Source organism: Musca vetustissima, unplaced genomic scaffold (assembly GCF_032173495.1).
Source record: "Musca vetustissima isolate MV318-11 ecotype Yass unplaced genomic scaffold, APGP_CSIRO_Mvet_v1 utg6539, whole genome shotgun sequence".
NCBI classification, from domain to species: domain Eukaryota; kingdom Metazoa; phylum Arthropoda; class Insecta; order Diptera; family Muscidae; genus Musca; species Musca vetustissima.
The window spans coordinates 121,661-265,839 of NW_026880603.1; the positions used below are offsets into that span (position 1 = coordinate 121,661).

Below are 144,179 nucleotides of genomic sequence, written 5' to 3' on the forward strand. Positions count from 1 at the left end.
ATTTCTAAACAAAAGACTTTGGATTCTATAAAAAACAGAGCTGTGGAAAATAACAAAGCAAAAACTCATACAACAGGACATTAAACATAAAACAGGAATTGACTATACCTTAAGAAAAACATGTTCATAGCATAACCACAATGGCGCCCGAATGGTCCCAAGGAACAGTTAAAACAAGAACTAAGACAAAATAATCCTAATTGAGAAGATGCAAAGCAACAGCAATTAACGGAGTAAGATGGCAAGCTTTATGGAAGCCCTATACTCCCAGGAAATAACGAAGTGGGGAAGGAGGATATTGTTAGCATACGTTAGAATAATACCATAGACAGACGACAGCCTTAATTTGCATTACAAAGTGCTTAATTTGAATTAATATTTACCCCTGACAGACGAGAGTTTCTGCATTTACAAAATAGTTTTTTGTTTCAAACAATTGTGTGTAGGAAGAAAATGTTGGCATTTGTTTCTAATATTTTTCGGGATAGATGTTAATGAAATGGATACATAGCATAAAGGAAGAAAAACAGCTATGATGTTAGCAAAACAGCTCCCAATTTGAAAGAATTTTGAAATTTGCCTTTATTTATAATTTTTATTTTTATAAACGTAAACAAATTTGACAACAATTAATTGTTTTTCAACAGCATTGCCATATTGAATTTGGTTAATTCAGTATAAATTCAGTTTGATTTTGTGCATTAAAAATGAGGATAATGTACAAGTTAATTTGAATTAAGGCTGTTAATGCAAATTAAGCCTGTCATCTGTCTAGGCTATAAGGCTAGGAATAGACAACTTCTGAATTGATTTCAAACGAATTGATATGTCTTTATGTACTGGAAAGTTCGTGTTTTCAACTAATTGTACTGTATACATACCAAATCATGCACTTAGAATAACAAATTTCAGAAAAAAAGACTTCAGATAACTGCCAGTAGCATTTGTTTTTGTCTCGACCATCTGTCAAATTTTTCCTTATAATATTGCACATGCTTGGAATCATTGCACATCGAATTCAAGTAAAAATTACGCACTTTGACAGTAAATCGAGTCATCAGCTGCGTAAAATGAACGACCTATTTATTGTGCCAAAACAAAAACAATTGTTTTTTACCCGACCATCTGTCAAATATTATCTAGTAACGTTTCTCATGTTTGACAACATTGTTCATCGAACTCAAGTAGAAAATATGCATTTTGACAGTTAATCGGATAGTCATCTGTTCTAAATGGAGTACCTATTTATCTCACAACAATTGAATAAGAGTAATCCTACATTTACATCAATCGTAATGTTAAAGAAATAATTTGTTTTTTTTTTGTCATTTAAATTATCATATTAAGACTTTGAAGCAATTTTAATATGTAAATAATGGTTCTATATATTTTACTTGCAGAATTCTATATCTATTCTACATGACCATATTACCAATTGATATTCTTGCATTTGAAACAGATGATTATCAGGTACCAGTACATAATTTGACGCATTGGCGGGAGCATCGGCGCAAAAAGAGATATCTTATATTTACACATTCGGGAACGGCAAAGGTAGGTTGTTATTAAGTTCTTCGTTAAAAAAATAATAATAAAATTAGATATGTATCCTTTAATAATTAATGTGTTTACGTTCACTTTATGCCGACGGAGTTGATTTCTTTTATTAACTATCCATAAGCTATGTAAACGGTCCATAATTTTTATATTAGCTATAACTTTTTTAGTGTAAATTGTATAGTCCAAAATTAAATTCACTCATTACCTCGATTTGCTCGAAATTCTGTGCAATGCTCGAAATAATATCAAATACAACACTGTTTTTGTAACAAAAAATGCATCACATTTTCCGAAAAGTACAAATATGGCAACGCGTTATGTGTGAAATTTGTACTTTGATATAATAGTTGCCAACTACATAGAATTAGGGATGTATATGTATACATAAACAAATATCAGCTGATTGACTTAATATCATTTTAATAGAATTCTAGCAGCTAAGATTTATTACCTCGGTTTAGAAGTCGAGTCAATTTAGAAGGCTTAGAATATGTGTTTCTAGTCTTACAAAATATAATAGATTTAGAAGTCATTGCCAAAAACCCTCTTTTAAATTTTTATTAAATATAGGGTTCTATGGTTTATTATTGTCATATTAAAAACTTAAACGGCATTTACATTAGAGCTGTTTTATGAGGATTTATTTAACATATTTACAATGGAATTGTCGATTATACCCACTGGCTTAACGAATTCTGGTACAATGTTAACGTATATTATATTATTATAATCAATAAATTGCTGTTTTTTCAGGTCGTCACCGGTGTAACATATCCCATCGATTTACAAGATAGTCGGCCGTGGCGTCAATTGGTTATGTTGTATAATTTCCATTATCAATATGGGCTGCCACCAAAACCCATCTATTGGTGGGATAAATGGGATAAACGTAATTTAAATGGTAATCTGGGACCCTTGACATATTCAGAAGATGAATTTCAAACAGATGAGGCACAACTGTTTCTCTATACATTTGCTGAGAATCTTATGCATCGACATGGCGGTAATGGCCGTGAATGTCTACTGAAGGCAATATGTGAAAATGCCCAGATCGATGTACATCAGGGATTGTATGCCGAGTTGTTGTATCGATTTTTAAGGTAAGGAATGACATCAGACTATGGTCTGCACAGAAGCGTAGTATTATTTTTATATCTGCTTATAAATTGAGATAATTTTTACTAATTGTTTTTTCCAGTGACAAACATTTAAACCTTTTAATTGAAATACTTTTTTATTTCTCTCTTTTTCCAGACCCCATCGAAACTTGGACTCATATTATGTTGATGCCTGGCATATGGGTCTCAAAGGTGTCGATTGTCAATCGAATTATCCAAAAGCCACCAATTGCCTACTGGATAAATATACCCATGTTCGTGAGGAATATATGGGCTATACTACAGTAAAATAATGTACCTGTTATCGAGTTGTATTAATAAAAGCTACATAAAAGACTGTTTGTTTATAATGAAATTATTAAATATTATAGGAAAAAATATAAATTAAGGCTAAATAAATTCTTAAAATAAATACCTGCAATATACATTTATTATAAAAGATCTATCATATGTGAATATATCTTAAAACGATGGGTAATAGAGGATATGTATTAGACAATGGGATGGAATGTTATTAACTGTTTAAATTGTAACCGCCGTCAATATAGCATCATGTTACGGTTAATCACTGCGCCCGTTTTCAATCCTACTATTACAAATGAGTATATTTTTACGAAGTTGAAACTAAAATCCATAACATTGATGTAGTAGCGTCTACGGTTTTATTTTATTTCCAGAGTTGCGTCAAATAAAAATTGAAATCCAAATCTAAAGCGGTGTACACACTATCGTTTTTGAGTGACAGTTTCGATAACTTATCGGTTGTTACAGTTTTGTTGTGTTGTTTGTAGCGGCCATATTATCGTTCATGCCTTTTTTCAAACCGACATTCAAATTTATAAATTGTGCTAATAAGACGCCGTATAAAAAATATATTAATACAAAATGGATGATAAAAAATTGGATGTGAAATTTTAATAATAAAAATCAAAAATAGGCTTTGAATTTTATTGGTTTCTTAATGAAATCTCGGTCTCACAATTTCTTTTTTTCAAAATTGTCATTCGGATCATAAAACAAACAAATAGAATGGAAACGAGACGAGTAAAAAAGTCCTAGGGTAGAGAAATGTGAAAGAATCTCCTTGCCTGTCTACTTTTTTGTTTTGGGATCACGATAAATGCCAGTGAAGAGTACAGCCTTGGCGGTATTATCATAGATCAGGAACATAAATGGATTAATACATTCGAATTTGGTTGGTTCGGCGGGACGTGCAGAATGGAAACTGAAAACAACTGTGGCTGCTGCAGCAGTACTGCCCTCCTCATCAACCTTGATTTTGGCAACATGTTTGGCATCACCAAACATTAGGCTTGTTTCCGTGGAGAAGCCACTCAAGTGGGCGGGATGCTCGATGCCCAATTTGCGTAGAATCGGTACTAATTCCAAATTCTTCACGTTTATGACTCATGGGTACGAAAGAATACTGGCTAGGGGTGGTATAAAAAATCCCCTGTTTTGTATCTTTGGCATCGAATTTATCCGACCATTGAACCTTGAAATAGGCAGCATTAGCCAAAACCATTTGACAGTCGGTGGTAACATCACAGGGATTTTACATTTCGGGGATTTCGTTGCGTGTTACATTGGCAATCCAGTTGTTGATTTCCATGCGTCCCTCTTCGGCTTTGGTTCTGAAGTCCGATTCAAGTTCATCTTGGAAATTCTCCTTCATGCAGGCAGCCAAATTGATGGACTTATCGAAGTAGATACGATCGGCAGCGGTGAATTCCAAAAGCATTTTCTTGGTACGGCTGTAGCGCATTTGTGTCTCCAGGCGATAACCATTGTTGACATGTTTCTTGTTCTTGGCCCACTGCAGACGTAGTCCCTGAACCAGCTCCTCAGTGTTGATATGCTATCGGTTGGTTTCTCATAGCTCTGGAGAAACTTGCACGACTCAAACCACCAAATCTTCGCCTGGTAAATATTGTCCGCTCCAGAAGTTTCAGACTGCTTTATTTATTTATTTTTTTTTTGAGTTCCCTTCTGTAGGACGAACGAATTGTGTTGATTTTCTTTTTCACGTCGTCCACAGTACAATTTTTTTATACTTTTTCAATTTATGTAGCAGTTCTCCATACGATTTCATTTTAATGTCGCGTGACATGTAGTCTGGACTGGTTATGTCCCAGAGACACCGTTGCATTTCATAGCAACATAGGAATTCTTTTAAAAATTCGTTTTCGGAGTCCATGTTATTGTTGAAATTTATTGTCTGACTGTCGTTTTTTATGTTCACATTATCGAACCAACAAGCATCCATCATCTGAATGTCACGCAACCGTAAATTTTTTTGTGGTTGCCTGATGACTGAGAGAAATTAACGGCTACACTGGCAAGCAAACCGATATTTCAGCAAGAGTGTCATTCAAAAATGATAGTGTGTACACCGCTTATTAAGGTCTAAGTGACAATCATATGGTTTTAAAATAAATGTGTCGATATTAAATTTCCAATTTTTAATTAACTAAACAATTAATTACGTTCATTTTTTTTAATAATTAAAAATTAAGATCGCAAACCTCTAGAATTATTTTTTTCGATTTACAAGATCTAAAATTCTATTTTGAAAAATATACAGTTTAAGTAGATACCTATACGATATCCTTAGCCGATATAAAACCTAATTAAGACAACATATCAAATTTAAAAAAAGTATACTGTATATTCATACTTTTGTAATAGTAAAACTAGTAAAAGAGTTAAATCTCTAAATCGATCTGATAGTCCAGCAATACACTGAAAATTCGGGAATGGAACGCAGGTATAAAAGTGCAAACCATGATGCAATAATAAGGTGATGTATTAAAATAAAAACCTTTGTTTTTGTCTCGACCATCTGTTAAATTTTTCCATATAATATTTCACACTGTTGGCAACACTGCACATCGAATTCAAGTAGAAATTACGCACTTTGACAGTTAATCAAGACATCAGCTGCTCTAAATGGACTACCTATTCATTGTCCCATGATGCAATAATAAGGTTGTGTATCAAAACAAAAAAACTTTGTATTTGTCTGCACCATCTGTCAAATTTTTCCTTTAATAATTCACATGGTTGGCGAACTTGCACATCGAATTCAAGTAGAAAATTCGCACTTTTACAGTTAATCAAGTCATCAGCTGCGCTAAATGGACTACCTATTTATAGTGCAATGAATAGAATAATAGTAGTAGCTGCAAGACAGGTATAGCTAAAAAAATGTGATTCTCGAGTCAATGATGTACGATTGTTCGCTATAATAAATGCATATGCATATCTCTTACACACTGTAATTGAGAAGCTGTGGAAGTTCCTCTGTCCCATATAAAGTGTGTGTAAATTGAAAACTTAAAACGCATTTTCTGCAAAATCTTTTTTTTGAGTTATGCCTGTCCTGTAGCAAATGAGTGATATGTATATCAAAATTTATCAGCCTAAAAGTAGGCAATAGTTATAGGCCTTAGTATCATTTAAAAAGGGTATTATAGATCGCAATAGTTATAGGCCTTAGTATCATTTAAAAAGGGTATTATAGATCGACTTCGATAAATTAATTTTCGGCATTGACATTTGTGGTTCAAAATATATTATTTTACTAGGCTCCGATTTTAAACCCATATGATGTAATATAGTTAATTAAGTCTTAATGATCGATTTTTTTGCAATAAATAAAAATTATTCCAGCTGATCATGGCTATGATTTGAACCCAGGTTTCCAGAGCAACACAAAAAGTTACCAAATTACTTAGCTTTCTAAACTGTGTTGCCGTTTTCGACTTTTCGGATCATTTCGCCTTATTACTACGTAAAAGTTTTAGATTCAAAGTCTCAATATCTCGAATTCGTGATAGTAAGTTGAGCGCCTGAGTAAAAAAAAAGGCACCAGAATATTTTTTTAGAAAAAAATTGTAAAAAATTGGCTGGTAAGGGGGTTAACTCACGGCAACCGTGTACTTGATTTATACCCTCCATGGATTTGCAACACTTCGAAATATTCAGCTCATGATCAGAACAAAGTTCGAAGTCGAAATCACGATAGAGCTCTCAATATTGAACATAGATAATGTTTGGTATTAATTTTCGGTACATTGGAATTTTCGGCACGTTCTTCAATATAATGGGTTGCAATTTGGTATTTTGTTTTCTTATTGGTTAGCAATTCTTTCTACCAAACACATCAATATTATTCCACTTTTTAGGGTAGCTCCCCATATAAACGAACCTCTCAAATCGATATAATTACAAATTAGGGATGCGAAATGAAATTATTGAAATTGCACCTTCTTTCAATAAAAATTTTATTTTTTTCACTTTTTTATATATTTTTTAATAAAATTGTTATTATTAATAACAATTAACAAAAAACATAAAAAAATAATTCATTTTTATATACATAAATATAAGAATAACACTTAAATCTTCCAATCAACTGCCTCCAAATAATGCTAAAATTAGTACAATTGTACCAAATTTAGCATCCTTGATACAAATACAAAACTGCTTTTGCACCAGAAAATAATAAATAAATAAATGTTTCTCCTTAAAGTATGCCTTAAAATTAGTCAATATTCGAAATAACTGTCTAACAAAAATAGATCAGCTGCTGAATAATATATTTTTTAAGTTGTAATAAATATTACTATAGTTTAGAACAACAAATGTTGTTAGGCAATAGAGAGCCATACCTAACAAAATGATGAAAATATTAATTGAAAGGCGCCACAGAAATTATGAAAGCAGTAAAAAAATACGTAAATAAATAACATCTGACGAGCCTTGAGATTATTTCCACGGTGTTAACTAAATCCTGTACAATGTAAATGCAATATTATGATTACAGTAATTATAATAATATGTCTTAAATATTCTTCTATAACAAATTCACCAAAACAATAGGGAAAATAAATTTTTCATCTTGTATTTTTAAGAAGAAACATTTAAACATTTTGGCGCACTATAGAGTACCTACCATTTTTAAATGGTATCGATTTTGTACTGTACAAACAAAAATAGAAGTCTTATACATTTGAAATGGTGATGTACCCAGTGTAAGACGGTTTGCTTTTGTAAATTACAGGGTGTTTCATAGACGTTTCCCTTTATATATTGTGTCAGTGTACTCTACAAAAGTTGAAGCATACCTTGAGGCGTGAATAAGATTCTATATCTAGACATTTTACACTTATACAGGAATTTTTAAAATTTTATTATAATTATAAAATGAATTGGAACCCACTTTTTAATACAACAATTTATATATTCATTCATGAATTCAAAATTATTTTTCAAATAGTATGGACGTCACAAGGACAATTGTTTTAGTTTAAAAAAATCCATAGAACAGGGAAATGGAACCCTTTTTGTTATTGCAAAACCAGTAAGGAAAGTAGTAAAGTCGGACGGGGCCGACTTTATGATACCCTTCACCACATTGGGTGTATTCAACAGGACCATTAAAATGAAATTGGATGAACTAAAACAGTTGATATTTATTTAAATGTGAATCTACCTAGATATATCCATAAAGTATGTAAATCGACTTCAAACAAATATAAATAGGTCATCCGTTGGGCTATGTCTGTACTTCTAGAAAACGCAACTACGTAATTCTATGCTAAATTTTGTAAGTTGTGTAACATTTTATGTCAATCTGACTAACATGAGGAGTTTGATGTCCAATTTACTTGAAACCGGGGGAAAATATATATGGAAGCTCTATCCAAATATTAAGCGACTTGAACAAACTTGTCACAGGTTAGGTTGTTCTAATTTCAGAAAGTTTTGTTCCTATCAGCCTATTGGTTCCTTGGTGCGTCAATTACTTAAATCAATCTATAATAAAAGGGAGCTATATCTAAATCTGGACCGATTTTCACGAAAAAAGCAGACATAACTCTAGGCTCAATTCAGTACGTTATGCCAAATTTCGTGCAAATCGAAAGGTATATAGCGACTTTGGTGCACCATTTACATGAAATCGGACGAAACTATATATGGGAGCTATATAGAAATCTGGACCGATTTTCTCGAAACTTGGCAGATATCACTCTAGGCTCATTTCAGTACGTTATGCCAAATCTCTTGCAAATCGAAGGATATATAGGGACTTTGGTGCACCATTTACATGAAATCGGACGAAACTATATATGGGAGCTATATATAAATCTGTACCGATTTTCTCGAAACTTGGCAGACATCACTCTATGCTTCATTCAGTACGTTATGCCAAATCTCTTGCATATCGAAGGATATATAGGGACTTTGGTGCACCATTTACATGAAATCGGACGAAACTGTATATGGGAGCTATATCTAAATCTGGGCCGATTTTCTCGAAACTTGGCAGACATCACTCTAGGCTTAATTCAGTAGGTTATGCCAAATTTCGTGCAAATCGAAAAATATATAGGGACTTTGGTGCACCATTTACATTAAATCGGACGAAACTATATATGGGAGGTATATCTAAATCTGAACCGATTTTCTCAAAACTTGGCAGACATGACTCTAGGATCAACTCAGTGCGTTATGCCAAATCTCTTGCAAATCGAAGGATATATAGGGACTTTGGTGCACCATTTACATGAAATCGGACGAAACTATATATGGGAGCTATATATAAATCTGGACCGATTTTCACGAAACTTGGCAGACATAATTCTAGGCTCAATTCAGTACGTTATGCCAAATTTGGTGCAAATCGAAGGATATATAGGGATTTTGGTGCACCATTTACATGAAATCGGACGAAACTATATATGGGAGCTATATCTAAATCAGGACCGATTTTCACGAAAATTGGCAGACATCACTCTAGGCTTAATTCAGTAGGTTATGCCAAATTTCGTGCAAATCGAAAAGTATATAGCGACTTTGGTGCACCAGTTACATGAAATCGGACGAAACTATATATGGGAGCTATATAGAAATCTGGACCGATTTTCTCGAAACTTGGCAGATATCTCTCTAGGCTCATTTCAGTGCGTTATGCCAAATCTCTTGCAAATCGAAGGATATATAGGGACTTTGGTGCACCATTTACATGAAATCGGACGAAACTATATATGGGAGCTATATATAAATCTTGACCGATTTTCTCAAAAATTTGGCAGACATGACTCTAGGCTCAACTCAGTGCGTTATGCCAAATCTCTTGCAAATCGAAGGATATATAGGGACTTTGGTGCACCATTTACATGAAATCGGACGAAACTATATATGGGAGCTATATATAAATCTGGACCGATTTTCACGAAACTTGGCAGACATAATTCTAGGCTCAATTCAGTACGTTATGCCAAATTTGGTGCAAATCGAAGGATATATAGGGATTATGGTGCACCATTTACATGAAATCGGACGAAACTATATATGGGAGCTATATCTAAATCTGGACCGATTTTCACGAAAATTGGCAGACATAATTCTACACCTAAATGATTAGGCTGTACCAAATTTCGTGCAAATCGAAAGATATATAGGGATCGTTTACATTAAATCGGTTAAATATATATATGGGAGCTATATCTAAATCTGAACCGATTTTTCCCAATTTCAATAGGGTTCGTCCTTGGGCCGAATAAGTGACCTATACCAATTTTCATCCAATTCGGATAATAAATGCGGCCTGTACTTTGTTTACAATTTAACATGGACAGACAGACGGACAGACGGACAGACGGACGGACGGACGGACGGACATGCATAAATCGACTTAGAAAGTGATTCTATGCATATTCTCAAAAGTAACCATGTGTCTATCTCGATTATTTTTGCCTGTTACAAACATATGCACAAAGACATAATACCCTGTACCACAGTGTGGTGAAGGGTATAAATAGTCAGTAGTAATCGGAGTTATTATAAATGTATATTCTTTTTATGGAACACCCACATAATACATGTAATTTTTTTAAACATAAAAGCTAACCCATTGGCGCTTAGCTCCTACCGTCACCAATTTTCAATAGTGAAAGTTAATTATTTTAAAACACAGATTTTAAAAAATGTGTAAAATATCACACCATTTGTGATGTTTAAAATTAATGATTCAAATTCCAGTTTAAACCAAATATCTGGCACATTTCACACCAGTTATAAATAAAAACGGAATAAAAATATAGATACAATAAAATACAAAAATATTTAACCGTACTAAGCGTGCCACAAAATTTTTAATGGTAATAAATAATTAACGGCATATCAAGATGTTGTTGATTTGTTTTTATGGGAACAATGTAGGCATTAAATTGAAAACTTTATAACTTAAAAATTAAAAAAAAAACAAACAAATATTAATAAATATAACAAATATTGTAGCCGACTTTGTGACACCCTTCACACAATGTGAAAATAATTTTCAAATATTTGAAAGCAGGAAATGATGCATGGGTTCATCTAATGAAGTTATGTGTATTTTTCTACAAATATACCTCTGATATTACCTCTCGGAAAATATCGATCAGTGATATTATTACCCTTAGTATTTATTATTGAAATTTGTAGAAAATGTTTCAGATGAATCCAAGTTTAAGAAAATCTTTTCATATGTTGATGTAGGGCATACGAAATCATGCGAATTTTTGGCAAACTAAAAATAAACTAAATATATATTTTTTAAAAATGGCGCCTGATGCGAGATTGTTCAATTTGCACATTTTTGATATTTTAATTTAGGGCTAGGGAAAATTTTGAATTGTAGTTGTATTTTATTTATAAATTAATATCATTACTATAGAAGACTACGGTGGTACGGCTGGCCATATCCGAACAAATTGTCATTAATACTTTTCCATATTGCTGTAGGGAACTGACTAGTCGAGATATTTTGTAAATCAATGTATATATATATATATATATATATATATATATATATTTGAAAATCCAAAAATAAATTATTCAAAGCTATCTCTCTCGTTCTCCCTCTCACATAATTAGTGATGTTTTTTTAATTAAATTCCATGATAGTTGTTAATCGTATGTTAATAATCTGTGACGTGTGGAGCGCGTGAATAAAATTTCACAGATCCTACTAATTGACATGACAAGAACAGCTAACTATCACGATAATAAATTTTATAAGGTATTAATTGTTCTCATGCATTTGTACGCAGTTAAAAGAGGCTTCAAAAATTTTACTTTGGAAGTTTGAGTTGACGATAAGAATACAGTCTTTATTGACACATCCGAGTAATTGGATAAACATAACGGAAAGTGATACATATTGAGTGAACAAAATTAAAAAATAGAAACACAGATTGTAAACAATAATGAAAATTGTGTATGTAAATTTAAAAATATATTTTATTTAAAAATATTAATGCTTGAAATAAAAAAATAAATATTTTCTCTAATAATACTGTGGATTGAAGAAGTTGAAAAATATACATTTAATGAAAAAATTAATTTTAATAACTAAAAAAATAAATTTAATAAATAAAAAATAATATTAAACAAATTAAAGGAAGGCATACAAATTAAATTTCAAGAAATAGTAATTGTGTGCAAATTATGAAGAGGTTTTATTAAAAAAATAATAATAAACTAATTGATCTTTCCAATCGTGTTATGAAGACTTCAAAAAAAAGTATTTTTCCTACTCAGAATGAAATGCATTAAAAACGTAAAATGACAGAAGAAAATTAAATTTTATTCGAATATAGTATTTATTAAAAACTATTTTAATTCTTATGTGACATTTGGTGACCTTATATTTTTATTTGGTTCGGCTCGAGGTGATTTTAATAAAACAAATTTTGCTTTATTTAAGTGTTTTTATTTCATTTTCCGATATTTCGATCATTATCAGGGAGTTTTTATCTTGAATTGAAAATTAACAATTTTGATAACATTTTTGTAAACATTTTTGCAACACCTTTATTCTCCACACGTGACATCTAACTAAATTTTGTTTCTATTTTGATGTTTTTCTTATAACAATTCGGTATATTTGGGTACAGTTCTATGTGTCTGTTTTAAAATTCATTCTCTTTTCGGCGGGAACATTAATTGTGTGAAGCATTTCCACCATGTACATATTAGTCGGATTTAGTTTAGTTTTTTTAGTACCAACATATACCTTTTGCCATAGTTCCCGATATTGGTGGTCAACTTTCTTAGATTTTATTTCTTTAGATTAATTGACTGATGGTTTTTTGGATAATCATTCATTTGTGATTTTTTCGGATTTTTTCTTATATTTTTAGCGTGGAATTTAAAATCGATAATGTACAATACTCCGTGTATGCAATTTTTGGCTGTGTTTATTTTTATCTGTTTAGGATGCCTGGAGTAAACATTTATTATTATCTCTGATATTTTTAAATATAAATGATATAGCAATTTTTCCCACTGAACATGTGTATGCCTACTTTTCGTACCACCTCTGCATCAAGATACGGAATTTCTTATTTGACTCACATTCATGGCGAATGACAATTATTTATTAAATCAATTTAATGTCCTTAATTTATTTTCTATGTCATCAACATAATTTTTTAGTATCCTTGATTTTATATTCAATTTTTTATTGTTACGTCAAGTACTTCTTCCATTACGATATCTGCAATGATGGGAGAGATTTGCTGTTCATAAATTTTATCCTTGTATAAAAAGTATGTTGAATCTTTGATACATATGTTCTGTTCCAGTTCTTTTTTAATTTTAATGCTAGTAAAAGGAAATATGTCAAAAGCACTCTCAGAGTACAAAATAATAATAGTGAAACTGCACCAAAGGATATTGGTATTTCCTCTTCGTCACTGGTTTGACTTTTGATCCTTGATTTGAATTCAACTGTATCTTTAATGCTGTATTTTTAATCCTTCCTTATGAGTTTTAAAATTGTTGCCATATATTTAGATAATGCATAGATTGGTGAATAAATACTTGAACAAATTGAGTACCTTCCTTATGGATTTTAGGAAGCCCATATATTCTAGGCGCAACAGAAGACTTATTTATCAAAATGTTTTTGTCCAGTTCACTGACATATTTTTGCTCAAATAATCTCATCAAAATTTTGTTGGACTTTTTTTGTAAAAAATTCGAAAAATATGTGACAATAAATAAAAAAATATTAATTATTAAATATAGTGCTGGCGGGTTATTTGGGATACCATTTGTATTATTTATTAAGTTTTTAATTTTCATTATTCCAGAATATTATATATCCTTAATGTGCTCTTACTGCCAACGATTATTTTGACTCTGGAATCTGAGTCAAATACCACCTTCTCAAATATAAATTTACATCACTGGAAGCAGCATCGTCGTGAAAAGCGGTATTTAATATTCGAACATTCGGGAGTTTTTAAGGTAAGACAATGGCAAAATAAATAGGTAGTCCATTCAGCACAGCTGACGATTCGATTAACTGTCAAAGTTAAACATTTGTCTTTAGGTACATCGTAAACTACCCTTGCTTAGCCTAATCTCAAACACACAATACTTATAAATAATAATTTAGAAATTCCCTTATACATACATATAATAATATTTTTCCCATTCTTCTCTTCCAGCTCAATATCGGCGTGGCATTTCCCATTGATTTGGAGGATAAACGCAGTTGGCGTACCCTAGCGATGGCGGTTAATTTTCAATTTCAATATAATCTACCGCCAAAGCCTATATATTGGTGGGATAAATGGGATACACGAAGTTTGAATTCGTTGGGGTCTTTTATAGAATCGGAAAAGGAAAATGATCAAACAGATGAGCCACAGTTGTTTCTTTATCAATGGTTTGAAAATCAAATGAATCGACGGAGGACAAATGGTCGAGAATGTCTGCTAAAGGCCATTTGTGAAAATGCACAAATCGATGTGCATCAGGGGCTGTATGCGGAGATATTGTATCGGTTTTTGAGGTACGTTATTCAATGAGAAAAGAGGAAGTGGTTCATAAAACGAAGAAGTTTTTCATAATTTAAAGAAATTGTTCATAATGTAAAGAAATTGATCATATGAATGGTTCATTATTTTATAGAAATACTTCATAGTTTAAATAAGTGGTTGATAATTTAAAGAACTAATTTATAATCTGAACACACTTATGCATAATGCTATGAAATAATTCATAAAATCATTAAAATTGTGTCTAATTCTAGGAATTTGTTCAAAAATTCCGGTCAAATTAATATTGAGTTTCTGAATGAAGAAGTTAATAATTTAATGAATTGGTTCATAATTTATAGAAATTATTCATATTAGCATATACTTATGCAAAATTCTATAAATTAATTCAAAAAATCTCTAAAATTGTGAATACTTTTAGTAATTTCTTTTGAGAAGTTATAAAAATGCGATTTTTCTTTTTTTATTTTCAGGCCTCATCGAAACATGGATTCAGATTATGTTAATGCCTGGCACATGGGTCTTAAAGGCATTGATTGTCAGTCAAATTATCCAAAAGCTGTTAATTGTCTGCTGGATAAATATACCCATGTACGGGAAGAGTTTATGGGCTACACTAGAGTTAAAACGTAGAGAAAAAGAAATGAAGAAGAGAATATATAGGTCCAGTTGCCAAATTTGAGTGGAATCTTAAAGTCATCTGAGACACAGAAAATGTTTGGATTTCGTCAATAATAAAATCACTTTCAAACTTCGATGTAATGAAAATCCATGAAATCTAAGGCCATGTTTAGACAAGAAGTGTTTTACTAAAACACGTCATTTAAATAGTAATTTTCTTCAATTTACCTGGTGTAAACATAGAGTAACTCATCTGGATAGTCGCGTCATTAACTTGTTGAAGATACCCGCAATAGAAATTCCGTACATCGTCATCATAAGAGCTAACGAAGCGTTGCCAACCACAGAAAATATAACGCCAAAACAAAGCAATGATGTTGCCAAAACAAGGATCATGATGCAATAATAATGTGATGTATGTTTGTTTTTGTCTCGACCATCTGTGAATTTTTTCCATATAATATTTCACAAGGTTGGCGACATTGCACATCGAATTCAAGTAGAAATTACGCACTGTGACAGTTAATCAAGTCATCAACTGCACTAAATGAACTACATATTTATTGTGGCATGATTGTAGACATAGTGGAGGTGTTGCCAACCACAAAAGAAGCCACAACATGTGGTTTTGTATGGCAATAATAAGGTGTCAGAAACAAGAACGGTTCTGGTGTGATGCCAAATGTCCGAACCTTGACACGGTTGAATTTAATTCGTAGATGCAATTTCGCAACAATAGTCGACAAGTAAAGACATTTGTAAGCACATTGCCCAATATGAGTCTAAACGCAACCAGAGTGTCAGGAGTCAGCGACATATTTTTTCCCCGGCGCGAAACCCAAACGAAAGAGTTAGCGGCTAGAGGCACAAGATGCAATGCTCTTCCAAATTTCTCCCTTTTTATTGTGTTTTTGTAATCAGGAGATTCCAAGTTAAACAAAATGTTGTATTTTTATTTCCTCGATCAATTTTTCTTCTATTTTATTTTTAATTTGTTAAAAATCGTCCACAATCTTTGAAAATATATGTTTTTTTAACAGCATTGCCATATGTTTTGATATAATTTTCCATTGAAATGTTGGTAGCACTGCTGCTTTTTACCTAAAATATGGCAACTCAATTCAGAGCAAGGGAGAAAATTTGATTATGACGCTGGGCAAAAATGAATAAAATCTATTCTAGCGTCAAGCCGCTAGACGCGAACGTCAGCCGTCGGGATTTCTCGTTGCCAATAAGAAACACATGGTAAACGACCGTCGCTGACTCTAGACTCGCTGGTTGCGTTTAGACTCTATGCCTGATAAGCCGCTTAACCAACAGCGAAACGCGTCGCATAATGGTGGGAATGTAGTATCTCTCTGGCTTTCCTTTTCATTGCAACTCCGATCATGTAGCTCATCTCGAAAGAGAAGTTAATAAAAAACAACGGTTTTTGTCGAGTAGTAGCAGACATGATGGAATAATAAGAAGGTGTATCAAAACAAAAACATCAGTTTTTTATTCGACCATCTGTCAAAATTCATCAAGCAATATTTCTCATGGTTGGTAACATTGCACGACGAATTCAAGTAGCAACCAAGGTGTATTAATAAGGTCATCCTGCTGCTTCTCAAGTTTGCTGACAAAATCCATTATTGTGAATTGATTTCAATATGGACACGTAAACATAGTCAATTTTTTGACATTTGACTTCAGAAAAATCAAATCACTTCGACAGTTAATCGGAGATTCAGCTGCTCTAAAAGTACCTTTTTGTTGTGCCATGGGCAAGACGACACCTTGATCTCTGTTCAGGCAGATTATGAGTAGTCGGCAACACTAAATATTGACAGTTTCAAATGATATCACAATTTACAATATGTCGATTTGTTTTGTAACTGCCTTAAGTGTTTACATTGGACGTGTTTTAACGCATGATTTAAATTGTCATTATCTTAAAATATATATCAAACAGACGACTTCTATAATGAAAAAAGGTCTATAATTACTTTTTTAAAATAATTTAACTAATTTATTTTTAGAAAAATAATATAAAGCTAAATAATTGTAAATATGCTACTTAAATACAACTTAAAATTAAAAAAAAATAATTCAATAAAATAAATATAAATTATTAAACTATACAGCGGTAGTTTTACTCCATTGGCTCTTCATATATCTCCCAATCGATACAATAATATTTCTTATTGTTTTCATTGAGCCAAACATTAGCGCAGTACATGGTGCAAAAATAGCAGGTAAATATCTGGCGAGAGGTGCTGCCACGTCTGGAATTAAAGAAGAGAAAAATAAATATTTTTTTTTAAGAAGTAGGAAGTGTATTTCATTATGGAAGACAGAATAAACTTCTAAATGAGTCTGAGCGTACACCAAGCATAGTTTGATACCATCTAACCTTCAAAATTATCGGCTTTGTGTTTCGTATTGCCAACACACTTGAATGCATTGAAGGAGATGCCAACCGCAGCGAAATGTATGGCATGTGATTGTTTTTTATTTGGCAACACGAAATGCAACGTGCGAGTAAAGGCGTTACCAACAACATTTACCCGCCCCTTGGTTTTTGTAGAAAAGTTTTACAAGTCTGAAATTATCAGAAATGCCGCCAGAATTTCCGAAGTGTATAATTGTAAATTTACATTAATAGGAAGCAACCGGAATATGGAATTAATTATTTAAATCCTCTGGATTTACTAAATATAAGTAAATCCAGAGGATTTAAATAATTAATTCCATATTCCGGTTGCTTCCTATTTCAGACGGATTGTCATCATTTCCCCCACTCACTGTTCTATTTTGTAAAAATCTCCTATCTCAATATCCCCATTTCCAACTTACCTCTTTACCACCATAAAATAATAAGTGGTAAATAGCGGATTTGAACATTTAAACACAGTACAACGTCCCGTGGGTCCATTACGTATATGATTGACCATACATTTCTCGGGGAGCATATATTTTAATGCAGGATTTTCATAAAATGGCATGAGACGATTTAAATTCTCCAATGTTTTCAAACAATCATCATACAGGGTGACTTGATTTTCTTTTGAGGGCACGGGAAAGATTTCTTTGGTACCTATTGGCAGAAGTAATTTTTTGAAAGTCTCCTTTTCGACGACCCAAAAGAAATCACTGTGGGTGACGGGACTGAAAGAAATGAGACGAAATTAAATTTAAATTAATAGGAAATGATTCTTAAACAAAAATTTTAAGGAAATAGTTTGTAATTTTAAGGTAATAATTATAGATTAAAACTGTATAATGTTTTCCATGAAACATTTCATAATACATATGCAATTATGCATAATTAATATGAAGTAATGCTTATTTTTTATGAAATTTGCATAACAGAAATGATATGTAAGAAATTGGGCATAATTCATTGTATGAAACTTCTACGACATTATAGCATAACTTTTATGATACTATACGTATATAATATTATAAAAATAGTATTCATAATTTTTAGGAAATTATTTTTAATAGCTATGTAATCATAGTATATTTAGTATTGTATTCATAATTTATATTATTTTATATAAAGATTCATTTTCAATATAGTATGCCTAATTACTATGACACATAAAATAACATTTATAAAATGATGTAAAATTTTACGAATTATTTCATAATATTCATGAAAAACTTTAAGAAAAACATTCATGCAAACACTTACATATGTGGAGATTTTGTGGGAGTCTCAAAATAGTTCTGATAGAATTTCTCATAGATTATTGGTATGTGCGTTATGGCAGAATTATTAAATATCCTTAAGTAATCGAGGAATTTGGCCAAAGCCACTGGTAGGTAGATTAAGGAGCATTCTGCAAAAAGAGGAAAGTGAAATTAATAAAAATTCTTTCTTATTTAAATAAAGGCCTAGATTCAGATTCTGATGTATGTATTAAAACAAAAACCTTTGTTTTTGTCTCGACCATCTGTCAAATTGTTCCTTATAATATTTGACATGGTTGGCTACATTGCACATCGACTTCAAATAGAAATTATTCACTTTGACAGTTGGTAGAGACATCAGCTGCTCTAAATGGACTATCTATTTATTGCACCATGACAGAATCAATGATTTGTCTTTAGGTTCGAGTTTCGTGTTGCCTAAAAACAAAAACCACATGACGTTGTTTTCACTGTAGTTGGCAACGCATTAGCTACCCGCTAGCAATGAAAATTCCAATTGATGGTATGTAACTAGTTCCAGCACTAGTTATAAACCGTAAAAGTTACTTATTTGACCCTAAAGTAATGCAAGAGGAACCAATTGACTACCTTTTTATCCTATAGTAAACGAGAAGGAGTCACTTGCGATATTAAAAAAAAATAGGTTTTATTTTTTCAAAAGAGAAGAGAATAATATTTAAAAATTATCTCCCAACAGCCACAAAAACTAGTTTTTGTTTTATGTTATGTAGCTAGTCTCTGCACTAGTTACACATTTGATCCTAAAGTAATATCAGCCGAACCAATTCGTCTGTTGCGACCTTAAAGAAAAAAAACACGGGTTTTGGTGGTTGGTCTGCATAAAAAATCCGTTATTCTCCATGAATGCAAGATGAATTTTGTTTGGAAATAACCAGTCTTTTTGTGATCGTCTTGAAGTGCGGTGGCATCAAATTGTGAAATATTAAAGAAAATCTGTATCATGTAAAACAAATGAATTTTTAACTCAAATGCAAGGATATATGTATATGTAAGTACTTATGTATATAATTTATTTCCTATTGAATAAATATTATTGTATTTTCCTTACAGATCAAGGTCATGACATCTATTATAAAACGTGAATTAATGAAAATTATGGAAAAGGGGATTACATTCTCTTAGTAATTTTTGCAATGTTCTTTTAGGTAAGGTATTAGACACATATTTTCTTTTTTTACTATAATATTATAATCATTGTTATTTATTTCCAGATTCAATACCTGTAACCGAAGGATCTGACACGACCGAAATTGCAGTATGAAAGTAGTACGGTAGTATTAATAAATGAGTGTTTTATTGCTAATATCATCATAAAAACGGTACTTAACTAGTTCTTACGGAACTAGAAAGGTGGGTAGTCTAATGTAACTAGTCTTTGACTGTAAACCTGTAACTAGTATAATACTAGTCCTCGAGTAAGCGAAGGAGTGTCAATTGGTTGTCTCCTAAAGTAAACAGTTAAATACATTGTAAAGGGGTGTAAAGTGGAACTAGTCACTGTAGAGCTGAGAATCGACGACTTTCTGATTACGAACTAGTTCCTCTTGCTAACGGGTATGGTTGTTTGTTTTTATTGGCAACACTATTTCACACCACAAAGCGCAAACTTTGATTATGCTTGGGTCACCCAGTAAGATCAGCAGTTTCTCAAGTTTGCTGTTTTTTTTTCTTTTTGGATTTCTTTATTAATAGGCCAACCTGGACCTTTATGATTTCACTTACTATCAGCTGACAGCATTTGTAGCGACGGCATATTGGCAACCCTTTCTGGAATGTGCCATATTTCGGTATTTTCACTGAGATTCAATTCATTGAGGCGGGAACATTCACATATAAATTGAGGTATACGTTTTAGTTTATTTTTCGAAATGTTAAGGGATTCCAAACGTTTCATATAGGTGAGAGCTGAAATAAAAGGAAGACAGATATACATAGATAAGATGAAAATGCTCAAAATATAAAATTACTTATTTAAAGGATGGCGGCCAAGTGAACTTCCTTTGATTGCGATTTTTTTAAATCTTTAGTGTTTTTTTTAATCTTTAGACTATAGTATTTTTGTGATAATGTGCATTATGTCGATTTAATTATTATATCGAGTTTTTACTAAAAATAAGAACATAATTTACCCTTTAATTCTTATATAATTAAATATGAGCAGCTGGAATGTACTGATAATAAAGACAATGTTCACGTGATAAGTGTTTAAAAAATATTTCCTAAGATTGTTATGTTAAATAAAATAATATTTTCAATAAAGTCTGAAGCGATTTACCATCTCACTTAACATCTCATTTACCATAAATCTACTTAATACAGCCCTGCTTTTCTACTTGAAATCGATGTACAAAGTTGCCAACCATGTGAAATATTATAAGGAAAATTCGACATCATGGTCCCGACCAGGGACGTACGCATGAATTTTTTTCATATGAATTTTTTTCATAGTAAATTTATGTTTGCAACAGCGAATTTTTTCATTTTGTACTACCGGGCCCTCCCGAAATGAAATCCTGTGTACGTTGCTGGTCCCGACCCTGTGTCAAATTGTTTCTAGTAATATTTCTAGTATGGTTGGCAAAATTGCACATCGAATTAAAGTAGAAACTACGCATTTTAATAGTAAATCGAATAGTCAGGAGCGCTAAATGGAGTACCTATTTATTGTGACTCGAACAAAAATTGTGACAGAATTTATAAAACCAGTGAAATGGGTATGTATACGTAAACCAAAGACAGCTGACTGTCAACTTTAAATAATTTAAATACTAGCCTAAACATCTAAGAGTGGAATGTAGTACCTCGATTTAGAGATCGACTCGGTTTAGAAGACATAGTCTAAACGCGTATTAACATAAGTTGTGTCTGTTTATTCGATATTTGGTAACACTTGTTACCAAATTTTACTAAATGTTGTCTGTTTACCCCAAAATCCAGTAAAAGAGAGTCAAGTGAGAGAGCAGAGTTTGATAGTTCAACAACAACAAACTTACTGGAGTTTACTGAAAGAATTTTATGCAGTAAGATTTTGCAAACTCAGCCATTTTTCGATCAGCTGTTTAATGACCAAACACAAAAATTATTCAAAACATTTTTTTAATCTGCAAAGTTCAATTTGAAATTAAGTTATATAAAAATTACAGATATTGGAAAAAAAATTCGTAAGTAATGCAAAGTTTAATTAAATTAGAAACTAATTATTTATATTTTTAGGCAAGTTCCTGAAAGAGGGCAATGTATTGATGCAGGAAGCTTAAATGTTCCCGGGGAACATACCAAATCAACATTTTTTTATTGTTCATTGTTTAAGTTCGATACATTGCTTACGGCAATGTATATGTTCCATACATTGTTTCCCCTTCTACAGCATTACAATTAACCACTTTAATTGGCCGCTCTTCGGAGCCCAATGGGGAAATCTTCTCTGCATATCTTCCAGGAGCCTCATTCGGCTAGTTTGGATTGTAGGATCTAATATATCTCCGGATGAATAGAGGCGCTTTCCAATGCTGTGGCCGTAGTTGTTGATCACGGCCTTGCTGTAGCATTCTTGCCCATCGCAACATCACTTGCAATCTAACTCTCGTCGATTAAACTTGCATTCCCGCTTTCGTTGGTAAAACATCTCTCGCTATCGTTAACGCACGCATAAGGTAAAGTCTTGTTTCTCACGAAACCCATCTACTTTACAATAAAGATTGAAAATATTTACTACACTATCTTTCGTTTTTCTTTTCTTTATTTTTGGGGTTTCACTGCATCTCGGTATCACGCCAACATTCATTTTATTTTTAATATTAAATGCAATACAAATAATTGTGTTCGTCCTTTGTTTGTTGATTTTGACGCAAATAAAAATATTTTCTTGAATCAGCTGTTTATTTGCTGAATCTTACTAAATGTTGTCTGTTTACTTTTGTCAGTATTATCGCAAAAGAGAGTAAAAACGGCTTGCTCTCTGAACTCTGAACTTACTGAGTAAATATTACTGGAAAAGTAACCAGACACACCTATATTTATATATGTAAACCCTGCCGTCTGTAGCAAGTAAGTTGAAACTTCGAATAAACAAATATTGCTGATTATCTTTTACTGCGTATACATATATTATTGGTATTTCATTTCCCTTTGAAATCTTTACGTGTGATCGATTTTTTTACCTTTATACTTTTCTGCAGTAAAACAATGATGAAAGGAAATTCATTTGTTCTTAAATTAGAATCAATTAAGAATTTGTTACTGTTTCTAATTATATCCTATCGACATTTGTGATGCAAGTGCGCCAACTACTGACGATATTGTCTCATGGGGTTTTTTGGCTAGACTTTTGTTAAGGTCAAGGTCCGTATTTTCAGTATTTTGACACATATTGCAGGTAGTGTTAAATCTTGTGGGATTTCTTTCTAAACAAATCTAAATATTTCAAAAAAATCATGAGGAAACAAAATATTGAAAGCAGTAATGTTAGATTTTTTAAACAATTTGAAAAACGTTTAAATTTAAAACTTTATATGATCTTAGGATATGGACTTCATTAATAAAGGTAGGAGGACATTATTAACAAAAATTGGCAAGTCTGGAAAGTAGAAAGTACCTGGAAAGTGCTCTTTTCGGATTATTGGATGATATTTTTCAAATTGATATTCTTTCTAATAGCAGCTCCGCTATAACCAGAAGCCATACATATATAAATCATTGGTATTTGTGAAAATAGTAGCAAACCTATTATCCTCGTATTTCCTGCAGACCAAATCAAAGATAAGATTTCATATTTTTTGACAGAAGTCCACACAAAACTATTGTTCCACTCATTTGGTAAAGTTAAGAAATGCACACTTATCTGTAGTGACAAAACAACGCTCTATGTGCTCTATGAGTATTGAATTGGATTTTTTTTTGGGAATTTTAATATTAAACATTTGGCCCTTCGAGCCGGATTTCAATATATACAGTCTACATATTCTAATATGGTTTACTACCATAACCTTCATAGGGTGTAAATATCGCGAAATTTTGTCAGGCTTAGTGTTTAGCTCTGCAGATAGTTAAGTTCAGTGACATTTTTGTAGGGTAATGTGGTCGGCCTGGTCCAATTATATTGCTCAGCTTTCGGTATATTTACTGCGAAAGAAATATTTCGGGTAATTCGGGACAGATGTGTTGTAGAAGAATGACAAAATAGCAGAAGCGATTTTGAAAAGTGAAACAATGGAAAAAAAAATGATGGAAACAATGCGTTGTAGGTGAATATCTCCGAGTGTTCTACAGATTTGCTTGTGCGGCGTAGTAAAAACTGCCCATTGAGTTTGCAGCGTAAGCAGATAACCAAGGATGGCGATTGGATACTTAATGCAATGTGGAAAAAATGCAAAAGTAAATAACCCGTTTAAAGGAATTTAATACTCTGAGCATTCAGTAGAAAACGATACGTTAGAGAAATACCACATAAGAAAGTTCCTAGAAAATCTGACCAAAACAACCTAGGAAGCTGTTAGCCAGAATAACATGAGAAAGCTACACCAAATAATAGACAGTCTCACAAATAGAGGGTATACCAGGAGCCAAGCAATTAAAGATCGTAATGGTAGGCTAATAACAAACAATGTTGAACAACATTTCGATGAAATCAGTAACGTCAGAAACACCACTGAAAATAACCAAAGTCCAATGGAACGTGCACTGACTATATCGTGGAACCTTTCCAGCTTGAATGAAATAAATGAGGTAATAAAAAAATTAAAAAGTTACAAAACAGCAGGAGCAGGAGATGATTTGCCGGCAGAAGGAAGAAGATAGATATTGTTATGAAGTTATCCAGAAATGGCGACTTGAAATATTGTAACACTGCTCAAAATCATATACAAAAATCTGGCAAAAATAATACAGAAAAGAATTCAAAGTCAAGTAGAAAACCTTCTAAGAGATGAAGAAGCTGGCTTCAAACCAAAAAGAAGCTGTGTGGACCAGGTCAGGCACCCTACGAGTCATAATAGCACAATCTATAGAACAACCTAAATAAAGCTTTCGACGAACTGTCATAGGGGAGTCATTATGCAAAAAGAGAGTGCCCCAGAAAATAATCCGAATAATAAGAGCTATGTACGAAGATGTAGAACTCTCAGTTCTTCACAACGGAAACATAAACCAACCGTTTCGCACCAACACAGGAGAAAAATAAAGATGCTCTCTGTCATCCATACAGTTCACAATTGTACTGGATGAAATAATGAATTAAGCCTGCTCTCAGAGAAGAAGCATAATATGGAGTGTCTCACGACAGCTCGAAGACTTAGAGTATGCGATTGATATCTGCCTTCTCTCTCACAAGATATCCAGCATGCGGACAAAAGTAGAAGATCTGGAAAGACTGGCTCGCAATGTTCGACTTGAGATTAATATCAACAAAACTAAGGGAATGAAAATTAACAAACACTAGTACGCCGAGAGGTTCCGCTATCTAGGGAGCACGGCAAATACAATTAGTGTTGCAGAAACGGACGTAATTAATGGGCTAACAAAAGCGAGAGCAGCATTCGGTCGACTTCAAGATGTATGGAGAAACTAAGTATGTTTAAAGTCGATTCTGCTATATGTCAGTGAAACCTGGCTTGTGTCGAAAGCTTCAGGTAATCAGTTGCCTTAGGATCATATGCAGAAAATACTGGCCCAACACCATAAGTAATGTAGAGCTGTGGAACCTATCGAAACAATATCAGATTAAATTTAGTAAATGAAGATGGATTGGCATTGAGGATGACGAAGCTGAATTGGAATATAGTTATTGCACAATATGCAATTAATAAATTTATTTTGGACAAAGAAGGAAGGATAATTGCGACTACTAATCAATTGGGATGTCAATGCACCGTTATCGTCAACTTTTTTTCTTATAGCAAAATCACATTAAATGTTTTGCTGTGTGTCTCTTGTGTAATGGGAGGAGAATTTAAAAAAAAATAACGCTTTTGTTTTAGTTTAGAGTAAGACATTCTTTTTGAAAGAGTTTGTTGCATTAATATGAGAAAATATGTTCCAGATTGAGGATTAGGTGGGGCTTGTATAGAATTGTCGATCCTCACATTGTTCTGCGTGGGATAGGGAAGTAGCTCACTGACGGAGCTGGCTTCATGAGCTTGCCGGTGAGCTAGATCTGTTAGGTTAAAAAAAAAAAAAACAAAATTCTATATGCAACGCTAGTAACGAGTCGGAATGTCAACCAATACAGATATAAGACATGAAATTATATGTGATCAGAGAATAGTTGCCGCTTATTTGTTTGTATGTGTATACAAATTATTTTTAAAGTAGTAAAGTCGGACTAGGCCAGACTTTGGGTCCTTAGTGCACAATTTACACAGAATCGGAAGAAAATATATAGGAGAGCTATACTTAAAATTCAACCGATTTTCATGAAACTTTGCACACATCATTCTATACTCAATTCAGTACGCTATGCCAAATTTCGTGCAAATCGAAATAAATAAAAGAGCTTTGGTGAACCATTTTTATAAAATCGGACGAAAATATATATGGAAGCTATATCTAACTCTGAAATGATTTTTATGAAACTTTGCACACATTATTATGTACTCAATATAGTATGCTATGCCAAATTTCGTGTAAATAGGAAGATACATAGGGATATATAGGAAGATATTGGTGCAACATTTACAATAAATCGGACAAACATATATATGGAAGCTATATCTAAATCTGAATCGATTTGCATGAAACTTTGCACACATCACTCTAGACTCAATTCAGTACGCTACGCGAAATTTCGTGCAAATCGAAAGAAATATAGGGGCTTTGGTGCACCATTTACATAAAATCGAATGAAATCGCATATATGGGAGCTATACCTAAATCTGAACCGACTTTTACGAAACTTTGATAATTACATTCTTGCGCAAATTTTACCCTAATTTTGTGTTTTACTGCGTTCCTATTCTCAGTACGGATTTCATGTAACGCCACATATCATAACATTTTTATAGTGTCAATCACATATTTTCCTTAAGTGTATGGCCTCGATCCAATTATAATGCACTTTCTGTTTTATTTTTCTCAGATGCCCTAAAAGAACCCCCCCGTCAACAATTCTTGCCAATTTATTTGTAATAGCAATCACGATAGATCAATTGTGTGAAAATGATTTAATAGTTCACTTGGCGTTCTTATGATATTCGATTTCGATTTCGACTTCTCTGCTTTTGTTTTACTTACTTTTTGGCAAATCTGTCAATTCATTTGAGCTGACATTCAAATGCAACAAATTCAGCATATAGCCAATGGATGAGGGTAGATGCTGCAGCTGATTATTGGAGACATCTAAAAATTCGAGATTTTCCAAGAGATACAGCTCTTCGGGTAGTTGGGTGAGATTGTTGCCGGCCAAATGGATAAATTTGAGATTTGTTAAATTTAAAAACCACTTGGGTATGGCGGCAATGTAATTCTCTTTCAGATAGACTTCTTCCAAATCTTCGTATGAATATAAATCCATGGGGATTTCTTTGTAATTTAAATAGCTCCAGTGCAGGCAACGACGATTCATGGTGAATTATTTATTTTATTTGTTTATTTTTATTTTGAAAATTTTTTTTCTGAGATCAATATTTTGTATTTTTGTAGGAGATAACTTATTATATCACAGCCTTTATTTTTGAAAAAATAAGAAAAAAAAAAACGTTTTTCTTTCACTTCACCGTAACCGTATTTTTTTCTTTTTCTGTAGATTTTGAAAATTTCCCGATGACACTTGATTTTCGACTAAATTGTATTTTTCTTCTAAATTGGTTAATGCGATTTGATCTTCTTTAGTCGGTCATGACAAGGAATTGTCTCGATTCATAAAATCAATGGAATTATGAGGTCGGAAGATTAAAAAAAGGGGCACTTCCCTAGATGCATATGGCACTCTAGGGAAATGCCCCTTTTTCAACACGAAATGACTCAAAGGTGACAAAGCAATGAAATATTGTGTGTGCTAGATTGGCTTACTCAGACACCTGACCTAAATCCCATAGAGAACCTTTGAGAAAACGAAAAATTGGAAAAAAAATTGAGGATCTCACAAAAGAAATAGTTAATATTTCAGATGTTGTAAACGATGTTGTTATGCTATCGATTACTAATACAAAATTGATTTTTTTAAATATGAGCACAAAAATGTTTTGAGCACAAAAAAGTGAATTCTTACGTTATTTTGTAAGTTTCCGATAAATTGTTGCTGATATGAAATTTACGTTTTAAAAACCTTCAAAAACTTTATTCACAATTTGTAATTTCAATAAAATTACGGGGTTTGTCCCGCAGATGACTTGGTATTGAAAATGGAATGAGAAAATGAATATATCCTCAAAAAAACGCAGGGATGATTATAGTAATCTGCATTAGCGTACAGCACTAAAGGATATCTTCCGATTTGATGTTAATGAGTAAAAAAAACCTAGTTCTACCTTTTATTAACCCATTTATGCCCAGAAATTTTATGGTACACGTGGTCTTCAGTGGTCAAGAATCATAATTTGCTCAGAAACTTTGAGAACAAAGAGGATAGGCAGACATTTCGGCCGGCAACTTAAGATGTATTTTTTATACCCGCCACCATAGTATGGAGGTTATATTAGTTTTTTTCGTTTGTAACGCATCGAAATAATCATTTCCGACCCTATAAAGTATGTATATTCTTGATCAGCGTAAAATTCTATGACGATCTAAGCATGTCCTTCTGCCTGTTACGTCTAAACGAATTGAGATAGAACGCTAAAATTTTGCATAGAGTCCTCTTTTGTCTGCAGGCAGGTCGAAGATGGGCTATATCGGTCCACGTTTCGGCATAACTCCTATATAAGGCTACCCCGCAATTTTCAGTATTTTGGGGTTCTTGAGCACGTTTTTCAACCGAATTTGCTGAAATTTGGTACAATGAGTTCTTATTGGCTACCAAATTTCTCCACTACAAATTATAAATATAGGTCCACTTTTTCTGATAGCCCCCATATAACGGTACCTCCCAATTTTCAGTTTTTGGGTGTTTTGACCGGATTTTTTCACCGAATTGGCTGTAATTTAGTAATTTGAGTTATTTTTGGTTACTAAATCTCTCCACAAAAATTATAAATATAAGTCCATTTTTTCGGGTAGCCCCCATATAAAGATACCTCCAATTTTCGGTATTTTGGGGATCTTGAGCACGCTTTTCAATCGAATTCGTTGAAATTTGGCACTTTGAGTTCTTTTTGGGTAGCAAATCTTTCCACAAAAAATTATAAATATAGGTTAATCAATATAAGGGTATTTACGATATTTTGAGGTTCTTGAGCGCGTTTTTCAACAGAATTCGCTGTAATTTGGTATTTTGTTGTAGTATATGGTAACAAATCTCCCCACCAAAAATTATTAATATTCACCCCTTTTTACAGGTTGTTCCCATATAACCCCCTTTTTATACCCCTCACCACACTGTGGTACAGGATATTATGTCTATGTGCATATGTTTGTAACAGGCAAAAATAATCGAGATAGACCCATGGTTCCTTTTGAGAATATGCATACAATCACTTTCTGAGTCGATTTATGCATGTCCGTCCGTCTGTCCGTCTGTAGATGTTAAATTTTAAACAAAGTACAGGTCGCATTTATAATCCGATTTGGATGACATTTGGCACAAGTCACATATTCGGCCCAAGGACGAACCCTATTGAAATTGGGAAAAATCGGTTTAGTTTTAGATATAGCTATAGATATAGCTCCCAGCAGGGTTTCGTGAAAATCGGTTCAGATTTATATATAGCTCACATATATATTTTCGTCCGATTTAAGGTAAATGGTGTACCAAAGTCCCTATAAATCTTTCGATTGGCACGAAATTTGACATAGCGTACTGAATTGCGTCTATAATAATGTGTGCTAATTCATAGCTGGGCCGATTGACACAACGTACTGAAGTAATATAAATTAGTCTCTGGCAAGTTTCCCCGAAATTGGTTCAGATATAGATATATAACAAACACGAGACGTCTCTTAGAATAAATATGTAGAATATACCCAAAGTGGTGAAGGGTATCATATAGTCAGCCCAGTCCGACTTTACTACTTTCCTTACTGGTTTTCTATTCCCACGTCTATCTAAGATTTCAACAAGGGTGAATAAATCACCTGGCAACTTATGTTGTCAATGGGCATTAATGGGTTAATCTTATTCCTGCATAGATTTCGAATACTGTGTGTTTCGGCGATCCGCATTCTTAGTACGGATTTCCTGTAATGCCACCTATCACATATTTCTGAAAGTGTAAATCACATATTTTCCCTCAAGTGTATGGCCTCGATCCAATTATAATGCACTTTCTGTTTTATTTTTCTCGGATGCCCTAAAAGAACCCCCCATCAACAATTCTTGCCAATTTATTTGTAATAGCTATCAAGATCGATCACTTGTGAAATGATTTAATAGTTCACTTGGCGTCCTTATGATATTTCATTTCACGATTACGATTTCAATTTCCACTTCTCTGCTGCAGTTTTTTTACTTACTTTTTGGCAAATCTGTCAATTCATTTGAGCTGACATTCAAATGCAACAAATTCAGCATATAGCCAATGGATGAGGGTAGATGCTGCAGCTGATTATTGGAGACGTCTAAAAATTCGAGATTTTCCAAGAGATACAATTCTTCGGGTAGTTGGGTGAGATTGTTGCCGGCCAAGTGGATAAATTTGAGATTTGTTAAATTTAAAAACCACTTGGGGATGGCGGCAATGTAGTTTTCCTTTAGATAGACTTCTTCCAAATCCTCGTATAAATATAAATCCATGGGGATTTCTTTGTAATTTAAATAGCTCCAATGCAAACAACGGCGATTCATGGTGAATTATTTATTTTATTTGTTTATTTTTATTTTGAAATTTTTTTTCTGAGATCAATATTTTCCTTTTTGTATTTTTTTTTTTGTAGAAGATAAATTATTATATCACAGCCTTTATTTTTGAAAAAATAAAACGTTTTTCTTTCACTTCACCGTAACCGTATTTTTTTCTTTTTCTGTAGATTTTGAAAATTTCCCGACGACACTTGATTTTCGACTAAATTGTATTTTTCTTCTAAATTGGTTAATGCGATTTGATCTTTAGTCGGTCATGATCAAAACGCATATGGATGTATTATGGCTGTCAGTCGTTTGCTCTTGATTTGCATTTTTTTTGGGCCACCAAAACAAATTTTCTGCCACTCTGAGAAAATGTTCGTGGTTACGTTTCTACTTTTTTTCTTTATTTTGTAAATCTCGAAAAGAAAAGTGCCAACCAAATAGTATAAAAGAAAACAACAATACTCAAAAAAAGTGTGAAAAAATAATTTTTTCTGCTTTTACGTTTAACAAGATTTCTCGGTCAAAATCAATTAACATTAAAAATAAAACAATACGAAATTGATGGTCTTTTGTTTACAAACAAATTGTTATGAAATTGAAGAGAAAAAAGACGAACAAGAAAAAAAAAGAATTTTTGTCATTCAAAACAGTCACCGAAAATTTCAATTTCCAATGCACTTTGATTTTCTAGAGATTTTTTATTGTGACGCATTCTAATTGATGCGTTGCTTTATTTTCACTTTGCCACACAAAAATTAAAGCATACTTTTAGGCCCTCAATTGCAAAAAAAATATTACCACGTTTTTATTATTTTGTTAAATCATTACCGTTGTTATTATTCAACTGCCGCAATATGCCTTGATTTGTAGACAGTTTCCTTACTCAGATTTTCTCCTTAACCTTGACAGTCATTTATTTCATTCCCACAAATGCACTTTCTCTCCCTTTGCTGGTAATATTGATTGTTGTTATATTAAAAACACTTTCTCCTCACAAAATTGATTCTCTTTTTCTCACTCTCCCACTTACGCCACAGTGCACACACTCTCTGTGCATTGCATCGCATTGTTATTATTGATATGTTTTTGTTTTGCTATTTTGCATGTTCTATGTCAAGGTCAGACACGTCTCTTTGGCTGCACAAACACACACACACACTCAGTGCAAGAGAAAGCTTTATCTGTTTTGGGGGGAAAACTCTCACACACATTCTCTCTCTCATTAAAAAGGGGTTGTTGCTGCATTTATGGTTGGTTGTTAGAGATGATGCTAATAACAAGACTGTAATGTGGGGGAAATATAAACAAAAATGCAGTTAAACAGTGGGAGGCTTTTGGTTAGACACAGTGGTCTGCATATGAAGTAAATGGACAATGGTAGTAGTAGCATAGTTGAAATGAAGGTGATTTTAAAATTGCTGTAACATAGCGAAAAAAAGACGTATTGAAGTGAAACAAAAAGTGTCGGATAGATTAAAACTTCTAGTTTATTTTATTATCTTTGTTTGTTGTCTTTTAAACGAAAATAACTTATTTTGAAGACTTAAAAAGGTGTATAATTTGTTTTTGTTGTGTTTATTAAAGAATGGATTTTCTATCATTCTTTCGACGACAAAGGTACGACTTTCTACTTATTGGAACTTCTGAAATCACAATGCCAATGAAATCATGGAAGTAAATGAGTGAATCAGAGTTAATAACTTTGTTTAAAGAATTACATAGTTTCACATTTTGGTATAGCTCCAATATAACGATTCTTCGGCCAAGTATTTCAAACTCATTGGGTGTGATTTGGTATTCTGGGTTCTCATTGAGTAGAAAATCTTTCAACCATAAACTATAAATGTTGGTTTAATTTTATGGTATAGTTTGTATGGTGTATTTTGAGTTTATTTGATATTTTGGGGTCCTTATTTTCCTTCCAAAATCTATCAATATTCATGCTATCATGAAAATAAATGTAAATATTAGGTATAGTCCCTATATTACGGTACAATCTAACTTTACTGATAACATTTTTTTGCAATGACATACTCCTGTCGTAGAAATACCAGTTTAAAGTTCATTCAGCGCCCTCGCCGTTATCTTAAGTTTCATTCATATGTTATAATTGAATAAAAATATGCAATTTCATTTTGTGAAACCAATTGGACTCACATTTCTTATATCAAAACTCTATAAAGTGAACACTGGAATATTATGCGTATACCTGTTGACAATAGTTATACGCACTATAGGACACAAGGGGAATTAAGGGGAATTATAATGGTACTTTGGGCATTTCGGACACGGATTTCAATCGAATTGTGTGAGATTTGATATTCTGGGTTCTCATTGAGTAAAAAATCTCCCAACCAAAAACTATTATTTTGGTTCAATTTTATGGTTCACGTTTTTCAAATAATTTGGCTATAATTTTATATTTAGAGTAGGAAATCTTCCTGCCAAAAATTGCAAATATTGGAGGGAGTAATATAAATCGGTATTTTGAGGATATATGATATTATGTGTTCCTACTTTCCTACCAAAAACTTTTAATATCGGTTCAAGTTTTCGTATATTTCCATATTTTGAGGATCTCAACCAATTTGGGTATAAATATCACGTATAGTCCCTATACTTTGGGTCTTTAGTGCATAATTTACATAAAATTGGAAGAAAAGATATGTAGACCTAATTCATTACGCTATGCCGTGCAAATCGAAAGATATTCACTTTGGTGCACCATTTACATTAAATCGGAGGAAAATATATATGGAAGCTATATCTAAATCATTACGTTATGCCAAATGTCGTGCAAATCGAAATATATTTGGGGACTTCGATACACCATTTACATTAAATCGGACGAAAATATATATGGGAGCTGTATCTAAATCTGTACCGATTTTCAGGAAACTTAACACACATCAGTCTAGACCTAATTCATTACACTATGCCAAAATTTCGTTGAAATCGAAAAATATATAGGGACTTTGGTACACCATTTACATTAAATCGGACGAAAATATATATGGGAAACTGAGAATTGGACTCAACATTTCATATATTAAAACTCTTTAAAATAAATACAGTCATACTAAGCGTATACGTGTTGACAATAGTTATACGCCCTTTTTTACACAAACGGAATACACACTAATGACTAGGTTTAATTAATATATCACTAGAAAAAAGTCTCGCCATTTTAGATATTTTCAAGGACTTTACAGCATTTTGGAAGTGGGTGTAATTTTTAATTTATGTTTCTTAAAGGGTAAAAATGTTTCGCTAAATATATTCGGTATTAACCCACACTTTGTCGTAGAACTTGTCAGAGGGCAAGTAATCATTTATCGCATTTTTAAATTAAAGAGACTGTAATCTGCCCTTTTGGACATACCTGTTCGCAAAAATATTTAATGTAGGACAAAAATTTCCATAGCCTCCATATGAAAGAACTGCTCCATTGGGGTTTTGGTTGTATTGTCCAATCAGAGTAAAAATTTGAATCGTCTGATGATACGTTTCAACAGAAAATGTTCTATATAGGTTGATGTTTTAACCAGTTGGTTTCGAAAGGGCGCAATAAAATATATTCAATGGGTTTACTTTAAAAATAAAAGTAAACGAAATGTTCGAAGGGATACTAGGCGTATACGTTTTGACAACAGTTATACGCACTATGGTTCATAACGTAATAAATATCACAAATAAATCATTCAATTTATAAAATTTCCACAGAATATTTTAGAAAAGCTCCCGAAAAAAATTGATCCTAGCCACATTTTCAACCTACGAAATTTGGTAAAGTGTATATAAATTTTTGTCGAATCCAAATGTTGTTTTTTCTGACAAAAATTTAAAATATATGCTTTCAAATTTAAAATACACGCTTTCAAATGAGTTATTATCGAATTTAAAGTTTTCTGTTAAGGCTATAATTTTAAATTTTAACATAAATTTTCATAAGTTTTCTCAATTCTTTGCTCCGTATGTTGTTATTCGATGTAAATATTTACTTTTATTTTCCAATTTTTTAAACCTTACAATCTTGAGAGAAAATATTACAAAAGAAAGCAACCAAGTTGACTTTGCCCTGTTACTATAGAAATCAACCAACTAGACCATACCAGATTGATTTAATGGGGCTCCCCATTCTAGGTATCAAAAAATCGATTTTGTATTTTTATTTAATTTGAAGCTACAACTTCTTAAAAATGTCTCCTTAAAATTTCAAGTGAAAATCTCTAATAATCTTGAAGGTATAGCTGTTTTATTGTGTTAACATGGAGCAATGTCTCTAAAAAAGGTCAAGATCTTCCTCTTTTTCCAGCTTGTCTCTTAGTCGAAAATAGGCGATTTAAAAAAACACAAGTGAAAAAGCGTTAAGTTTGGCCGGGCCGAACTTTGGATACCCTCCACCATAGGTATACTGAAACGAATTTGAAATAAAAATATAGGGAACATACCAAAACATGGACATATACAGACATTTCTACAAACAGATTATGTAAACCACAATTTTCCAATAGGTAGGTATCATTATGGGGCTCTATTTATAACTAAAATGTTTGCATCAGAATACATTTCTATACGCTAAATATTAAAAATAACGAACATCTGTAGATATGATTATATGGTGGCTAGGCCTAAATGCGGGCTAAAGTTCATTATCGAACATTAAGTTCTATTTTTTTATCTCGTTATCCTCTACAGGTGAAATGACCCAAAACGCGGACAAATCAGATATCTATTTTAATATAAAAAAGGAGGTTATATGGGGAGTACCCCAAAAAGGGGGCGAATATTATTAATATTTGGTAGGAATGTTTCCTACCATATACGACTACAAAATACCAAATGCGGTTGAAAAACGCGTTCCAGAACCTCAAAGTATCGAAAATTGGGGGTGCCCTTATATGGGGGCTACCAGAAAAAGTGGACCGATATATATAATTTTTAGTAGAGATATTTGGTACCCAGTAAGAACCTAATGTACAAAATATCAGCGAATTCGGTTGAAAATCGCGCTCAAGAACCTCAAAATACCGAAAATTGGGGGTGCCCTTATATGGGGGCTACCAGAAAAAGTGGGCCGATATTTATAATTTTAGTAGAGATATTTGGTACCAAATAAGAACCCAAAGTACCAAATTTCAGTGAATTGAAAAGCACGCTCAAGAACCCCAAAATATCGAAAATTGGGGGGTACCCTTATATGAGGGATATCCGAAAAAATTTACCTATATTTATAATTTTTTGTGGAGAGATTTGGTACCTATTAAGAACTCAAAATACTAAATTACAGCCAATTCGGTGGAAAAATACAATAAAAACCCCAAAATACTGAAAATTAGGGTAACCGTTATATGGGGGCTCCCAGAAAAAATGAACTAATATTTATCATTTTTTGTGAATACATTTGGTACCCAATAAGAACCCAATGTACCAAATTTCAGCGTATTCGGTTGAAAAACGCACTCAAAAACCTCAAAGTATCGAAAATTGGGGGAGGGGGGTTACTGTTATATGGGAGCTATACCTAAACGTGGAGCAATATATCCCATTTTCGAACTTGACCTGCCTGCAGACAAAAGACAAACCTATGCCAAATGTCGGCACCCTATTTCAATTCCTTCAAAAGATAGCGTGATTACAACAGACGGACGGACATGGCTAGATCGTCTTAGAATTTTACCCTGATCAAAAATATATATACTTCATAGGGTCGGAAATGAATATTTCGATGAGTTACAAACGGAATTACAAAAATATACCCTCCATACTATGGATGAGGGTATAAAAAGGTGTTGTCCACAGGAATACTAGGCGTATACTTGTTGACAACAATTATACGCACTATGGTCCTTTAGAGATATAAATAAAAAAAAATAAAAGGTTCAAAATGCTGGTGGGTGGTTGTTAGCCTCATGTTTCAACCTAAGTAACAATAATTTGATAAAAAGTTCAGCCAGTCCATATTTACTTTTTTTTTGATAAAAAAGTAGTTCACTTCGAAGAAGTTCATTCGTCGCCTTATGTGTTTCTGATATTTACTGCATTAAAAAATAAATTTGTTTTACTTAGAAATTTAAAGTGTGTAACATGTTCAATGACATATGAATGATGATTGAATGATTAATTTTTGTAAAATTCCTTAGTCGCATTTTCCGACATAAATAACAATAATTTGATAAAGTGTATAAAAAGTTGAGTCATGAGTCATGAACAGAGATCGTATTAAATATTTTCGATTGAGGCAATGCATTGGGTTTAATAATGGGTTTTTTATTTGTTTTACATATCCCTCTGTATAGCCGCAACGGATTTTCGAAATATCCATAAAAGATAGATAATCAGTAGAACCTAGGATAGGATATGACGTATGTAGCAAACCTATAATAAGATTTCTATACATTGGAGATCGGTAATAGCACTTGGTTGATGTATTTGAGAAAGGCAATACCTGGTAATTTTTCCCATTTAACTTGGTACTATACCGACTATATAGATCCATTGTCTTTGTACAAATTTTGTTGCACTATTTGGTCGATGATTCAGAATATAACATAGTTTTGGTACGCTAAATATGGAAGAGAGCCCCTTCCCCGTTTAAAAATGATCAGATCATATTTATATGTAGTTTCTAACGAGATTAGAAAAAAAGATAAACCTTACGTTTTTGGTCCAATTTTAATCCGTAGAGCATGTCTACTTCCAAAATTCCATAACCGCTACCTGTACACAGCAAGATCTATTCAGCTAGAAATATCGAATTAATATAAGTAAACAAGTTTCCTACAGGTATGCTATGTACAGAATATATTCCTCATATAAAAAACCTCCAACAGGTATTACTTAATTCTGAAGAAGTCTTTCAAGACAGAAGGCGTATTTTCGTTCTTCGTTAGATAGATAATAGAAGAAAACTTACTTCAGTTCGGTCCTTTCAATAAATTTTAAGATCTTCTACAGACAGACGATTTTATCGATTTCTTGCATATCCATTTTCAGATCTGCTGGAGTTTTCTTTGTCTTAAGAATGTGTATCTAACATTTATAGAAAATATTATTAGTCATATATAGAGTGACCATGATACGATAAATACGGCAAATATCCATGATGATGATACGAGGGTGCATAATGGACTGGCACGGGATGGACAATCACTGGTGCTGGTATCACTGAAGCCATGGTATATTCAACCAAATTGGTAAGGCCCAAAATAAGAAGTAACCAAAATGAGGCAAAAACTTGAGGAACTTTCATTTTTGAAGAATTGATTTATTTCTTTGTCAGTCTTTTAACGAATTTCAACAATTACTGAATTGTCTTGAGATATACCAATCGATTTTATACTTTCTTCTCAAATTCTTAGGCTTTAATATGAATGGGGAATTTCCAAATAATTGAGATTTGTATAAGAGTTTTTTGATGTTTTTGGCTTTGATTTGAAATTGTGGATAAACAAAGATTTTGGGTTCATTGCCTAGAGTGACGTTTGTGTATGCCGACTTATTAATAATAATAATCGATATTATATCCGCATCTGCTAATGTGAAAAGTAAACACGTATGTAGAAAACTATGTGCGAGCAAATAAATAAATAATACAAAGAAGAAAAAGTCCCCAGTTTGTGTGTTATGCCAAATTAAATATTGGTCAAATATTATTGCACTGTGGAACAAAAAAAAAAAAAAAAAAATAAATAAATAATAATAATAAATTAGAAGAAATTGATAGAAGATAAATCTGATTTTTTTATTGATCGAATATTAATGGCGAAGACCTAAGAGGTTTTCTACGGATCGAAAAGGTTTTCCATGGGCTCTTCTATTGATAGACGACCAATGGGGTCTTCTATTGTTAGAAGAAAATAAATGGATTTCTTCATTGATAAAAGAATGGGATTTTCTATGAAAAATCGTGTATTCTATGAATAACAGACCAATGGGATATTTTAAGGGTAGATGACCAATAGGTGTTTCTATGGACAGAAGATCAGTTGAGAGAAGCCGTTAGTCTTCTATGAATAGAATTATATTCTCTGTGTTATTGTTATTGGTTGCCACACAACATTTTTTTTAACTGAAATCCCTCCTTATAGGTAACTTTAAATTTGAAAAAATCTTACAATGTTTTCATAAAACTGTAACCTAACTCTTCCATCGAAAAGAAAGATATTTCTATTTGAGTCTAATGGCGCCCAATGGGGCATAGATATAAAGAAATGTTTTTTTGTGTAATATTCCATGCTTTCTTAAAACTCTAATCTATATTTACAATTCAAAATGTGTTATTTTCTTTAAGTCTTGCTATAATGTATATAGGTTGCATATAGTGAGTGGCGCCCAACGTGACATAAATATAATTTTTCATACAATTTTTTTCTTTGTGTAATATTACTTACTTACATAGCTTGTTACAAAATTTTCTAAGCGGTCGGTCTTGTGCTAATCTCCTCCAATATGAAAACCCAAGTTCCGAGATGTTGTCTTCTACTTGGTTTTTCCATTCTAATTCGTGTCCTTTCCCTTGTGAGTGAACCATCAGTAGGCTCGCTTTTATATGCCTTTTGAGCTGGGACATTCTCATTCATTCGCACAACATGGCCCAGCCACCATAGTTGCTGCAGCTCAATACGACTGACTATGTCAATGTCCGCGTATAGATTGTCAAGTTCGTGGTTCGTTCGACGCCGATATTCATCGTCGACGCAGATCGGCCCGTAGATCTTTCGGAGAATTTTTCTCTGAAACACCCCATACCCATCAGCGTATTGTAAAGTATAAGTTTGGTCTGTCGAGAGGTGGCCTTGTTTCTAAACTGCTTACTTAGACCTTAGTAGCATCTGTTGGCCAACACTATCCTTTCAAAACTGATATCATTAGTTTTATTTAATGCTGTAATGAGGTATATAAAATCTTTGAGAACCGCGAAGTTCCACAGTTGGTCTGAGTCGCCATTTACTGCCAGACCCACATTGGCAGACTCTTTCTTAATTTTTTCAAAGGTGGCTGTTACCGCTCGCAATGTTCGACACATTATATAGATGTCATCAGCGTAGGCGAGTAACATGTGTTGTTTGGTGTACAGAGTGCTATTTCTGTTAACTTTTGCCTCACGTATGACCTTTTCCAGCAGGATGTTAAAAAGGTCACACGTCAAACTAACACCTTGTCTGAATCCTCGTTCGATATTGAAGGTCTCCGATAGGTCCTTACTGACTTTAACTGCTGATCTTGTGCCACTTAATCGTGGCTTTAAACACCTCTGAACGGAGAGCGCTGTCAAAAATCGGTGGTATGTGTCGATGTGTCATCGTGGGTCTTTTCCAGGATTTGGCACAGAGAGAAAATCTGCTCAATGATGGATTTGCCAGGTCTGAAGCCGCTTTGGTATGGTCCAATAATGTCATCGCACTTTATATGCGATGGGGAGAAGGCTAATTCCTCTATAGTTGGCACATATCGTCTTGTCTCCTTTTTTGTGCACTGGATACAGGATGCTGAGGTTCCAATCATTGGGCATGCATTCCTCTAGCCAAATTGTACTAATCAGCTGGAACATGCACCTGACCAGCTGTCACAGTTTGGCTGGTAACCCATCGGCTTTTGCTGCTTTATTGTTCTTCAGCCGATTAATTGATATTCTGACCTCATATTGGTTCTGGGGTATCTTTTTCACCGCCACTATTTGATACCAGAAGCTTTTCAAAATGCTCCTTCCAGATCCTCCACATGCTGTCTGTATCTGTCTTCATCTCTACAGGCCAAAGCCTTCGATTTGGTTTTATACTCGTTGGTAAAATTTTTATTCTGACTCCTGTACATCTCGATTTGCTCATGCTCACGTTTTTATACCCTTCACCACGCTGTGGTACAGGGTATTATGTCTTTGTGCATATGTTTGTAACAGGCAAAAATAATTGAGATAGACCCATGGTTCCTTTTGAGAATATGCATAGAATCACTTTCTAAGTCGATTTATGCATGTCCGTCCGTCCGTCCGTCCGTCTGTCTGTCTGTCCATGTTAAATTGTAAACAAAGTACAGGTCGCATTTATGATCCGAATTGGATGAAATTTGGCATAGGTCACTTATTCGGCCCAAGGACGAACCCTATTGAAATTGGGAAAAATCGGTTCAGATTTAGATATAGCTCCCATATATATATTTAACCGATTTAATGTAAACGGTCCCTATATATCTTTCGATTTACACGAAATTTGGTACAGGCTAATCATTTAGGCCTATAATGATGTCTGCCAATTTTCGTGAAAATCGGTCCAGATTTAGATATAGCTCCCATATATAGTTTCGTCCGATTTCATGTAAATGGTGCCCCAAAGTCCCTATATATCTTTTTATTTGCACGAAATTTGGTATAACGTACTGAATTGAGCCTAGTATGACGTCTGCCAAGTTTCGTGAAAATCGGTCCAGATTTAGATATAGCTCCCATATATAGCTTCGTCCGATTACATGTAAATGGTGCACCAAAGCCCCTATATATCCTTCGATTTGCACGAAATTTGGCATAACGTACTTAATTGAGCCCAGAATGATGTCTGCCAAGTTTCGAGAAAATCGGTCCAGATTTAGATATAGCTCCCATATATAGTTTCGTCTGATTTCATGTAAATGGTGCCCTAATGTTCTTATATATCTTTCGATTTCCACGAAATTTGGTATAACGTACTGAACTGAGGCTAGAATGATGTCTGCCAAGTTTCGACAAAATCGGTCCAGATTTAGATATAGCTCCCATATATAGCTTCGTCCGATTACATGTAAATGGTGCACCAAAGTCCCTATATATCCATCGATTTGCACGAAATTTGGCATAACGTACTTAATTGAGCCCAGAATGATGTCTGCCAAGTTTCGAGAAAATCGGTCCAGATTTAGATATAGCTCCCATATATAGTTTCGTCCGATTACATGTAAATGGTGCACCAAAGTCCCTATATATCCTTCGAGTTGCACGAAATGTGGCATAACGTACTTAATTGAGCCCAGAATGATGTCTGCCAAGTTTCATGAAAATCGGTCCTGATTTAGATATATCTTCCATATATAGTTTCGTCCGATTTCATGTAAATGGTGCCCCAAAGTCCCTATATATCTTTTGATTTGCACGAAATTTGGTACAGCCTAATCATTTAGGCCTAGAATGATGTCTGCCAAGTTTCGTGAAAATAGGTCAAGATTTACATATAGCTCCCATATATAGTTTCGTCCGATTTCATGTAAATGTTGCACCAAAGTCCCTATATATCTTTCGTTTTGCACAAAATTTGGCATAACGTACTGAATTGAGCCTAGAGTGATGTTTGCGTTGTTTCGTGAAAATCGGTCCAGATTTATATATAGCTCCCTTTTATTATAGATTGATTTTAAGTAATTGACGCACCAAGAACCAATAGGAACAAAACGTTCTGAAATTAGTATAACCTATCCTGTCACTAGTTTGTTTGAAATCGCTTAATATTTGGATAGAGCTTCCATATATATTTTCGCCCGATTTCAAGTAAATTGGGCATCAAACTCCTCATGTTAGTCAGTTTGACATCAAATTTTGCACAACGTACAAAATTGAGCATAGAATTATGTAGTTGCGTTTTCTAGAAGTACAGACATAGCCCAACGGATGACCCATTTATATTTGTTTGAAGTCGATTTACATACTTTATGGATAGATCTACGTAGATTAACATTTAGATAAATATCACATATTTTATTTCATCCAATTTCATGCTAATAGTCCTGTTTAATATACCCATAGTGGTGAAGGGTATCATATAGTCGGCCCCGTCCGACTTTACTACTTTCCTTACTGGTTTCTTATTATTTCTTCTTTTTTTCTGAAAATATGTTTGTCTTCCCTCCTTTTCTCCCGATAATTCTCCATTGCATTACGTGTTCGCTCCTCGGATCGATCGAACGTCTAATACACTGGATGAATGCCTTCCGTCTATCACAACATGATCAATTTGATTTCTTGTTGCTTGATCGGGAGAAATCCAGGTGGCATATTGTGTATACCAAGAAGCTTGAATCTGGTCAATCAACCTCATGCCGTTGTCGGACGTTTCTTCAGGGATTTTTGCATTCAAATCACCTACCAGAATTTTAATGTCATGACAAGGGCAGCGGTCACCCAACAATTTTTTCTCTCTCCGAAATCCCTCCATAATACCTTTGTAATTCACAGGTCATAAATAATACCCCAAGCCATAGCATCCTCGCTGAGCTTATAATCTAAAAATCGGTTTATTGACCTCAAGTTTGTATGAAACAAATCCGTTTCAGATCTTTTTTATACCCTTCACCACACAGTGGTACAGGGTATTATGCCTTTGTGCATATGTTTGTAACATGCAAAAGGAAACGAGATAGACACACGGTTGCTTTTGAGAATATGCATAGAATCACTTTTTAAGTCGATTTATGCATGTCCGTCCGTCTGTCTGTCCATGTTAAATTGTAAACAAAGTACAGGTCGCATTTATGATCCGAATTGGATGAAATTTGGCATAGGTCACTTATTCGGCCCAAGGACGAACCCTATTGAAATTGGGAAAAATCGGTTCAGATTTAGATATAGCTCCCATATATATATATACATATATTTAACCGATTTAATGTTAACGGTCCCTATATATCTTTCGATTTGCACGAAATTTGGTACAGCCTAATCATTTATGTCTAGAATGATGTCTGCCAAGTTTCGAGAAAATCGGTCCAGATTTAGATATAGCTCCCACATGTAGTTTCGTCCGATTTCATGTAAATGGTGGCCCAAAGTCCCTATATGTCTTTCGATTTGCACGAAATTTTGCATAACGTACTGAATTGAGCCTAGAATGATGTCTACCAAGTTTCGAGAAAATCGGTCCAGATTTAGATATAGCTCCCATATATATTTTCGTCCGATTTAAGGTAAATGGTGCACTAAAATCCCTAAAGAACTTTCGATTTGTACGAAATTTTGCACAGCGTACTGAATTAGGCCTAGAATGATGTGTGCCAAGTTTCCTGAAAATCGGTTCAGATTTAGATATAGCTCCCATATATATTTTCTTCCGATTTAGGGTAAATGGTGCAGCAATGTTCTTAAATATCTTTCAATTTGCACGAAATTAGGCATAGTGTACTGAATTGTGCCTAGAGTGACGTCTGCCAAGTTTCGTGAAAATCGATCCAGATTTAGATATAGCTCCCATATATAGGTTTGTCCGATTTTATGTAAATGGTACACCAAAGTCCCTATATATCCTTCGATTTGCACGAAATTTGGCATAACGTACTGAATTGAGCCTAGAGTGACGTCTGCCAAGTTTCGTGGAAATAGGTCAAGATTTAGATATAGCTCCCATATATAGTTTTATCCGGTTTTATGTAAATGGTACACCAAAGTCCCTATATATCATTCGATTTGCACGAAATTTGGCATAGCGTACTGAATTGAGCCTAGAGTGACGTTTGCCAAGTTTCTTGAAAATCGATCCAGATTTAGATATAGCTCCCTTATATATTATCGATTGATTTTAAGTAATTGAAGCACCAAGGAACCAATGTCAATGGTCCTGTTTAATATACACATAGTGGTGAAGGGTATCATATAGTCGGCCCCGTCCGACTTTACGACTTTCCTTACTGGTTGAGTCTAGTAATAATGTTTAGTTTTTATTTTACATATACCAATTGGCGCCCAACGTAGTTTCATTGGATTTTTTTTCTCGATGTAAAATTCCATGCCTTCCCAAAACTCTAACATACATTCCCCATACAAAGTGTGTTATTTTCTTTAATACTAGTTATAATGTTCAGTATTGGTAGTAAGTGGCGCCCAACCTGGCGTAAATATAATTTTTTCATAGAATTGTTGTTTCTGTGTGTAATACCGCAACCCACCAACCATTTTTTTGGCCAAAATCCTCCTCCATTATAGCTTTGTAATTCCACTGGTGTCACGGCAGGTCAAAAATAATACCCCATCAATAGCATCCTTGCTGAGCTTATCGTAGAAATGTGGGGTTTTTGACCCCTAGTTTGTATGAAAGAAATCCATTTTAGATAATTTGGCTGGCGCGCTTGATAATTGGACTTATTATAGAAGATAAATTGCCGTTCTTCTAGAAAAGTCTTCGTATCGAGGAACGTATGATTTTATTATAGACTTCTCATATAATCTCTGGTAGGAGAAGACAAATGAGGGAGATGTCCTTTAAGCTATACAACACCTCTTTGATCTTCTCCAATATACATGAAATAAAACCACATTATTTGCTCTTAATTATAAAATTGTATAGAAAATATGTTTCTTTATTTAAAAAAATAATAAGTATCCGAAAGTCCTTCCAATATGCCTCATATGTCCTTGATATCGAAATTAATTTTATATATAACCAAACCCTCCATGGTGTGGACGATGATGGTGATGATGATGTGGAGGAGGTGGTGGTGGTCCATGAAAACGGGGAGGACGATGATGAAAATGTGGCGGTGGTGGTGGCGGTCCGTGTGGTGGATAAACTGGTATTGGCTTCACAATTACCACCTTCCGCCCAAAAGTGGCCTGGCTTTCCGAAATCCAATCCATTGTAATGAAAAATGTTAGCAGCAACACAGCCAGCTTTGTTATCTTCATTGTAACGATTTGTTCTTAACCGATTGACAGATGATTGAAAACTATGGCGTTAATTGGAAATTTCAATATTTTTATAGCTGAGCGAAGTTAGTTTAAGATTTGATAAATGATTCCCGTGTAAAATACACAAATTATGAAATTGGAAATTTGTAGAATTTTTTTTTTTGATTTGTCATCTTGGCAAATATTGTAGAGAAATAAAGTGGATATGGATTTCTAGTGATCATCAGGGGAATTCCCAAATGTAAGGAATTTTTGTAAGGTAGCAAATTTTTATATGTAGATCTTAATTAATGAGCCATAGCCACTTCGACTTGCAAATAGCTGCATATCTGATATGTGGGTGGTTATTGGCAAAAAAGCATTTAGTAACGTTTCAGAACCTGTTGCAGTTTTTAGAATTATTTGAAATGACACAGCATATTTTTACACCTTACAGAAAATCTCATTACAAAAAAAAAATATCATCAGAAACAGAAAAAATCCCATTTTCAAATAGTATTAAAACTTCCAAGAAAATCTACTATAGAGGAACAAAATCCTTAACAGGTGAACTTTTCTTAGAGAAGACCGTGGAGATTTTCTAATAGAAGGTAAGATATTGGTCATCTCATAGCGGATCACTATGTCTTCTGAAAGAGGAAAACATGTCGTTTTCATAGTAGATTTAAAGGTCTTCGTATAGAATCCTTAAGAGGTCTTACTAAATCAGTCGAAAGAATTCTATATTCGGAGACCATCCCCTATTCATGACAGCCGAGAAGAAGCAGCTTCCTAGACAAATACGAGTAGTCATAGCATAAGTGAGATAAACATGTGTGGTCCTACCACACGTCCCGCTGGACATATTCAACTGCCCAGCTAAGTCTACTCACCCGGCACCGAATTCTCTATACACGCAGCCCATACAGCTTGTGACCAACCATGAATTCGGACACATATAATGAACTGTACATAATAGACTCCTTTTCTTGTATTTCAGTTGCTATAGCAGCCTAATCTACCACTATTCAGCCCCTCCTTAAAATCCAGTTCCTTGCCATAGTCCAACCTCTCCTCCATTTTAAAATAAAACTCACATTATCTTCTTATTATCTAATTTTCTCAAATTTTATCACATTTTACTAACTTTATTACTTCTTCTTCAAATCATCTTCCTCTTCACCACTCACTTTTAACATCCACCGTGACAGCCTTGAATTCTTGATCGCTTAAAAAGTGCCATTTATAACCTAAAATTTGTGATACTTCACGTTCGACATCCTCATAACTGCGACAGGAACGTCTCAGCCAAATGTGAAATTCATCAGACCACTCGGGATGGCGGGGCCAATCACAGCGTATTATTGTGGCAAAGCGACGCACATGCAGACGCCTCAGATTTTTGGCCGTTCGGGCTATTAGTAGTACCGTGGAGGTTGAGACCTTTTCGCGAATAACCTGAAGGAAAAAAAATGATGCCATTTAAATTGTTTTGCAAAGCGATATTAGGGTGTTCCGCTTACCAAAGTATTTAAATTATAACACTGGCGGCACATCAGCAGCATCAGAGAATCGATACGATTGTGAAACGATTTGGGACTGGTGAATTTCGGTAGCATTTCAAAACTATAAATGGCCAGCGAATTTTTGTAGTGATCAACCATTTTGATGAGGGTATCGGGATGGATCTGAAAGGGGGAGGGAAAGAAAAAATAGAATAAAATTTTTTAAATATTTAAAACGATTTTTAAATAATTGTTTCTTAAGACCTTCTCAAGGCGTGGATTTTTAAAAAATATTTTTTGTAAGACCTTCTCAAGGCGTGCATTTAAAAAAATGTCATTTGCAAGACCTTCTCAAGGCGTGGATTTTTAAAAGTATTTTCTTCAAGACCTTCTCAAGGCGTGGATTTTTAAAAATATATTTTTTCGAGACCTTCTCAAGGCGTGGAATATTTTTTCAAGGCGTGGATTTTTAAAAAAATAATTTTTCGAGAACTTTTCAAGGCGTGGATTTTTAAAAATATATTTTTTCGAGACCTTCTCAAGGCGGGGATTTTCAAAAATTTATTTTTTCGAGACCTTCTTAAGGCGTGGATTTTTAAAAATATATTTTTTCGAGACCTTCTCAAGGCGTGGATTTTTAAAAATATATTTTTTCAAGACCTCCTCAAGGCGTGGAATATTTTTTCAAGACCTTCTCAAGGCGTGGATTTTTAAAAATATATTTTTTCAAGACCTCCTCAAGGCGTGGAATATTTTTTCAAGACCTCCTCAAGGCGTGGATTTTTAAACAATATTTTTTCGAGACCTACTCAAGGCGTGGAATATTTTTTCGAGACCTTCTCAAGGCGTGGATTTTTAAAAATATTTTTTTCAAGACCTTCTCAAGGCGTGGAATATTTTTTCGAGACCTTCTCAAGGCGTGGAATATTTTTTCGAGACCTTCTCAAGGCGTGGATTTTTAAAAATATTTTTTTCAAGACCTTCTCAAAGCGTGGAATATTTTTTCGAGACCTTCTCAAGGCGTAGATTTTTAAAAATATTTTTTTCGAGACCTTCTCAAGGCGTGGATTTTTAAAAATATTTCTTTCAAGACCTTCTCAAGGCGTGGAATATTTTTCAGGACCTTCTCAAGGCGTGGAATATTTTTTCGAGACCTTCTCAAGGCGTGGAATATTTTTTCAAGACCTTCTCAAGGCGTGGAATATTTTTTCAAGACCTTCTCAAGGCGTGGATTTTTAAAAATATATTTTTTCAAGACGTGGAATATGTTTTTGAGACCTTCTCAAGGCGTGGTATATTTTTTCAAGACCTTCTCAAGGAGTGGAATATTTTTTCAAGACCTTCACAAAGCGTGGAATATTTTTTCGAGACCCTTAAGAAGAATATTCTATCTACATAAGACCTCTAAGTAGTGTATTTTTGTTGCAAATCCCTGAATGTGTAATACAAGACCATGTGGTGCGCATGAGGTATTCTCATGGGTCTTAATAGGCCTCGTGGTGTTCCACAACTGACCTGTGTCTTTGGCGCTCTATAGGTTATGCTATAGACAGGAGCCTCGGGTTGGAAAACAACCTCGCCATCCTTCAAGGACTCCAAGCGCAGGTTGACCTTCAATCCGGGATTATCACGTTTGACCATGCGCCAAGCTTTAACACTGCAATGGGCAATGGCCAAATAGGAGGTAGTATAACAGTTTTGCAGTAAAAATAAATGTTTCAATTTGGTGTCGGCCAAGAGCATGAGGACATCATCATCTATGTTTTGGGGGGAAATGGTTAATTCCTGGAAAGGACAAAGAAATAATAAAAAATAATTCTTTAGGAAAAGCATGTACAAAAATCCGCTCCCTTACCTGCAAATTCAAAAACAATCCAACATGCATAATCGGGCAATGCAACGATGTGACATTCACCAAATTCAGCACCCTCATTTTGGTACAACACGCATCCAACACCTCATCCAATAAGTGTTTAGCCTCATAACGTTCCAGCACAAAATCCACCAATTTCAAGGTTCTCAAATTTGTCAATTTCGATAGGAGATCCTTCAAACCCTTTAACAACTGGCCACCTGTTCCAAATAATTTAATACCCTCCGGATCATCAGCTTGTGCCATGTTGCAAGGGAAAATATAAACCAGCGAACGTATACGTGAACCCATTCCCTTCATATCCTGTGGACCATTTGGTTCCAAGCCCCGACTTATGCTCCACGTCAACAGCGTCATAAATTGATAAATATTATTAAATGAAATTTCCGGACGAAATTCCAAACCGCGCAAATGGCGCCCAATACGTGCCAGGCAATTTTGTGTGCGCATATGATCGAGACAGTATTGCCAACCGGAATAGTAATTGTATTTTTGCCGTGTCAGCGTACAATCATCGACAAGGAAGTTGTCCCATACCGTGGGCAAATAGAACGCACGATGCCATTGTTTACAGACCTGGGAAAGAAAAAAGTACAATTATTTTAAATTTTATTATAGGGTTTTTGGAATGTTTCTTATTGACTTACCAAACTTGCATAGTATCGCTCTCTCGGCTTTAGATATGTGAATATTTGTTCTAATACTAAATCTGGCAAATTATTCCATTCTGAATATACCCGATTTTCATCATCAATGTCAGATTTTTTGTCATCATCGTCCACAATGTCTATGTAGCAGGCTGTTAAGGAATAGATAGATATTTTTTAGAAATTATATTAGAACCTTTAGAAATTAAATTACTTAGCAGTAAAGTATGTGTGTATTTAGAAAAAGAATCCGGGTAATGGAACCCCCGTCCAATTTATATAAGTCCTGTAGAATTTTGAGGAACTAATAAAGAAATATTTTTATAGGCGATATTTAAAATGTGTTCCAAAAATGTAATAAACTAGTAAAGTCTTCTTTCTATAAAAGCTCTTTTAAAGGGGGTACATCTACCTGTCACAGTGGGCAATTGGGCCTCGCTAGCGGCATTTAATTCAAATTTTCAAATTTGAAAAGGCGTTAATTTTTTTACACAAATCGATAACGGACGCTTTGATTAGATTTTTAACGTTTTTTCATAAGCTCATCGATCAGCTGATCATCAGCTGTGAGCTGTCAAACACAAAATATGTTTTACCAAGTGCTTTACAATATTTTTTTTTGGTGTGCGCATTGATTTCGAGCTCCTTGAAAATTTACAATTTTTATTTGATTTTTTAAAAGTGTGGCTTTTTATTAACTTCAAGGTATGTATTACATAAAAAACCAGAGTTTGTGGTCGGTCTATAAATGTGTTGTTCATAAAACGTAGTGGTAATTAAGTGTATTAATAACTAGCCCGCTATAACGTGCACTTGTCGTTCGTGGAGTAGATCTTACAAGATTCGCACGGATTCGGTCTAACTCTTTTTTTAGGTGGAAGTATGAGTCATTGTGCGTCCAAAATGTGTAATATGAACTGCTATTACCTGCTAACCTTCAAATCATGGCAATTTTTAGGAACAATGTCGGTAGCAAAACGGGTACTTTTTTTAGTATGGCATGAAGAGCTTGATTTTAATGGAGCATATAGATATACCTAATTCTGATTCCGAAGATAATTTTGATTCATAAAATTTGTTTATTATAGTTAAAAAAAAATTTTGAAATTAAAAAAAGATTAAAAATAATTTTAAAAATTAAAAAAAAATTAAGAAATATTTTTTCTTAAAAAATTCTATGACTTTTTTCTGAACTGTGAAAAAAACGGGCTGAAGATATCGTTTTTCGTTTAGAATTTATTAATTAAATGCCGCTAACGAGGCCCAATCGCCCACTGTGCCTGTAGGAGAAACACAGGAGATCTTCTATATATCTCTGAAAGACCTGCAAAAGGACAATATGCGTTTTTACAGAAGACGATTGGTCATCCTATTAATGTGCAATAGCTATTTGCATTAAAACGCAATTCGAATTTTTATTGAAGAGCAAAAGAACTGCTCATAGAAAGGCAATTGGGACATTTTATAGAAAATCGCCTGGTACTTCTCATAGAAGATACTAGAGCGTATGGTCTTCTCATAAATGTACAATGGTCCTTTTCATAGAAGAGTACCTATCCAAGGCGAGGACCTTTTAATATTGTTTTCTCAAGCCTTGTCTTTATAAAGATTATTTTTCAAAAACTTTCCGAAACTATGATTTCAATACCTACCCGAGTGTTGGATTTGTTGAAGAAAACTTTTTAGCACATATTTGAGGCTAGTTTATTTAAAAATATTCTTCAACATCTACCAAAGGCGTAAATTTTTAAATAATATTTTTTTCAATGCCTATGCGAGTTGTGGATTCATGGAGGCATGGGTTTTTAAATATTATTTCCTCAAGCCTTGTCTGAGGCTTAAATTTTATAAGAATATTTGTCAATACCTATAGGGGGCGTGAATCTTCCAGTCTATCCGACACTGGAATATTTAAAAAAGCATTTCTTTAATATCTATCCGAGGCTTAGATTTTTAAAAGCCTATTTTTTTCAATGCCTACCCGAGATGTGGATCTTAAAAGAATATTCAAAATCTATCCGAGGCATGGGTCTTCAAAGAATATTTCGTCTACACCTATTCGAGTTGTGGATCTTTAAAAATTATATTTTTCAGTACCTATCCAAAGGATGGATCATTAGAAACGTATTATTTTCGAAACCTATCCGAGGAATAGAGTGTTAAAAGAAAAATTTTAAACTCTATCAGAGTTGTGGATGTTTAAAAATATTATTTCAACACCTTATCTGAGTATATATGATAGAAAAATAGCTTGGTCTAGCTCAACTTGTATATATATCGGAGGTCTATGAATACTCTATCATCCATTTAAAATCGTTAATTCGTTTTTGTATTATAAAAGCCATACAAAAGCTATCAATATAAGAACCGTAAATGATTGTTTTTCTAATAAAGGATAAAAGGCATTTCGACTTTATATTGAAAAGCTCACAGAAGAGTAACTGATCATCACAAAAAGTGCAATATGACTTATTATAATAGTGACAGCAGAACAATTACATCCTAGAACCAATATCGCACTTTTCATAGAAAAGTAATCGGTTTTCCTAGAGATAAGCAATTTGTCCTGATCAATAGGTCTTCTTATATAAAAGAACGGTATATCTTCTTAAACAACGACTTCTCACAAAAGACCATATATGTATTCTCATATGTTATCATAGAAGACGAATAGGTCCTCTGAAAGGAGAAGGGCAAGTCTTCATATAGATGACCAATTGGCATTTCCGTGGAAGAGCAAATGGTCTTCCCTCTATTATAGAAAACCAAATAGATCTTCTTAGGGAACATAAAAGGTTAAACAAGATGTCTTTTGAAAATATACTATTTTATATGTGAACCTTTTATACACTCCAAGATGTGGTAGGATTAAAATACATAAAATCGGTCGGGACATTTAAATCGGGGAATGAACATTAACTGAGCTGAGTTTTTATCCGCTGAGAATGCGAAGTATCAATATTCCATATTCCAACCACTTATGTTGGAAATTCGCATAGGATTACTAAAATGCCTCAAAAGAGATCAGGACTTATAGATGAAGGTAATGTCGAAGGATCGACCATTATTGAAAATTATTTATGAAGTTTTCCTCGTTAAAATCTATCAGAATACCGAAATCCGCACGGTATCATTGTATTTAAGATGTTTAATTTTTTTTGGTGAGTTCCTCCCACAAATACAGAGAATTCAATTGAAAAATCCGCTCAGGCCCTAGAAAATATATAAAATTGAGATGTATTATAATTTCAGGGATATGGAAAAATCTGGAGATAATGTAGATTGCAAATCTACCAAAAAAAATTGCTGCCTTCTGCAAATCTACTAAAAGTTGATGCCTTCTCGTCATCCTCGCATAGACGACAGTAATCCACCTCATTAATCTTCCACTCTGAAAAAAATCGGATTCTGCAATGACCTTTAATGTTCACTACAGTCATATTTATCTCTTTCCAACTCATAGACATCAATGTTTTCGCTCTACGCTTATAAATTCCTGGCCAGAGAGATTTTGAGGTCCTACATCGACATTCCTCATTACATCTTGCTTTAGTTTTCTTGTCTTAAATTTTTCCGATCTTGCAAAAGTAGTAGCTAAGATATTTTATATGATTTTTTGTCAACAAACAAAAAAAATAAATTTCTGGAATGTGTAATATTTTGGCTTTGTGATAGTAAACCAAGTATTTATGAAAAAATCGAAGATCGATCTTGAAAAGTCGACTTTGTGATTTCCTCAAAGATCGAAGTCAAATTCGACATAATCGATTAGTCGAAAGTTGATTTACATATCCCTAGTTGAGGAATCATTTGAGTTTTTACTATGTCAAAGTTCGTAATCTCCTGACAAGTTTAGGACATTAGCATGTCCATAATGTGAAGATCGCCTCATCCCTACGTTCTTCAACCTAATGGCACATATGATTGCTTGAAAAGGAATCAATAAATTAAGCAGAAGTTTTACGAAGACAGGACAGCTGCCGATCTTTGCACCCTACTTAATTTCAATAGACAAGACATACATATATAAGAATGGGAAGGACAACTGCATCGTATAACCAGTGTACTCTCCGCCCTGAGAAGTGCCTATAATGGCAACCCCCAATTATTCGATATCATGTGGTATTAAATGTTCCTACAAAAAAATTATGAATATTGGTTCACTTTTTATGGAATGGTACGGTACCATACCATTTTCGGTACTTTTCTCAACGATGTAGCTGTAATTTGGTATAAAGGGTTCTGGAAGGCTGCCTGTCTTATATATAGAACATAATCGATATAGGTCCATGTGTTGACATAAGGGTGGCCCAACATTGTTAGTATTTTGAAGGTTTTTGCTTTGCTTTGGAGTGGCTAAAATTTAGCATTCCGGAGTATTATAATTGGTGCGAAAAATTGTCTATGTAGTTCAAGGTTTTGATATAATCCCCACATAAAAGATATATCCTTCTTTCGGCATTTGGTACTACCACATAACGGAATAAATTGTAAATGTCCCGATCGATAAAATGGAACCCATTTAATTATGGTTTCCAATTTCATTCGAATGTTACTTTAAAATTCCAAGCGAAAATCTCAACAAATCTGGAATATATAGCCGAATTATTGTGTCAGCATTAAGTGACGGGAGAAGTAATTCTCAAACATTAATCGCGCTTTTCACCAAACATTGTTCTTGTGAATGGTGGACACGATAACACATAAATTAATAGTTCAGTCAAGATCTTTCATATTTTCTAAATTGGTTTGTGGTCAAAAATGGTTGTAACATTTACAAAAGTATATATTAAATTACTATTCCAAGTACTCCAAATTGCTATGCTTTGCGGAAGCTCTATGATCTCAAGAGGAGTAACTAGATGGCAGCCCCATTACACGGACAGACTGCAGTAGGCCTATCATTTACTTAGTTGGAATAAAAATAGCAATGATTAAAAAAAACTAAAACAAGGATAAATCAAGTAAAAATTGCTATGGTTTGTGGAAGATTTATGCTCTGAAGAGGAGTAGCTTGTAAAAAAAATCAATCGAAATGTTTATGTTTAATTTTTGCTCCCAAAACTAGGCAGTATGTTTAAAATGTCATTAAATATATTGTTAATATCGAAGTAAAGATGTCGTTCCAACCTTTACATATTAATTTTATCAAATATGTAGTTTTTTAGCACCTTGTGTCAATACTCAGTTTTTTGACAAATTACAAATGGAGCTGCCATCTATTGCGTAGAAAAAACGCAACTGAAGAAAATAAATAAATACATCAATACATTTTCTTATAATTAAAAATTAATCGGATCATCCACTGACTGGTGAAGCGATAGAAACTACACTTCACCAGTCAGTTAATGATCCGACTATTTTTTAATTATAAGAAAATATATTGCAGTAGATATTTATTTTCTTTAGTTGCGTTTTTTCTACGCAACTACGGAAGTGTTACAAAAGAAGTGTTACTCCGATTTATCCGAGATTTGAAATCTTGCTCATACATTGTTACTACACCTAGAATATTTCGTATTGAAAATGCGATATATCGGTATGATATAGCCCACATATAACAATACTCCGAAATATTAGGTGTTTCGGGCACGCTTTTTAATCGAAATAATTGGTTCACATTGGTCCACTTAGTATCAGCCGAATTGGCAGTAGTTTAGTATTTATACCCTACACAACTATGTTGTCAGGGTATAATGGCTTTGTGCAGCCCCAAAAGTTCGTAACACCGCGAAATATTTTGTCCTGGGCCCACCTTTAAGTATACCGATCGTCATATCTCGACTAGCTGAGTCGATCTAGACATGTGTGTCCGTCCGTCTGTCCATTATAGACTGTAAACACGATACAGGCCACAGTTATGAAGACCCCTATTGTTTTTGGAAAAGAAATGGACCAAAGAAATGGACCAAAAACTTTATTTTTGTCGTTTTGTCGCGACTACAAAGGTCGCTCCAGAGGCCGCAATTATGGCCCGAACACCGCGAATTTTTGCATGGAGAAGGGGATCGGGCTAAAGAATAATCATGTTTGTTTTGATAAAGATTGGTCAATTTTTAGCGGGTCAAATATAGCGTATATATTTACCACTGAATGACATAGACCCGAGTAGATGATCCCAGTTGTACAAAAAATATCAATTGTCTGCTATTATATAGTTATATAGCTAGTTACTTGGTGATCTAGTTACTTCATACCCCAAAAAGGAACACAAAATAGACTGTTGGATTTTTTGTCAATTAAAAAAGCTGTTTACACACATCATACCAATTCAGTAGTTACTGGTAATGCAATGGGTAATGAATCGACTATCGAAATGTCTGTATACTGGTAACGCAGGCAGGGGACAATTGACTTCCCCAATGACATACACATGTTAAATTCACCAGTCTAGGGCACGAAGTGGTAACTAGTGGTACTTACAGGTAATTAGTAAAATATCTAGTTCATCACCAGTTACTCGAACTACTGGGATAGTATATCCAAGGTTTTTTTTCTCATATTCTTATAGCCTAACAAATTGACTATAAATTGATTTTTAGGTGTTCATAGGCTTTAAAATCGCCTTACAAGAAATTTACTATGGTGTGGCGCCCAAGTAAAAGTCTGTATCAATTTTAGGTAGTGGTATAAAAAGAAAACCCAATCGAACTTAAGGCTTTTTATACCCTTCACCACACTGTGGTACAGGGTATTATGTCTTTGTGCATATGTTTGTAACAGGCAAAAGGAAACGAGATAGACACATGGTTCCTTTTGAGAATATGCATAGAATCACTTTCTAAGTCGATTTATGCATGTCCGTCCGTCCATCTGTCTGTCTGTCTGTGCATGTTAAATTGTAAACAAAGTACAGGTCGCATTTATGATCCGAATTGGATGAAATTTGGCATAGGTCACTTATTCGGCCCAAGGACGAACCCTATTGAAATTGGGAAAAATCGGTTCAGATTTAGATATAGCTCCCATATATATTTAACCGATTTAATTTAAACGGCCCCTATATATCTTTCGATTTGCACGAAATTTAGTACAGCCTAATCATTTAGGTCTAGAATTATGTCTGCCAAGTTTCATGAAAATCGGTCTAGATTTAGATATAGCTCCCATATATAGTTTCGTCCGATTTCATGTAAATGGTGCCCCAAAGTCCCAATATATCTTTCGATTTGCACGAAATTTGGCATATCCTACTGAATTAAGTCTAGAATGATGCCTGCCAAGTTTCGAGAAAATCGGTTCAGATTTAGATATAGCTCCCATATATAGTTTCGTCCGATTTCATGTAAATGGTGCCCCAAAGTCCCTATATATCTTTTGATTTGCACGAAATTTGGCATAACGTACTTAATTGAGCCCAGAATGATGTCTGCCAAGTTTCGAGAAAATCGGTTCAGATTTCGATATAGCTCCCATATATAGTTTCGTCCGATTTCATGTAAATGGTGCCCCAAAGTCCCTATATATCTTTCGAGTTGCACGAAATTTGGCATAACGTACTGAATTGAGCCTAGAATGATGTCTGCCAAGTTTCGAGAAAATCGGTCCAGATTTAGATACAGCTCTCATATATAGTTTCGTCCGATTTCATGTGAATGGTGCACCAACGTCGCTATATATCCTTCGATTTGCACGAAATTTGGCATAACTTACTTAATTGAGCCTAGAATGATGTCTGCCAAGTTTCATGAAAATCGGTCCTGATTTAGATATAGCTCCCATATATAGTTTCGTCCGATTTCATGTAAATGGTGCACCTAAGTCCCTATATATCCTTCGACTTGCACGAAATTTGGCATAACGTACTGAATTGAGCCTAGAGTGATGTCAGCCAAGTTTCGTGAAAATCGGTCCTGATTTAGATATAGCTCCCTTTTATTATAGATTGGTTTTAAGTAATTGGCGCACCAAGGAACCAATAGAAACAAAACGTTCTGAAATTAGTATAAGCTAACCTGTAACAAGTTTGTTTGAAATCGCTTAATATTTGGATAGAGCTTCCATATATATTTTCGCCCGATTTCAAGTAAATTGGGCATAAAACTCCTCATGTTAGTCAGATTGACATCAAATTTTGCACAACGTACTAAATTCTGCATAGAATTACGTAGCTGCGTTTTCTAGAAGTACAGACATACCCCAACGGATGACCTATTTATATTTGTTTGAAGTCGATTGACATACTTTATGGATAGATCTAGGTAGATTCACATTTAGATAAATATCACATATTTTATTTCATCCAATTTCATGTTAATAGTCCTGTTTAATATACCCATAGTGGTGAAGGGTATCATATAGTCGGCCCCGTCCGACTTTACTACTTTCCTTACTGGTTTCACTTGTTTTATTTATATTATTATTGTTTCGTGTAGGTAAAATCCGCTGGTGTATTTTGCGTATTTCAAAATTATTTTGAATTTCACATATGTATATGTATATTTTAATAAACTATATAAAATTCATATAGATTAATTTGATTACCAATACAATTAAATAATCTTAACACGAAAATGAGAAAAAAAAAACAAATGATAATATGGGCCAAACACACAAAATCTAAACGTTAATAGTAGAAATAAATAAATAAATCAAATAACATGATTAAAAGACAAAATCGTGTATTTTCTTTTGTGTTTCGTAAATGAGAAAATACAAAAAGAAAAAGACACGAGAGAAATTTCGTTTTCTTTTTCAAAATTTTGTTTTACGCAATATAAGTGACAATATTATATATATTTCTGTATATATTATTATTTTTCACAATTTCTTTTGGAAGAAAATGTGCTACAGTTTTGAATAAAAGGCTTATCGGGAATTTTGATTCCAATTTTTTTACTACCTTCTTCATTTTCGTCCAGCACCCAACCGGCATTGTGCATTATCTCTTTTCCGGTGCGTAAAGCCAAAGTTGCCATTTTTGTGGTTTGATTTGATTTCAAATGGTCCAGTGAGTGAGGCAGGAGTTGTAATATTCCAATATTCCAAATGGTGGTTATAATTTCTTATTTTAAAATATTTTTTTGAAATTCTGAATTTTTATACACTTTATTTAACTTTAAATGGTAGCATGGGTAATCGAATTTTCTTTTTTTGTTGTTGTTGTTTAATTTTTCTATTTTAAATTTTCACATTAATTTTCTTTTTTTTCAAAAACTTTTTGTTTGAATATTTTTTTGGCTTGCGATTCTCTATGGCCGCACTGTTTTTCCCCGATTACTTAAACGTACCGCTGCAAAAATTCGACTGCCACACGGAAAAAATCTCTGAGAATCTGCTACCCTTTAGTTTTTCCTTTGGTTTTTTTTTTCAAAGTAATTTTTCTTTTTTTGTTGCTCTAATTTTCTCAACACAAAATTTTTCTTTTTAGTATTTTTTCTAGTATTTTGAGATTTTTTGCTTAGCATCGTGTTTTGTGTTTATGTTGCTCACCAAGTGAGCAGCAGCAAAAAATCGGTGTTTGTTTTAAAAATAAATTTTTGAAACATTTACAAAATTTTATTTTGCTCGATTTTTTCGAAGATTTCAACCAAGTAATTTGTCGTTTCGATTTTGGTTGACTCTCTCACACACACACACACGAACACTTGGAGATTTGCACCTCAAGATTTCGAATTTTTCTTTTTTGTCGGTTTTCAAAAAAATGTTTTCTTTCTTTTTTGTTTTGATTCGCTATATTTGTGTTTTGCTTACTTTGCAAGCAAACGATTAATGGATCGGCAGATCAACAGTTCGATCAGCTGTCCGCTGATCATCCCTACAATAGAATTGAGATTTTTTGTTTTTTTTTGAAATTGCTTCTTTTACCACATTTTGTTGACATTTCATCCAAATTGCTTCCCCACATATATATTTATCCATTGTTTTGGTTTGCCATTTGCTTTGTTTATATGTATTTATTCCCCTCCACAATTTTTTGTTGTAATTTTATGCGTTTTTCTGTGGTTTTTCTCATTTTAAATTTTTTATGATTGTTTTTGTTGTATTCTCTGGATAATTTTTATAAATCGACACAAGCACGTGCTGCCCGGCATCATATTATTGCTGGTTGTGTTACCCCAATTTTGTTGTTTGTTTGATTTTTTATGAGGGGCGTTTAGCCGGGTTCAATTTTTGTTGTGGTAAATTATTGTCTATGTCTGACATGACTTTACAAATGGCCAAAGCCAAATAATTGACGTCACAGGTTGGCGGTTGATAGTTTGATGAGTTGACACATTGGTTGATTAGATTTCGTTTTGGGAAGGGAGATTATTGTGTTATTGTTTTAATAAAATGTATTAAATATTGTAATAAATAGTAACAAAAGATTTGAGTTCAGTTTCTGATACGAGTATATGAAAGGGGATTCGTTTTATTCGGAGGTTAGGGTATTTGCAAAAAATACCCCCATCAATGCATCATGACATATCATAATACGAAATTTAAAAACCCTCTTAATATGCATAACCATATGACGCCGTAAAGTATGCACGCACATTTCAACTAATACCAATTTCAAATTAAAATACCGACATCTTTTGACCAAATTCGAATACTTAAAGAAGTAGGAAAGTAGGTACTTAATGGGAGTAGGGTGGTTTGCTTCCATGCCTGCGGTTGTAGGACTTGTCTGTGGAGAACTACCCCTGGAAATGTTTCCATATTCTTATGATTTTGTTTAAGAGTAGTTCGTTTCTTGGTGTATTCTATACCAAACGCTATTCAAAATTAATAAAAACATGAAATATAGATGTCACTCGTTTTAATATGAGGTCAGTCGGTCTAACATTGTAAAAATTGTTACAGAGGAGTTCGTTTCTTCTGAAGTATTTCTTAGAGTATATTAAAATTTTATGCTTCATTTTTTACACCAAACACTAATGGAGATTAATATAGAAAATTAAATATAGATGTCGCTCGTGTCATATTTTTTTGTGAAAATGGTCCCCAGCATTCGACGATAATAACTTTTTTTCGAGTCGGTCGGCATTATGCTTTAAAATAGAAAATAGTGTTCTAAATAATTGACATCCAGTTGAGAAAAGTGTTGTAGGAACTTTAAAATATCAAAAACCAGTAAGGAAAGTAGTAAAGTCGGACGGGACCGACTATATGATACCCCTCATCACTATGGGTGTATTAAAAAGATGCATCCTAACAGAAGGGCCATTAACATGAAATTGGATGAACTAAAATATGTGACCTTTATCTAAATGTAAATCGGCTTAGATCATAAACTAATCTAGTATAATTTAAGCACGTTTTTATTCCGAATGGACATATTTTGCGTCCTACTTAAAATCGAGCTATATCTAAATTTGGACGGATTTCAACAAAACTTGACACACACTTGACAAAACTTTTTTAAGTACGTTGTGCAAAATTTTGTGTCTATCGGCCCAACTTTGAGTCTTTAGTGCTCCATTTTTTTTAAGTCGGAAGAAAATATACATGCGAGCTACATCTAAATCCGAACTGGTTTCAGCAAAACTTGACACATGTTATGTTACACAAACGTAAGTACGTTGTGCAAAATTGTGTGGCAATCTGCCTAATTTTGGATCTTAAAATAGGACAATTTTCAGGAAACTTTAAACACATCATTCTAGACTCAATTCAGTACGCTATGTCAATTTTCGTGTAAAATTAAAATTAAATCGGGCGAAACTTAACACACATCGTGCTATGCCAAATTTTCGAGCAAATCGAAATATATATAGGGACTTTGGTACACCATTTACATTAAATCGGTCGAAAATATATATGGGAGCTATATCGAAATCTGAACCGATTTTCAAGAAAATTTATACACATCATTCTAGACTCAAGTCAGTACGCTATGTCAAATTTCGTGGCTTTGGTGAACCATTTACATTAAATCGGTCGAAAATACATATGGGAGCTATATCTAAATCGGAACCGATTTTTAAGAAATTTTACACACATCATTATAGACTCAATTCAGTGCGCTATGACAAATTTCGTGCACATCGGAAGATATATAGGGACTTTGGTACACCAATTACATGGAATCAAATGAAAATACATATGGGAGCTATATCTAAATCGGAACCGATTTTTACGAAACTTTGCACACGTCATTCTAGCCTTAATTCAGTACGCTATACCAAAATTCGTGCAAATAAAAAAATTTCCAGGGACTTCGGTGCACTAATTACCTCAAATCGGGCGAAACTATATATAACTATATATACGATAAGCCAAATTTCGTGCACATCGGAAGATATAAAGGGACTTTGGTGCACCATTTACATGAAATCAAACGAAAATACATATGGGAGCTATATCTAAATCTGAACCGATTTTCATGAAACTTAGCACACATCATTCTAGACTTAATTTAGTACGCTATGATAAATTTCGTGCAAATCGAAAGATATATAGGGTCTTTGGTGCACCAATTACCTTAACTCGGATGAAAATGTATATGGGAGCTATATCTAAATCTGAACCGATTTTTACGAAACTTGGCAGACATCATTCTAGACCTTATTCATTATTCATTCAGTACACAATGACAAATTTTGTGCGAATCGAATGATTTTCAGAGACTTTGGTGCACCAATTACCTAAAATCGGATGAAAATATATATTGGAGCTATATCTAATTCTGACCCGATTTTCACCAAACTTAGCACACATCATTCTGGACCTAAATCATTACCCTATGACAAATTTCGTGCAAATCGAAAGACATGTAGGAACTTTGGAGCCCCATTTACCTTAGATCGGACGAAAATATATATGGTAGCTATATCTAAATCTGAACCGATTTTTCCCAATTTCAATAGGGTTCGTCCTTTGGCAAAATAAGTGACCTATGCCAAATTTCATCCAAATCGGATCATAAATGCGACCTGTACTTTGTTCACAAAAATACATGGACGGACATGCGTAAATCGACTCAGAATGTGATTCTATGTATATTCTCAAAAGGAACCATGCCTCGTTTCATTTTGTCTGTTACAAACATATGCACAAAGACATAATACCCTGTACCACAGTCTGGTGAAGGGTATAAAAAAGGGGTTATATGGTGACGACCCCAAAAAGGGGACGAATATTAAACATTTTTGGTAGGGAGTTTTGTTACCATATACGACTACAAGTTGCAGCGAATTCGGTTGGAAAGCGCGTTCAAGAACTCCAAAATACCGAAAATTGGGGGGTACCCTTATATGGGGGATATCCGAAAAAATGGACCTTTATTTATAATTTTTTGTGTAGAGATTTGGTACCTATTAAGAACTCAAAATACTAAATTACAGCCAATTCGGTGGAAAATACGATCAAAACACCCAAAATACTGAAAATTAGAGGTACCGTTATATGGCAAAATCCAAAATATGGTATTTTTAAATTTTCCAAATATAACAAGAACCCTTATAACATTAAAGGTCACGTTGAGCGCCAAATATGCCAAAACAGATAACCATAGGCATTATAATACAAAATTACTCTCTTCGACATGCTGGGCACCATTTAACCTATTTAATAATATTTTTCGGTCTTAAATGAACAACTTAGTTCCTTAGAGAAAATATTTTTCTATAATAAGCAGCAAAACTGTTACATTAAAAATCAAATAGTCTTCCATAAGAATCAAAAATCAAAAATAAATATAACCGCAACCACACGATTTCATTCACAACAATTACACCGGACAAATCAGCAGCGACGAAAGGTCTACATTTTCTTTAAAAATAGATATTCTCACTTTTTGTTTACACATACACAGATTTGCCGCTGAACTCCCCACACATAAAATAAAAATGCCCTACATATATATATATGTATCTGTGTGTGTGTTTTGATATTGCTCAATAATTCTCCGCGAACGCGTGTCATAATGTTTTCTGATGCTGTGCCAAGTGAAAAACATTTTTCTTTTGCTGTTGTTGTCCAAAACAGGTGGGTGTGCACAGAAGTGAGAGGGAACGAAGGGAATTTTATGAACGAAAATAGAGGGCATTAGACTATTAGACCAAAAATGGATTTTCATTTTAATTTATATCCAATGATATTGTGGAAAAATGTGGAAGGTCGTATGTAGAAACCTTGAATGTACTTGGATTTTGGAGAAAAAAAAAAAAACTAAAGGGCAATATGTACATAAATAAGAACGAATATTTTATTTATTTGAAATTGTAATGAAATGTGAATATTTATTGGAAAAGGGAGTGAGTGTTCATGAAAATGTTGGCTTTAATTTTGTTGGTCAATGAACTCGAATGCAGGGGTTATCAATTATTTGGTTATATCATATTTTATGGGGACTATTATTGGCGTGGATTTTTTAAAAAATATTTTTAGGGGCCTATAAATAAACATGGATATTTTAAAGAATATTTTTAGGAGCCTATAAAAAAGCGTGGATTTTGTTAAAGAATATTTTTAGGGACTTATAAATCGGCGTGGTTTTTAAAGAATATTTTTAGCGACCTATAAATCGAAGTAAATTTTTTAGAGAATATCTTTAGCGGCCTATAAAAAGGAGTAGATTTTTTAAAGAATATTTTTAGCGGCCTTTAAATAGGCGTATATTTTTAAAGAGTGTTTTTAGTGGCCTATAAATAGGCGTAGATTTTTAAGAAGTGTTTTTGGGGGCCTATAAATACGCGTAGATTTTTAAAAGCATATTCTTAGGTGCCTATAAATAGGCGTGGATTATTTAAAGAATATTTTTAGGGACCAAGAAATAGGCGTGGATTATTTGATGAATATTTTTGGGGGCCTAGAAATAGGCGTGGATTATTTAAAGAACATTTTTAAGGGCATATCATGGCCCTGGAATATTTAAAGAATATTTTAGGGGCCTAAAATAGGCGTGGATTATTTAAAGAATATTTTTAGTAGCTTATCATAGGCGTGGATTATTTAAAGAATATTTTTAGGGGCCAAGAAATAGGCGCGGATTATTTAAAGAATATTTTTAGGGGCCAAGAAATAGGCGTGGATTATTTAAAGAATATTTTTAGGGGCCTAGAAATAGGCGTGGATTATTTAAAGAATATTTTTAGGGGCCTAGAAATAGGCGTGGATTATTTCAAGAATATTTTTAGGGGCCTAGAAATAGGCGTGGATTATTTAAAGAATGTTTTTCGGGGCCTAGAAATAGGCGTGGATTATTTAAAGAATGTTTTTCGGGGCCTATCATAGGCGCGATTTTTTTAAAGAATGTTTATCGGGGCCTATCATAGGCGCGATTTTTTTAAAGAATATTTTTAGGGGCCAAGAAATAGGCGTCTATTATTTAAGGAATACTTATAGGCTTAGATTTTTTAAAGAATATTTTAGGGGCCAAGAAATAGGCGTCTATTATTTAAGGAATATTTATAGACTTAGATTTTTCAAAGTATATTTTTAGGGCCTTTGGCTTAATTGTTCCCATTTAAAATAAAACATGATTTGAATTTGTTTGTTGTTTTTTTATAAAATATTTTTTTATTTTTATTGTTTTTTTATATATATTTTTTAGAAATATTAAATTAATAAATTTTTACTTCATTACATTTTTATCGTTTCTCTGTTTAGTAAACTCGTATGGACTTATACAACAAAATATTAATGAAAATATTAATATTATTATTTTATTAATTAATATTAATAATTATTAATAAAAAAAAACTTAAAAAATCCTACGATAAACATTTTTAACATTATCGAGTGTTAATTCAAGGGGGGTAAAGGGTGTGCATTTGAAAAAAATTAAAATTGTAAAAAAGCTTTAAAGCTATAAGAGCTTTTCTTTACATTGTCAATTATCTTAACTGCTGCGGTTTCATACACTTATACAAATATATGATTAGATTTGCAAGATAAAATAAAAAATAAAACAAATTATTATTGTATTTTTTTATAAAAATAAAACTTACAAGACTACAAATCGGAAGCATTAAATTTTGAGTGTTTTAACAAATATTATTTTTCTGTTATTGTTTTATTTTAAAAGGTTGCACCTTTGAGGGGAAAATATTAACAGCAAAGTCGTAGCTTTCATAAAGCTTTTCTTCTCAGCTGGGGATAGAGATTTACTCGGTTCTTTTTCGCCTTGGAAAATCCTTTGTTTTCCTTCCACTTAAAATTACTTATATTAGTTCCCTAATTTCTGATGTTGTTGTATTTTGATTTTTATAAGGATTAGAAAATTATTATTAATTAGTAACAAATTTCCTTTATCAGCTGCCTTCCTTCCTAAGTTAGCTACATAAGTAAGTATTGCATTTGGTTAATACGGACATTTTAGTTGTGGTCTTCTTAAAATCGACATTAAAATAAACCTCTCATAGGTAGATCGTTCTGTGCTATTTGTTTGTTATTGTTTATTTTTTACGATGTATATTCGTGGATAGTCCCGATTTAGAAGCGCTGGTGGTCGATGAATTCCGCAGGGATGATTGATCATCTTTTAGATAATCCATATGCCGGCGGCCACCACCATGTCGCGTTGATAAGGGCTCGGATTTTCTGCTTGAACGTGTCATGGTACTGCTGCTACCATTTGTGGGTGGCTTGCGGGGCAGTGTTGCCATCTGTAAATAAAAATTAAAAGGGAATAATAATTTTAAAAGAGGTAAAGAATATTTTTAGGGCCTAGAAATAGGCGTGGATTATTTAAAGAGAATTTGTAGGGGCCCATCATAGGTCCTAGATTATTTAAAGAATATTTTTAGGGGCCAATTTTAAGCCCTTGATTATTTAAAGAATATTTTTAGGGGCCTGTCATAGGCGTGGATTATTTAAAGAATATTTTTAGGGGCCTAGAAATAGGCGTGGATTATTTAAAGAGTACTTTTAGGGACCTAGCATAGACGTGGATTATTTAAAGAATATTTTTAGGGACCTAGCATAGGTCCTAGATTATTTAACGAATATTTTTAGGGGCCTACTATAGGTCCTAGATTATTTGAAGAATATTTTTAGGGGCCTATTATAGGCCCTATATTATTTAATGAATATTTTTAGGGGCCAATTTTAGGCCCTGGATTATTTGGAGAATATTTTTTGGAATCTATCGTAAGCGTAGATTATTTAAAGAATAGTTTTAGGGGCCTATCATAAGTGCGGATTATTTAAAGAATAGTTTTAGGGGACCATCATAGGCGTGGATTATTTAAAGAATATTTTTAAGGGCCTAGAAATAGGCGTGGATTATTTAAAGAATATTTTTAGGGGCCTAGAAATAGGCGTGGATTATATAAAGAATATTTTTAAGGGCCTAGAAATAGGCGTGGATTATTTAAAGAATATTTTTAGGGGCCTAGAAATAGGCGTGGATTATTTAAAGAATATTTTTAGGGGCCTAGAAATAGGCGTGGAATATTTAAAGAATATTTTTAGGGGCCTAGAAATAGGCGTGGATTATTTAAAGAATATTTTTAGGGGCATAGAAATAGACGTGGATTATTTAAAGAATATTTTAGGGACATAGAAATAGGCGTGGATTATTTAAAGAATATTTTTAGGGGCCTAGAAATAGGCGTGGATTGTTTAAAGAATATTTTTAGGGGCCTAGAAATAGGCGCGAATTATTTAAAGAATATTTTTAGGGGCCTAGAAATAGGCGTGAATTATATAAAGAATATTTTTAGGGGCCTAGAAATAGACGTGGATTATTTAAAGAATATTTTTAGGGGCCTAGAAATAGGCGTGAATTATATAAAGAATATTTTTAGGGGCCTAGAAATAGACGTGGATTATTTAAAGAATATTTTTAGGGGCCTAGAAATAGGCGTGGATTATTTAAAGAATATTTTTAGGGGCCTAGAAATAGGCGTGGATTATTTAAAGAATATTTTTAGGGGTCTAAAAATAGGCGTGGATTATTTAAAGAATATTTTTAGGGGTCTAAAAATAGGCGTGGATTATTTAAAGAATATTTTTAGGGGTCTAAAAATAGGCGTGGATTATTTAAAGAATATTTTTAGGGGCCTATCATAGGCTTGTATTACTTAAAGCATATTTCTAGGGGCTTGGATTATTTAAAGCGTATTTCTAGGGGCCTATCATAGGCTTGGATTATTTAAAGCATATTTCTAGGGGCTTATCATAGGCTTGGATTATTTAATTTATACTTTTAGGAGCCTAAAACAGTGTTTTATATAATATTTTAGGGGCCTATCATAAACGTTAATGTTTTATAGCATATTTTTAGGTGCCTAAAACCGCGTTTTATAGAATATTTTTAGGGGCCTATAATAAACGTGAATGTTTGATCCAGTTTTTTTTTGTTTTTATTTTCCTCACCGTTTTATTTTGTTCCTGAGAGTAGTTAATTTCATAGCCTTCGCTGATTAATTTCGGTTTCCACGGTGCCAGCATTGAAACGGAACGTGATACGGTGCGTGTCATTGGCTGTAGCGGTTGATTTGTGGCCTTCGATTTATTCGAACGCAAATCGTCACGGGATATTGAACGGCGTCTCAATTGATATGGCTGTGGTATGGCACCTACAGTTGTGGCATGCAAATAGACCACACTGCGTTGACTATGTAGACTGGATTCACCCTCAGTGCCGGAACTTTCGGCAGGGAAGCGATCGCGTTCTCTATAAGATTGTAATACGGATTTAGATGTATTTTGTAGAGATTATTTTAAGACCTACCTTGAATATGACATTGCCCTACGTTCAGCACTGCGTGCTGGTTTTGGTGGACCCATCAAATACGGTTGGGTCCTTCTCGGCTGATGCTGTTGCGGTTGCTGCTGTTGATGTGTACTGCTACTCGTGTCACCACCATTTGGCGTTGACGATATTGGTCTATCGTTACTGCGGCGATATGAATGTTCATCATATCGCGTTGTACGATCCAAACGATCACGTGATAATGTGCGCGCTGCCATTAAACCCGCTCGTAATTTTGTCTCTTGATCTTCAGTTTCGGAACCACTTTCCGATATATGATCTAACTCACGGGAACGTGAGTAATGACGTCGACGACGAAAATCAACTTCATCGTTACCCTGATTATCCAAATTATGCATGGAATTACTTTTGTGGCGTTGGGCCGGTGAGGAGCCTGTCGCGGTGCTAGAACTCGTGGTGGTGGTTGTGGTTAGGCCCAAAGATTTACTACCCGATGCCAAACTGTGGCGATAGTCATCACGCTGTGGACTATCGGAACGTATGCGATCAATGTGATAGGCACTTTGCGAATACTTTTGCGAACGATTTAAATTACTGGATAATGGGGGACGTGACCTGCAGGTGACAAAATTTTATTATATTTTTTTTTCTTTAGAGAAAATTTTTAGTTTTTATCTTACTTTTGCAATGTTTTGCTGCCCTTGGATATGGTTGGCGGATTCGAATCCAAATCGGTATCACCGAAAAATCTTAGATTTTTGGTTGCAGGAGGTGCTTGTGTTGCAGGCGTATTGTGATGGCTATTTTTGCTTCGTTTCAAACTTGAGGTTTCCTGGGCGGAGTTGAGCTGTATGAATAATGGGGGAAAAGGTTTGAATTGGTAACGAAATTGAGGGTATGTGTTTGTGAGGCCTTACCTTTTCCTTGGATTTACTTTTGGCCCTTCGATCTAGAGATTTGAACCAACTGGTCTTCTCCGGCTTAGCCAAGGGCGATTCTTTGCGATTTTTATCCGATGAGGTACGTTTCAATAACAGAGGACTAGCTTTGGGGGTCGATAAACGACGACGCATGGATATATCAATGGCCTGGAATGGAAGGAAGAGATATATTTATAAGTATATCGGTTTTAATTTTAAACATTTTTTAGGTAAAAATAAGTTTAGAGGCCCAGGAGGACTTCTTAAAATTAAGCATAAACAGACTGAGAATCCTCAGAAGTCTTAAAACTTCAGACGCTCTAGAATTTGTATGAAAAAATGAAGATAGAATAGCCACCGAAGTCAAAAAATAATTTTTATAGGCCTATGAGGTCCTAAAAAATATGGAGGCCATTATGGAATATTATTTTAGAAATCTACTACTGGAGGCATTTATGAAGATGATGGAAATTCCTTTGGTCCAGGAAGCGTATAAGTATTAATAATTATGGGAACATTGAGGCGTATAATAATTATTCATTAAAAATTACTCATTCGCCTACGTAAATATTGGTGGTACCAGAAACAGAACTCTGATTTGCTCTATTTCACTCGGGATTGGAATTACATAAAGTTTTGAATGTTGGAATGGAAATTCTTTTAAAAATCCTCGCCTTGAGTGTTGTGAAGTCAATAAAAATTATTTTAAAAAATCCTCGCCTTGAGTGCTGTGAAGCCATTAAAAATTATTTTAAAAACTCCTCGTCTTGAGGCTTTTAGGAAGGCTTAGAAAATGTCTGGAGAGATCGGCTTAAGTTCACTGAGAGTCCGTTTAACATTCTTTCTGGAATCCACGACTTTAAGTCTTATTAAGGCGTAGAAATATTCTTTAAAAGCCACAACTAAAGGCCTTATGTATAAAAAATTAAAACCTGAGCCTTCCACAAGTTTAGGTTCTTGTGCCCTTAGCCCCAGTTCCCAAGAGCATCCAATTCCATCTCCACATATCTCAACCACATTACATTTGATTTTTTGGTTTCCAAAAAGTTGTGGCAATCGTCTCCATTAATTTTTATTTATTTTTCTAGTCTTGTATTGAAGATTTGCTGTTGTTGTTATTTCCGTAAACCACAATTGGGTTAAAACCAATCGTCCAAAACAAGTTTAAATATTTGCTAATCCAAAGAAGAAGGAAAAAAACTCAAAAACATCCAAAACGTATTATGATAACCATAAAATACCTCCATCAAAGCGCTGCATTTATTGTTGCTGCTAACCCACAAACAAATAATAACAACAGCAACAGAAAACATTAAACCCATCAACAATCACATCTTTGCTGTTGGCCAGCCACACAAAACTAACCGATATTGCAGCAGCAGCAACAATGCTAAGAAAATGGTTTGCAACAATATTTAGTTACCCACAACCTGTAACAGCAGAAATTGTAACTTGCCAATCGCATGTTACAACCGTTCACAGCAACAAAAAATATCAATTGGTAATATGAGAATGTGTTGCTCTTTTAGAGGTTTGTTTTCCACCCACCACCTCCCTTGCAACTTGTCTCTTCGAACTACTTTAAGTTGCATTGGCTGGCAATCAATGACCACAACATCATTTGGTTTGGCTAACAAAGAACTTAACATAATGGCATTATCGTAATTTACAAAATGGGGAACAGTGGGATCGTTTTGGGATAATTTTGAAATAGAAATATTACTTCGGAACAAGGAATTCGAGCTGAACTATTAAAAAATGCCGTTTTCTATTGCACATTTTAAATTTATTAATATTTAAGAGATCAAATCTATCATGAATCTAATAATGGGCCAAGGTAGCGTATAAGTATTAATAATTATGGGAAACACTGAGGCGTATGATAATTTTTTGACTAAGAATACTCATTCGCCTACGTAAATGGGTGGGCATTATGAACATAATTGTTAGTTTGAAGAAACTCGAAACAACAAGATTTACAATAATGTTGGAACTACTTCCAGCTTATGTTCTAGTCCATCAACATGGACAAGCGTCTTAAGCCTTCAGTGTTCGCTAAACGAATTAGAGCCGAGGGGTCACATTAGTATTCAAATGATCAATAAAACGTATGTGTTTATACTATAGTAATTAAAATATGAATAAAAATAGAGTTGATCCGCTTCAAGTTCATTAACATATAATTTTAGGTTCTACGTATTCAATATTCGGATAATGATTTGATCTACATATAAGTCCACTTTGAAATGTTTGAATAAATATTGATTTTTAGCTGCCATTGGCACCTTTTTTGGGTACTAGGAATCTTATTTGAACTAAAAAAATTGTCTCTTTGAAATTTTAAATTCATTAATATTTAAGGTTTTGCTATTCAAATTAATTTTAATTCCCTTAATAGACCATGGAGCGTATAAGTATTCTTCATTAAAAATACTCACTCGTCTACGCAAATGTTGTGAGTATTAGAAATAAAACTTCGATTTGCTCTATTTTATTGGGATTACTTTACATTTGGGATTACTTTACATAATACCCATTCATAACCAGTAAGGAAAGTTAAAAAATCGGACGGGGCCGACTATATGATACCCTTTACCACTTTTGATACATACAAGAGATGCTAATATACAATATCCTGTAGATAGAACAGATATATAATATTTAAAGGTCCATTGAAATGGAATGGGGTGAAACTAAATGTGTGATCTACATAGAAATTTGAACCAATTAAAAAACCCATGCACATACCATTCTGAAATCTAAGAAAAATTATATGTCAATCGTATTATTTTGTGAGTCATTTGTATGAAATCGAGCAAAATAATGTATGTGGAGCTATATGTAAATCCTGACCTAATTGAGCAACCGTGGCACACCGTTTGGCATGCTACTGCACAGAGCGCTGTCCAAAATTTTATCTCGTGTATATGGAACAGACCAATCGTTGCACTATTTACCAAAAATCGGACGAAACTATATATGGGAGATCTATCTAAATCTGAACCGATTTTCACAAAACACCGAATACATTAATATGGACCTATCTTAATACGCTGTGCCAAATTTTGTATCAATCGGACAATCCTTGGAAGTTTAATGCACCATTTTCCGAAAAAAAATCGGTATAGGGGAGCAACACTTCGTATACATCATACGCTCTTTTTTAATACGCTCTGCAAAATTTTGTCTCAATCGAAATAAATATTGAGAGTTTGGTGCACCATTTACATAAAATCGGACGAAACTATTTTCACGAAACTTAGCACACGCCATTCTAAATTTAATTCAGAACGCTATGCCAAAATTCGGACAAATCGAATGATCTTCAATGACTTTGGTGCACCATTTACCTAAAATCGGCCGAAAATATATGTGAGCTATATATAAATCGGAACCGATTTTCACGAAACTTGGCACACATCATTTTAGGCTTAATTCAGTACGTTGTACCAAATTTCGTGCAAATCGAAGGATATATAGGAAAATATATCTAAATCTAAACCGATTATCACGAAACTTTGCCACATCATTCTAGACTTAATTCAGTACGCTATGTCAAAATTCGTGCAATTGAAAAAATTTCCAGGGACTTTGGTGCACCAATTACTTACAATCGGGCAAAAATATATATGGGAGCTATATTTAAATCTGAACCGATTTTCATGAAACTTAGCACAAATTATTATAGACCCAAATGCCAGTACGCTATGCCCAATTTCGTGCAAATCGAAAGATATATAGGGTCTTTGGTACACCAATTACCTTAAATCGGATGAAAATATATATGGGAGCTATATCTAAATCTGAACCGATTGTCACGAAACTTTGCACACATCATTCTAGACTTAATTCAGTACGCTATACCAAAAGATTTCCAGGGACTTTAGTGGACTATTTACCAAAAATCGGCCGAAGCTATATATGGGAGCTAAATCTAAATTTGTACCGATTGCCACGAAACTTTGCACACATCATTCTAAACTTAATTTAGTACGCTATGCCAAATTTCGTGCAAATCGAAAGATATATAGGGACTTTTGCACACAATTTACCTTAAATCGGACGAAGATATATATGGGAGCTATATCTAAATCTGTACCGATTTTCACGAAACTTGGCATACACCATTCTAGACCTTATTCATTACGCTGTGCCAAATTTCGTGCAAATCGAAAGATATATTGGGACTTTGGTACACAATTTACCTTAAATCGGACGAAGATATATATGGGAGCTATATCTAAATCTGAACCGATTTTCACGAATCTTGGCATACACCATTCTAGACCTTATTCATTACGCTGTGCCAAATTTCGTGCAAATCGAAATTTATATAGGGACTTTTGTACACAATTTACCTTAAATCGGACGAAAATATATATGTGAGCTATATCTAAATCTGAACCGATTTTCACGAAACTTGGCATACATCATTCTAGACCTTATTCATTACGCTGTGCCAAATTTCGTGCAAATCGAAAGATATATAGGGACTTTGGTACACAATTTACCTTAAATCGGACGAAGATATATATGGCAGCTGTATCTGAATCTGAACCGATTGTCACGAAACTTAGCACACATAGTTCTAGACTTAATTCCGTACACTGTGCCAAATTTCGTGCAAATCGAAAGATATATAGGGACTTTGGTACACAATTTACCTTAAATCGGACGAAAATATATATGAGAGCTGTATCTAAATCTGAACCGATTTTCAGGAAACTTAGCACACATTATTCTAGGCTTATTTCAGTAAGCTATGCAAAAATTCGTACAAATCGAATGATTTTCAGGGATTTTGGTGCACCATTCACACGAAAATATATATGGGAGCTATATCTAAATTTGAACCGATTTTCTCGAATTTCAATAGAGTTCGTCCTTGGGCTAAATAAGTGACTTGTGCAAAATTTCATCCAATTCGGATCATAAATGCGACCTGTACTTTGTTTACAATTTAAAATGGACAGACAGACGGGCAGACGGGCGGACGGACATGCATAAATCGACTCAGAAAGTGATTCTATTCATATTCTCAAAAGGAACCGTGGGTCTATCTCGTTTCCTTTTGCCTGTTACAAACATATGGACAAAGACATAATACCCTTTACCTCAGTGTGGTGAAGGATGGACCTTGGTTTATATATGTAATATTATTTATAATATCAGGGGTCGTATGATATATATTATTTATGAAAATAATCATACGTCTAAGGTTTGAATGGGTTTATATATTTTTAGATTTTAGTCAAGCTAATCGTACACCATTTTTTGCCCTCAGTATTGTCCGCTCTATGTTCTTAAAGCGAAACGGTTGCCAAATGACAAATTTTGCCGAATAAAAAGGCGATAATTTGGTTCGATGGGCTTCATTAATGAATTGCTTTTGTTACATACCTATTCGGTCTTCAGAAGAAACAAATTTTTCTATAAAAACTTTTTTGAATAGCCTCCTTTTAGCGGTACCTCGCCACTATCGGTATTTCGAATTGGACCTAATTTGAGTTCGCATTGAGTGTAAAATATTCCAACCAAAATTTATCAATATAGGTCAACGTTTTGGCATAGCCCTGATATAATGCTATCATCAAATTTTGGTATTTTGAGATTTTTGTATGTTGAAGGTCCTAGCCCAATTTTTCAAATTGAGAATCTATAGTTTGATATTTCCTTCTGACAGCAATTTATTATGGCATACATAAAAGCGCCATCAGCCGTATGGCGTATGGGGGTATATACTCTTCGATACGTCAAAAATGAGCCTCATCGAAATATTGGTTTTGGACTCCGTGTTTCTATGGGCCAAATCCGTTTCAGACAATTTGGATTTCGATTTACAAATGTCAGTCCGTTTGTCTGGCCGGCTGGTGCGCCCGATAACTCTCGGAAGGAAGTAATCGATTTCATCCAAATATTGCACATCGTAGTGTTTCCTCCAAACATAGTTCAAAATTGAAGATGGGGAAAATCGGTCCATTCCTCCTGGTACCTCTCCCATAAAATGCTTAAAATTGTAAAAAAAAAAAATTTTATAATATCATGCAAACGAGCTATCCGATTTGAACAAAACTTTATACAACCTATTATCTTTACCAATCCTAGATCACGTCCGAAGATGGACGTAATTGGTCCACCCCTTCTGGTAACTCCCCCACAAAGTGGGTCAAGATTTTCATTATTAATAAATTCAATATTTCCCGAAAATAATGTCCGATTTGAACCAAACTGAACACAACATATTATATTTATTAAGCCTAGATCAAGATGGGACCCATCGTTCCTCTCCTTTTGGTATCTCCCCCACAAGTGGTCAATATTTCATAAATTTGTAAATTTGATTTGAAGCGGATTGAAAACCCGATTTGATCAACATTGAAGCGAAAGTGAATAATAAAACCCCTGTGTAGATCGAAAACCTCTGCAAACCATAGGCTGAGGGTATATATCTGTCGGCAACACGAACTGACCGTTTTTTTCTTGTTATTTATTAATTTCCTCATCCCACTGTGTTACATATTAACAGGTTGCTTATTCTAAAATAAGCAGCGCCACCACAACATATCTGCAGCAACAACAACATCAACATTTTACAACAACGTAAAGCGGCATGTGATCGCCTATAAACGCCTGACAGTCAGACATGTGTGTATTTTGTTACAGGTCTTTCGACAAAAATTTCCTAATGTCGTAGTTCCTCTCCCACCCTGCCTCCTCTGCTGCTATACATGACACATGGACCGTCCTTTCTTTCTTCTGCATCTTCTACATCCACGATGAGTTCATTGAGAAAATGTGCCTTCAAGAAGTGCAACAGTATGTGATTTCGGTTTTTTTTTGGTTTGGTATTACGGTACTTTTCGTATAAACAAACGGTGATGTTTGTATAGCTCTTAAGCGGGACGATCGAATAACTTGTTGTTGATGGTTGGCTGGTTGGTTGGTGTGGCCACTAAGCATTGAGCTGGGAGGCAGGCATTTAAGGAGGGAGGAAATGGAATTTAAAGAAATGAATATTTTTTATAGACTTCTCTTGATGAATTGATTGATCGGTCAATTGGTATTTGGGTTAAGTATAATGAACTCTTAAAAAAATCAGAAACTTTTTTTCTAAATTCCCCACCCTTGATTGGAATGTCATATTAGCCAGATTTGTTATACCTTCACATTGTTGGTTGGCTGGTTAGTTGGTTTGTCTCTCAATGTGCTAACATAGTTATGGACCCATGGTGTGATTGTAGTCGTTTTTTTGTTTGGTTTTGGTGCTACGATTTTCAGCAGAGATCGCCTATGAAATGCATACATTGACACATACAAGTATTGTTAACATATGAACTCACGTTTTGGCCTAATAAGACCAAGTGAAGGACAGACGTATCGCGAAAAAAAGAAACTCAAGAAGAGAGGACGGCCAACGGATCAAAGAATCAGCAGGCGAATGTTCAGCTATTTGACAGATAAATGGACACAACAAAGTGGATGGAGAAAGAGAATTCATTCCGGAGCAGGAGGAGGGTAGTAGTAGATTAGTTTAGTACCCCAACCTGTGTGTGTAAGTTCGTTCGTTTGTTCGATTCGTTTCGTTTATTGATTTTTCAATAAAAGTGCTAAATGTTGTTGTTGTCGATGTTGCTCATTTTAAGTCAATTTGATTCCATTCACTTTGAAATGTTCCTTGTCCCCAACCCCGTCGATCTTTTGTCAAAAAGAGCCCAAGGAATTGTGTTCTGGTTTTGTTGTAACCATTTTTGGTTTTGGGGAATAACTACGCCTTAATCATGGTGTGGCACCTGCAGAGGTAAATATGCCTTGTTTTGGCATTAGAGCTTAGATAGTTGTTTATGTTGTTGTCGTCGTCGTCGTTGGTTGTTGTCTGATGTTGGTGTTTTTTGTTGTTGTTGTTGTGACGGGTTGATTGTTGATTCTACTTATGTTCTCGTTTATATTATTCTGGGGTGTAATTGTAAGGTAACAGGTTCAACATTTATTTTTTTGCGGCTTATTATGGGGAGAGATATATGAGGCATTCTATGATTTTAGGGAGATTTGTAAAATTTAAATTCGTGGGAAGAAAATCCTAGCTTTCATGATGTCGAGTATTAAATTGAGAAATATATTTATTTATTTGAGTTTTGCCTGTAAGGATGATGATCATCTGAATGATTTTTAAGTCAGTTTTTCTATTTTGAGTCGAGCTTAATGATTGATAAACATCGACCATTAAGCTCGACTCAAAAGAATGAGAAATATTTGTGGTAAATATCTCAGACGAATCCGATGGTTCTTCATAATATATAATTTGTACGAAATGTATTAGTCCATCAAGATATAAGTATATCTCAGCCGGGATAGGCTTGGGTTAGGATTATGAAAACGTACAAATATCGATTTCAGGTCTTTGAGGGCCCTATCTAAAATTTTATAAGCTATAGGTTTGTAATATTTTTGGAGGGCATAAAATCTCGTCTTGTGATATTTAGATCACAGATAAGAAAGCAAAATACACACAAGCAGTCGCGATAGAAGGAGGTTATATTAAAAAAAAAAAAAAATATTCCTCATTCGATTTGATAGAAGACATGTGATATCAATAATAATCTGCGCAGCCACAAACAGGGTTATAAAGCATCTTCTTTATGAAAGGCGAAATTTCCAATGACTTCCATCGCATAAAGAAGTTTTCAACCCCCTAATCGAAGCATAATTTTGTCTAAGACTAAGACTGCTTCAGAAGGTGTACTAACTACTTGGTCTCCTAAAATTTTTAGGATAACAAGAAGCAAGACATACAGTTATGTTCACCGCGAAGCATGATGTGGTTCTGTGATTGTGTTGGGAGCCAATGGTTCTAGAAAATTTCCAATTGAGATGTCTGTGATGAACCTCGGAAATTTCGAAAACTTCAATACAGGCAATTGTAATGTCCACGATGGTCTCCCATTTTCTAGCATCAGGAACTCATAAAATTATGTAGTAAATGACAAATCTGCATAGACCTAATTATATCCTTAATCAGGTCAATGCAGGGGGTTTTTATAAGCGATTCAAAATGTGCATTAAAAATGTCTTAAAAAATGCCGGTATCTCCAAGAACCTGAAATGCCTTAAAAGTGTGACGAGTCCTTATCTGGGACTTATACTTATAAAAATAGACTAGGAATCTATATCAAAAAATTTATGAAAATATATTCTTCACCATCGAAGAATTCGGAATGCTAAACTATAGCCACTTGTTGGGGAGAAATACGGATAAAATCCCCAATGCACCGATCAAAATGGAACGGTATGTGTAAAAATAGGTTCCGTGACATTCCAATAATCAATCTCGACATGAGAATAATAGCAAATAGGAATGACAGGCGATAGCGCTATCTAGAGGAAAATGGCAACACTGAGTAAGCAAGGACTCCAACCACCAGACATAATTTAAGGAAATCTTTATAGGCAACGATAGATGGCAGCCCTATAACCTAGTTCAGATTACAATAGACCAATCCTCTACTTAGCTGTGAATAAAACACAATTAACGAAATTAACACAAAACCTTAGCGAGTAAGATTATTGGTCCCTGATAAATATACCTTCTTCATTTACGATAAAAATAACATCCTGTATTGTCGATCCTGTCAGGCCGCTAAAATAGAGTACATATTTATAATTAGCCTCTGAAGATATTTTTCCAACTATTTACTGGGAAGAAGTGATATCAGGTCATTAGTTGGCCAGAAGGGTAGGTTTTTCATTTAAAAAAAAAAACCATGGAAATTTAGAAGACCTCTGATGATGGTTCTCTACAGTAAATATTTTGATTACCTCTTTAAATGGAGATCTATATTTGTTCTCTTAAAATAAAGCGCGTTTAAAATATTAAAAAAATATATAAATATATATTTTTGAAATCCACGCCTTAGAGGTCGTTGAGAAAATATTCCGTAAATAATTCTAAATATATCTTACAGGCTTGGATTTTGGGGAGGAGGATATTATATTCCATCCTTCTAATGGCCTATGAATATTCATAACATTGTATTTTTTAAACCAATATCATATATTACAAAAGTAATTGTTAATTTTTTATAGTTTGTAAGCCCCCCTAACATTCTAATAACCAACCTCGACAATATGATAATCCAAAATATGACTGGGATGAGATAGCGCCACCCATAGGAAAATGGTAAGCTAAATTCAAAGAGTTGTTGTTTCTAGGCAACGATAGATGGCAGCCCCATCACCTAGGACAGATTGCAGCAGAATATTTATTAAAAGAGACTTACTCCACATGAAATGCATCCGCAGCCTGCAGACATTCTAATAACCATCCTCGTCATCAAGACATGAGGATAACACAAAATATGAATGATATGATATATAAAATAGGATATACCAACATATAAATGGCAACACTAAATAAGCAAGGACAACAACCATTGGAAACTATTCAATGGAAAGTTCTTTCTAGGAAATGATAGATGGCAGCCGCATTATCTAGGACATGCTATAGTAGAGCAACCATCTACTTAGCTGGAATAAAAAACGAAACTATCACAAGGACTATGTGAGTAAGTTGGCGATGTTTTGTGGAAATCCCAAGCTCCCAATAGAAGTAGCAGGAGAACATGACATCAATCGATATAGAATTTATTCCGATCAGAATTGGGGGTGATGATTCAGTTATAAACAAAATTAAGACATAGATTGATAACTTCAAGGTTTTCGAAATTTTAAAGTGTTGGTATTTATACTCATAAAGTTTATTCGTAAAGCTAAAATTGAGTGGTGGATACGTGGCGCCTAATCTTACATTTAACATGAAAATAAATTTAGTTCTTGAAGAATTTGGTATTTAAAAAAATAAATTAAAACCAGCAAAAGAGTATTATAGTATTATAGGGGACATCATATTAGATTGTGAAATGGCGCCCAATGTTAAGTTTTGGTATGAATAGTTATCTGATTTGTCGGTTATTTGAGTCCAATGTTATCTGGGGTATCAACATCTAGTTTGGATGTGAAATTTTATTTGTATTGCAAAATGGGGCCTTACATAAAATTTCGGCTATCAATACTTGTCTTATTATTGGAATCCAATGGCGCCAAACGTTAATTTTTTGATATGAAGATTTGTCGAAATCTTCTGTTATTGGGGTCCTATGTTATTGGGGAAATAATGCTTAACTCTGAGATCACATTACCTTTGATTGAAAAATGGCGCCCAACGTTAACTTTGGGGTATCAAGATTTGTCGAATTCTTCTATTATTGAGCCCCAATGCTATAGTGGAAGCAATGTTTAAATCTGAGGTCACATTACCTTTGATTGAGAAATGGCGCCCAACTTTAATTTTTTCTGAATCTTCTGTTATTGGGCTCTAATATTAATGGGACAGTAATGCCTAATTCTCAGGGATATCATATTTCATTGTGACGTGGCGCCCAATGTGAAATTTTGGGGGGGTAAAGATTAATTTGATTTATACTTCGTTTTGTGTATCAAGATTTGCCAAACGTTAAATTTTGGGTATCAATCGGAGCTCCGATATTAATGGGGCAGAAATGGTTAATTTTGAGTTGATCCACATATGATTTATAAATGGCGCCCAACTTTAAATTTGTCTGAATCTTCTGTTATTGGGCTCCAATATTAATGTGACCGTAATGCTTAATTCTCATATCATATTTGAATGTGACGTGGAGCTTAACGTAAAATTTGGGGGATAAAAATTTATTTCATTTATTCTTCGCTTTGGGTATCAAGATTTGTCGGAAACAAGATTTGTCGGGAAACAATATTAATTATCTTTGATAAAGAAATGGCGCCCAACATTAAATTTTGAATTTGTCTGATTTTCCCCTATTTTTAATTTCAGTTTTGGCACCCAACGTAATTTATGAATGCCGAGTTTTGTGGTTAATATAAAACTTTTGACATGCAAGTTTCAAATTTTCTGCCTTCCATTGTGGATTTTAGGTCCCTAATACAACTTTTGTCATCTCCTCTAAGATTTTGAGAAGGAAACTATTTTACTTTTAGAAATATTATATTCGGAATTGCCCATAGTACCCTTATATGCACTTGGCGCTGCCTTCCATTTTCATTCATTTCCATAGTGTCTTTGTGGGATTGGATTATTCACTGGGATTGCCTTGTTCACAGTCAATTTTGTTTTGGCGGTTGTTTTTTTCTCCCACCAAAATATAATTGTGTAATTTTATATGTGTGTGGACTTATAAGTGGCTGGCGAGCGAATTCAAATAATATTTGGAAAGAAAATTTATTGTTATTGATCTGAAACTTTGTTCCATTTTTTGTGGCTAATAAAAATTGGGGATTGGTGGGTTTGTTTATCTTAGTTTTTTTGACAATGCAAAAAAAAAACTCTTCTAATGGCAAATTTTTTTCGGGTATACTGATTGTAGTAGGTGTTGTGCCGAAACTTTTTTTCAACTAAATATGATTGGCTATGGTTCCCCAAATTTTTTTGTTTGTTTTTGGTTTCTACGTCCAAATAAAATACTTTCAAAATTACAATAATAGCAACAACAAAATGGATAATCTATGATCACTTAAGCTCTAAACGAGGCTACACACACACACACTCACACACACAACATACCTCCCCAGAAAACGCCAAAATGAAAATCCTTTCTAATGGAGAATTGTTCTTAACATGAAATATGATAGAATCGTCGATAATGTATTAGTTGTTGTGGCAGGCAGGCAGGCTGACTGGCTAGCTAGCTGACTGCTGCAATGGGTTACAAGGTGCCTGTGCCTGAGTGTGGCCATATCGATTTACAGGAGTTAACATTTTTTGGGAGTTGACAAGTGAGAGGAGAATGTTTTTTTTGTTGCCTGGACAAAAAATGTACAAAAAACGTGTATATAAATTATAAATCTTGGTTATGAACGTAAAGTGTGTGGCCCCCTTTTTTGTTGCGCTGTAAACAACAAAAAATTGGCAAACTATAAACATTTGAACAATTACTTTCACAATATATGATATTGTTTTACTTAGAAATATGGTTTGGGTTTTTTATTTTCTTATAAGAAAAATTATGCGATTGGAAAGAGGGGTTTTGTAATATGACTTAATTCGAAAGTAAGGAGTTTCTCAAAGACTCATAGGGAGCAAATGTAAGGAATTGGAAGTTGGCTAATGTTTTAAATACAAATACGCCAATAAAATGGCGCCTAGCGTGGAGTGGATTTAAAAAAAATCAAATACCTACAAGGTGTTAAAAAATAACAAGTGAAAAAGCGTTACGTTCGACCGGGCCGAACTTTGGATACCCTCCACCATAGATATACTGACAGGTACTTAAAAAAAATATATAGGGATCATACCAAAAAGTGTACCTATACCTATAACGGCATTTCTACAAACCGATTATGGTTCTAAATATTGGTCCTAGACCCCATGTTTCTTTGTACGAAATTTGTTCCAAAAAATTTTGAATTCATCCAAACGTTGCCCCTCTTATTATTTCTTCCAAAATTAGCTCAAGTTCGAACATGGAGAATATTGGCCCATTCTTTCTGGTACCTCCCACACAGGGGCTAGGCCTAAATGTGTGTTACAGTTAATATATATATATATATATATTAGGTTAATTATCGAATCTTATGTTCTCGTTTTTTCGTATCTTACGCAGATGAAATGATTACAACAGAGTCTTAGAATCAAACCCAAACACGGAACAAATCATATAACTATTTTACAATAAAAAGGGGGTTATATGGGGACGACCCCAAAAAGGGGGGGGCATATTAAAAATTTTTGTTAGAGAGATTTGTTACCATATACGACTACCAAATTACAGCGAATTAGGTTGCAAAGCGCGCTCAAGAACCCCAAAATACCGAAATTTGGGGGTACCCTTATATGGAGGCTATCCGAAAAAATGGACCTATATTTTAATTTTTGTGGAGAGATTTAGTACCTATTAAGAAGTCAAAATACTAAATTACAGCCAATTTGGTGGAAAAATACGATCAAAACCCCTAAATTACTGAAATTTAGGAGGTACCGTTATATGGGGGCTATCAGAAAAAGTGAACCTATATTTATAATTTTTCGTGGAGACATTTAGTACCTAATAAGAACTCAATGTACCAAATTTCAGCGTATTCGGTTGAAAAACGTGCTCAAGAACCCCAAAATACCGAAAATTGGGGGGTACTGTTATATGGGAGCTATGCCTAAAAGTGGACCGATATATCCCATATATCCCTGCAGACAAAAGACGACTCTATGCAAAATTTCAGCTCCCTATCTCAATTCCTTCAGAAGATAGCGTGATTACAACAGACGGACGGACAGGCGGACGGATATGGCTAGATTGTCTTAGAATTTTACCCTGATCAAGAATATATATATACTTTATAGGGTCGGAAATGGATATTTCGATGAGTTACAAACGGAATGACACAATTAATATACCCTCCATACCATGGTGGACGGTATAAAAAATGGCGCCCAACGTTAAGTTTTAGTTATCTTATATTTCTGTTATTAGGGTCTAATGTTATTGAGACATTAATAGATAATTTGGGTGAGAAATCACATTTTATTGAAAAATGGAGCCAACGTAAAATTTTGGTTATCCAGACTTGTCTGATAATTGGGGTCCAATGTTATTGGGGCAATGCTTTATTCTGAGGTGACATTGCCTTTGATTGAAAAATGGCGCCCAACTTTAATTTTGGTGTTTCAAGTCTTGTGGAAGCAATGTTTAAATCTGATGTCACACTACATTTGATTGAGAAATGGCGCCCAACGTTTAATTTTTGGTTTGAAAATATTTCGGATTTATCTGATATTGGTGTCCGATGTTATTGGGTCAGTAATGCTTAATTCTGAGAGAAATCATATTTGATTCTGACGTGGCGCCCAACATTATGGGTATGGAGATTTGTCTGCCTTATCTTTCGTTTAAATATCGATTTTTCAAATGCCAATAAGGCGGGGAATTATATAAAATTATTTCCTATAAGCCGTAGATTTTTTAACAAAATGTTTTTCAGGGACGTCAAGTGTCGTAGATATTTTAAATTAAAAATAACTATAACGTGAAACGTGAATTATGAAAAAAATAAATTTTCAAGGGTCGCATTTTTTTATTTTTTCGACGACTCCAAGTGTCGTAGATTTTTTAAAAAGAATATTTTGTCAAGGACCTAGGATAGTTTTTGATGTATTGGTTATGAAGATTTATCTGATTTTTCTTTCGTTTAAATATCTGTTCTTCCAAATGCCAACTAAAGGGAATTTCTTTCTTTTCTTGTCAGTAATTGTCGATATACCGGGTATATGTTATTGCTTGATGTCCCATTGCCTTGTTTTTGCTATTGATGTAGTTTAAGGAGGATTTTAAGTCAACAGTGGAATAGGGTCCATTTACCAAGGCAAAGTCTAGGCAATTGGGTATGAGGTTGCTTCACTCACTAGGAGGCCACTTTAGACAAGAAGTGATTTGAGACCATGTAGATATTGGTCATTTTGTGGGTGCCAATTCCTATTTTGATATTTAAGGGATTATAGATACGCGGGCATTTAATACAATACTTTCTCCAATGATGTGGTGATTATTCGCGACTACTTCGCATCTACCCAATGAATTTAGTTGGATATTTCACTATCTGCCTGATGTTAAGCTACAGATTGTAATTTTTTTAGTGTTGAGGAAAGCCTGACAATATTTCTTTCTCTCAAAATATCTTAAGCATTGATATGAGAAATATTTCCTCGTATGAAATGCAATGTTTGTACCAATATTGTTTTTACCTTACATGTTGGCGCCCAACGTGAGTTTGGAATACTTTGCTAGGAAGAATACTCATAGATATATTCAACAGATGAATCCTAACAGACGTCGCATTTTTAAAGCACCAGTTAAAATAAAATGGGATGCATAAACATGTCATTCTGCAACCGATACTAAAATTTTCATTTGGTCAGACATAGAAGCTATATCTAAATCTGAACCGATTTTGACGAAACTAAACACACATCATTCTCGACCTAATTCATTACGCTATGCCGAATTTCGCGCAAATCGAAAGATATTAAGGGACATTGATGCACCATTTACATTAAATCGGACGAAAATATGTATGGGAGCTATATCTAAATCTGAACCGATTTTCACGAAATTTAACACACATTATTATAGATCTAATTCATTACGCTGTGTCAAATATCGTGTAAATCGAAAGATATTAAGGGACTTTGGTCCACCATTTACATTAAATCGGACGAATATATATATGGGAGCTATATCTAAATCTGAACCGATTTTCAGGAAACTTAACACACATCATTCTAGACCTAATTCACTACGCTTTGCCAAATTTCGTGCAAATCGAAAGATATATAGGGACTTTGGTACACCATTTACATTTAATCGGACGAAAATATGTATGGGAGCTATATTTAAATCTGAACCGATTTTTCCCAATTTCAATAGAGTTCGTCCTTGGGCCAAATAAGTGACCTATGCCAAATTTCATCCAATTCGGATTATAAATGCGACCTGTACTTTGTTTACAATTTAACATGGACAGACAGACGGACAGACGGACGGACATGCATAAATCGACTTAAAAAGTGATTCTATGCATATTCTCAAAAGGAACCATGTTTCGTTTCCTTTTGCCTGTTGCAAACATATGCACAAAGACATAATACCCTGTACCACAGTGTGGTGAAGGGTATAATGATTTCCTTTTGGTGCCCAATGATTGTCGTTCGATTGAGGTCTTAGATATCAGTTCCTTGCCCTCTTACAATAAATATATGCGGAAACAAAAGGGCATCGGTTCCAACTCATACATGAATATCATAACATTTTCAGATGTGGTAAAATGTCTGGCAATATTTCTGTGTCTCTATTAACGCGAACGAATTTTTCTCTCAGGTTTTGGTTTGAACAAAATTCGGTTTGTACAACTTCCTGGTGTCGACAAAGACCCTTTTACACCCTTTGAAATTCTTATGGGAACATTATGTATCTTTGCAATCATAAGCAAACCAAATTGTCTTTTGGCGCCCAACGCAGGATTTTTACAATTTTCAGTGTCCACGTCCGCCTTGTAGAAATAATACGCCATTTATCAAAAAGCTAATTTTTGGCGCCCAACGTGGTACTTGGATACTATTTATTGGGTTTTATTCCAAATGCAAGTTCTCATCAGTGGGAAATAGATAATAAGAAAATATGACATATTTTGTAAATTATTGACTTCAAAATTATTCTTATCGCCCAATATGTGTTTTGGCCCATTTTCAAGAGGAACAAATTTTTCATAATTTTAAAGACCACTTTGCTTAAAAGAATATTTCGTTTATTTCCAATATTTGAAATGAACAAATCTACACCATGTGTGCCCTGGAATGTTTGTAGAAATAATACGCCCCTCTTGAAATGTTTTGCAAAACTATTGGCGCCCAACGTGGGACTTACACAATTGGATTGGTTTTTATAGCAAAAGGATGATAACTTATATCCTGAGGAAATATATAATTAGAATATATGACATATATTTTATTTTATTGATTCAAAATTATTTTTGGCGCCCATCCTGGTCCATTTTAGTCCATTTTCAAGGGAAAGGATTTTTTTCTTGTTTTCTCACTCATTTTCTAATGTTTTGGAATCCAAATGTTGTTTTTGGATCCCAACGTGGAGGGAGTTTGGTGACTTTTGGCGCCCAACGTGTGTTTTGGTCTATTTTCAGGGGAACGATTTGTTCTTAATTTTAAATCTGACTTTGTACCTCCTGCAACTCTTATACAAATATTATGTATATTTCCAATGTTTTGGAAACCAAATTTTATTTTGGCGCCCAACGTCGAGGGCTTCTGGTGACTTCATATTGGGTCATGCCACCAAAAGTGAGTTCTCGCCCTTAAGATAATTTTTTGCTATGTCTGGTCTTTTGGCAGAATTGCCTTCGCAACCACTGTTCCATTCCGATTCAAGTGTTCCATTGCATTTTTTATTGCCAAACTTTCAATTTGTTACTGTTACTTTTTTTGTTTGTTTGTATTGTTTTCCTTTTTTTAGCATCGGTACAAAAACCTATAATTCCCTTTAACCTGTTTACTTAACTGTTCCATGAACATGGATGGCATGATTATAATGTGTACTTAATACCGGCAAAAAAGAAGGTATTTTGGTGTTTACCTTTTATGGTACGGTTTCATGTGGATCGATGGCTAGATGGTGGGTGTTTTACTCGTGTGGTTCATGAATGGTTTGGTAAAGTAAACCACCTAACCACCAACAGAAAAAAATAAAAACAACAACAGTGTTTGTTGGCCAAAAGGCCAAAAGATTGGCAACATTTCAGGCTTTTTGGAGTTGTTGTTTTAGATTCAAGTGTTTTTGGCAGGCCAGGCTTTATGCCCTGCTTAAAATGTTTCAGTTACATGGAAAGGTAAGGTAGGGAGGTCGGGGAAAGGGTTTCTTTTTTTGTCTGTAAGATATGTTATTACAGTGTGGCGAACGTGTATGCAAATTAATGGTGTTTTAAATGAAATAATTTCATTCCCAGTTCATCGATGTTGCAGTAGGGCTGGCTGCCAGGCCACCACCACACCAGTTACCCAGTTTCCTCCTCCCACAGTAGAGTTGAGTAAAGAGGGAGAAAAAAGGTTAAGAGTTTACGGCAATTTAAGGAAGTTTTGTTTACTTTAAAAGTTTTAAGTTGTTGTTTTTTACTTTTGTTGTTGTTGTTTTTTACTTCGTTTACTTTGCGGCATTCCATTCGGGTTTGCCGTTTGCATTTGTGGTGTTAATTTTATGCCTCAATGCGGGATGTCTGCCTGGTTTTTCATCGCCTAAATGTTAAGTATATTTTTTTTCTTGTTCGCTTGTTTAGTGCCACGCTAATGTGGGTGGCCTTTTTGTGCCGTCCGTGCCATGCCATACCATGCCGTGTAATGTTAATGAAATGAGGTGTAAATTAGTTAAACTCTTCGAGTTGAAAAGTCGAAACAATGTAGGGTAATGAGGGCAATTATAGTTAATAGTTTTTTTTTTGCTTTTGCATTTTAATGGTTTAAGCTATGGCGGTAAAAGGTTGAGTTGTTGTTGAGAGATGCAAAAAAATGTTAATTAAATAGAAGAAAAAAATAAATTTTATGTAATAGATCTGCCTCAAAAAATTGAAGAGAAGATATTTATGGTTCGATAATTTGAATTTGAATATAATTTGGTAAATAGCCTACTAAGAAAATGTATCCTACTATGAACAATTAGCCTACTAAGAAAATGTTCAATATTCGGACAGGAAGTCTCCGATATACCATATTAGGTTGAAATATGCGGCTAGGACCTTTTGAAGTACCCAAAAGCAGCTAAGGTCTTTAAAGTCCTACAGTTCTACTGCTGAAATATTTATGAGACTATTTGGATTATTTCTAGTGTTTTGTATATGATATGGTATTTTGGCGCCCAACGTGGAAGAACCCGTTCACTTTTCCTTAAGATTTTTGTCATTAAATGTGAGTCTTCATATATAGGAATAGAAAATAAATAATAAATATGACAGTCTTTGCTTCATCAAACGCGATTTTGGTGCCCAATATGAATGAAACTTGGCCACTTGATATTTGGCGCCCAACATGGAAGAATCTCGTTCAATTTTTCTTTAGGTCTTTGTCTATAGGAAACCGATTTAAGGTATAAATATGGCAGACATAGCTCCATCAAATGCGGTTTTGGTGCCCAATATGAATGAAACTTGGCCACTTGATATTTGGCGCCCAACGTGGAAGAATCTCGTGCAATTTTTCTTTAGGTGGTTGGCATTAAATATAAGTGTTTTTCTTTAGTAATTCTGTATGCCTTAGTAAAATAAATATGCCTCATCTTTGTGCCATCAAATGGGATTTGGGTACCCAATGTGTATAAAGCGTGGCCGATTTTGGGTCCCTAAATGTGAGTCTTCGTCATTAGAAAATCTATGTAAGGAATAAAGGTGACTCATCTAGGACGAAATATTCGGCGAAGACATTTAAATTACGTTTGTATTCAATCTTTTGTAACAGAATGGTGTATTGGCGCCCAACGTGGAATAGGCTCGGTAACTGTTTTGGATCTTCTTTACATAGATTTGCTAAATTTAAGTCTTCGTTTTTAAGAAATCTATGTAAGGCATATACATATATGTCTCAGCATTGCAACACCAAATGTTGTGTTGGCGCCCAATGTGGAAAAATGTCGTTCACTTTCTTCCTTTAGGGATTTTCCATTAGATTTGAGTCTTCGTCTTTAGGAAATCTATGTAAGGAATAAGTATGACTTGTACAAATGAACTAGGCGGCAGGGACCTTTAAACCGACTTAGGCCCTCTTAGCACACGAATCAGAATTGAAAATTAGTTGACAGTATTTTTATACTTTGAGAATCCGAAATTCCAAATTAATGTAATTTGGAATTTCTTTTAAAATACCGAAAATAGGGTCGGAATATAAAACTGTTTTAAACATTTTTTGCTCGGAAATATTTTTTACTTTAAAAACTCGAAATTGTAGATTTCTATGTTTTTATTCGGAGTTTAAAAAATTTTTGAGTTCTCTTCTTCAAAAAATCTCTCTCGATTTTTGGTTAATGTCTGGTACTAGCGCCCAACGTGTAGCTCGGGACATTTTAATATGAAACTATTGCAAAAAATGTTCTACCCGGAAGTTTTTTATCGTTTGAAAACCCGAAATTGTGGATATCTAATTTATGATTCGAAGTTATTGTAACGCTTTTATTGAAGCTTAAAAAATGTTGAGTTCTTAAAGAAATCTCCGTTTGATACTTAAGGGGATGATTTTTGCTTAAACTCTGTTATTGGCGCCCAACGTATAGCTTAGATCATTTTGAAGAGAGCTTTCTTTTTATTAAGAAGAATCTCGTTCAATTTTTTATTAATTATTTGATATGGGGAAAGTCTTCTTTTGTACCGCATTTACAAATTCAATGAAAATGTGGCGCCCAACATGAAGTTTGGGCCCCTTTTTAATGGAAAATTTCCCTTTCCCTTTCAATTTTCGGAAATCTTTGTTAGAAATCGAAAGGCTTGATTACGTTTAAACCACTTGCCCTTATTCTGTTGTTTCGGAGCCCAGCGTGAAGCTTGATGGACAATATTCTAAATTATTTGATATCAGAATTTTTTCTCTAAGACTTCCTTGATATGGACACATTTTCATTGGCCAACAAATGCGGGTGTGCACCCCGTTTATTTCAAATCTCCTTACATTGATTTGGGTTTTCCTTACATTGATTTGCTAACTGTAAGTCTTCGTTTTTAGGAAATCTATGTAATATATAAAAAACACAGTCTCGATTTGTCAATTACTGGAATTGTATAATTTGGAATGTTGGCGCCCAACGTAGGATTTGCAACCCTTTCAAGGGAAAATTTCCCTTTCCCTATGAGTTCTCAATTTCAGAAAATCGTTAATAGAAATACTTAATTTTTTGAAATCTCTAGTCAGAAAAATGTTGTAGTTTTGACGCTTAACATGAAGCTTGATAATGTTTAAATGGGAATTTTCTAAATTATTTGATATCGGAAAAAAATCTCCCAGATCTCCTTGAATGTTTGTGGGAATAGTTCACCTCTTTTTCAGTGCTTTGCAATCATATTGAAATGTTGGCGCTCAACGTGGTGTGTCTAATGGGTGTTGCTAAAAAATGCGGGTTTGCATCCTAATGAAATCTATTTAAAAAATATACAGTCTCATTTTGTTAAATCACTAGAATCGAATAATTTGGTGCTTTGGCGTCCGACGTGGGGATTGAACACTTTTAAAAGGAAACTTTTCTTGTCCCTGTGAATTCTCATCTTCAGAAAAACTGTGCTAGAAACTGTTAAATCACTAGAATCGAATAATTTGGTGTTTTGGCGTCCGACGTGGTGTTTGAACACTTTTCAAGGGAATTTTCCAGTCCCTTTGAATTCTCATCTTCATGAATTTTGTATGACAAATATCGTAATTATTTAAAACTTTTGGTCCTTAAGATTTTGAGGTTTGGCGCCCAACGTGTAGTTTAGAAAATTTTCAAATAGAACTTTTCCAATTATTTGAGAAAAATTTTCTCTACTACCTCCTTGAATGATTGTGTGAATAGTTTACATCTTTTTCAATGCTTTGCAAATTTAATAACATTTTGGCGCCCAACATAGGATTCGGAAATTTTATATAGGAGTTTGACAACAATTGAAAAATAGTCCAGTCTCAATTTTTTATTCCCAGCATGTGCCTTAGAATATCGAACGATAATAAGATAATTTCTGTTAGAAATATAAAGACTTGATTTCTTTAAAATCTCCGACACTGGCGCCCAACGTGTTGTTTGGAAAGTCTTAACGGTAACAGTTGATATAATAATTATTTGATAAGATACGAGTGTTTCTCCAGAATACCTTGAATACTTCGTCCATAACTTTGAAAACTTAATAAAATGTTGGCGCCCAATATGAGGTTTGAATACATTTTATTGGAAAGAAATCTGTATTTGGAAATATACAGTCCAAAATTGTTCAATCATGAATTCGCTTCGGAACTTCAAAATACATCTGCACGAAATTTGTATTAAGAGCAAAATTTTGTAAAATGGTGGACCTAGGATTTTTTTTTTTTTTTAAATTAGAGTCTCTTTCGATGGATCTTTATGTGTATGGAAATATATCGACAATTTTCGATGAGGAGGTGTTTTTGGCTCTTGAAAACGGAAATATATAATTATAGAAACTGTTGTTGTAAAATACACCTGGCAACCACAAAATAATTCAAATGGGATAGAATAGAGCTATGTCTTAACATTAACACCTATATAGAAATTTGTTTGCCAGAAGGTTTTCTACCCTCTATGAAAATGAAATGCTCTTTGAAATATAATGGATCGATATATCCTGTTTTCCAATACCAAGCATCCTAGATGTGTTGGCAATTTTTGATCAAAATTTCAAAACAGACTTTCGGTGATGGCTGATCCGGTATAGAATCTTACCCTTTTTCAGAACAAATATAGATTTTTTTCGACGAATAACCACGTTCACTTTAGATTAGCTCAAAGATATTGGTCTCAGATCTGCATAAGAATGTTACAACTATTGATTAAGGGAACGCCCTCCATTCTCGATTTTAATTTTTCAAAATTTTCAAAGGGCTGGTAAATCAAAACCAATGCTTGTTAAGGTATGTAACTTGGAGAAGTAAAATAATTTACAAACATTTTTGTTATTGTTTTGTTGTAATTAAAGAAAAGTTCTTATTTTTGATGGCGGGCATGATAACTCCTCACTGGACAATCGGAATCCGAAAATTCCAACGGTGTTAGAAAGAGTACATGTTTGGTTTTGTATGAACTAGGATTATTGACTTCGCTCTAAAATTAACAAAATGGCGGACCTTTAAAAAATATGTTAGGAAAATCGCCGATTTTTGACCAAAAACCAAGTTAAAAAATAAGGAAGTTCTTCACCGATTGGTTTTATCCTTGTTCATACGATAGCTATACACTCACAGAGAAACGTGTAAAAATTTGGAAATATTAGTTTTTGATTGGGTTATTAGTTTTTGAGTTATCGTGTCCGTCATTAGTTTAGAGAAAAACACGTTTAAAGTTTGAGAAGCCCTTCCGCCGTCACTTGATTCTGACAGAATAAATCGGCTATATCTTCAAGTTCTTGAGATTTTCACTTGAAATTTTGTAGGGACATTCTTGAATTAGATTCGAATTAAGTCAAAAAAATTTGACCCCGAGAATGGGGGGTGGGGGGAGGTCCCCTTAAGTTTAATTCTCCCAATCGGACATGGCTCATGAGTTACCTTATTTTCGAGACTAAAATGCTGCCACTTTTTGCTTTCAGAAGAGAAAAGTTTATGGAAGAATACATTGGTCTGTTCAAATTGTGATGAATATAGCTTTTATCAAACTCAATATAAATTGCATTTTTAATGGTCCCGGATTTTTTTTTAAATATTTCCTTCAGAATACTGAACAAATTCTTTCACTTATATTGGAATTTTTTGTGTGAGGCCAAAAAGAAGCCACAAAAAGTCAAAGCATTTGCTTTGCCTTCTTTATCCGGGCTTCGAATTTTAAAACACATTTTATGTTGTTAATAAAATTCCATGAAATTCTCGGGTTTTCTTTTGAGAATATTAAACAAAATTCCTTTGAATTCAATTAACTAATTTATTAAGGGTGCCAAAAAAATAAAGAATGTGCAAGGAAATATATGTAGGCCTTTTGACACCTTAACACATTCATTTGAATACCTTAGGCGGATTGTGAAGTTAATATTTTTTGGTAAGACTGTTTCATTCGCGATCATTGTTATTTATGCCTGTTTTCGGCAGACCAAACATAATCCTTTAACACATTGACAAACATTTTATACCTTTTCCAGATGCCACAAAAATGTTATTCATTTTAATTTTTTTGCAACATATCATGGATGTTATGTTATTAGAGCTTCGAAACATTTTTCCAATATTTGTGTGTGGTGTATTGCGTTCCATTCCATTGTTTATTTGAAGACGTGACAAAAGGTGCGGTCTTTTTGTCATTTGACAATATTTAACAAAAAAAAACGTAAATTATCTGGGATCTCTTTAAAAATGAGATAACAATTGATTATCAGTTTTTGGGGGGAAAGGAAATTTTGTTTGAATGAAAATATTTGAAAATATTGTCAGGCAGTGATTTATGGTTAGTTTCTCGGGGGAATGGTGAGGTAATCGCTGAAGGGAAGTATTAAAAATAATGAAAATTGTTTTTAAAAAACCTTAACAGGACAATTTTGTCATAAGGAAAGAAGTAAAGTCGTACGGGGCCGACTATATGATACCCTTCACCTCTTTGGGTATATCCAACAGATGGAATCCTAACAGACGTCGCATTTTTGAAGGACCATTAACATGGAATTAAACATGTCATTCTGAAGCCTATACTAAATTTTGGTTAGATATAGAGTTGCTTCCTACAATGGGACAAAATTATGTAAAGAAATTTAAATACTTACACTTATTTAGTATGTTCTTTGCATTCGGTTCTCATTTACTTATAAATCCAAATTTCGTGCAAATCTAAGGATATATAGGGACTTTGGTGCACCATTTACATCAAATCGGACGAAAATGTATATGGGAGTTATATCTAAATCTGAACCGATTTTTACGAAATTTTACACACATCGTTCTAGATTTAATTTAGTACGCTATGCCGAATTTCGTGCAAATCGAAGGATATATAGGGACTTTGGTGCACCAATTATCATAAATCGGACGAAAATATATATGGGAGCTATATCTAAATTTTAACTGATTTTCAGGAAATTTAACACACGTCGTTCTAGACTTAATTCAGTACGCTATGCCAAATTTCGTGCAAATCGAAGGATATATAGGGACTTTGGTGCACCATTTAAATAAAATCGGACGAAAATATGTATGGGAGCTATATTTAAATCATAACCGATTTTCAGGAAATTTAGCACACGTCGTTCTAGACTTAATTCAGAATACTATGCCAAATTTCGTGCAAATCGAATGATATATAGGGACTTTGGTGCAACATATACCTTAAATCGGACGAAACTATATCTAAGAGCTATATCTAAATCTGAACCGATTTTCTCGAAACTTGGCACACATCATTCTGCACCTAATTCAGCACTCTATGCCAAATTTCGTGCAAATCGAATGATATATAGGGACTTTGGTGCACCATTTACCTTAAATCGGACGAACCTATATATGGGAGCTATATCTAAATCTGAACCGATTTTCTCGAAACTTGGCACACATCATTCTGCACCTAATTCAGCACTCTATGCCAAATTTCGTGCAAATCGAATGATATATAGGGACTTTGGTGCACCATTTACCTTAAATCGGACGAAACTATATATGGAAGCTATATCTAAATCTGAACCGATTTTTCCCAACTTCAATAGGGTTCGTCCTTGGGCCAAATATGTGACTTGTGCTAAATTTCATCCAAATCGGATCACAAATGCGACCTGTACTTTGTTAATAAAAATACATGGACGGGCGGACATGCATAAATCGACTTAAAAAGTGATTCTATGCATATTCTCAAAAGGAACCATGTGTCTATCTCGTTTCCTTTTGCCTGTTACAAACATATGCACAAAGACATAACACCCTGTACCACAGTGTGGTGAAGGGTATAAAACATATTTTCCGTATGGGATTATGTTTTTCTATATGGTGAAAGATGTTATCCGTATAACTATTAACAATTTTTCCATATATTTTCCATATAGGGGAAAACTATGTTATCCGGATAATATTTTCCCATTGTTATACGGATAAACAATTTTCCCATATGGGGGGAAATGTTATCCGGATAATTATTTTTCCCATGTAGTGGAAAAATTTTTATCCGGATACCTATTTTTCCCATATGGGAAACTATTTTTCCCATATAGGGAAAATTATTTATCCTGATAACTATTTTCCCATCTATGGGGAAAAAATCATCCCACTAATTGTTTTTCCCATATTTAGGGGGAAAAGGTTATCCGGATAACTATTCTTCCATATGGGGAAAACATTTTTATCCGGATAGCAATTTTCTCACATAGGGAAAAATGTTATGCGGTGATAACTATCTAATCTTGACCTGTAGTACAGTTTTATATACCAAGTTATAAGTATAAAATGTTCATGCAATTTATTTTATCAGTATAACAGTTTCTTATTAAAAATTATATCAATATAACAGTTTCTTATGGAACATGCTATGCGTATAACAATTTATTAGGTACTATCATACGTAGAAGGGTTTAATATGGAATATATAAGAGGACTGTAAACAATTTAACATGTATAACAGTTTCATATATAAAATTGTATTTAAATTCCATAGCCTATTCGAAATCCACCTAAAATGAATTTGTATACGATTTCAAAATATTTTCAGTTTTTGTTTCTTCTTTTTAAAATAACAAAATCATTAGAACTGCACTTTCTGTTCGCTTAACCCGGCAAACCGAAAACAAAAGCTTATATCCGCCAACACACAAACACAAGTGTTTTGGCTGTCATTCATTCGTTGCGTTTTTTGTCTCATTTTTGCAACTCCTTTAAGCCATGGTTTTCTGTTACCTTTATTCTTTTCTATTGCCGTTGTTTTTGCATTAGAAACTCAAGGCCAAATGCAGTCAGGCGCAGCGAATTCTTGAGCTCTGGTTTCATGTGCCAGGCCGTCTGTCTGTCTCTTAAATGAAGAAAAGGCAGGGAACGTGTTCATTTCATATGTTTGACTGTCTTACTCTCCGTCCGTCCGTTCATCCGTCTGTCCGTATCTCTAACTACCTTTGGCTGCGTGCCAAGAATGTGTGCTGTATAGACTTCGTGGCAGGCAGGCATTGCGGCATTCAATGCATGTGGCGGTGGTGCTGGTGGTGGAGGCTGCCTGCTTGCCAACTTGTTTTCTTGACTGCATCTAACGCAATCGCTAAGCGGCATATCCGGACTAGCGGCCGACAAGTGTTCTTTTGCTGCCGTTGGAATCAAGCGAAACCAAGCCACTGCCAGCCAAGCGTATCTAATGCAAATGAAAACACAATTAACTACAGACACAGACTACGAAAGAAGAATCCCTCAGAAGAAAATGGTGCTGCAGAGCTTGATCACAATGGAGGCGATGATGATGATGATCATCATCATTGTGGCGGTGCGTAGTAGAGGTTCCTCATAAAAACAGTTGTAGGCATGTTGTGAGGTTTTCATATTTTTTTGTTCGTATCAGCCATGAATGAAATCCATTCGGGAAGGACAGACAGTATATAATGATGTTGGTGCTGTTGTTGTAGTTTGGAATTTTTCGTAACATTGCTTAGATGGCTGATCATGCTTCCTCTAACATTTTGCCGAACAAAACTTCTTCTTCTTCTACTTTTTGTTCGGTAGTTAACTACTTCATGCCTGGTTACATTTGTCATCTTTAATTTGAGTCGAAGATGAGTTGATGGCTTTATAAGTTTTGTGAGTAGTTGCTGTTGTTGTAGCGTTTTTTTTTGTTGTTATTGTTTTGTATTCAAACATGTTTACCCCCATTTTGCTGTAATGCTTAATCGAAGATTTCCGTTCCAGTTGCATGGTAGCAGATATTTTGATTGATTTATTGAGGTAATTTGCTAATAAGAAAATCGGTGGTTCTGTTTGATTCAGATTAGCATGAAGGTTCTTGAAGGTATTTTGAAGTGGAATTATTTGAAATATTTTAGAAATTATTACTAAATAGAGAAACTGTTATAGGGATAATATTTTCTAGAAGAATCTCATCAATTTTATAAAGAAGAAGATCTATCTACAAAATCTATAATATTTTCTATAGGAAATTTGTTATCCGGATAATATTTTCTATAGGAAAATTGTTATCCGGATAATAATTTTCTATAGTGAAATTGTTATTCGGATAATATTTTCTGTAGGAAAATTTTTATCCGAATAATATTTTCTATAGGTAAATTGTTATCCGGATACTATTTTCTATAGGAAAATTGTTATCCGCATAATATTTTCCATATAGGAAAATTGTTATCCGGATAATATGTTCCATATAGGAAAATTATTATCCGTGTAATAAAATAAAAAATAAATTTTCATATAGGAAAATTGTTAACCATAATATTCTCTATATGAAAATTGTTATCCGGATAATATTTTCCATATAGGAAAATTGTTATCCGGATAATATTTTCCATATAGGAAAATTGTTATCCGGATAATATTTTCCATATAGGAAAATTGTTAACCATAATATTCTCTATATGAAAATTGTTATCCGGATAATATTTTCCATATAGGAAAATTGTTATCCGGATAATATTTTCCATATATGAAAATTGTTATCCGGATAATATTTTCCATATAGGAAAATTGTTATACGGATAATATTTTCCATATAGGAAAATTGTTATCCGGATAATATTTTCCATATAGGAAAATTGTTATCCGGATAATATTTTCCATATAGGAAAATTGTTATCCGGATAATAATTTTCTATAGGAAAATAGTTATCCGGATAATATTTGCTATAGGAAATGTGTTATTTGGATAATATTTTCTATAGGAAAATAGTTATCCGAAAAATATTTGCAATATTGGAAAATTGTTATCCGGATAATATTTTCCATATAGGAAAATTCTTATCAGGATAATATCTTCCATATAGGAAAATTGTTATCCGGATAATATTTTCCATATAGGAAAATTGTTATCCGGATAATATTTTCCATATAGGAAAATTGTTATCCGGATAATATTTTCCATATAGGAAAATTGTTATCCGGATAATATTTTCCATATAGGAAAATTGTTATCCGGATAATAATTTTCTATAGGAAAACTGTTATCCGGATATTAATTTTCTATAGGAAAATTGTTATCCGGATAATAATTTTCCTATAGAAAAAGAAAATATTATCCGGATAACAATTTTCCTATAGAAAATTATTATCCGTATAATAATTTTCTATAGGAAATTTTTTATTCGAATAATATTATTCGAATCGCCTTGTTTTGGGTCACCTCCCATTCTAACTTGACGAATAGTTGAAAAGGGTGGACATGAAAACCGACGTTGAAATGAGTCAAAAGATGCGGCAATAAAATCCGCACTCCAAAAGGAGGGAAGCTTTAATGGAGGAGTTACCCAAAAACGTAAGCATCATCATTAGCATGAATAGACATCTTCAGCACATCCTCCCTGAGCAGAACTAAAAATAACAAAAACTATACATCTTGCAGTGGGTCATGATGTGTAGATGTGAGTGAATGAATGAATCGAGTCTTCCTTATGGTCTTGACTGCTGACTTTATCTGCCGTAACATGTGTCGTCATCGTCAACATCGAGTTTAACCGCGTTCAGTTGCCGTTTTTTGCCTGCCATTGTGTGTGGAGGCGTGAAAAAAATTCATACTGGCTTACATAACAGGCGGTTTGCGGATGCCGTCGTCGTCGTTGTTGCATGTTGTGCCTGCCATTTGAGGTTGCTGTTCGGTTAAGACATGATCTTGAAAGTTATGCAACATGCCCAAGTTGACATATTGACACCCTTTCAGCATTTTTTTTGCTTCGTTGTTTTTTTGTGGTTTCTGACTTTTTTTGTTTTGTTTTTCTTTGTGTTCGGCAGGAGCATATGAAGAGGAGAACATGCACATGCCCAAATGAAATGAAACGAAACTGGCAAACATAAAATCGTATGTGGTGGCACAATGGAGAGGGCTTACATCGGACAAAAAAAAATCAAAAACATAAAATTAACAAAGCTGATATGACATGACAGACATAAAAAAAACGGGGAGGAGGGAAGATGAGGAAGCAGTAGTAAAAATCTTCCCTTTGATTTGGCATAAATTATGTGTGCGGATGAGAAAAAAATCAACAGTTAAAAATACTTTGTAAACCAGCTTCCTAAAAATTTTGAATATTTTTTTCTTCATCTCTTTTTTTGGTGAACCTTCAGCGGATTAACTGGGATTTTTTTTTTTTTTTTTTTTTTTTTTTTTTTTTTGAAGAGAGGAGGCTATTTAAATTAGCTGCGGTCAGTAACATATGATCATTTACGGACTTTGATGCTATTAAAAGTTCAATCAACTCCAAGGATTTCGAACAACAACAGCAACGAAATTTCAGATTACGTATGACCAAATTGATGGAGGAACAGAGTCACATAACCGTTAAGGGGAGAATTATAATCGTCATAATTGTCAATTAGCGATGCCGATTACAATAAAAAACACGCATTGTGAAGTGGCTCAAAATGTTGCGAATGGAGATTGGCATGTAATTTTTGAATAATAAGAGGATAATATTTTATTGTAATTAATTACGGCTGCATACAAATTTGGGAATTCTAAAAGTGCATATTTTGATAAGAATTTTATGTAGGAAAGTTTATGCTTTTAAAGGGGATTTTTATGGAACATTTTGCGAGAATAAAGGTTTCTTATAGGAAATGTTCTCAGAGTAATTATTTCTTATAGAAAATAAATTCGGGGGATTGTTGTCATTTGAAAATATTATCTGCTGTGATTTGAAATATTATGCGATGTTTTTTTCTACGCAAACATTTTATTCCGTACAATTATACCCTAGACTACCTACAATATTGTGAAGGCATTAAAAGTTTGTTTGGCCTCAAAAGTCTATAGGATTTCGAATTAGTGGGCCTAGACCCATATTTCAGTACAACGATCTAGAAAAGCTGAATCGAGTTATATAGGATTGTTCGTTGTCTGAGGATGGCGTTTTTCCCAAAGACCGATGATAAACAGGTAATGTGTGGGATACAATGGACCAAAACTGTATCTTTTCCATTTGACAGTCATTCTGTTACCCGCAAAAATGATCCGAAAACCACGAAATTTTACACAGAGAAGGAGATTTGATCAACGAATAAGCATGTATTCAGGCTTATTATTAGCCTATTCTATTTTGAGAGAAAGTAGGGCAAGGTTATGTTGCCAGTATGAAAATGTTGCTGGCGGTCTCTCAGGAAATTACAGAAGTGATCGAAGAGTGGGAATCTGGTACACTTTTCTCTCTTTAGTCCACATAGATTGACGCAGATCCAAAAAACTTCGTAAGAAACAAACTCTTTCTCTTAGGAAATTACCTACCTCAACATCTCCCTTGTCGAGGGCTCCATCTAGACGATAATAGCTGAAAAAAGGATTTCATAGGACTCAGTGAGGGGTTTCAAAAGAAATTGTGAATGTTTGAAACCCTATGATTGCATCAGATAGCGGTAAAGGCGATCGAGCAAAAAATTTCCTTAAAAATTTGGAGAAGTTAAAAAACGCTTAAGCAACTTCCAAGGTCTTTAATACGGAATCTGCAATCGGCAAATACAGAAGGTCAATGTATCCTTTATCAAATGGCTGGATCGTCGAATAAACGGGAACTGATACATGCGAGCAAAAAATAATCGGAAGGCCCAAAGCGGCCAGAATGAAGAAAGATGCACTGAAGACTAGATAATGCACCAGATATTTAAGTGGTTAGGACATTTTTTAGACAAGGTCTGAATATCGAGCCATGGGGTTTGCATATCGAGCTATTATTTATTGACTAGCTTAGGGGCAACGACAGAAGAAGCCTTTATAGATAATTTAAGAGTCTATACACACATAAGGCAGTCTTCATATATGGGCGGAAGGGAATTAAACAAGGAGTCTCTATTAAAAAAGGATGAAATTTTTACAGTGCTGAATATAATTTGCTAGGAACATTTGTAGACAAGGGAAGTACCGAGTATACATAGCCATGCTGAAGCTGTGAATTTTTTTAGGGGAGCTGAACGAGAGCGGAAGATCTTGAGCGTGTTCTTTGATAGGTGGAAGATCTAGGAAAACTTTTTCGACTATCTGAGAGACAAATGTGTCTTTATGTGAGAGTTTATAGGCTTTCCGAAGGTCCAGATAATCTTTTAGGCTTGTTGAAGTATCGTGGAGGTTATATAGACTTAAAGGGCCAGTGAGATTTTTTATATAAATGTTCAGGATAATTTATATATGAATTGAAGTTCCAATGAGCCATCATAGGTCAATAGAAGGTACTGAAACACTTTATAAATGAGCTATAGGAGCCAGAAAAAAATGTTTTGACGGTCCAGAGGAGACAAATTGTAGGTCCAGGAGGATTATATATATTCTAAATCTCAGAACTCCTAGAAAATTCTAGATATTTTTTAAATAGATAAACGAAGATCAGCGAAGACTCCCTACGGGCCTGTGTGTCTTTATATGCAAGTTGAAGCTCAAAGAAGCCATGCTCGGCCAACTAAATAGGCTGGAAGACTTCATAAGCGACATATAGGGTCCAGGAAGAATTTCTGAGCGGCCAGCGAGTAATTTCAAGTGATTTGAAAGACCAAAGAGAATATATTAAGGCGAAGTAAAGTTCCAGGAAGATTTTATGAATTCTAGACCTCAAGAGGCAGGTAGCTCGAGAGTCTTCATAGATTAATTTATTAATTAATTTATGGTTCGGGGAAGACACACTATGGACCAATGTGTTTATGCGTGTAAAAGTTCCAATGACTTATAATAGGGCAATAAAATGGGTTTATGGGCAACATATATGGCCCAGGAAAACTTTCTGATGGACCAGACTGTATTTTAATGCGAACTGAAGCGTCAAGGTAAATTTATATACGAATTAAAGTCAGGTATTCCATATAGAAGTGGTGAGGTGCCATATTATCTCACAAGACGAGCGGACATGGGAGTCTTTATAGGAGAGTTTTGTATAACACGTTGAAGGCATGGACTCTTTGTAGGTGACCCTAATGCTAGATGGCCCTAATGTAGAAAGTGAAGGTGGGTAATTGTAAAAGAGGTGTAGAAACCGATTGCCTTTATAGAGATGCAGAGGGACGGATTTCCATAGAGACTTCTTCTCATCATCTGATATATGTGGGACTAAATTTTGCATATTGAATATACCTCAAAGGTCAAGGATACTAAGTCGATTTACATTTTAGTCTTTTGAAAGGTGTTTCAGGCTTTGTATGCGAGCAAAAGAATCATCATATTATAACAAATAGTTTCGTGATAATTTATATATTTCTATTCTGTAGAAAACATTATCTCACCTAGGTCCTCAGATTTTTTCTAGGGTCTCGGATTTTTTTTCTATAGAAACAATTATAGCCCATAGTGATCACAAAATTTTAAAAGAAAAATCATCGAACCGTGGTTCTCCTAGTTTTTTCCTCAGAAAAACCTCAACGAACCGAAGTTATCTTATTTTTTTTTTTCTACAGAAAAATCTCATCGAACCGAGGTTCTCTTAATTTTTTTTAAGAAAAACCTCATCGAACCGATTTTCTTATAATTTTTTCTTTAGGAAAAAAACACCAAACGAAGGATCTCAGAATTGTTGCTATAGAAAAAAATCCCCGAACCGAGGATCTCAGAATTTTTTCTATAGAAAAAGGATCATCGACCCAAGGATCTCAGAATTTTTATAACCTTCATCACACTGTGGAACAGGATATTATGTCTTTGTGCATATGTTTGTAACAGGCAAAAATAATCGAGATAGACCCATGGTTCCTTTTGAGAATATGCATAGAATCACTTTCTAAGTCGATTTATGCATGTCCGTCCGTCCGTCTGTAGATGTTAAATTGTAATCAAAGTACAGGTCGCATTTATGATCCGATTTGGATGAAATTTGGCACAGCTCATTTGTTTGGCCCAATGATGAACCCTATTGATATTCAGAAAAATCGGTTCAGATTTAGATATAGCACTCATATATATTTTCGTCCGATTTAAGGCAAATGGTGCACTAAAGTCCCTATATATATTTCGACTTGCACGACATTTGACACAGCATAATGAATTAAGAGTAGAATTATGTATGTTAAGTTTCGAGAAAATCAGCTCAGATTTAGATATAGCTCCCATATATATTTTCGTCCGATTTTATGTAAATGGTACAGCAATATCCCTATATATCATTCGATTTGCTCGAAATTTGACATAACGTACTGAATTGAGTCAAGAATGATGTGTGCAGAGTTTCGTGAAATTAGGTTCAGATTTATATATAGCTCCCATATATATTTTCGTCCGATTTTATGTATCCCTATATATCATTCGATTTGCTCGAAATTTGGCATAACGTACTGAATTGAGTCTAGAATGATGTGTGCAGAGTTTCGTGAAAATCGGTTCTGATTTATATATAGCTCCCATATATATTTTCGTCTGATTTAAGGTAAATGTTGTACCAAAGTCCCTTAATATCTTTCGGTTTGCACGAAATTTTGCACAGCATAATGAATTAGGTCTAGAATGATGTGTGCAGAGTTTCGTGGAAATAGGTTCAGATTTATATATAGCTCCCATATATATTTTCGTCCGATTTTATGTAAATGGTACAGCAATGTCACTATATATCATTCGATTTGGTCGAAATTTGGCATAACGTACTGAATTGAGTCAAGAATGATGTGTGCAGAGTTTCGCGAAAATCGGTTCAGATTTATATATAGCTCCCATATATATTTTCGTCCGATTTAAGGTAAAAGGGGCACTAAAGTCCCTATATATCTTTCGATTTGCACGAAATTTGGCATAGCGTACTAAATTAAGTCTTGAATGGTATGTGCTATGCCAAGTCCCAAAATTTGGTGAAGGGTTATCATATAGTCGGCCCAGTCCGACTTTACTACTTTCCTTACTGGTTTTCTATAGAAAAAGAATCATCGACCCATATCTCTCAAAGGTCAAGTATACTGAAGTATTTTTAAAGCTTAATATTTTGAAAAGTATTAATGTTTTTGGCTCTGTATACGAGCCTTAATCGATGTTTTGAGGATCCAGGGAGTCTCTTTAACTGAAGTTCAAGGAAATCTTCGTAGGCAAGCTGATGAGTCAGAGAGCCAATGTAGATCAGCCGAAGTGATTTTATACCCTTTGTAGACAAACTAAGGGGCTATTTTTATTTAGAAAATATTATCCGGATTATTATCGAAAATATTATCCGCATAGACTTTTCTGAGGAAAATGTTATCCTTATATTTTTTTATTTATAGAAAATAGTATCCCGATAAATTTGTTCTGTAGCAAATATTATCCCGAAAATGTATTTTTTTTTTAGAAAATTAAATAAATTGTTCCTATAAAAAATGGATGTTTTTTTAAGAGAATGCCAGATAATATTTTCTATAATAAAATAAAATATTCCAATACTTCCATAGGACAAAATTATAATTTTTTGTAGCAGAAAATACGAGTATTATCCGGTAAATTTGTTCTCTATAGAAAATGTTCACATAAATTCCCTATGTTTTTTTATTATTGAAAACGTTAACAAATATTTTTAGGTCCAACCTATTAAACATCGATTCCAACAAGAGTGCTAATTTGAAATTGATTTGAGTTTATTTAGGTTTATGTCTACACATGCTTTGCACCCAGCCTCTAATGATGAAGTATCAAGCAATGCCATTCAAATGAAATAACAAAACAAAAACAACAAATTTTTAATATTTGCCAAGCACGGAAATACATCATCAATAGGCCACAAGTTGGACTAGCCGGCCGGCTTTTAATGAAATGTTTTTGTTGTGCAAAAAAATCCCAAAATTTCAAAATTGTTGGCCTCAAACAGTTGGCCCCGAGTAAGGCTACTGTGGCATAGGTCAATGTTCGATCTGTTTGGTTATTTGATTTGCGGGGTTGTGTTTTTTTTTTTTTCAATATTGTGGTTGGGTTTGTGGTGTAAATTTTTATTTGATTAGCAATTGGGTTTGTTGTGGATTTCAGGGTATGTGTGTGTGCGTGATATGTTCACTTTCTGTAAATTCATTCATGGAGTCCAAGGTGTTCACAACACAAGTCAATCACTCTCTCCCGATCATTATTGTTATTTTCTATTGTGTATTCTTGAACTATTCATCCTACAAATTTTAATTCAATGGCTAATAACATTTATTGACCATGGGAAGCTAATAATTTTGGGAATCACACTTTGTGGTTGGTATTGGTTCAAGGGAGGTGATTCCGATTGCTGAATTCTCTTTGTTTGTTTCTTAATATATTTTTCTTTGAAATCCTCCTAGCAAGTTCCCATTATCTTATTGAAATTAGATTATTATCCGGGGTTTTTACACGGAAACCAAACAATTAAAAAATGCATCCGGATAATATGTTCTCTAAGAAAATCAGGGTATCCGAATTCCTCGAAAAATAACCCCAAATAATTTTCAAAAAATATGTTCGCCACTCACCTTTGGTTCCCTTATAGTTTCCGTGGTCTGGGTGCCAACACCGACACCTTCACCACTACTACTTCTGCCGCCATTGGTGACCACACCATTCACACGATATCTCGAACGAATTTCTTCCTCCTTGACCATATATTTGTCTTTATCTTTTGGTTTTATGGTCTGTTGGGTACCGGCACTACTGCTAGTGCTGCTACTAACACTTTTACGTTCCGCATCTTTTTTATCGCCACTACTGCCACCAGTGAACAATTGCTTCACCTTCTCAAAGCCACCCAATTTTTTGGATCGCTTTAGGGTTGAGGTACTCGTTTTCTCTTGATCCAGCAGATTAGTTTGTGACTGTTGATCGCGTCGTTTTAAGGTGGCACTACTCTGTGGATATTTATCCAAGTGGGGATCGAAATGGGAGCCATCATCAATCGAACGCTCACGATAGACATAATTTTCGGAACGTCTTGGCTGACGTTCATGTTCACAGTAGCGACGTTCTTTTTTCAGGAAACTTTCACAGGATTGGATGCTTTCATCGGGGGTGGGTTTGCGCCATCTGTGAGAGGAAAAGAGAAGAAGAATAGAAAGGGTGAGATAATATTATAAAACTACTATTGAAGTTCTCAGAATTTTTTCTATAGAAAAAATCAGGGAACCAAGGTTCTCAGAGTTTTTTCTATAGAAACAATTATCGAACCAAGGTTCTCCGAATTTTTTCTATAGAAAAAAGTCTCCGAACCGAGGTTTTCCGATTTCTTTCTATAGAAAACCGAGGTCCTCCGATTTTTTTTTATAGAAAAAATCTTCGAACATAGATTCTCTAATTTTTTTATAGAAAACTGAGGAAACCGAGCTTGTCCGAATTTTTTCTGAGGTTCTCTGAATTTTTTCTACAGAAAAAATAAGGGATCTGAGGTTCTCCGATTTTTTTCTAAAAAACCTCCGAACCGAAGTTCTCCGAATTTATTCTATAGAAAAAACCTCCGAACCGAAGTTCTCAGGGAACTGAGGTTCTCCGAATTTTTTCTATAGAAAAAAATCAGGGAACTGAGGTTCTCCGAATTTTTTCTATAGAAAAAAATCAGCGAACTGAGGTTCTCCGAATTATTTCTATAGAAAAAAATCAGCGAACTGAGGTTCTCCGAATTTTTTCTATAAAAAAAAATCAGCGAACTGAGTTTCTCCGAATTTTTTCTATAGAAAAAACCTCCGAAACGAGGTTCTCCGATTTTTTTCTACAGCAAAAACCTCCGAACCGAGGTTATCCGAATTTGTTTCTATAGAAAAAACCTACGAACGGAGGTTCTCAGAATTTTTTCTATAGAAAAAATTACCGAGCTGAGGTTCTCCGATTTTTTTCTATAGAAAAAATTACCGAGCTGACGTTCTCCGATATCTTCTGTAGAAAAAACATCCGAACCGACGTTCTCCGATTTTTTTCTATAAAAAAAACCTCCGAACAGAGGTTCTCCGAATTTTTTCTATAGAAAAACCCTCCGAACCGAGGTTCACCGAATTTTTTTCAATAGAAAAAATTAGCGAACTGAGGTTCTCAAAAATATCGAACCAAGGGTCTTTTATTTGTTTATATAGAACTTTATCCGAATACTATGTCCCTATATTCCTTACCTTGTCACCAAATCTCCATTGAAGGACTCCTTGCGGAAATCATTTTCAATACCCGAATCGCCCTTATCGAAGCTCCTTTGCTGCAGCTTATCCCGCTTCAAGCTGCTGTGCCAACGATCCTCACTACTCAGCCGACCAGTATTCACACCCCTATCTGAATTCATGTCGTAACGTTTCATATTTTCCGGTGATGAACGATATTGATCGGTTGTGGTAAATTGTGAATCAAATGACTTCGGTTCATAGTCTGTGATGAGCTGACGTTCCGTTAGGGGTGAACTATCCCGGGTTGTCTTGGTGTGTGTAAAAGAATCTAAGCGATCACGATGTCTGGTCTCCAACAGAGACGGAGAACTATCCCGGCCATTTTTCGTATACGAATCTAAACGTTCTCGGTGGTGCCTGGGTTCCATTAGGGGTGATGATTCTCGTATAACTTTTCCTGTATAGGAATCCAAACGTTCCCGATGACGTGTTTCCCTTACATGAGGCTTACCATCGGGATCAAATTGAGTCTCCCGCTCATAGACCTCCTTCACGCCACCATGACCATCATCATAGTATTTGGTATGTTTGTAACGTGATGTCTTTTCCATGGTGGTGGCAGTGGTGGGTGCCGCTGTCGAGGGTGAGATAATATCCAAATGACTTCTTTCGGGAGAATATTTATTTAGAATCTCTTTCACTTCGGGTTTGTGATACCTCATAGGTTCATGGGAATCACGTGGGATTTCCCTCTCCGGACTTAGATAACGTTTGGTGTGATAATCACGATCGCGTTCGTCAAGTACTCTCTCGTGGGAATTTTCCCGGGAGTATCCATTACGTTCCAAGGTACCCGAATCACCAAATCTCCGAGTGAGAATACGCGATTCTAGCCGAGCTCGACGATAACCCATATCATCATTGGGATTTACATCTCGGTTGGGTGTGTGGTATCGATCCGTGCTATGGTAGCCATTCTCCCTTGGCGGGGTTATGCTGCGTATTTTCGGAACAATTGGTGGTTCAGCTGGGGACTTACAACGTTTGGTTTGCGTTAGATCTTCATCATAGTATTTACGGGTCTCCAACCCCAGCCCTTCATCCTCATCACTTAGATTGCGTGGTGACAACATTTGCCAGGGTGAAGGGGAAAATGAACCCCCAATGTGGATCGTGGTGGTACCATTGTTGGTATTATAACTTGGCGAGTAATTGTTACGTTGACTAGTTCCAATGAAATCGGTTTGATCCTCCGATTTGTTAAGGCTGCTGCGATTTACCACAGTGGTGCTGACCAATTCACGATCGGGGGTGAAAATATCACGCGATGGCGAACGCATTTCACGCACCGGCGAACGATATTCTCTTACGGGAGATCGGGTGTATTCCCGTCTTGGCAATGTACTGCGTGATTGTGGTTCATCCTGCAGTTCCAATTGGGCATAGGTTATACCCTCATTGGGGCGAATATAAGAAAATGCTGGACCCGTTATGGTTGGGGGTGGGGAAAATCTTTCCATAGATAGACGTTTCACCATCCCGTTTACCGTATGACCTTTGGTCAGCGGCAATTTTTGGGCCGGCAACTGAGAGCTATGCATGTTTTCTTGTGACTTGGCCTGTAGGCTTAGAATTTTCTCTTTAATAACGTCTGATACGGGTATACGTCCTACCAGACCTCCACCGTCTACTTCAGCCTGGGAATGACTGCGTCCTAACAGCTCGTTAATGGCACTTTCATGTTTTTCCTTATCGGTAATGGCTTCCGATTTACGGCGTTCTCGAGTGTGCTTGGTGAAATCTTCTTCGAAATAATCCTCCTTGGAATCGTTTTCTATAATCGGACTCAATTGAGTGGGTAAATGTTTATTCGAACCAGCAGACAGGGCAGATTTAGGTTCCTTTAAAACTTTCTTCAATTTATATGACGAAGAACCCACATCACTTTTACTGCGTACCAAACGTCGACCACCACTATCTTCAAAGCGTGGATCCCTCTCCCCTTGATTGATGTTCGTATCACTTTTACGACTAAACAAACTGAAGATGGAGGGTCTCTTGGGCGGTTTCTTACCAGCTGCGTCACTGTTACTTCGACTAACCGGTTTACTGGGTGGTTTTTTCTTTCGTGACGGCAAGGAATGGAATTTTTTTGGGTTGTTGCTTGCGGAGTCTCCTCCAGAACGTTTTGTCTTTACCCGAAACGTTGGGATATTATCACCATTCTCGGCAATACTTTTATGGCGTTTCGCTTGGGCTAATACTAGGGCAGCCTCTTTTTGTATGTTTTCGGCAGATAAATCGGCAGGCAGCTGATGATATGCGGGTGCAATATACTGTTGTTGATGTTGGGGCGGTAGAAGATTTGTAGTTTCGAAATTCGTTAAATCGTTGGAACGTTTTCCTGGAAAGAGAGAAAGGGAGAGAGAATTATTAAATGTCTGTATTAACTGATATATGGTTCTTTAAAACTACACAAGTATGTCTATAAGTAAGAGAGAGAGAGAAAGAATATTCGCTTCAAAAGTTTTTTCCGATTAATGTGATTGGAATTAGGCATTACGGTTTTTGGAAGTTGAAAACATTTTTTAAAAATTATATCTATATAGGCTGCTTCGACATAAACAGACATATGAAGTTCCGAATTGGTAGTAATTTGGCATTTTTGGTGTTTTGGAGGCTTAAATACATCTATTGATATAGCTCCAATATAAAGGTCCAGAACCCTGGATGTAATTTGGCATTTCGAGTTCTTGGAGGTCTATTAAAAAAATGGTATGCACTATATACGGCAGAAACTCAAAATCCTCGATTTTTATATAATATTTTCAGGGATCTACAGACCCTCAAAGGCATTAAATTTTAACCCACCTCGCATTCAAAACATGTCACGCCTTTTTTTCGACAAATACTCAAAAGCCGAAATCAACAGAGCCTCAAAGACATGGAGTTTTAAAGAATATTTACATGGTTCTGCAGAACCTCAATTGCGAAAATGTTTAAGATTTTTTTCAGGATTCCACAAAGCATCAAAGGCGTGTATTAAAAAAAAAAAATATATATATTTTCAGATCCCTGCAGAGTCTTTAAGGCGTGGATTTTTAATTAATATTTTCAGAGTGGATTTTAAAATCGGGCGTAGATTTTTAATTAATATTTTCAGAGTGGATTTTAAAATCAGGCGTAGATTTTTAAATGCAATTTTCAATTGCAAGAAATATTTTCCCGGCTCTAGGCAGCCTCAATGGTGTGGAATTTTAAATAATATTTTGAATTGCGAGAACTATTTTCCGGGCTCTAAAGAGTCTCAAAGGTGTACAATTTTAAATACGATTTTCAGTACTCTGTAGAGCCTCCAAGACGCGGAGTTTAAAGAATATGTTCAGAGCTTCAAAGCGTTTTAAAATTCAGGATCTGAGTGCCACAAAAGCGTAAATTTTAAAGAATATTATCAGGGCCCCAAAGGCGTGGAGTTTTAAAGAATATTTTCAGGGCTTTGCAGGGCCTCAAAGAGGTTTAGTTTTAAAGGCTTTTTCAGGGCTCTGCAGAACCTAAACGATGTGAATTTTTAAATACTATGTTCAGAGCCTACATGAAGTGGATTTTTAAATACTATTTTCCTAGATCTAGCGAGCTTCAAGGACGTTAATTTCAGAGCAGGGCTGCTTCGACATAAAGGTATTAAAAGCGTCAAGTTTTAAAGAATATTTCCAGAGCACTGCGGATCTTCAAAGGCGTGGAGTTTTAAAAAATATTTTCAGAATCTCAAAGGAGTGGAGTTTTAAAGAATATTTTCAGGGATATACAGAGATCAAAGGAGTGCATTTTAAATTAAAAATGAATGTAATTCGACATTTCAAATTCTAGGTAAATAAAAAAAAACATATCCCATAGAAAAGTTACAATTTAGGCCCATGGTTTTCATCGTCCACACACAAAGGTTCAGGATAAGTTTTCGATGTAGCTCAAATTTCCAATCTGAATGGTAGTAATTTTCTCCGATCACAAAAGTCTACTTGCAGATAATTTCCAATGTCATGGTCCCGACGAATTTAAGACATTTTAAATGCTAACCTCATATTGCGACCCGTACGAACCTTACAACGATTTTTTAATAATAGTATCATTTGCGAATATCATTCTATTTTTACCATGTACAACTATGTTGTGAGGGTTAATAATTAGCGGGTCTAATGTATCAAGGCTTTCAATCTAATACAAATTCTATAGACGGTAGCGGTCGTATATGGGAGAAATACTTATATATTTTGGGGTCTACATACATACGATTATCACACATAAAAATATCGTGAAATATTGTTTTGGGTCAGAATATAGATAGGAAGATTAGTTGTAATGGTATATTTGTGGCCGGCCCCGTTTGACTATACTGCTCCTCTCACCGTCTTTTAATTGTTTATATTTAACATTATCCCACCCATACGGATATTTCATTATCCCACCCAAACTAGCTTTTGAAATTGACTTTTGTTCTTTTCCAAAAATAAATGACTGCAATATTGATAAATTATCATTTAACTGAGATCATAAATAATCATGTTCTATCATGTTATTGTTTGGTAATATGAAAATCATTTATCTATTTTGTCATTTCATGTGTGTTATTCCAACATTTTGTTGTTTGCACATGATGCAGGTTTGTTGCTTAAGTCTTTTGTTATGGGAAACTAACAATATTTCATTGCAAATGTTTGTCTCGCATACATTCATATACAAAAAAAGTGAAGAAATAAATATGTATAATTTAAAATATCCAAATTTCAGATATTAAAAAAAGTAAAAAACGTGCATATGACCCAAGTTTGTTTCATAAGTCTTTTATCAAAACACGAATATCCTTGTTACCATTTCTTTTTACGAAATCGCAAAATAAATATATGAATGTGTGTATGTAATTTCCATCTTTAAAAATTTTTACTTATAACATTGGAAATATACAAATATATGTGAGAACATAATGTATTCCTTCATCCTTGGGTTTTGAAGGTAACTCATAAAACAAGTGGAAGGATCAAAGTGCCGGAGAATCTTAATTTTATCTTGATAATAGCAATTATTCCCATTTCCTAGAAAATAATTTTAATTAAAACCCTCCAGGTTATATTTACAAAATTCCTTGCCGTTATTCTTCTTTCTTTTTTTTTTTTTGAATACACCACTCACTCAAAGAACACAATTGCATTTAGGACCCCCTATACTAATTCATGGTTGTAGGCTCGAAAATAATTGCTGTAGATTAAATATACGTATACCCTTTTCCATGGAAATAAAGAATACCTTTCCATGGAAGTCGCTATTTTCTGATATATTTTTAACAAAAATTCCTTGCCGTTATTCTTTTGTCTTCATTAACTTCTTAGGAATTTATGCCTTCTCTACTTATGCCATCATCAACAGCATCATCATCATCATCATCATCTTTTGATGTATTAATAATATTTCCACGTGTGAATTTGTTGTTAATAACAGATTAAGATATACTATTTTGTTGATGTTGCTGCTGTGCTTGAAGAAATCACCCAAAAGCCTTATGGGTGATTTCTTTCATTCATACAGCCTACATCTATCAACACCACTTGGTCAGCGGTTGCAGGCATAGCCATCATCTACTTCATCAGCATCATCATCTTTAGCTACATCTTTAGCTCCATCTTCCGCTTACATTAGTAATTTAAGACAAATGATGATGTTGCCATTTTTTCTAAATATGAAATGTTTCATATTTTTATCTAGGCTTTTTTGTCGTTTTTGTTGTTGTAGTAGTTTAGCCTTTTTAGTGGTAAAGTGTTTTTGCATACTTAACAGAGTTTTCAACAGTTTCTTGGCATTCAAAATATAACAGCGGCAACAACAACAACAATAAAAATACAAAAGAACCGCTTAAATAAATTTAATGACAGTTATTAGACTAGGCTTTTAAGAATCAAAGCAATTCCACTACATTGAAGCGGTTATTTAATGGGGGGTATTTCCCTACCTCTCGCTCCCTCATCATTGAAGTTCTCTGGGAGAGTTATTGCTTCAAACATTTATAAACTAAGGCCCAGAAACGGCTGAAGCTAGAACCTAGAATCTTGGGCACGAAAAGTACTAAATCTGAAACTAGAACTCTTCAAGAGGCCCAGGAAAAAATATTCTTTAAAAAATCCACGCCTTATAAAACCCGGAAAAATATTAGATGTACAAAAGATTTTTTGGGAAATTCCAAAACTACTACGAAAATTACAAAATTTACGAAAATTACTAAAATGTACCAAATTTGGTAAATAAATTGAAATTTGGAATGAATTGTTGGGTTCATATAAGGAGGTGGTTTTGGAAGTGTGTGCTCATCTATACGAAAAGTACTAAACTGTACTAAATTTGGCGCAATTTGAATCCTGACTTGGCTATAATGGAATAAAGTCCTGATCTTCTTTAGAAAGAAGTATTTCTATAGGTTTTCTACATACACAAGACATCTAGGGGACTTTAATATTTTTAATTTTATTTAAGGCCTATGTTACTAAATACCTCTAGAGAAGTCCCTTAATATTCTGCCTGTTCACCTTCTTGAGACAGTAGATCTTCTTCAGAGTCTTCAAAAGGCCTTCATAAAATCCTCTATAGACGGAAACCCTTCTTTGGGTATTCGGTGGATGAACGATTAGGCTTTTAGAAGATCTTCCTCAGAACTTCTAAAGATTGGAAAAATTAAGAGACCTTCAGAAGATCTTCCTCAGGACACAGGAAACCTTCTGGTAGTACTCTATTTTTATAAGGCCTATGGAATAAATTACCTCTTGAGAGATCCTTGACAAAATTCTGCTTATAACTTTTCGAAAAAAAAGTAAAAATAACAGAAGCCAAGACCTAAGATTTCTAATGGCGTTTCTATTTGTGCAAAAGACCTTTGGAGAAGTCATCAAAAATATTCTTCCTGTAGAAATTCTAAATTCTCTAATTTCTACAGCTCTTTTACAGGCAGAAACTCTTATTAGATCTCTCTAAAGAAATAGGCCTACTAAACAAATGCCACTTTTTTGGAGAATATATTCCAGAATATAACATTTTAAAATGTATCTTCAAACTTACTCTCGGCAATTTGCACCTCTGAAATTTGATAAAACATTACCGCCAGAGTGTAGGATTGAGATACCTAAGTAGTTTTGGAAATTTGTACTTATGTGTACGAAAAGTACTAAATATTACTATATTTGGTACAATTTGGATTTGGATATACCAATAGAGCTGGGGCACTAAAATTTGCTAGTATAAATATACTACTTATCCTACACATTTATGGTCCCCAACACGACTCTGGGGTGAGACGATGTGTGTATGCTCTGGTGTAAAATTTTTCGGTTTTCCTATTATTCCAAAGACTGTAGGCATACAAATTATAGTATACCACTCAATATTGGCCGTCCTAAGTTGACCAAGGGATCATATCAAAAAGTTTTGCCAAAGAAACAGGCGGTCATTTTTTTGAAGTGCTTCTTCCACGAACAAATTGTCTCATCGAAGATTGGCATTCCGGGTTCTTGTATGTTAAGAAATATATGTTCTGAATAGAGGTATATGTCATGACGTAGCTTCAAATTAGAGATCTTGGTATTTTGCGGCGTTTTTCGATCTAGGTCCATATTTTGTTATATGTCCCATATATAGAAACACCCGGCTTAGTTTTGGTATCTTGGAGGTATTTCCCGCCTTTTCCCACGGAAGCGGCTGCAATTTGGCATTTCTGATTCCTGGCAAATAAGACAACTCTTACCAGATTTTTTAATGTAGGTCCATATTATTATAATCTCCACCACACAATGTATATTAAGGTATACCGCTCAATATTGACTGTCCTAAGTTGATCAAGAGAAACAGTTGCCATATCAAACAGTTTTGCCAAAGAAACAGGCGGTCATTTGTTTCGAAGTGCTTTTTCCACGAATAACTTGTCTTCGAACACAAGATTTTAGATAGACCCGTTCCATTCTCTCATCGAATTATGGCATTCCGGGTTCTTGTGTGTTAAGAAATATCTTTTCTGAAGAGATCTTGGTATTTTTCGACGTTTGGTATTGTAAATAAGATATTTCGATCAGTACTTATACACTTTTGAAGATACTCCCTAAAGCATTTAGGAATCGAAGACTCTAAAAAATGTTTCTATAAATTCAAAGTCAATAAAAGTGGCCTCCTAAAAATGGAAACTATGGGTCGATTACGGATGGCAACCATAGTTTAGTTGCGTTGCCGGTTGCCAAATTTGCATTATGGATGGCAACTGTTGTCAACTTCAGTTGCTTCAAATAGAATTTTTCGACAACCATTTATTTCTGGTTGCTGTTTATAATAACTGAACTTTGTAGGCTTCGCATAATGGTTAATATTACTACAAAAGAACAATTTGAGGTCCTTATTGCCCGGATGGAAGCTCACCCAAATGTAGCACGCGGCGTGCGGAAGTTTGGTCAAACCAAAGCCACTATCGATAATGTGTGGAAGGCCATTTCAGAAGACCTTAACTGCTATGACCCACCAACACGCATTCCAAATGAATGGCAGAAAGTGGCGAACATCTTCTTTTGGGTCCATGATATGTACGTGTGTATCATCAATACATCCGACAACACCCTGGAACTTTGTTTTTGAATAAAAAAAATTATTCTTCCCTTTTTCCTCCGTTAATTTGGATACAATCAAAATTTTACACAGCTTTTCCTCTATTAGCCGGATAAAAGCAAGAACTTAAAATTTGGCCGATATGCACAAAACATACTGAAATTAGTATAACCTAACCTGTGCCAAGATTCGATGAAATCGGTTTAGATTTCGATATAGCTTATATATATATATATTTTCGTCCGATTTTAAGTAAGTGGTGCCCCAAACTCCTCATATTCATTAGCTATTTATCCAAATAATCAACGGGTGTCCGATTGATATTTGCTTTAAATTGATTTACATTATTTTGTCCCATTGTAAGAAGCAACTCTACATCTGACCAAATGAAAAATTTAGTATAGGTTCCAGAATGACATGTTTATGGATCCAATTTCATTTTACTGCTCCTTCAAAAATGCGACGTCTGTTAGGATTCATCTGTTGAATATAACCAAAGTGGTGAAAGGTATCATATAGTCGGCCCAGTCCGATTTTACTACTTTCCTAACTGGTAATTTCTTTTCGTTATTTTGAGGATTTCGGACATCATTGGGTGACATATTTTCATACCTATTGGTATCGATACTTGCCTGTAGATAGCTTTTACATTTTCTTGTGACATCGATTTACTATAGATTTACCCTCCTCACCGTGGAGGATATAATAAAATTCTTTCCGAATTTTATATCCGTGGAGGATATAATAAAATTCTTTACTGATTAAAATCTTCAAAATGACCGCTTCTATACGAATCGAATGCATTGTGATGCGATATTTATTATTTCCTTAGACTCATAGATGTTTATCCTTTCAATTATAATAATAACACTCACTTCCTGCTGAATTATTAAAAAAAATATATATATAATGACCAAATATTTCACATTTAACGAAAAAAAGTTCGTTGCTTAAGTCTTTTGTTTTGAACTTTAGCAACTACCTGCAGCTGTCAGTTTTGAATTATTTTAAATATCATTTTTAATACCTTGTGGTTATTATTTTAATTGATGATTTTCAAGTGTGATAAGAAAATTAAAAAAACGCACACACAAATAAATGCATTAACAAAAATAAATTACATTCTACCCCAGAAACCAAAATATAAACCATCCAACATGCGAATGCTAATAGTTTGGAATTTGTGTTCCAAAAAAAAAAAAAATAAAATAAAAAATAAAAACTAATAATAATAAAACGAAAAAATGTTAACACAATTAGTTTATTGCATTCTAAGGCGGCTGCTGTGTGTGTGTGGTTATGCAAAGTGGGAGTGTTGGTAATGCCAACACCATAATCCCAACTAACATTAAACCCAACCGCCAGGTTTATGGTGGAGTAGATTTGTTGTTAAGATCGTTTTTTTTTCTTTGTGAATATATATTTTTTAAAGTTAGATTAGTGTTTTTTGGAATTTGTTTCTTATTTATTATAGCGTATTTTGCCACTTGAGTAGTTGAGAGGTTCTAAACAAAAAAAGGTGGCTGTTAGGTTTTCTTTGTTGCTTTGCAAAAATTTGATTGATGAATGCTTATGATTCTGGAGGGGGATTTTTTGTGTTGCGGGTTTTTTTTCTTTTGACTTACTGACAGAACAAATGCTTATTCACGTTTCTAGTTAAGCGAAACCATTCTCTGGACGTTTTTTTTTTTTTTTTGAAAATTGATGGCGTTATAAAAGATTTTAGTTTATATTTTTTTGCATCGATTTTTTTTTGGTTTACTGTTGAAATTAGGGCGTTGTTTTGTTAGATATGTTTTAAAAACAAATTTAAATTTTTGCGGATTTTTTTATTATTTATGCGCTGATTTTGGTGGTGGCTTATGTCAGCAATGTAATTGCTTTTCTGGCAAAGTTCAAATCATACACGAAATGGATGATGATGGAGTAGCAATTTGGCCAATCTAATTTTAAAATGTTAAACAAATTCGATCAATCTTAAATAAATATCAGTAAAAAATCAAATAAATACAGACAAAATTCAAATAATAATAAATAAACCAGTAAGGAAAGTAGTAAAGTCGGTCTGGGCCGACTATATGAAACCCTTCACCACTTTGGGTATATTCTACATATGTATCCTAACAGACCCGTTTTTGTTACATATCTATATCTGTACCGATTTCAGGAAAACTTGCCAGAGACTAATTTATATTACTTCAGTACGTTGTGTCAATCGGCCTAGCTATGGATCTTTTCACGAAGCTTAGCATTCTCATTCTAGACTTAATTCAGTACCCTATACCAAAATTCGTGCAAATCGAAAGATATATAGGGGCTTTGGTGCACCAATTACATAAAATCAGACGAAAATATATATGGGAGCTATATCTAAATCTGGACCGATTTTCACGAAACTTAGCACACGTCATTCCGGGCCTAATTCATTACGCTGTGCCAAATTTCGTGCAAATCGAAAGATATATAGGGACTTTGGTGCACCAATTACCTTAAATCGGACGAAGAAATATATGGGAGATATATCTAAATCTGAACCGATTTTCACGAAACTTGGCAGACATCATTCTAGACTTTATTCATTACGCTCTGCCAAATTTCGTGCAAATCGAAAGATATATAGGGACTTTGGTGCACCATTTACATTGAATCGGACGAAAATATATATGGGAGCTATATCTAAATCTGAACCGATTTTCACGAAACTTAACACACATCATTCTAGACATAATTTATTGCGCTGTGCCAAATTTAGTACAAATCGAAAGATATATAGGGACTTTGGTGCACAATTTACCTTAAATCGGACGAAAATATATTGGGTCTATATCTAAATCTGAACCGACTTTGACAAAACTTAACACACAGCATACTATGCCCAATTCATTACGATGTGCCAAATTTCGTGCAAATTGGAAGATATATAGGGACTTTGGTACACCATTTACCTTAAATCGGACGAAAATATATTGGGGCTATATCTAAATCTGAACCGACTTTGACAAAACTTAACACACAGCATTCTATGCCCAATTCATTATGATGTGCCAAATTTCGTGCAAATTGGAAGATATATAGGGACTTTAGTGCACAATTTACATGAAATCGGACGAAACTATATATAGGAGCTATATCTAAATCTTGACCGATTTTCACGAAACTTGGCCGACATCATTCTAGGCTCAATTAAGTACGTTATGCCAAATTTCGTGCAAATCGAACGATATACAGGGACTTTGGGGCACCATTTACATGAAATCGGACGAAACTATATATGGGAGCTATATCTAAATCTGAACCGATTTTCTCGAAACTTGGCAGACATCACTCTATGCTTAATTCAATACGTTATGCCAAATTTCGGGCAAATCGAAAGATATATAGGGACTTTGGTGCACCATTTACATGAAATCGGACGAAACTATATATGGGGGCTATATCTACATCTGGACCGATTTTCACGAAACTTGGCAGACATCATTCTAGACCTAAATGATTAGGCTGTACCAAATTTCGTGCAAATCGAAAGATATATAGGGACCGTTTACATTAAATCGGTTAAATATATATATGGGAGCTATATCTAAATCTGAACCGATTTTTCCCAATTTCAATAGGGTTCGTCCTTGGGCTGAATAAGTGACTTGTGCCAAATTTCATCCAAATCGGATCATAAATACGACCTGTACTTTGTTTACAATTAAACATCTACAGACGGACGGACAGACGGACAGACGGACGGACGGACGGACAGACCGACATGCATAAATCGACTCAGAAAGTGATTCTATGCATATTCTCAAAAGGAACCATGTGTCTATCTCGTTTCCTTTTGCCTGTTACAAACATATGCACAAAGACATAATACCCAAATGACAAAAATTATTAAATATTTTAAAAATTTCCTTTTTTGGAATTAACTTTCTTTTATTTGAAATTTTTTACCTCTCTCATAGAAATTGAAAGCTAAAGAAAACACACACATTTTACAAATATTTTCACAACACCCATAACCCATAATTTGCTTTACCTTTTAATTTTCTTTGAAGAAGAAGAAGCATAAAAAATAGCAACAAAACATATTTTAGAAAAATTTTCCCATTATTTAAAAATAAGTGTTTGCATGTCATGTTGTTGTTGTAACTACCTAACAACAAAACCACTTCATTTTCATTACAAGTCTCTCTTTCCCCTCTTCTTCTGCCTTCCCCCTGTGAAGCATCACCATTCTCCCAAAAACATCGATAATGTTGAAGATGATAGTCTTGGTACCATAATTATATAGAATTGCATATGGCTTTTTGATGGGGGGGCCCCCATTGACTTCGTTGGGACTACTGCTATTATTATTATTGTTGTGGTAATGACGTTGTTTGAATGCTTAACATTCAACTTGCAGCAGCAGCAGAAGCAGTGAGTACCATTTTTTCTTCTCCTTTTAAGTGGCATGGAAAGTAAAGAATATAAAGAGAAGAAAGCAAAGGAAAACCTGTTAATCAAACATTTTACACTTTTGTTGTAATAATGGAAAATATTTTCCCAGATGGAAAACTGCGGCTATTTTTGGACAATTTGGAATTTCGTCAATATTTACTTGAGGGAGGAAAGATAAAGATAAGTTATTGAAGATAATCTTATATACACTCACTCTCTGAAATTTGGCATGTAGGTGGGGATTTGGTGCGTAGGCGTGTGATAAGGCGTGGTTTTTGGAAATTCGTACTAAAAGGTACTAAAAACTGAATTGCGCGGGAATGGTTAGACGTGAAAATCTGAAATTTGGTACGTAGCTTTGTCAATGACGAGCGAAATGGAATTTGTTAAAAAATAATTGGAATTTAATACTAAGAGGTACTAAAAAGTACAAAATATTATATTTTAATGGAATCGGTATATATACATATCTGAAACTTATATGTATGTTAAGCTATTAAAACAAGAACGGCGTGCAAAAATATTTGTTGGAAATTAGTACTAAAATGGTACTAAAAAGTACTAAAACTGTATTACGCCTATAAATCTGAAATTTGCTATACAGCTTTGTTAATAATAATTCAAAGGGCATGTGTGAAAAAATTTCAATTTAGTACTAAGGGGTACTAAAAAGTACTAAATATTATATTTGAATGGAACCAGTAGAGATACTTATCTTAAAATTGATATGTAGCTTAAGCTATTACATCTAGAATGTTGTGCAAAAATATCTTTCGGAAATTAGTACTATACTGGTACTAAAAAGTACTGAAACTATATTACACCGGAACGTTTGAAAGTAGAACTCTAAACATTTATCAATAATAGACGAGTGGGAATGTGTGAACAAATTTTGGAAATTAGTACTTAAGGTACTAAATATTGTATTATAATGTAACAGGTACGGGTAGATATCTGAAACATGGTATTTAACTTAAGCTTTTATAACGATGGGAAAAATCTTTTTTTTTTGGAAATTAGTACTAAAATGTTCTAAAAAGCTATGAATATTATATTACAATAGAACCGATAGAGGGTGGTGTAGGGGATGATAGATAGCAAGCAACGGCTCGGATTAGCTTTAATATGGCGAAGTCCAGGCTTATCTTGGTCCCTCTTTCATCACAATTGTGGACACTGACCTCCCTGCGGTGCCACCTGGGGTAGCTACTCTCATCATCTCATGAAATAGTGAGCTAATATGTGCCTCGTGTTCACCCTTAAGAACTATAAAAAATGAGTTGAGGCGCTGGGTTCGTTGCCCATTCTCGGAAAACCCCTCCTACACTGAAAAAGCAAAGAAAAAGAAAACCAAACCCCCCTAACATTGACGACTCCGCAAACGTATAACGGACCGCGATCTGCGAATCGGCACTTGGAATGTGCGCACGTTATACAGAACAGGCGCAGTTTTCGCTTTGGAGGATGTTCTTAAGAAGTACAAAGCCGATATTATTGCCTTACAGGAAATGCGATGGAAAGGGACTGGCGTAAGTAAATCAGATGCATACGCCCTGTATTATAGCTGCCATGAATTTGGCTGCGGATTTATGGTTAACAGGAGAATGAGAGACCTCGTCTCCAGATTCACTCTAGTAAATGAGCGAATTGGTATAATCCATATAAAAGCGCAGTTCTTCTACATCAGTCTCATTTGCGCCCATACTCCGACCGAAGATAAAGATACATATTTTACGAGCGCCTAGAAACCCCATATGATCGTTGCCCTGGCCATGACATTAAAATTCTGCTAGGAGATTTTAATGCAAAAATCGGAAGGTAAAATATCTTTAGCCCCACCGTCGAAAAATTCAGCCTCCACGAAGAAACATCAGACAACGGCATGAGGTTGATTGACTTCGCGGCAGCAAAAACAAACATGGTAGTTAGCAGCACTTGATTCAAGCTTCTCGATATACACAAGGCCACTTGGATTTCTCCCGATCGAACAATGAGAAATCAAATCGATCATGTTGTGATAGACGGAAGGCATCCATCTAGTGTTTTAGACGTCCGATCGATCCGGGGAACGAATATCGATTCGGACCATTAACTTTTGGCAGCAAAGGTGCTGCAAACACAACAGATAGCAGAAGCCTACTCCGCTCAACTTACCTAACTGCTTGACGAAAGCACCCCTTGTCCCGATAATAATATAGAAGCACAGTGACAGAGAATTTCCCTGCGGACAGTAGCAAGACATAATGCGATGGAGAACTATCGGGAGGAATGAAGGGAGAGGAGAAACGTATTTTCAGAAAAAAGAAGTAAGAGCAAGAAAAACGTGAGCTAAAGATGTACAGGAGTCAGAATGAAGTTCGAAAATTTTACCAACGGGTAAAACTCCAAACCGAAGGCTTTGGTGTAGGCACATCCTCGTGTAGAGATAAAGAAGGAAACCTTGTGACAGATACAGACATCGTGCTGAGGATCTAGTAACGGTGTCGAAGATACCCAAGAACCAATAATAGATGAGTGTATACCACCTAGTCAAGATGAAGTCAGAATAGCAATCAATCGGCTGAAGAATAATAAAGCAGCAGGTGCCGATGGGTTACAAGCCGAACTATTCAGATGCTGGTAAGGAGCATGCACCAGCTGATGGTTCAAGCAGAAGGGGAAGACCAGACAAGGGAAGACGAAGACAACTTTGCCGAAAATGGACTTACAAATTAGAAAAACTGCACAAAAGACCGGCGCGATTGGGAATCTTTACTAAGCTCGGCTTCTGGAACGAAAGTTCTGTCACAAGCCAGCTAAGTAAGTAAAACAATCTCGTCTTGTGGTATTTAGTTTACGGTACAAGAAAATAAGTACGAAAAATACCTACAATAAATTTTATAATAATTTTTATTAAATCTCTATAAAATTATTTGGCCATACTTCCACAAAACTCTTGAAATTTCCATTTATTATATTCATTAAATTTAATATTTTTTTCGCGTTTGAAAGAACTCGTGCTGCATGTACTTTAATTTCATTATTAGTCGTATATTTTTTACTCCAATGGAGATAGGCAATCTGCTCTCATTTAATAATTTGACCAAATATTTGGTCTAACTTGTCCTAACTCCGTTTTTTCTCCTTTGTCCAGTTTCGTTTCAAGCCAAATGGCGATTTTAGTAGCCACCAATTACCTCCAAGAAGCCGGCTGTATTTTTTTTTTTTTAACAATTTATTTCCTCGTTATTATTGTTTGTAATATTGTTTGCCTGGCCTCAAGGTAAACTCAATGCGAAATTGTGTTGGGATTTTTTTTGTTTTGTTTTCTTGAACTTTTTCAATGCCCGCTGATGGACGACCATTCTTTTGGCTTTGATATCAAATTTGTTGTGGTTGAGTGTCTGAGTGTGTGTTTGTGTTTATCGCATGGAAATGTGTAACAAAAGTGTTGCTACTGTGACGAATTCTATTTGTTTTGCTCTACAAATGTAAACGATAACTGGCCACCGAAAAACATTCGAATTACAAAGACTTTGAATTCCACTTGGTTGATATTTGATATGCGTTTGACTTTCACTTGAAGGTAGGCAGATCGGGTACTTCATGGATATTTAGTTAAGCTATCTGATTTTTGGTTATCTTAATGTGTCCGGCCTGTTGGCTGCTACTTGGCATATAAAGAGCGGGTTAAGGTGATAGGCACTTTGATACATTTTTTTCCACCTAAAAGTTATTTGCTATTTTAAAATTAAATTAAATGGGGTTTTTATGATGTCTGGGTCATATCATTGAACACATTATAGAATTCTTGGAAAATTGTGCCATTTTCTAATTTTGGTGGAGAGCACATAAATTATGTTTATCATCAATCTTTCAAAAGACACCTTAGATATTGTCTTGTATTTAATGGCGTTCGGTGACATTTTATTGAGATCGCCACAGAAAAGATTTGTAACCAAAATAAATTAAGGGAGATTTAATGACAATAATAAAATTTTTTAGAAATTCTTTACTATTTATACCCTTCACCACACTGTGGTACAGGGTATTATGTCTTTGTGCATATGTTTGTAACAGGCAAAAGGAAACGAGATAGACACTTTCACTTTCTGAATCGATTTATGCATGTCCGTCCGTCTGTCCGTCTGTAGATGTTAAATTGTAAACAAAGTACAGGTCGCATTTATAATCCGATTTGGATGAAATTTGGCACAAGTCACTTATTTGGCCCAAGGACGAACCCTATTGAAATTGGGAAAAATCGGTTCAGATTTAGATATAGCTCCCATATATATTTTCGTCCGATTTAAGGTAAATGGGGCACTAAAGTTCCTCTATATCTTTCGATTTGCATGAGATTTGGCACAGGGTACTGAATTAGGTCCAGAATGATGTGTGCCAAGTTTCGACAAAATCGGTTCAGATTTAGATATAGGTCCCATATATATTTTCGCCCGATTTAAGGTAAATGGTGCACCAAAGTTCCTATATATCATTCGATTTGCATCAAATTTGGCATAGAGTACTGAATTAGGTGCAGAATGATGTGTGCCAAGTTTCGAGAAAATCGGTCCAGATTTAGATATAGCTCCCATATATATTTTCGTCCGATTTAATGTAAATGGTGCACCAAAGTCCCTATATATCTTTCGATTTGCAGGAAATTTGGCATAGCGTACTCAATTGAGGCTAGAGTGATGTCTGTCATGTTTCGTGAAAATCGGTCCAGATTTAGATATACCTCCCATATATATTTTCGTCCGATTTAATGTAAATGGTGCACCAAAGTCCATATATATCTTTCAATTTGCATGAAATTTTGCATAACGTACTGAATTGAGCCTACAATGACGTCTGCCAAGTTTCGATAAAATCGGTCCAGATTTAGATATAGCTCCCGTATATATCTTCCTCCGATTTAAGGTAAATGGTGTACCAAAGTCCTTATATATCTTTCGATTTGCATGGAATTTGGCATAACGTACTGAATTGAGCCTAGAGTAATGTCTGCCAAGTTTCGAGAAAATCGGTCAAGATTTAGATAGAGCTCCCATATATATTTTCGTCCAATTTAATGTAAATGGTGCGCCAAAGTCCGCATATATCTTTTAATTTGCATGAAATTTGGCATAACGTACTGAATTGAGCCTACAATGATGTCTGCCAAGTTTCGTGATAATCGGAACCAATATATGGCTGATAGGAACAAAACGTATTGAAATTAGTATAACCTCACCTGTGACGAGTTTCGTTAAAATCGGTTCATATTTGGATATAACTGCCATATATATTTTCGCCCGATTTTAAGTAAATTAGACATCAAACTCCTCACGTACAAAATTGAGCATAGAATTACTTAGTTGCGTTTTTTAGAAGTACAGACATATCCCAACGGATGACCTATTGATATTTGTTTGATTGATATTTGATTGATCGATTGATCTAAGTCGATTCACATTTAGATAAAAATCACATATTTTATTTCATCTAATTTCATGTTAATAGTCCTGTTCACCCATAGTGGTGAATGGTATCATATAGTCGGCCCCTTCCAACTTTACTACTTTCCTTACTGGTTAGTAATCTGAAAGTCCAGAGCTCCTCTTAAAAATATGCGGATCAAATATAGCACCAATGTAATAGCACCATACAAATATGAGATATTTTTAAAGGTTAAGCCCTGAATGGATTTCTGGAAATTATTACATGTAATTAGTTTTATTAATTGCATGTAATTTAATTTAATTTAATTAAAAATTCCCAAAAATAAGTTTTTCTTCCAATTCAAATAATTAGTCATCACATTAATCCATTTGTAATCTCCTCAAATTAAATTTTAAAGAGCACTCAAACCATTTTTTGGTTGCAGTAATTGTTTGTTTAACACTTTCAGATAACCTTCATCCTAATTTTATTTATTTTTTTTTTGTAATCACAACTTAAACTGTTACAAATTGTTAATTGTATATACAAATAAATATACGTAATATATATTTTTTTTGATAACACTTTATTTTGATGTCAGTGACAGCAAATAATTAAAAATCAATAAAATGTAATTTAAAAAGCATTTTTATGGCACGACGTGCACTCCAAAGTCAAATCGAAAAAATAAAACAATCAAACAAAAGACTTAAGAAATAAACACATTAATGTAATTGCAAATACAAAACAGGCAATTAACACGTGTTGTGATGGAGTTTTTTTATTTGTTCACAAAATTAAAGCAAGTCGGGGATGAGCGTTAACAGTAGCGGGGATTACAGGGATATTAATACAATAATCGTGAAAATAATTTGTTAATTACATGGAGAACACTCTGCGACAAAATTGAGATCGTGTGGAAATTTCTTTTTGGGTAAGAAAACCTTTGGGCAGTATGTTGAGAATCCAGTAGGATAAATTCGTCATAGATCAAGTTTTTGACTTAAGGAATGATGAAGATTTTGCTGCTCACTCTATAATTCATGAATATTTTTTTTATATTCTTGTTTTCGCAGTTTAGCATTTACTAGCTTTCGCAGTTTAGCATTTACTATTTTAGGAAAGGTTCTCAAAGACAAAAAATCAAAATTCATCACCTTTTCCCCTTTAAAACTGATATTGGCTCATAAAACCTTATATCCATGTACCCTAAAAAATTTCCTATAGATTCTAGATTATGATAAACTGTCGGATTTGTCTGAAATATATGTCATAAGTAGATCTTATTATGCCTAACATTTTAATAACCATTATTCGAATCAGATGCGGAATTTTTGAAGTATTTTTCGCACACCATTGAGACTACTCCAAAACCTTTTTTTTATAATACTTCAAAAGCATCATGTGGCGAACATACGTTGCTGTAGGCGAAAAGTCGGCACAAGAGCTATTTTCCGAAAAATCAGAAAATTATTCGGTTCTTTCGCTGTTTTTTTTTGGTCCTTATACGTAACGATCCATTTTCGATTTGCAAAAATCGAAAGGAGAATTTTTTGGGCGATTGGCAAAATTTGCGTGATCCAACGAGAACAAAAACAAGTAAAAACGACATTAGGTTTGTTCCAGCCTAGTTTTTTATACCCTCCACCATGGCATTCAAAATATGTAAAACTAATGGGAGCTCCTAGGAGAAAACACATGTTATGAAAGGACGTTGAAAATACCAAAAAAGATGTGAGAAAACGATGATTAACGAAGAGGGGACATGCGTTTAATGGAGCTATACCAAATTGGGGATCAATATTCATAATTTTGGGTAGTATAATTTGGTAGTAGTAGAAGCAAATTATAGTCAATTCGGTTGAAAAAACGTGTAAAAAATTCCTAAAATACCTACTTGGGTCAATATTAATAATTTTTAGTACGGAGATGTGGAGATACCGTTGTATGGGGGCTACACTGAAACTTGGGTCAATATTATTAATTTTTGGTACGGGCATGTGCTATACAATGAGAACACAAAATACTAAATTACGGCCAACTCGTTTGAAAGAACGTGTCCAAAATCCATAGAATGCCGAATATTGTGGGGGTAACTTTATATGGGGGCTAACCTGAAACTTGGGTCAGTATTATTATTTTTTAGTACAGAGATATAAGGGTTTCATTGTGTAATGGCTACCAAGAATATTATTAATTTTGGTACGGATATGTGATATACAATGAGTCACCAAAATACCAAATTACAGCCAATTCGGTTGAAAATAAATGAAAAATAAAATACGGAATTTTGGTATGTACCTTTATATTGGGGCTACACCAAAACGTGGACCGGTATATTCCAATTTGGACCGATTTGCACTACCAAACTTCTTAGGAGTACTAGCAATGTGTGTGCAAAATGTCGAAGCTCGATTTTAAATATTCCGATTTCTATCATGATTTCAGCCGACAGACAGACATACGGACACGTATAAATCGACATAGAATTTTATTCTGATCAAAAATATATTAGGTTGGGTAAAAATAAATCCATTAGACCGGTCGTGGAAAATGTCGATAAAATCGGAGAAATGATCGAAGTTGGCCGACTGTTAGCAGTCGTAACATCGCCCAGGAGCTAAAAATTGATCATAAAGCTGTTTTAAACCATTTACGAAAGAAGCTCGATGTTTGGATGCTACACCAATTAACAGGAAAAATTAGGATGGATTGAATTTCCATACGATAACCATGTGTGAAAACGATCGTGGTCAAAGAACGGAGAAACACCCCAAACGGTGGCCAAACCAGGGCTAACGGCTAGGAAGGTTCTGCTATGCATTTGGTAGGAATGGAAGGGCATTATTTATTATGAGTTGCTTCCATGCGGCCAAACGCTAAATTCTGATCTCTACTGTCAACAACTGGGCCGTTTGAAGATAGCAATTGACCAGAAACAGCCAGAATTGGCCAACAGGAGAGGTGTCGTGTTCCATCAGGACAACGTTAGGCCACACAAATCTACAGTGACTCGCCAGAAACTTCGGGAGCTTGTTTGGGAAGTTTTAATGCATTCGGCATACAGTCCGGACTTGGCAACAAGCGATCATCTTTTTATAGCATTGCAAAATTTCTTTTATGAAAAAATTGGTATCTAGAGAGGATTGTGATAATCGACAAATGAGAGAGGCATCAAGAAGTTACCTTTAAGATGGCAACAAATCATACAGCAAAATATACCACAAAACTGTGCATATTTGGCCCAAATCGGACATTCCGAAGAATGTTAAATAAAGTCCTATAGTTCATATAAAACAAATAATGGATTTCTTGTTCCACAACCTAATATTTACTTTATGGGATCTCCTGTAAATATTTCGAAATGTTACAAACGGAATGACAAAATTAATACACACTACACCGTATGATGAAGGGTAAAAAAGCGAATATTGAATGTAAAAAATGATTTTATTATTAATATTCAAACCCATTGTCAAGATTTGTTTGCGATCCTATTGGGAGTACTGCAATACTTGGTCCCACGGGTATCCCTCAAAGATCAAATATTTAGCCATGCTTGTCAATATAGGTTTATGCTTCGCCATAAAAGCCTCATCGCATTTTCGATAAAGGTTTTAGACGCCATTTTCTACCAAGTGGTTGAGTTTTATATATCATAATCGGAACAAGATTAAAAAAAACGCAGCACACTACATTCTTGCGTCAATTTAGTGCGATATGCTAAATTTCGTGTAACTCAAATGAACGGAGGTCTTTGGTGCACCACATCAAACAAAAATTTATTTGGAAGCTGCATCTCAATCTGAACTGATTTCATAAAAAATACCTCATACGTGAGGATGAAAACTGCAGATGTATAGACTATGGTATTATATCCTTATGAAAATGAATACATAAAAAATAGCACCGCACCGGAGGCATACAGTTGGCATTGTATATAACGTCTACAGACAGGAGGCGGTCGGTATAATGCAAAAAATTTAAAGATGTAGGACCTTTAATAATAATTTTATAGGAGAAAGATTTCCTCAGCTAGAAGGGTTATAATCAGTGCAAAAATTTTGAAGGTTGATTTATTATGGGGACTTATTATGGATATGGCTCAAATTATCAAAAAAAAAAAAAAAAAAAAACAATTAACCTCTTCATATGAAATTTTGTTTTCGAATCCAGTCGTGTATTTTTAAAATAACCTCTTGAACCCTTCAATGTCATGTCAAATGTAATCTATAATATCAATTGGGTCATTCATAAATTATTCTCGATTTATTTCAACACAAAGCAAAAAATATCATACCTGCAACCTAAGACCACTTGAGATTTCATTTATGCCCCTCAATTATACCTCTATTTGAAAGGCTTACAAAAACACATCCAATGCCTGTCAATATTGATGCTGCAGACAGGCCTAAGGCTTATTGGAACTTATGATTTTTATATTAATTTTATTTTTTTGTTTTTACACATACAGCCCAATAAAATCTCTATGTAAATGATACAATAATAAGTAATCCTTCAGAAATGTATGTAATTTTATAATTATACAAAAAGTATTTTCCAAATCTCCAATGTTTCTGAATTATAATTTTTATTAAAACCAAAAAATGTCTAAGGGGCATAATTTGGAGGTGGAGAAAATTTACATACTCTCAGTATTATCCATAATTATGTTAAGTGTTTTAAACGTCTCTTAATTGTCAATTGATTTGCCTCAATCAATCTCCAGAGATTGTAAGCCATTGGATGCTATCATATTACAATAAAAAAATCCGAAAAAAAATAATTTTCAATAATTTGTTCAATTGTGGCATTTGAAAGTGGTAGTTATCAATGTTACCTCAATCATCATTGTCAATTTCGCTATCATTCATGATCAACAAATTATGGTCCCAATAAAAACGACAACAACAATTGTCATTTCACTTGTCATGAGACACCATTCATTTCATTCATTCATTTTCTCTCCCCCGTTGTGAGTAATTTTAAACCAGCACCACAACCACCTGATGTTACCACTTCATGTAAGCCCCGCTATTTAACGAAGATTAGTTGGCTCTTTGGTTGATAGTTGTTGGAAATTGGTTATGGTTACATCCATAAAAAAAATCGGTTTCACTTTATCGATGTGATTTGAAATGTTTTTCTGCATATCATCATCGGCATCTGCATTGTCCACACATCTTTGGGAGGATGAGAAATACTTTTTACGAGAGTTTGTTTTTTTTTGTCATGCCAACCAGTAGTGTTTTGAGTTGGTAGTCAATTGCTTAACCCGAAGAAGCCTTATTTTATATGATCGTTGTGGTAAAACGTGTTGGCAGTTGGGAGACAACAAGTTGAACCCTTTACCCTCTTCCCTACAAAGTTAAACAAAAACCAGTAAGGAAAGTAGTAAAGTCGGACTGGGCCGACTATATGATACCCTTCACTACTTTGGGTATATTCAACAGATGAATCCTAAAAAAACGTTCGCATTTTTAAAGGACCAGTAAAATGTAATTGGATCCATAAACATGTCATTCTGCAACCTAAACTAATTTTTTCATTTGGTCAGATATAGAAGCTATATCTAAATCTGAACCGATTTCAGGAAACTTAACACACATCATTCTAGACCTAATTCATTACGCTGTGCCAAATTTCGTGCAAACCGAAAGATATTAAGGGACTTTGGTACACCATATGCCATAAATCGGACGAAAATATATATAGGAGCTATGTGTAAATCTGAACCGATTTTCACGAAACCTAACTCACATCATTCTAGACCTAATTCATTACTCTGTGCCAAATTTCGTGCGAATCGAAAGACATTAAGGGACTTTGGTGCACCATTTACATTAAATCGGACGAAAAAATATATGGGAGCTACATCTTAATCTGAACCGATTTTCAGGAAACTTAACACACATCATTCTAGACCTTATTCATTACGCTGTGCCAAATTTCGCGCAAATCGACAGATATATAGTGACTTTGTTGCACCATTTACCTTAAAACGGACGTAAATATATATGAGAGCTATATCTAAGTCTGAACCGATTTTTCCCAATTTCAATAGGGTTCGTCCTTGGGACAAATAAGTGACCTATGCCAAATTTCATCCAAATCGGATCATGACCTGTACTTTATTCACAAAAATACATGGACGGACAAAAGGACGTGCATAAATCGACTTAGAAAGTGATTCTATGGATATTCTCAAAAGGAACCATGTGTCTATCTCGTTTCCTTTGCCTGTTACAAACATATGCACAAAGACATAGTACCCTGTGCCACAGTGTGGTGAAGGGTATAAAAATGGCTAAGTTTAGCAGGTCCGAACTAAATATACCCTGCACAAAAAAAAAAAAAAAAATAAATAATAGAAAAGTCAGTTATATGGTAGCTCCCACACAAAATGTTGGTGCCACAGATGGAATCCGTTACACACAAATCGAGCCAAAATTGTCTGAAACGGATTTCATCCAAAAAAAAAAAACAATGAATCTAAAACCAATAATAACATGTAGGACCCTTTTTTCGACTGTAAATGGTGTAGGGATAAACCTAAAACCTTTGTAGAAATTGCAGTTTATTTTCTTCCTCTCCCCTCCCCTCATCAATGTATATCTCCTCTTAACACTGATTTATCGATAGTAAATGATGATCACATGCAGATTTGGTGACTACTTTGCACTTTGTGCTAAAATTGTCGTGTGAAATCAAAAGACTTAAGACACAAACTCACTATCGATAATCTCCATTGAAGACAAGACAAAACATAGTTTTTATTTTTGTTTTTAGTTGTTGTTTTTTAAACAACCTCAGCATTCCTTTTTACAACTGAAATAAAAATTCCTCACAAAAAAGAAGAAATCGACGACAATCATAAAAAACCCTGCAAAGTTGACTATGTTGTCATGATATACGTGGTTGTATGCGGATTTTTTGTGTGCCAACCATAAGATAATCGTAAACAGGGATATGATTGCGGTCGGTTTTTGGGATTTTTTAGTTTTTTTTTTCTGTGGTAGATAAAATGGGATAAACATAAAGGCCATTATGTCATGTCACCTTGACACATATTGTGCAAAGAGAGAGAGAGAGCAAAGCACTTTAGTTGCAAAAATATGGTGAGTAAATAAAAAATACTTAAAAATGAAGAGAGGTCGTAAGGTTTTGTGTATTACACCTGATCTTTATTACATGGTAATGAGCTAGGAGATAGTCGAGATTCCAATAATAATTCTGAAAGACAGGGTATTTCGATGATTATTAAAAAGTTTAATACCCAAATTTTCCACTTCCAAAATCTTGTTGTACAGGTTGAAATTGTAATAATAACTTTGTTAGATGTGGTAGTACGAAGCTCATTAAGGGCTTTTATCCCCAAAAGGAATCTTCCAGGCCCAAAATCTTGTTGTACAATGTTAATGGATAATCGGGTGGATAATCGAGTTATATTTCATGGCGCCCAACGTTGGGTTTCTCTTACAAATAGTGTTTTTAAATTTCACATACTTATGTATGTGTGTATCTTAGAACAAAATTTAATTCTCAAATCTAAAACCCCCACCTGATACCATTTTAAATTGTTTTTTTTTACATTTTTTTAAACAATGCCAATCAAAACTAATTTTCATTATCTCCAAACCATAATCGAAACCATTAATAGCAAATTTATTATAACTCTCAAAAAAAAAAAAAAAAAAAAAAAAAAGACAGTTGCCAAAATTTTCAAACAACTCAATTGTTACTCCATTATTTGTGGATTAAATATTTCAAAGGTAAAACAGCCAACCTAGAAAACTTAATCACCACAAACATTATTTCTTTGATGGCAGGCAATTAACGTTTTGATAAAAAACATTTTTGGTAACATATACAACATGTTTTGAGGCGATAGATTATATCCCCCCTTCAAACAAACAAAAAAAAAACACCAAAAAGTGAATGAGTCAAAATTTTGACATTAAATTACTATGTGTGCGGCAAAATTCTGTTTGCTCTTGTGACAGCATTAGACACCTACACTGAATGTTTGAAAGTTGACATAGATTATATATTTATTTTTGTTGAGTTTTTTCTATGTTTTTTTCCATTTTTTTTTTTTTTTGGCTCCGTGATGGAGTTTTGACAGCCATCAATTTTGTAAAACCGTTTTTTGAAACTCATAAAGTAAATATTTTGTAATTTGATTTAGAACGTGTTAGCGTTGTTGTTTTTTTTTTTTTTTTTGGCTTTAGAGGCAATTGTATTGAGGCCAAAATTGAACCCAAAATTTGCATAACAATTTAGCATATGTCCATTAGGTAACTAAACTTGACTTAGTCAGTAATTTACATGGGGTAAACCCACGCAGAATTTTATTAAAATTTATTAATATTGAGAATATTTTGTGGAATATTAAAGTATGGATATTATTATGGCCAGTCTGACGTTGTTCTAAGTGGCTAAAGAAGGCATGTCAATCATCAATATAGCTAAGTGTCTAGACTTTAGTTTTGAAGCTTTGTTCTAAATTTGAGACTATTTTTCTGGGACATATCGCTCATTTGCTGCAAGATCGGCATACATCAAGAATGGTTATTTTTAATTTAATGATGTTATGTAGAAAATTCAGTCAAATATCTCTTACACACTCTGTTTGAGAAGCTGTAGAAGTTCCTCTGATCCTTGTAAGGTGGGAGTAAATTGAACACTTAAACGAATATTATTCAAAATCAAGTTTTTTTTTATTTATGCCGGACTTGCAGCAAAAGATCGATATGATCATTCATATATTGTTTTAGATACAATGGGTATTTTAAAATTATTCAGTAGTAGTGGACTGATAAGATAAATATAGGGTTTGTAAATGGCGCCCAACATAAAAATTTTGGTTTGGTAAAATTTGTCTGGTTTTACGACTTAAGTCGATTTTTTAGTGGTTTGTAAAACTCTATAATATAATAGAGTAACTTCTAGTAACACTGACCTCCCCGCGGTGTCACCTGGGGTAGCTACTTGCATCATCCGTTGAAATAGTGAGCTGATATGTGCCGCGAGTTCACCCATAACAACGATAACAATTGGGTTGAGGCGTGTTAGGTTAGTTGCCCACACTCGGAAAAACCCTCCTACTATGAAAAAGACGACCCCAGAAAACGTATAAAGTACCACGATTTGTGAATCTGCACTTGGAATATGCACACGTTGTACAGAACAGGTGCAGTTTTGGCTTAGGTGGAGTACAAGAAGTACAAAGCCGATATGTTTGCCTTACAGGAAATACGATGGAAATGGATTGGCGTAAGTCAATCAGATGATTACGCCCTGTATTATAGCTGCCATGAAACGAGACATGAATTTGGCAGTGGATTTATGGTTAACAGGAGAATAAAATACCTCGTTTCCAGATTCACTCCAGTAGAAGAGGGAATTGCTATAATCCGTATAAAAGCGAAATTCTTCTACATCAGTCTCATTTGCGCCCATGCTTAGACCGAAGACAAAGATGAACAGACCAAAGACATATTTTACGAGCACCTAGAAAGGGCATATGACCGCTGCATTGGTCATGACATTAAAATTCTGCAAAAATTGGAGAGGAAAATATTTTTGGTCTCACCTTCGGAAAATTCAGCCTCCATGAAGAAATATCAGACAACGACATAAAGTTGATTATCTTTGCGGCAGCAAAAACATGGTTGTTATCAGTAACAGATTCAAGCATCTCGATATACACACCTGGATTTCTCCCGATCGAACAACGAGAAATCAAATCAATCATGTTGTGGTAGTGGGAAGGTATTCATCTAGTGTTTTAGACTTTTGATCGATCCGAGGAACGAATATCGATTTGGACCATTAACTTGTGGCAGCCAAGGTTTGCACCCGTCTTAATGTAGCAGCGATCTAATGTAGCATGGAAACTCGATGTCGAAAAGCCGCAAACACAACTGATAGCAGAAGCCTACTCCGATCAGCTTACCCACCTGCTGGACGAAAGCACTTCTTGTGACGATAATTATATAGAAAACCATGGTACGATCAGGTTTGTCGCAATGCTACTGACATGAAAAACGCAGCGTATAGGGCTACCCTGCAGACAGTAGCAACAGGAAATGCAATGGAGAATTATCGGGAGAAAACAAGAAAAAACGTGAATACGAGCAAATCGAGATGTACAGGAGTCAGAATGAAGACCGGAAATTTTACCAACGAGTAAAACACCAAACTAAAGCCTTTCGTGCAGGCATATCCTCCAGATACATATAACGTGTTGAGGATCTGGAAGGAGCATTTTAAAAAGCTTCTGGTATCAAATAGTGACTTTGAAAAAGGTACCCCAGAGCTCTGAGTACAATCAATCGGCTGAAGAACAGTAAAGCAGCAGGTGCCGATGGATTACCAGCCGAACTATTCATGACCGGTGCAGGATAACTTTAACTGGCACAAGGTCAGCTGTTAAAGTCGGAAAAGACGTCTCGGAGTCCTTCAATACTGAACGATAATTCAGACAAGGAGACAGTTTGTAGTGTGGCCTATTTAATATCCTGCTGGAAAAGGTCATACGAGAGGCAAAAGTGAACAGAAATGCTACTCTGTACACCAAACAGCGTATGTTACTCGCCTACGCCGACGACATCGATATAATGGGTCGAACATTGCGAGCGGTAACAGCCACCTTTGAACGAACTGAGATGGAGTCTGCCAAAGTGGAACAGGCAGAAAATGGCGATAAGACCAAGCTACATGGAACTTGAAAACTACAGCTTCGAGTTAGTGAACGATTTTTTATACATCGGTGCCGCTATAAACAAAACTAATAACATCATAATGAAATCCGGAGGAGAATAGTTTTGGCCAACATATGCAACTCAAAAGCAATGCCAGAAAATCCCAATTACAAGTAGAAAAATTTGTGGAAATGACAATGACGCTGAATATTGAGGTCTGTAATCATAAAATTCAGACCAGGAACCGGTAAACGAGATATTCAGTTCTCTCGGCAGTAGGTCTTTAGGGCTCAGACAATGAAAATTTGACTTGGGACCGTGGCAAGCAATTTCGTTTAAAAGGTATTCGGGTCGGGGTATTGAATAGGTTCACGTACATACATTGCCTGTGATGGAGAATTTGTTTGGGAGATACCGTGAAAGTACTCCAAAACATTTGTCAAATGGAACTAAAAATTGCAAAACGTTTTAGAAGTTGACATTTTAAATTTTGTGAGAATAGCCCTACAATTGGGTCTGCTCGAGGAACAACGAAATCCTCCGTATAAATGGAAATCAATTCTCTGATGGAATACCGTGTAAGAAACTAAGCATTTTTTTCGTGGTCTCGAAATTAAGGATTGCTAATCAACATGGAATCCTACAACAAAGTCTTAATGGCGCCCAATAGAGAAAATAACTATTAAGTCGTCATCGGATTTATGTGTATCATCTTTATACCAGTAAGTGATGGAAATGTCACATTTATTATATTGAGCATCTCACTGACATTTTTTAGGAGCTATGTTCAATAAATTTACATTTTTTGAATCTAAAAATTACGTGTGGCGCCCAACGTGATTTAATTATTATTGTGTTTGCTCCGAATGCAGTAATTTTCGCAGTTTAATTTATTTATTGTTTTCTTTTTGAATTTGATGATAGTCTTTATCGGATTCATGATTATCCTTTATTTCGCTGTCCACAAATTTAGCATTAAATGACGCCGGTTTCTATTAAGAAATTGAATTATCCAGCTGAACCTTATTTTTAGAGGTCTCAAAGAGATTCTATTAATTTAATTTTATTTGGCGCCCAACGTTATTATGTTAATGTTTGTAGGTGCCACAGTTGTACCATTTCCCACTGTATATTTGGTTTTTTTGAGCTTGAAATAATTGCTAGCGGTTTAAGGTTGACTTAATGTTTTCAAGTAGTTTTCGCGTGTGTTTAGATTTTTCATTGTTTTACGGTTTCGTCATCAAGGGTGTGTGTTGTGCACGTCATTGTTTGTTTATTTTTTTGGTGGTAATTTGTTGACGTTTACTTAGTGATTTAAAAAAAAAATAAATTTACTGTAAAATGTTAGTTGACAAATATGACAAGACAATAAACAGAATTAGGGTTTGGAAATCCATTAAAATACCGTTTCCAAATGTGACACATCATTTTAAAAATGAACTAACATGGATTAGAAGATAACTTTTTCGGGAAAAGGGGGATTTTTTCTGTGGGAATTATTTAAAAACCCGAAAATTTTTGTATTATTACAAAATTTAAACTTTATTTTAAAGTTGTGCATATAAAAATTTATGGGAAAATAAATTCCATTACAAATAATATTAATATTATGTAAACATTTCGCCAAACATTCGAAACAATGCAATTTTCGTTTTTTTTTTGTATTTCTTTGAAAAGCAATTCATGCATTGAACTTTGCCCAGACACGTTTGATGACATTAAACAAAAGTAGTTATTTTTGTATTTTTGTGTTGTTATTGTAGTTTTAACATTAATTCATTTCATTTTTATTTCATTTAAAAACATTTGCCACACTACTACTGAGAGCAATGATTTTTTTTTTGAGATTTGCTTGGAATTTCATTTTAATTTCATTTTCAATTGGCAATTTACTTTTGTTTGTTTTTTTTCTCGAATTGCAGAGAACAACTGATCTCCAAGTCATTGGTTTTCTTCCCCGTCTGCTATTGAGTTTTTTGTTTTGTTTTTGAAAGTAGTCACGTTTCATCAGACAGGTCACAAAATAACAGGCAGTAACAAAAAGGTATCAACAAAGTAACATAAATAAAATACAATGAAATACCAACGAAAAAGTAACAATAATACTAATAACAGCAGGGGTGGGGTAGTGCAGAAATTGTTGAGGGGGGTGTAAGTTCCTTTCGGTATATCATAATTTTTTAAATTAAAAATATTCTTAAAAGTGTTTCATATGTCATCAAATCTAAGCATTTAAAATGGCGCCCAATGTCTACTTTGAAAATAAACATGTGGTAAGGGCTATTGATTCTAATACAATGCCTTCAATTGGATCATTATGAAGAAGCCGGGCAAAATACAGGAAAAATGGCGCCCAACGTATAGTATAATAACAAATATTCAGGGAAGGAATGTTAATGCCAATATAGGGTCTTCAATTGGACATTAAGGAAATAGCCTGATATATTTCCTTAATGGCGTCCAACGTTTACTTTAATTAGAAAAAATTGGGTGGAAGGATTCATCATTCCAATGTGAGTCCTTCCATAGGTTCATGTGGAAATATACTTGCCTTGTTTTTCATTTCAAAAATAGTTTTGACCACATTTAATGTGGCGCCCAACGTTTTGATTCCAATGCATGGCCTTCAATTGGACCATAAGGATAGCGCCTGCAATTATTCACTAATGGTTGTGATCACAAAATCAAATCATTTAAAATGGCGCCCAACGTTTAATTCAATTATAAAAATTTAGGTAGGATGTATGTTTATTCCACTAAAAAATTTGCAACGGGACCACAAGGAATTAGTCTTGCCTTATTGCTTGAAATGATACTGGTCACCAAATCTATGCATTTCAAGTGGCGCCCACAACACAATACAAGCCCTTTAATTGAGCGTAGGGAATGATCGTTGTAATGTTTCTTAAAATGGCATGCCTTTTCCATATATTACAATTGAAATCAAGATCCCATCACGTTGGGCGCCATTTAAATGAATAATGCCATGATCCTTCCTTATGGTCTAATTATGACCTTGTTTTTGGAATCAATACCTCCTCATCATCATGTCAGACTCTTTTCTTTTCTATTGAAAACTGGAATCTTTGTCAGACTGAGTGTCGTAGACGAGTAACAGGATCAAAAGTCGATCTGAAGCGAAATCTAAGACCATTTAGTATAGCAGATGGATAAGGGAGTATATACGGGTTTTAAGGGTTCGGTATGTGTTTGGAATGTTTTGGAGTACAATTGAAAGGGTTCGGTATGTATTTGGAATATTTTGCAGTACAATTGAAATGAAGTTACCTTCATGTTAGGCGTCAGTACTCCCTCCTCGTTATGCCAGGATATTAACTTATAGTTCAATTCAATGTGTCATTGACGACCAGATGTGTCAAGGTGTCAAGATGTCAAGGTCTATAGACACACTGATATCTATAGGGTGACAGAGAGTGCCGCACGAGCTGCAGAGCCATACAGTTCGTGCGGCAGATCATAATCAAATTTTAGTATGAATTTGGACTATTTTTCCACTAAAACTCAGATAAAGATTCCTTCACATTGGGCGCCATTTAAATTAATAATTTTCAGACTCTCTTTCTTTATAATTTTATTGAAGGTCTTGTATTGGAATCATGACCACCTTCCCATTATGCCAGGCCCTTTGCTTATCGTCCGATTTTAGGACTTGTATTAGATTTAAAGGTCCATCTCCACATACATTTGTTAATAAACCATACTTTAGACGTCATTTAAAATATGTAAATTTCAGATAATAAAAATCGAATAGTTTAACCAATTTGGTTAATTCCAAAAAAAAAAAAAAAAAATGGAAATGCGGAAAAGGTAGGGAAAATGCTGATTCCAACAGAAACCATTTACTTAACACAAGACAGCTTATTAAAAAGGAAATGAAGATGTTCAAAAGACTTTCGAAAAATTGATTCCAACACAATAATTTTAATAAATTATGAAAAAATTGGCTCCCAACGTATAGATTAATAATAAACAAATCAAATTTTTGATTCCAGCACAAGCCCTGCAATTAAAAAATACAAAATTACACCAATAAATTCTAATTTTTCGTAATAATGAGAGAGTTCATTTCCTTCTTCTTTATTTCCACGCCTCTGAATTATAAAAATATCTATGGGAAGAAATGGCGCCCAACGTGTAGTTTAAAAACATAGCTGAAGAATTTTAGTTTATATAACGAGGTTAATAATTCAGAAAGTACATGTATGTATACTGTTTTTTTTTTGTTAACTCCTTTCCTTGCAATTTGAATTACAAAACAAAAACCAAATTCTTGATAACAATCTTTGATATGTACATGTATGTATAAAAAAAAACAATTTTCAAGGTCATTTCGGACAGATCATCAGCCCCTGTCAGAATTTTCGATACAAGTGATGGTCATAAGGAAACACATTTTATAATGAATTTATTAAAGAGTTATTTTTTTTTAAATAAAAATGTTCTATAATATTTATTATTATAGTTAATTTTTATAACAATGTAAACCCCATAAGGATGAAGATGTAATGCTGTTTAATTTATGGCGATACATTTGTAGTGATATGAGACAAGGAAGTGGTGTTAAATTTTCGAAAGGGCATGTAAAGTGAACTAAGATAAAAACGTAGAAAAGAAAAGAAAAAAATAAATTTCAATAAAAATTGGACTTAAATCACTCTATATATCCCCAACCTAGGCAATCAAAAACAGGTATGAAATGTAAAGGTACCATTATATTACAGCTATTTTAAAAGGACATAGGTCCAACTATTCTTGGGTCTATATTGAAAATGTTGTCCAATAAGATATATATTGAAATGGGAAATACAAATAACAATTTCCTGTATCTTTCGTTTGAAAATTCGACTAGGACCTACAAAATCCCTAAACAAAAGCCATCCCCACTTTCGTGACCCTAAACCCTTTTGGATGCAAAATACGGTAATATCATAAACCTACACTTAATATTTGTTATCCGAAGGTTTTAATACCCAAATTCTAAATTACCAAAATTTATGTTCTTTAAAAATGCGTTTTTGTTTGATTTGAAGTCGAGACAGTAATAGAAAACTAAACATCAAAGTGGTTTTGGAGGAGAAACTAAAGCTGAAGGACGTCGAAGATCCGAAGGATGCACCGAAAAGTTGAAGTGAGCCTTTATAGGGCTGAAGGGTGTCGGTATAGGCGACCTGAAGGTTTGGGAAGGGGAGCAGGATGAGTAGGAGAAAATATTTTTATATTTTTTTCTATTGCCGAGCTTAAGTGGATCTGAAGGGAGCCTTCATGTTCGAGCTGAAGGGAGCCTTTAATAGGCGAGCTGAAGTGACTCTTATAGGCGAGCTAAAGAGGACCTTTATAGGCTAGTTGAAGGGAGTCTTTTGTAGGCGAGCTGAAAATGTGAGTCATTATATTCCAGCTAAAGGAATGATTTATAGGCGAAGTGAAGGGAGCCTTTATATCCGGGCTGAAGGAAGATTTACAGGCGAGGTTAAGGGAGCCTTTATAGGCGATGTGAACTATGGAATATTCAATAGACGAGCGAAGGAAAACAACTAAATGTAATCTTTAGGCTAGCTGATCCGTATCTTCTAGAGGAAGCCTTTATAGGTGAGCTGAAGGGAGCCTTTATAGGCGATGTGACGTAAGGAATATTCTACAGACGAGCAAGTGGAATCTGAAGAACTGAATGTAGCCTTGAGGCTAGCTGATCTGTGTCATCTTTAGACGAGCTGGAGGACACTTTTTACAGGTTAGCGGAAAGCTAAAGGAAGTATTTCTATACAATTTGAAGAGCTGAATGGGGTCCGAATGGAGTTGTTATAGAATAGGAAAGGGTTTAAAATTAGCTGAAGAGTGTCCTCTAAAGACGAACTGAATGGCGCGATTATAAAGAAAGTAATCGTAGTCTTCGAACTGAAGCAAAAATACCTTTAAAGGCTAGCTGAAGGATACTGGTGTTTGAGGATTAATTGAAGCTAGGCAGCGATATGTAGAAGAAATAATTGAAGAAGTCTACATAAGTTGAATTGTTATAAGCTTTAGAAGCTGAATGTCGTTCATGAAAATGGGAGACATTTTATAGACGACCAGGAGGGTCAGTCAGTCTTTCATACACGATCTAAGTGGTGTTTTTTGGTAAGTAATCGTAGTTAAGGAACTTAAACAGTATCAGATGGTCCTCAAGAACGAGCTGTAAGTAGAGAATATTTATAAATCTTCCAACTGTAGTTGTGTGTATTTGTATATCAGAAAGTTTCTAGAGTACAGTTGTAGAATATAGAGAAGGCTTCATAGACGATCATCTCAAAATCTGTATAGATGAGATGAAAAGGTTGTGGTGTATTTGTAGACGAACTGGTGTACATCCGTGGTAGCCAGCAGGTCTTTAAAGTTTGACAGAAGGCATATAGGAAATTGGAGAGCCAACGAGTATTAGAGACTCCTCAATGAGGACATCATACTACCTTTATAGTCAAAAGAAAGTTGTCAGTAAGTTACTAGACGGGCTGTATCTCTGAATATACAGCCCGTGATCTACAGAATCAGGGACTTTTCTTTCAACTGCAGATTTGTGTAACAGCAGTTCTATACAGCACAGCATAAAAATCGGAAAGACTTCCAAGACCAACATCTGAAATCATTTATAGATGATATGTAGGCGAACTGATGGACATCATTGCGTGTCTGAAAGTCTCTAGAGATTGACAGAAGGACGATTGATAAATTGAAAAGCCAAGGATATTCCAAGCCTACTCTCTTGACATTTGGCGTCTCTGCAGTAAAGTTAGGTCCTGAAACAAGATGTATAACCAAAGAGACTCTTTAGATGAACTGCAGAACCAGGGACTTTTCTCAGACGAAATGAATTATTAAGGAGATTTAATAGGCGAGTCACTTGGTCAAGAAGACAATATATTAGGTTGGGAAAAAAAGTCCAGTATATTTTTCGGCAGATGACTGTGCTGATAGATTTCTCGTTAAGTATCGATCAAACAATTTCAGATTTATGCTTGTTGGAAGGGTAACATTTCACTGAAAAAAAATATTTTCCTATTTTAGTTTGGTGCATTACAGGGTGTTAAAAATGGAAGTGAACAAAGAAAGGAATTTTTGAAGTTAAAGATGCACCTCGCACAGTTAGACCGGTCGTCGAAAATGTCGGAGATCGGAAAAATGATCGAAATTGACCGACATGTTAGTAGTCGTAACATCGACCATAAAAGCGTTTTAAACCATTTACAATTGCCCAACGGTCAGAGTTGGCCAACAGGAGAGGTGTCGTGTTCCACCAGGACAACGCTAGGCCAGGACAAAAATTGGTATCTTTGGAGGATTGTGAAAATCGACTACTATTTTTTTGCAAATAGAGAGCTGGACTTCTATGATAGAGGCATTATGAAGTTACCTGGCAAATCATATAACAAAACGGTATTTTTAATAAAATGAATGGATTTTTTGGAAAGAATTTTATATGAAAATCGAATAAAGAAAGTCCATCCTATATTGGAAAATATTATCATCTTCTTCAAACTTAGAATACACATTTTTAACCCTTACTGGAGAGTCAAATAACATTGTTTCCAAATCCAACTGAATATGAAAATAATTTAGATTCAAAAAAATCGACAGTTCAATTAAAAAAATGTTTCCATTCTAATTTGAAACTAGAAACGCCATGTTCTTTCAAATAATGTTGGAAGGGGTGTAGTTATATGGGGATTATAAAAA

The 144,179-nt window shown here is 34.4% G+C and overlaps 6 protein-coding genes and 1 pseudogene across 6 annotated transcripts; 2 read left to right on the forward strand and 5 right to left on the reverse strand.

The window, feature by feature from the left end:
- The first annotated feature begins 1,419 nt into the window (after nucleotides 1-1,419).
- On the forward strand, nucleotides 1,420-2,996 carry LOC133326294 (uncharacterized). The gene is made up of 3 exons (XM_061534968.1): nucleotides 1,420-1,554; nucleotides 2,314-2,660; nucleotides 2,815-2,996. The coding sequence occupies exons 1-3, from the start codon at nucleotides 1,420-1,422 to the stop codon at nucleotides 2,969-2,971; spliced, it is 639 nt and encodes a 212-aa protein (XP_061390952.1). The 3' UTR covers nucleotides 2,972-2,996.
- Nucleotides 2,997-3,770: 774 nt separating this feature from the next.
- Nucleotides 3,771-4,875, reverse strand: LOC133326295 (serine protease inhibitor 88Ea-like; annotated as a pseudogene).
- Nucleotides 4,876-5,434: 559 nt separating this feature from the next.
- LOC133326297 (uncharacterized) lies at nucleotides 5,435-15,151 on the forward strand. The gene is made up of 4 exons (XM_061534969.1): nucleotides 5,435-5,445; nucleotides 13,826-13,982; nucleotides 14,186-14,532; nucleotides 14,992-15,151. Exons 1-4 carry the CDS (start codon nucleotides 5,435-5,437, stop codon nucleotides 15,149-15,151), a joined length of 675 nt encoding a protein of 224 aa, XP_061390953.1.
- A 2,122-nt stretch (nucleotides 15,152-17,273) lies between these two features.
- LOC133326298 (protein lap1-like) lies at nucleotides 17,274-27,438 on the reverse strand. Its single transcript, XM_061534970.1, has 5 exons — nucleotides 27,086-27,438; nucleotides 20,582-20,764; nucleotides 18,819-18,966; nucleotides 17,978-18,289; nucleotides 17,274-17,406 (listed from the first exon to the last, which is right to left on the reverse strand). Exons 1-5 carry the CDS (start codon nucleotides 27,414-27,416, stop codon nucleotides 17,274-17,276), a joined length of 1,107 nt encoding a protein of 368 aa, XP_061390954.1. The 5' UTR covers nucleotides 27,417-27,438.
- Nucleotides 27,439-30,380: 2,942 nt separating this feature from the next.
- On the reverse strand, nucleotides 30,381-30,763 carry LOC133326300 (uncharacterized). Its single transcript, XM_061534973.1, has one exon. The coding sequence runs from the start codon at nucleotides 30,729-30,731 to the stop codon at nucleotides 30,393-30,395; it is 339 nt and encodes a 112-aa protein (XP_061390957.1). The 5' UTR covers nucleotides 30,732-30,763; the 3' UTR covers nucleotides 30,381-30,392.
- A 15,761-nt stretch (nucleotides 30,764-46,524) lies between these two features.
- On the reverse strand, nucleotides 46,525-58,297 carry LOC133326301 (F-box only protein 39). Its single transcript, XM_061534974.1, has 6 exons — nucleotides 58,222-58,297; nucleotides 49,380-49,531; nucleotides 48,715-49,308; nucleotides 48,375-48,644; nucleotides 46,878-47,042; nucleotides 46,525-46,812 (listed from the first exon to the last, which is right to left on the reverse strand). Exons 1-6 carry the CDS (start codon nucleotides 58,295-58,297, stop codon nucleotides 46,534-46,536), a joined length of 1,536 nt encoding a protein of 511 aa, XP_061390958.1. The 3' UTR covers nucleotides 46,525-46,533.
- Nucleotides 58,298-65,704: 7,407 nt separating this feature from the next.
- Nucleotides 65,705-109,380, reverse strand: LOC133326299 (uncharacterized). Its single transcript, XM_061534971.1, has 7 exons — nucleotides 107,302-109,380; nucleotides 105,682-106,228; nucleotides 68,886-69,056; nucleotides 68,649-68,815; nucleotides 67,987-68,583; nucleotides 67,629-67,929; nucleotides 65,705-65,914 (listed from the first exon to the last, which is right to left on the reverse strand). The coding sequence occupies exons 1-7, from the start codon at nucleotides 108,885-108,887 to the stop codon at nucleotides 65,705-65,707; spliced, it is 3,579 nt and encodes a 1,192-aa protein (XP_061390955.1). The 5' UTR covers nucleotides 108,888-109,380.
- Between the last annotated feature and the right edge of the window lie 34,799 nt (nucleotides 109,381-144,179).

Excerpts from the sequence above, each read along its gene's own strand:
- LOC133326294 (XM_061534968.1), top strand. The coding sequence starts at position 1,420 with ATGACCATATTACCAATTGATATTCTTGCATTTGAAACAGATGATTAT. Across the intron at positions 1,555-2,313 it reads CACATTCGGGAACGGCAAAG|GTCGTCACCGGTGTAACATA; the intron begins GTAGGTTGTTAT and ends CTGTTTTTTCAG. Across the intron at positions 2,661-2,814 it reads TTGTTGTATCGATTTTTAAG|ACCCCATCGAAACTTGGACT; the intron begins GTAAGGAATGAC and ends CTCTTTTTCCAG.
- LOC133326297 (XM_061534969.1), top strand. Across the intron at positions 13,983-14,185 it reads AACATTCGGGAGTTTTTAAG|CTCAATATCGGCGTGGCATT; the intron begins GTAAGACAATGG and ends CTTCTCTTCCAG. Across the intron at positions 14,533-14,991 it reads ATATTGTATCGGTTTTTGAG|GCCTCATCGAAACATGGATT; the intron begins GTACGTTATTCA and ends TTTTATTTTCAG.
- LOC133326298 (XM_061534970.1), bottom strand. The coding sequence starts at position 27,416 with ATGAATCGTCGTTGCCTGCACTGGAGCTATTTAAATTACAAAGAAATC. Across the intron at positions 20,765-27,085 it reads ATTGACAGATTTGCCAAAAA|CTCTCACCTATATGAAACGT; the intron begins GTAAGTAAAACA and ends CTTTTATTTCAG. Across the intron at positions 18,967-20,581 it reads ACAAATGCTGTCAGCTGATA|AATGCTCCTTAATCTACCTA; the intron begins GTAAGTGAAATC and ends CTCTTTTTGCAG.
- LOC133326300 (XM_061534973.1), bottom strand. The coding sequence starts at position 30,731 with ATGAATCGCCGTTGTTTGCATTGGAGCTATTTAAATTACAAAGAAATC.
- LOC133326301 (XM_061534974.1), bottom strand. The coding sequence starts at position 58,297 with ATGGCAACTTTGGCTTTACGCACCGGAAAAGAGATAATGCACAATGCC. Across the intron at positions 47,043-48,374 it reads ATAGAGCGCCAAAGACACAG|ATCCATCCCGATACCCTCAT; the intron begins GTCAGTTGTGGA and ends TCCCCCTTTCAG. Across the intron at positions 46,813-46,877 it reads GTTATAATTTAAATACTTTG|GTTATTCGCGAAAAGGTCTC; the intron begins GTAAGCGGAACA and ends TTTTTCCTTCAG.
- LOC133326299 (XM_061534971.1), bottom strand. The coding sequence starts at position 108,887 with ATGCATAGCTCTCAGTTGCCGGCCCAAAAATTGCCGCTGACCAAAGGT. Across the intron at positions 106,229-107,301 it reads AATGGAGATTTGGTGACAAG|ATGGCGCAAACCCACCCCCG; the intron begins GTAAGGAATATA and ends TTCCTCTCACAG. Across the intron at positions 68,816-68,885 it reads AAAGTAAATCCAAGGAAAAG|CTCAACTCCGCCCAGGAAAC; the intron begins GTAAGGCCTCAC and ends TTATTCATACAG.